The 116,781-nt window shown below is 40.2% G+C and overlaps 3 protein-coding genes, 1 long non-coding RNA gene and 3 other non-coding genes across 17 annotated transcripts; 1 reads left to right on the forward strand and 6 right to left on the reverse strand.

The window, feature by feature from the left end:
* Window positions 1-25,265: 25,265 nt before the first annotated feature.
* Window positions 25,266-29,489, forward strand: si:dkeyp-92c9.2 (uncharacterized protein LOC571482 homolog). Its single transcript, XM_031295800.2, has 2 exons — window positions 25,266-25,832; window positions 26,698-29,489. Exon 2 carries the CDS (start codon window positions 26,894-26,896, stop codon window positions 27,884-27,886), a length of 993 nt encoding a protein of 330 aa, XP_031151660.1. The 5' UTR covers window positions 25,266-25,832; window positions 26,698-26,893; the 3' UTR covers window positions 27,887-29,489.
* Window positions 29,490-41,742: 12,253 nt separating this feature from the next.
* myo1g (myosin IG) lies at window positions 41,743-88,955 on the reverse strand. 2 transcript variants are annotated; one of them, XM_031295798.2, is made up of 22 exons: window positions 88,699-88,955; window positions 84,619-84,827; window positions 83,498-83,591; window positions 83,105-83,270; window positions 81,414-81,467; window positions 81,155-81,250; window positions 80,825-80,941; window positions 79,826-80,032; window positions 79,441-79,586; window positions 79,237-79,351; window positions 78,507-78,677; window positions 77,804-77,874; window positions 73,439-73,513; window positions 73,160-73,292; window positions 70,566-70,732; window positions 69,152-69,359; window positions 68,352-68,575; window positions 67,458-67,602; window positions 64,116-64,220; window positions 63,360-63,473; window positions 57,421-57,578; window positions 41,743-42,447 (listed from the first exon to the last, which is right to left on the reverse strand). In XM_031295798.2, the coding sequence occupies exons 1-22, from the start codon at window positions 88,791-88,793 to the stop codon at window positions 42,285-42,287; spliced, it is 3,033 nt and encodes a 1,010-aa protein (XP_031151658.1). In that variant the 5' UTR covers window positions 88,794-88,955; the 3' UTR covers window positions 41,743-42,284. The 2 variants fall into 2 exon arrangements, with proteins under 2 accessions (XP_031151658.1, XP_031151659.1); XM_031295799.2 differs by lacking the exon at window positions 41,743-42,447 and adding an exon at window positions 47,020-48,764 and having other exon boundaries at window positions 88,699-88,793.
* A 5,212-nt stretch (window positions 88,956-94,167) lies between these two features.
* Window positions 94,168-97,692, reverse strand: si:dkey-154b15.1. 4 transcript variants are annotated; one of them, XM_035991788.1, is made up of 4 exons: window positions 97,605-97,692; window positions 97,005-97,091; window positions 95,579-95,670; window positions 94,168-95,459 (listed from the first exon to the last, which is right to left on the reverse strand). In XM_035991788.1, the coding sequence occupies exons 1-4, from the start codon at window positions 97,675-97,677 to the stop codon at window positions 94,266-94,268; spliced, it is 1,446 nt and encodes a 481-aa protein (XP_035847681.1). In that variant the 5' UTR covers window positions 97,678-97,692; the 3' UTR covers window positions 94,168-94,265. The 4 variants fall into 4 exon arrangements, with proteins under 4 accessions (XP_035847681.1, XP_031151656.1, XP_031151652.1 ...); XM_031295796.2 differs by having other exon boundaries at window positions 97,005-97,210; window positions 97,605-97,663; XM_031295797.2 differs by having other exon boundaries at window positions 94,169-95,459; window positions 96,995-97,091; window positions 97,605-97,690.
* Window positions 97,693-99,980: 2,288 nt separating this feature from the next.
* LOC116047190 lies at window positions 99,981-104,260 on the reverse strand. 7 transcript variants are annotated; one of them, XR_004104347.2, is made up of 7 exons: window positions 104,132-104,260; window positions 103,570-103,684; window positions 103,018-103,058; window positions 101,094-101,192; window positions 100,671-100,734; window positions 100,264-100,369; window positions 99,981-100,181 (listed from the first exon to the last, which is right to left on the reverse strand). It is a non-coding gene; the product is annotated as an uncharacterized LOC116047190 (long non-coding RNA). The 7 variants fall into 7 exon arrangements; XR_004104348.2 differs by having other exon boundaries at window positions 103,616-103,684; window positions 104,132-104,256; XR_004104345.2 differs by lacking the exon at window positions 103,570-103,684 and having other exon boundaries at window positions 104,132-104,259.
* LOC116047522 lies at window positions 100,826-100,960 on the reverse strand. Its single transcript, XR_004104403.1, has one exon. It is a non-coding gene; the product is annotated as a small nucleolar RNA SNORA9 (small nucleolar RNA).
* LOC116047521 lies at window positions 102,706-102,843 on the reverse strand. Its single transcript, XR_004104402.1, has one exon. It is a non-coding gene; the product is annotated as a small nucleolar RNA SNORA9 (small nucleolar RNA).
* On the reverse strand, window positions 103,553-103,690 carry LOC116047520. The gene has a single exon (XR_004104401.1). It is a non-coding gene; the product is annotated as a small nucleolar RNA SNORA9 (small nucleolar RNA).
* Window positions 104,261-116,781: the final 12,521 nt, after the last annotated feature.

The raw sequence follows: 116,781 nt of genomic DNA on the forward strand, positions 1-116,781 counted from the left end.
TTTCTCTTAAAACATATTTGCTGTTGCAAATTAGTAGTACAATTTATGACATAATTTCTAGGAAAGAGGGTTGGGACTAATATGATACAAAACTGTGGCAACTTTAATTAAATTTCTTCTTGAAGAGATTCCAGAGATGAGTCATTTCCAATGACAATGTGAATTCAATCCTTCTTAATGGGAGTGCTGTGGCATAGATAATAAAAGGTATGGAGATAAGGAATTAAACAAGTCAGCCATAAGTTGGTGAGAATCTCTCTGTACAATGGAGGCCCTGAGGTGTTTGGCATTCGAGCCAGATTCTCACCGCACCTCATGAGAAGTTCCCAACCAATCAAATCAGATCAGAGTAAGGAGGGCTTCAAAACGAGGGCCTTCGAAGAATTTAGGTAAAAATAAACAAAAATAGGAACGAGAGTCTTAATATTTTGGTGACTCAGAGAAACACTAAGTTCTTTCTAACACTTAAAAACAATGAGCATTTCCCAACACTTTCCTGCTGCCTCGCTCCCAGGCTCTGCTGGTGTTTTGCTGTTTGCTTGTTATTCAGGTTCAACTGGAACAATTCCTTCTCATCATGGACTAAGGCCATGCAATAAGGACGTGGGGTTATTGTGATTGGCAGACAGGTTCTGTTATGTTCAAGGTTTGCGGTAATACCGTCTTTGATTTGACTGCTACTGTATTTCTCATCTGGCTTCGAGTTGCGAGAAAATATGTTGCTATGGGCGAAAAGAGTTTCACAACAAAACACTCCCTCTACATGTTGTAGCTGAGTCACTAAGGTTTCGGTACAAGTTCAGTCCCAGTCCTCAACGTTTGAACCTAATGTAGTCTAAAGATGTCAATCTTCCTCTATAAAACAAGACGAATTTCATTTGTTAATGTTTTTACAATTTTCTAATTAAACGGAACAACTTGTAATGACGCATTATCTAGGAAGTGTAGTGAAACGGCTCTGTTGTAAAGGCTAACAGTGCTCAGTTAGCACAATGACAGCATGTTGCTGTCGAGAGTCCCAATAGTTTACATTCAATTTTAACCCATGAATATATACTTCATAATACATGCACTACCATGTAGCTTTATTTAAAATGCCAACATTTTCTGGACGAGGAGCCGCTGTCCCCCTGCTTACTGATAAAGGTTTTGGACCTTAATAAGAATTTGGGATTTGATGGTCTCTTTCCCCATCTTCTCCTCGATTCTACCGTTTGCATATATTGGAGCATCTTTGACCTTTGGCACATGCAGCTAATATAAAATCCATTAAAACAGAGCTCGCTATATGTGGTGGAGCCATCTTTGTCTAGGTTATCACCTGATGAGCAGCTGTTATCAAATATCTTATTACCCTGCGTCCACACGTAGACCAATACAGTTTACTAGCCAGATGATGTGCACATTTAAAAACACTGATAACAGGCGTAGCCAGATGTAAACTGACTCCTGAGTCTAATTTAAAGTTTGTAGTGTGTGAGAATCATCAGACTGTGTATAACCTTATTTAACCATAAAAGTGTTAAGTAAGTAGTAGGGTTGGGTACCAAACCTTGTACTTTTACCGGTACCGACCGAATCACGTCGGTATTACCGAGTATTGGTTCGCGTAAAATTAAACAGTGCCAAATGTTGGTACTTTGACATCCCGCAGCATCCCACCATGTTTTCCTCCTCACATGCTGCTCAGAGAGCTCACAGGACGGCCAGACGTTAATATCATCCCTGTTATTATTATTGTTAGCTGCCGCTGATTCTGGATGTGAATTAGCCTGTAAGGCATTCCGGTTTATTCAGAAATAACCTCTCTCAGCTAAAGGCTGGAGGTAAGACGAGACACGACAACATCCCATCTGATATTTACTGGGTTTGTTTGTGAAATCACCGCCGCTAACGGTGCTAATGCTGAGCAGGTCAGTTAGCTCCCATTAGCTAGCCCTGGATGCAGTGGCGGCCAGTGTAGCTCCCTGTTAGCCCCGCAGACCCCGGAGCAGACCAGACTGAGCCCCGGGAGTCAGTGAGGCTGTGGCGGGGGTACACTCCTCAGTCAGCCGATTTGTTTCAGAAAGCAAAATGGCTGAATTTATTGTGCCGACCTTGAAAGTAATGATAAGATGACATATTATTTATAGCAAGCCAACTGTTCAGGTGGACTGCACGGCAGCACGAGCTTGCAAACAAACATCTTTGTGTTCAGGCTTCTTCCACACCCTCAAAGCGGGTGTTCTCAACAGCTGGGGAAACAGTGAGTGTTGAGCGGCGCGGCTCTTACCTGAAAGAGTTGACATGCTTCTTAAAAATAATTACACAAGAACTACTTAGTAGTAGTAGCAGCAGTAGTAGTTTGATCTATGTTTGAGCTTGACTGAGTGTGTGTGTGTGTGTGTGTTTTTTTTTAAATGTTTACTGTCCATTGTTCATATTTTTAGGAGGGGGATAAAATGTTCATATAGGGTGGGGAGGGTGTTTGTATTGTGTTTAAATAAAATGTTTAAACTGAGAAGTTGTGAGTTTTTTTTAACTGTAAATCAAATTTTGTAGTTGTTACAACCAGGCGTTACAGTTTCAGTAAGAGTAAGGTACCGAAAAAAGTACCGTTGAATACCGAGACCGAACACCAGGCACCGGTAACGATATTGGTTCAGATGCGAAAAGGTACCCAACCCTAGTAAGTAGTTATTATCAATGCAGGTTTAATATCAAAAATGTATTTATGTCATCCTGGACGAGAGCGTCACACACATATTGTGGTTATTTTACTCAAAAGCGAAAGGGGCAGTTTCAGGTAAAAGGTATTTACTAATCGCATCACATCACTGTCACTTTTGCCGTGTAATTTTGTCTTTAATTGCTATTTTTTACTTCTATTCATATTTTAGTTTCATTTAACTCTTATTTTTTACTTTCTTTATTTAACTGCAATTACTTCTGTCCCAATGCTGCTGCAACAACCCAAATTAATAGCTTAATGAATTCAGGACCTCTCGTCCATGTTGGCTTAAAAGTTGAGGCTCAAAGTTTATTCCTGATTTTGGAAACAGCATCTGACAAAATAATCTCAAATTGTTTGACATCATTGAAAGCTCCAGAACAAGGTCAAAACCGGTTCTTAAGTGAATATCAACTTGATTTTAAGTTTAGGATCATTCAAAAGCAAACTGCCCATTTTGGACACAAAAAAAAACAAGCAAAAAAACCATGAAACAAACTGGAGCACACAGGTTAAATTTAAAAACTCAATATCCACTTACAGCAAAATAAGAGAAGATTCCTTCATGAGTTCTTATGCTTTTTAATCTGCATTGATCTCTACACACATCTGCACCTCTAAGTAAACACCTTTGGGAGCTCTGATTAGACAAATCTGTTCCATGCAATGTCTGCTCCTCACATTTGTGCACACACACACACACACACACAAACACTCCGCTCTATTAATAACATCGCGTGCCAGCAGTTTTTCTGTCCTAACTCTCAGGCGATGACATCACAGGGTTTAACATATTAGCAGTGTTACAGAGTGGCTCGCGTTAAATTGGACTGACAGCCGGTGACATTAAGCAGAATTCCTTACATTCTGCCCTGTTTGGGGAAAGCAGTTAGAAGATCATAACATATTTGTGTGAAGTTTGATGAGCGTGCAGAGCTGAGGGGGAAGAGGCTTAAAGAGGAATTTGCTGACCACGTTAGAGCCAATTAACAATGTTCCTCAGTTCAGTTCAGAGTGGAGCACATTCAAAAATATATAGCATTAACTTAGAAACAAATTCATACCATTCATCTGTTTCAACATGTCAACCTGGTGTTTAGTTCTTTGTGTTCCTTTGACATAATCCCCTCTAATGTTACAGTAGCTTGACTCATGTCTAATTGCTGAAACTAAAAAAGGTATGTAAAGGTAATATTACCTCTAACTGCAATGGATGCGTGCCAGAAATGTTTTCCATCAAGTGTAAAACTTAAGAAATGATTGTAAGAATGGTCCTACACTTTGACTTATGGGTGTCTGGAGTTCCTGAAGCATCAACTTCTCTAAATCCAATAAACAGCAGAACAGAGCTGCAGCGTTAGCCTAAACTCTGATATGCTAGCATGCATGCTTAGCTTACACACACTGGGAAAATGCTAACCGTGGATGCGTTAAGGCTAATTTATGGTCCTGCGTTAAATCGACGCCGTGGGTACGTGCATAGGAATTGCATTTCCCCCTACTCATTTCAGGGTTCTACTTCTACATAAACAACATGAAAGCAAGGAGAGGGTTAGCTTTTTAGTAAGCTAGTTAACTGGGCGTGCTGACGACTGCAGCTATTATTGTAGAAGATAAACATCCATTGTGTCATCCATTCCTTAGACTTTTGCATTTTTGGTTTTGGGAGGGTTAAAAAAAAAAAATCTAACTCCAAACTCCTTATGCTGAACAGTCAATTGGGGAACTCAGACCTAAACACTGTGTATGTTTGGTAATGCTTAGCTATAAGAGCAAAGTAAGGTTATTCTCAGGATTTTGACTAACTTAGACATAGCTTTATATGAACCTGTCCCGGACACACAGTCACAGTCAATATGATTGGTACTGTCAAAGAGATTTCAGCACCATCTAAGATAAGAGATCACCTCCAATGATTGTCTACCTCCATAACTTAATTTGAAACGAGGGGAGATTTTTTTTAATCGGATATTGAGAGAGAATAAAGAGAAAGAGTATAAAGCTTACTCAAGTATTTGGTACCAGAGACCCTAAAAAACGTAATTTCAGGCAAAAACAGAACATTGATACGTTCCTGTTGCTGCATTGAAATGTTGTTTGTGCATGTTTGGGATTGGTCGTGTAGGGGCATTTCAGATAATAACCTGATCTCAAGAATATTCAAGCATAACTACTCCCTTGGCGAGACGCATGCATCCGGTATGCCATCTGATACGGCTAATCCAAAAGGCGTGAAAACTCCTTAGCATGACGAGATATGGGATGAATCATGAGGCAAAGTGTAGAGTCACGAATACCCTCATCGTTGCCTGAACGTTACAACTTTGACCGCCAAATGTCAAAATCTGTTGGACTCGAATGTCAGCCGTGTTGTGACATGACTGAACAATTAAATAGGGGAGAAAAACATCCACTGTAAGAAGGAAAAGTTCATTCCTCATTTCAAGCAGGTCCAATCCCAGTTGTCTGGTTGATAAAGACATTTCTAAAAAATCCTGTACTAATGCAACAAGAGCCGGTGTCGGCCACCGTGTTTAGAGGCAGCAGACGGAGGAGGCGTGGCGTTCAGACTGCTGGCATACTGGTGGGTCGAGGCAAGGTGGTATCACCTTCCTGACGCATGATGTCATGGATCGCCACCTCCGTCTGCTATCTGTCCATTTCAAACAGCCGTTCATCCTCATCCTATCAGGGTATGAGGGCTTGTAACATCCCTCCTCTGCTTTCAAAGCTGGCATTAGGTGACAGGATATTTGCAGGTGGGGTTTATGTGGAGTGATGGTTAAAAAACAAGAAAAAAAATGTATGATGAAAAAACAAATTCTTGCATAAAGCAATATACATGTATAATCGCTGAGAAATCTTTTGACCTGCTAAATGTCCCTTTTCACTGGAGGGTTGCCAGTCTGATTTCCTCTTGCTTGTGGACTCTAACACGAAGCAATGCAGGAAGCAGAATTGAATGCATCCCTCCAGGGTCAGTCTATACCCAGGAGAGCCTGCTTGCTTGCTTTCCTTCTTTCTCTCTCTGACAAAGCAGGATGAAAGTTTGGCCAGGACTGCTGTGCTGGAAGCTGACAAATGAACGCCAGGCTGGCAGCAAGAATGTGTTTATGAAACAAACCAGGCTCTCATCCAAAAATTAAATACACAGTATAAAGCTGTTGCAGGCTTCATAATAGCAAGCATCAGCCCTGATTAAGGCTGTTGGATCAAAATGCCTCAGTGTTATTGCTGCCATGCAATATTCAGTAACATTTCCCAGGTATACTATTTTATTTTCATCTTCTAAGTTCACTGTTTGCAGCTAAGCACCACAAGAAAGATGTTCTTGGATGATGCACTCATCCCCTTGTTTGATATCAAAACCAAACACTATACAGTTTTCCAGAGTCCACAGATACACAGGCATACTGTATTATTCACAGGCACATATTTGTACTATAGACTATTGAAAATTGTACAACTCCTCTCCCAAATACTAAACAGAAGCCTTATAGCACGCAACAAAACATGCGGATATGCCGCTTTCTATTTCTCTTCATCTAAACAACCCCGTCTCCTATAATGCTGACTGGATAACATTTTTTCTATTAACATAAAGAGGAAATGTTGTTAATTAACATATTTGGCAAGTCACAGAAACTATGATACTTATTTCAGTGTACATTCATTGCTTACGCCTCCACTGGTGTGCACCTCACTTTAAAATGTGCTCTCTGAATTTACGAATCAACAAACAAAGACAGAGAGAATAAAGTTATGTTCAAGTTGAATATAACAAGACACTAACAGTATCACACACCTCCAAGGTTTCCAAAGATACCTCGATATATCATGGACATCTCAGGCTAAAGTTTGGGGAAATACAGTATATATCAAATGATGCATAGAAGACATCTAGAATATTTCCATTTGGTGTATTGGTGCAGCCATAAAAACATATGTCTAACATCATATAGCTTCAATGACGAGAAAGAACAATCTGATACAGTCAGTGATTGAACAACAGTAGAGCTTGTACAGTAAAAAGGGAATCAAACAAAGAAAATGGATGTTAAGGAGTTATAAAATCAACCAAGACTGCCATTATTGCCCTGACTCACATTCACCAAGACTGAAATTATCATGCAAATATGCACCGTACTTTAAATTACGCAGATTACAAGCCAGTTGCAAACTGATGCCAACACAATCCAACAGGTCCTGCAGGACTCTCTCTTTGCTCCACAATCATCCAAGCATTAGCGGCTAGTGTGCCGATTAGGCATGAGTAGAGTGTTTTCCAGTGGCCATGGCAACGGGGAAGACTGATTAAGCCGCATGAGCGGGAAGTGCTGCGAGGACAACAGGATGTGCCCTGGCTCCGCCGTCGAGGGTCGAAGAATTCAAGGAAGTTATTGTACTTTGTGGAATGGCTTCAGGAATGCAAGATGTCTGCCGTTATGTCACATGTTGGAGGCGACAGGCTTTGAAGATAACGTGACCCTGTGTGATACATGTGTGGCACTGTGCTGGCACACGGATGTTTGTGGTCACCCACCTCGGCGTTCTCCTCCGACAGCCCGAAGGTTTCACAGACGGGAATAAAAAACCTCCCTCCGCAGTTATTCAGGCAGTGGACACACAAGATCACATCAGCAAGGTAGATGGGAAACTTGTTATCAGCAAAACCAGTGATAAATTTATTGAGCCTTCAAAATCTGATGGATGCACAGTTCCAGATAAAATAAACAGCGAGGTAAAAGCAGGAACCTTAAACACTTGAACCCTAATGTTCACCTGATGTTTCCATTTAAGTAGTTCGGGCTTTGGCCTAAACATTCTTTCCTTACATGTTCTATATGCTCTTGCTCAAAACAAACATTTAACCTGCAATGTTTCACCAAAACAAATCCAGGAAAAAGGCGGCACTCCAGCAGTATTAAAAGGCAGAATAATCACCTCATGTCTTGAACTTGAATTAAATGTACTGCAAGTTAAATGAAATATCTGAATAAATGAAATATTCCATTCAACGCACCATTTTTTACTGACTGCACCGCTGCATCACATGACAAGATTTACACGTATTGTGCATGATTTCATACATTTTTTTACTCTAAAAAGTCTGGAATTTTAGAATTTAAAAAAATGTTTTGTTGATTTGAACTTTGCTGAGATATGTCGTTGAGATTGCACACTTTACAGAATTTCATCATTGATTATTTTTAATTAAAAAGTAATTTATCAAACACAACTGCCATAAATTTGTAGGTTCCAGCTGTGTTTAGATTGTCTGTGTTTGTCTATTTTGCATCACTGTAAACTGAATATATTTGGGTTTGGGATTTTAAAGACCAAACAATGAATGAATCAATTAAATTAATAATAATAATAATAATAATAATAATAATAATAATAATAATAATAATAATAATATCCATCCATCTTCTTCCGCTTATCCGGTAACGGGTCGCGGGGGTAGCAGCTCCAGCAGGGGACCCCAAACCTCCCTTTCCCGAGCCACATTAACCAGCTCCGACTGGGGGATCCCGAGGCGTTCCCAGGCCAGGTTGGAGATATAATCCCTCCACCTAGTCCTGGGTCTTCCCCGAGGCCTCCTCCCAGCTGGACGTGCCTGGAACACCTCCCTAGGGAGGCGTCCAGGGGGCATCCTTACCAGATGCCCGAACCACCTCAACTGGCTCCTTTCGACGCGAAGGAGCAGCGGCTCTACTCCGAGCTCCTCACGGATGACTGAGCTTCTCACCCTATCTCTAAGGGAGACACCAGCCACCCTCCTGAGGAAACCCATTTCGGCCGCTTGTACCCTGGATCTCGTTCTTTCGGTCATGATCCAGCCTTCATGACCATAGGTGAGGGTAGGAACGAAAACTGACCGGTAGATCGAGAGCTTTGCCTTCTGGCTCAGCTCTCTTTTCGTCACAACGGTGCGATAAATTGAGTGTAATACCGCACACGCTGCACCGATTCTTCGACCAATCTCCCTCTCCATTGTCCCCTCACTCGCGAACAATACCCCAAGGTACTTGAACTTGCTGATCCTCATCCCAGCCGCTTCACACTCGGCTGCGAACCGATCCAGTGAGTGTTGAAGGTCACAGGCCGACGATGCCATCAGGACCACATCATCCGCAAAAAGCAGCGATGAGATCCCCAGCTCACCAAACTGCAACCCCTCTCCACCCCGACTACGCCTCGATATCCTGTCCATAAATACTACAAACAGGATTGATAACAAAGCGCAGCCCTGGCGGAGGCCAACTCTCACCTGAAACGAGTCCGACTTACTGCCGAGAACCCGGACACAGCTCTCGCTTTGGTCGTACAGAGATTGGATGGTCCTAAGAAGGGACCCCCTCACCCCATACTCCCGCAGCACCTCCCACAGTATCTCCCGGGGGACCCGGTCATACGCCTTCTCCAGATCCACAAAGCACATGTAGACCGGTTGGGCATACTCCCAGGCTCCCTCCAGGATCCTTGCGAGAGTAAAGATCTGGTCCGTTGTTCCACGACCAGGACGGAATCCGCATTGTTCCTCTTCAACCTGAGGTTCGACTATCGACCGAACCCTCCTTTCCAGCACCTTGGAGTAGACTTTACCGGGGAGGCTGAGAAGTGTGATACCCCTGTAATTGGCACACACCCTCTGGTCCCCCTTTTTGAAAAGGGGAACCACCACCCCGGTCTGCCACTCCTTAGGCACCGTCCCAGACTTCCACGCAATGTTGAAGAGGCGTGTCAACCAAGATAACCCCTCCACACCCAGAGCTTTAAGCATTTCTGGACGGATCTCATCAATCCATGGGGCTTTGCCACTGTGGAGTTGTTTAACTACCTCAGCAACTTCCACCAGGGAAATTGACGACAATCCCCCATCATCCTCCAGCTCTGCCTCTACCATAGAGGGCGTATTAGTCGGATTTAGGAGTTCCTCAAAGTGCTCCTTCCACCGCCCTATTACCTCCTCAGTTGAGGTCAACAGCGTCCCATCCTTACTGTACACAGCTTGGATGGTTCCCCGCTTCCCCCTCCTGAGGTGGCAAATGGTCTTCCAGAAGCACCTTGGTGCCGACCGAAAGTCCTTCTCCATGTCTTCTCCGAACCTCTCCCACACCCGCTGCTTTGCCTCTTTCACGGCAGAGGCTGCAGCCCTTCGGTACCTTGCAACTGCCTCCGGAGTCCTCTGGGATAACATCCCGGAAAGACTCCTTCAGTCGGACGGCTTCCCTGACCACCGGTGTCCACCACGGTGTTCGTGGGTTACCGCCCCTTGAGGCACCTAAGACCCTAAGACCACAGCTCCCCGCCACAGCTTCAGCAATGGAAACTTTGAACATTGTCCACTCGGGTTCAATGCCCCCAGCCTCCACAGGGATGCACGAAAAGCTCCGCCGGAGGTGTGAGTTGAAAGTCTGTCGGACAGGGGCCTCCTCCAGACGTTCCCAATTTACCCGCACTACCCGTTTGGGCTTACCAGGTCTGTCCAGAGTCTTCCCCCACCCTCTGACCCAACTCACCACCAGATGGTGATCAGTTGATAGCTCTGCCCCTCTCTTCACCCGAGTGTCCAAAACATACGGCCTCAGATCAGATGAAACGATTATAAAATCGATCATTGACCTTTGGCCTAGGGTGCTCTGGTACCAAGTACACTTATGAGCATCCCTATGTTCGAACATGGTGTTCGTTATAGACAATCCATGACTAGCACAGAAGTCCAACAACAAACAACCACTCTGGTTTAGATCAGGGAGGCCGTTCCTCCCAATCACCGGGGTAAACTCCAACGTAGCGGCACTCAGCCGGGGGCTTGTGAGTATCCCCACACCCGCCCGGCGCCTCACACCCTGGGCAACTCCAGAGAAGAAAAGAGTCCAACCCCTATCCAGGAGTATGGTTCCAGAACCGAGACTGTGCGTAGAGGTAAGCCCCACCAGATCCAACTGGTAGCGCTCCACCTCCCGCACAAGTTCCGGCTCCTTCCCCCACAGAGAGGTGACGTTCCACGTCCCCAGAGCCAGCGTCTGCTGCCCGGGTCTGGTCCGTCGAGGCCCCTGACCTTCACTGCCACCCATGTGGCAGCGCACCCGACCCCAGCGGTTCCTCCCACAGGTGGTGGGCCCATGGGTTGGAGAGAGAGGTGCCACGTAGCTTTTTCGGGCTGTGCCCGGCCGGGCTCCGTGGCAAACCCGGCCACCAGGCGCTCGCTGACGGGCCCTCCATCTGGGCCTGGCTCCAGACGGGGGCCCCGGGCTTCCTCCGGGCAGGGTCACTCCATCTCTACCTCGTAGAGAACGAGGTAGAGATAATAATAATAATAATCATGAAAAAATCATTAGTTGCAATCCCAAAATATTCCATCCAGCAAACCTTTTCATGGCTATAACATACATTAAATACTAATTTCAAATATTTTGTGCATGATTTTATATAGGCCTACTGTTTTCCCCGTCATCAACAAATTTGGCAGCTTTAAATCTTGGGATGTTAGTATTTTTAAAAGGAACACGCTGACTGGGTGCGCCGGACAGAGTTACGACACACACGGAGATGAGAAGGGTATGTATGGACTTCTCTAACTCTGGAGGATACGGTGAATAAGCTAAAGTCCCAATAAGTCTGCGTGTTCCTTTAAACAAAGTTATTCGGATTTGAACAATTGAATAATCATTTAAGTCATTTTTAATGGCTCTGCTACTACACCACAATGATACATTTTAAATGTTTATGCATGCTTTTACACACTATTTCAATCAATCACATAAGCAATTTGAAGGTCTTACTTTGGTCTCTGGGCACTTGTAGTGGGATATTTTTTTTGTTGACATTTTAAAGAATGTACTAAAGCTGCAACGAACAATACTTCGTCAGAATGTGCATCCTAGTTTCCCAGAGTCCATGACAACATCTTCAGAGGTCTTGTTTTGTCTGACCAACAGTCAAAAACTCAGATGTTCAGTTTACAAAAATATGAAAAAGAGAAGAGCTAACAACCCACCGCACATTGGTACATGGTACACTATATTTAAGACAATTACTGCCAAATTCTACTGTAAAAATGAGGGATCCTTTTAATATACATATTGTAGTCGACATATCACAAAATTGCAAGCTTTATTTTTTCTATCCAGCACTTGATCCTGTGAGCTTTTGATAACTGCAAAATTTAATTTTTTAAAATTTTGTCATTTAAACCGCTCACATCATCTTTAACAAAGCTGAGCTCTTAATCCCTGACTCTCCTCTCCAGCCTGTGGCATCCATTCACACTTTTCCTGCACACAGACTATGTATCCGGTAGCCTGACACTCTTACTTGCGCGGCGGTTTTGATCCCTTGTTAGTCACACCAACCCCTAATTGTCCGTCCCTCCTCGTCTGCCCTAGCCATGCTCTAGATGTTTCCGCTGTGACAGCACTTCTCCCAGACGCGTGGATGGAGCTGTCGTCCCATAGGTCAGAGGTCAGCTGGGGTTAACACCACAGGATGCTCTCCAACAACAAACACGAAGTACCAAAATCCCAAGACAGGGTCTAAAAGGCTTCACTTTCTGGTTCTATAAATCCCATCACACCCTAAATACACAGCTTATGTCTCAATTTCTACATGGAAGTCCCCACCATGAATTTCTCTTTTGAAGCCGTGTTGTTGTGGCTGTATATATGTCATCTTTCAGGAGATAAATCTTTCCTCTATGTTGCCATCAGCTCTATTGCATCTATTCAATCTGTGCAGCGTACAAAACAAGCAATGGAGTGAAACACACCGGGCTAATGGGGTGATTGATCCGCTGTAGGATCAAATGTTTGCTCAGTGCTGAAAGCTACGTTCTGCCTGTGGGATCAGGGTGTCTGTTTGTGTGCCCAAAGGTGTAGTGAACTGCACATTGCCCACCCTGATGATGTGTTCTTCAATGGAGAGGTTAACAGGTTTGACCCCGCATCTCCCCCACCCCCCCACTCCTCCAAGGCATGATGGTCAAAGACAGACAGGTTGGCCAACACACAAACATACAAGAGGCCAGGAGGGAGGACATGTAGGAACTTTAGCCGTGATACAATTAAAATATTTACTGGTGCGTGTAGGAGAAATGTTGGACCAAAGACCGCCATCAATCAGTGTATATAACAAATGATGATATTCATAATTGATTACTCTGTCAATTAATCTTGGGATAAAATGGCAGAAAATAGTGAAAGATGTTTATCAGAGTTTCCCAATACCCAAAGTGACATATATTCACATTGTCTGTTTTACCTGACCAACAATCCAAAACCAAAATAATATTAAATTTACAATGACATAGAACAGCTAATTCTCACATTTCAGAAGCTGGAACATAGTTGACTTAAAATAATGGTTTGATTTTTTGGGAAATACTTTTATTTGCTTTTTTGCTGAGAGTGGAGATGAGAAGATCAATATCACTCTCATGTCTGTACGGTGAATATGAAGTGACAACCAGCAGCCAGTTAGCTTAGCTTAGCATAAAAACTGAACAGCTAGCCTGGCTCTGTAGCCTGGGTAAACCCTGACGAACTTCCGGCAAATTTGAGATTTGCTCTGCAAGTCAGTCTGGCGAAGAGCCCATTCAAGCCCATTTCCAATGTCCCCGAAATCGAGGCACCAATCACAACCGCTGACGCGGGCTTTACACCAATCACAACCGTTGAGGCGGGCTTTATGTGACGACGACAGCGCAGCGACGGCGAGCAGCTTTTTGTTTACATTCAACATGACGGCTACTGAAGTCACCCGGATCGTTGGTCTGATTGGTTGGACTATCCAGTGCGCCCAGAGGTATTTGAGCGGCGTCCGTTGGTGACGCCCCTTTGGAAATGAACTGTCAATGAACCTTTCCTAGATCCACAACAACACGTTTTCCATACAATTTCTTGGCCGGGAGAAGCCACTTCCTTTTCCTAATCAATTAATCGACTAATTGTTTCAGCTCTAGTAAGAATCACTGTCTAATAAAATCGTTGATTTATTGTTAATATATAGAAAACAGCTCACACACTACAGATGGAAAGATAACAATGCAGTCAGACATAGTTTAGTTCCACTGCATTATCACTATTCTGACGATTATTTTCTCCATTAATTAAATAATTGGTTGGTCTTTAAAATGTCAGAAGAAGTGAAAATGTTGATTACAATTTCCCAGAAGAAAAAGGCGACATATTCAAACCGTTTGTTTTGTCCAACCAAAAGTTAAAAACCAAAATGTATTTAGTTTAATGACAAAGAAGAAAACCAGCAAATAGGTTGGGGGTAGGTTTGGGCTTTTTGCCTAAAAATAACTTAATTAATCAACTAATTGTCTGGGCTCTAGTAAGGACCGCCGTCTGATAAAACTTACAGTTCACACAACAGATACACTGCAGAAAAATATATGATTCAAATCTCTGTACTTTTTTCAAATAGGGAAACATTCTTGTTAACCAATATGAGAACAAACCATCTGTAATTTTGCTGAGGGGACCTCCAGACTTCCCTCAAAGGCCCACTGACGGCCCTGGACCCTAGTTTAGTTCCACTTTATTACCATACCAGTCATACTGGTCAATCAATAACCAGGATTTGTGGGAATGTATATACTGGATGTAGCCTCTACTCTGGTTCATTTCTGATGTAGCCTAGTATATGAACAACCAATGATAGGCCTACACTTAATTTGAGACAGCCAATTGAGTTTTACTACTGCTGCCGAGCCCAGTGCTGCTATTAAAAGCTTTGAGCACATTGCCAATACAGGTTAGGTCCAAACTAAACTGTCACCCAAGAATTTAACATCAATCAACGTACAGAGACAAAGGCATGCAGCCAGGAGAAAACGTAATAAATAATCATCTAGCGCCCTCTACTGGAAAATACTGTCATTTAAAGAGTGAACAGCAAAATCCTGCTCAACATTTCAGCTTAATGAAGCCTTTACATTTTAATTTACTGTTAATATTAATAATAACAATATGCTGCTTCAAAGCCCTTCCACACTGCAAATTCTTTAAAAGAAGTCAAATTTAAAACAATACTGGAATCAACCCGTATAATATGCAACAAGTGTTAGTTTTCAATTGCAAAATGTAAACTACCGAAATGTTGTTGAAACCCCCAAAGTCCAGGAAAGACACTAACACTAACTAAAACAATTTAAATGTCTTGTTTAGTTTAGTCTCGCATTGCCAGACCTATCTTCACAATGCTATGGAGTAAGGACTGGCTACACCACACATACAGTCTGGGATAGGAGAAGAAAACACTCTGGGTTGTTTACATTTCTTTAAACCAATCATAATCGTCTTGGGTGCCGCTAAGATCCGGACGCAGCGATGGTGACTCTGCAATATGGTCTCATGAAGAAACTTGTTTTGGTGGAACATTTGCACCCCACAAAAGAAAATGCCACATACAATATTAAATAAAGTCAACTGTTCACACTATACAGTAACGTGATCTTTATAAATTAGCTGGATACATGGTTAAACATCATTTGCTCTTACCAGTGTATCACTGTGTGTACTTAGTCCCCACCAATCGGTCCTAAAATGTCCCAGTTAGAGAGAGTAAATGCCGAAAACATATTCTTTATGTTATTCAGAACCGGCCTGAACAAGGCCTGCCTTGTTACATGATCAAAATTTTGTTATAAACTTGCCATTTTCAGCGTGTAGCTTGCTAGCTGAAAGTTTGTTGTTGTTTCCCGAAGCGAACAGAGTGTGAGAACGGCAACACAGAGAGAAGAAGGTGAGGAACGCGCCAGACTGTTTGGTCTGACCAGTGGTCCAAAATATCCAGTTTCATGTTAGTCTTAACATGAAATTAAACTGGATATTTTACAAGAAAGCAGCACATTTTCACATTTGAGAAGCTGGAACCATTACATTTTATTTGAAAAATTATGCTACTAATAGATTATCAAAATAGTTGCCCATTGAGTTTCAGTCGATTAGTCAACTTATCTTTGCAGCTCTACCTCGATGGTAGCTACTACTGTCTCTGATATTTTGTTACGAACACCACCACACCAAAACAGCACATTCCTGTAATAATTGTGAGCAATAATATAACATGTAGCTATAAATGTAGTTTTTGGTCACAAAGATCCATTGCAGGTAAATAAGCAAAATGGCTAAAGTTAAAGTACCTGATATAAAAAGGTGTAATGTGTGCAAGAGTTGCACTTAACTGTATGCATCCTTCAGCATCTTCCCAATAGTTATCAGTGTAATTAAATAAATTAGGAGTGACAAATAAAAAACAAAACAGACTGATGTAAAGATATAGGCTACTTTACATGAGCACATTTGAAAGGTAAAAAAAAAAATTGAGCAACGTTACACTTACCAATAAGCCAGAAAACCGTCCACCACCATCAATTGTGCTCAGCAATAATTTTCAAATTGCTGACATAACGTGAAAGATAAACTCCATTAAACTCATAGACAGTATTAAACTGAGGAGACAGTGTAAACCAATTAAGTTAGCAACCTTTAGCAAAACAGAGTAAAGTGATATTACCTAGATGGCACTCTCTCTTATCCTCCTGCTGAGAACAGATTGAACGATGAATACATTAAATCCCACAGTAGTTCTTCAAGCCTTTCAGTCATTTTGTTGTGGGTTACTTTGATTAATTAGGCTACTCTCGCCACAAAACGGTTATGTTTTCAGTCCGCCGTGTTGGTTTGTTTATTTGTTTGTTCGTCAGTTAGCACGTTGTTTTAAAAAGAACGTCTCAAGCCACGCCCACCCCAACTTTGATAAAGAGACAGGTGTTGAGCGCGCACATCTAAAGCTAAGGACTGTCTTCTTCGTGGGGTTCGTCAATGGTGGTAAATGATGTGTCAAGTCTATAGTTTATGAACGTTTACAGTCTTCATTAGACATGGTAGAAGTAGCATTTCCTTGATACAATTGGTCTGAAATGTTGGTTTCTTTCATTAATATCTCGATATTTCTTAAGGCTGTGTGTTTTTAAACATTTCATACAGTTATACTAAACTGTTAGGCCAAAATGGCCAAAAAGATAGTGCTAACAAACGCAGTTCGTTCATAGATCTCTGGAAATAAAGTTACAATGTGGATGCATTAATTCAACTCAATTCAATTCAATTTTATTTATAGTATCAAATCATAACAAGAGTTATCTCGAGACACTTTATACTCTATAATTTATAAAGTCCCAACAATTCTAGTAATTCCAGTAATTCCCCCAAGAGCAAGCATAGTGCGAAAGTGGCGAGGAAAAACTCCCTTTTAGGAAGAAACCTCTGCAGACCCAGGCTCTTGGTAGGCGGTGTCTGACGCACGGTGCCAGTTGGGGATATGATGAACAGTGGCAATAATAGTCACAATAAAGATAATGTAACAGTGACTAAAAATGGTAGTCGTAGTAGTTCATGTCATAGCAGGGCACTGCAGGGCATTACAGTATGTAGCGTGGCACAGTAGGGCATCGTAGAGCGTAGCAGGGTGTAGTGAAGCAGGACCACGACGACAGCTGCAACCAAGATCTTGGTGCCATCCTAATCCAAGGAAATATGCTGGGGGAAAAAAACATAAGGACTCCGGGGAGTAAACTCCCCAGAGCTAGGTTAGTAACAAGCATTTGTGGATCTCCTCACTCCCTTACTATAAGCTTTATCAAAGAGGAGGGTTTTCAGTTTATTCTTAAATGTGGTGACAGTGTCTGCCCCCGAAACCCAGACTGGGAGCTGGTTCCACAGGAGAGGAGCTTGATAGCTGAAGGCTCTGGCTCCCATCTTACTTTTAGAGACTCTAGGAACCACAAGTAGCTCTGAATTCTGGGAGCGCAGTGCTCTAGTGGGACAATAAGGTACTATGAGCTCTTCAAGATATGATGGTGCTAGACCATTTAGAGCTTTGTAGGTCAGGTGAAGGATTTTAAATTCAATCCTGGATTTTACAGGAAGCCAATGCAGAGAAGCTAATACAGGAGAAATATGATCTCTTTTCTTAGTTCTTGTCAGAACACGTGCTGCAGCATTCTGGATCAGCTGGAGAGTCTTAAGGGACTTATTTGAGCAACCTGATAGTAAGGAATTACATTAGTGCAGCCTGGAAGTAACGAATGCATGGACTAGTTTTTCTGCATCGTTTTGAGACAGAATGTGCCTAATTTTGGCAGTTACGAAGATGAAAAAAGGGTGTTCTTGAGGTTTGTTTTAGATGGGCGTTAAAGGATATATCCTGATCAAAAATAACTCCTAGATTTCTGACAGTAGTGCTGGAGGCCAGGGCAATACCATCCAGAGTAGCTATATCTTTAGATAATGAAGTTCGGAGGTGTTTGGGGCCCAACACAATCACTTCAGTTTTGTTTAAGTTTAACATCAGAAAATTGTAGGTCATCCAGGATTTTATGTCTTTAATGCATGCTTGAAATTTAGCTAACTGACTGGTTTCGTCTGGCTTGATTGACAAGTGTAACTGGGTGTCATCCGCATAACAGTGAAAGTTAATTGAGTGTTTCCTAATAATATTGCCTAGAGGAAGCATATATAAGGAGAATAGAATTGGTCCAAGCACTGAGCCTTGTGGAACGCCATGGCTAACTTTAGCGTACTTGGAGGATTTATCATTAACATTAACAAATTGAGATCGATCAGAGAAATAGGACTTAAACCAGCTTAGTGCGATTCCTTTAATGCCAACTAAATGTTCCAATCTCTGTAACAGGATGGTATGGTCAATAGTGTCGAATGCAGAACTAAGATCTAATAAGACAAGTATGGCGACAAGTCCTTTGTCTGAAGCAGTTAGAAGGTTGTTAGTAATTTTCACCAGTGCCGTCTCTGTGCTATGATGCTTTCTAAATCCTGACTGAAAGTCCTCAAACAAACTATTGCTATGTAGAAAATCACATAACTGATTAGCAACTACCTTCTCAAGGATCTTGGAGAGAAAGGGAAGGTTAGATATAGGTCTATAGTTGGCTAAGACTTCAGGATCGAGGGTGGGTTTTTTCAGAAGAGGTTTTATCACAGCTACTTTAAATGACTGCGGTACATAACCTGTCAATAAAGACATATTGATCATATCTAGTATTGAAGTGTTAACCACGGGTAACGCTTCCTTAAGTAGCCTCGTTGGGATGGGGTCTAAGAGACAGGTAGATGGCTTAGCTGAAGAGACTTTTACCATTAATTGTTGAAGGTCTATAGGAAAAAAGCAGTCTAAGTATATGTCAGGTATTGTCGTTCTTTCTAGTAGTCCTGTGTTTAAAGGTGAACCATTAGAAGTTGAGGGCAAAAGGTGATGAATTTTATCTCTAATCGTTTTAATTTCATCATTAAAGAAGCTCATAAGGTCGTCGCTACTCAGAGCTATAGGGATAGATGGCTCAATAGAGCTGTGACTCAGCCTGGCTACAGTGCTGAAAAGAAACCTTTGGTTGTTCTTATTTTCTTCTATTAGTGTTGAGTAATAGTCTGATCTGGCATTTCTGAGGGCCTTCCTATAGGTTTTCAGACTATCTTGCCAATCTAAACGAGATTCATTAAAGCAGATGTATATTTTATTACCTGCCGTGAATTGCGTCCTCTCCTTTATGACAAGCTACATGTATGAAAACGTATCCCTTTTCGATAATGCACAGTCTCTGCCAGTGTAGACAGCACTTGAATTGTCCACCAGAGAGCAGTATTAGCACAAGTATGCAGTATGCAACAATATTAGGCCACAGAGTGGACTGTAAGCCAAAATCATAAAACCTAGACATGACTAGTATTAGCCTGAGTAGACGAGATGCAGACAAAACAAGACATGGCAGTCCTCTTCTGGCATAAACCCATCTTTGTTTTTCTCCTCTATTTAGGTTTTTAAGTCAGTGAGAGCTGGCTGGTTGGCCAGTCGAGCTGTATAGGGGAGATCTCCTCATTCAACACACACACACACACACACACACACACACACACACACACGCACATGCACACGCGCACACACACACACACACACACATACTGGACTGAACTATCCCTTCTCTGTCCTTATTTTCTCTGCTGTTCTTCCCTCCAACAGCTGCAGGACTCTCAGCATCTCCTGCACAGCTGACCCGGATACACTGACGGCTATGAAAAGAGCTGTTGTTGTCCACTGATGACACACACACACACACACACACACAAACACACACACACATCACATCACCACTTTACAGCAACAGACTTGAAGCAGGAAACAAGAGCACAAACCTGTAATAGCTGTCATCATAATCCCCATTTTGACATTTTATTTTTTAAATCCTGAGATTAAATGTGGATGAATGACATGAAACTATGTCTAGGCATTTGTTACACTGATATCAAAGCTGTTCATACGAGTCTAAATGTCCTACTGTAAATGTCCGTGTCAGCTTTCAAAAAGAAAATTTAAAATTAGTGTTTCCGTGGTGGAATGTAACTAAGTACATTTTACTCACGATTTTTCCTGGAATACTACTTGAGGCACTTGAACTTTACTTGAGTATTTTCTTCTTTTGACAGTTTATACTTCTACTTCAGTACAGTAATGTAGCTATGTAAATTAGCTGGGTACATTTAAACGTAATTTGCTCTTACCAGGGTATCACCGTGTGTAATTCGTCCTCACCAATCCCCACCAATCGATCCCAAAACGTTAGATAGTAAATGCCATAAACATATTCTTTGTGAATCTTTACAATCATTCCCGGAAAGAACCAAGCAGGCCTGCCTCGTTGCACGGTCCAAATTTGCTTCAAAACTTGCCATTTTTAGCGTGTAGCTTGCTAGCTTGAAGTTTGTTGTTTCCTGAAGCGAACAGCGTTTGAGAACGGCAACACACACAGAGCGACAGGCGAGGGACATCTTGCGTGTGAGCCACACGCAGGATGTCAGGCAATTATCCTGGAAATGTACTTCCATTGATCCAGACTAATGCATGAGCTATAATAATCTAATGATATAATAAATAATGGTATAACAGTCACAGGGAACATTTTTCTACTATCAATACTTGAAGTAATTTTTTCTGATTATACTTACATACTTTCACTTAAAGTGCTCATATCATGCGTTTTGGCTTTTTCCCTTTCCTTTATTGTGTTATATATCTTTTTATGCACGTTATAGGTTTACAAAGTGAAAAAGCCCAAAGTCCACCCCAAAGGCACTTAACCATCTCCAACAGAAAACACTGTTCACAAACTGCTCCAAACAGCTCTATTGTAGTCCAGCCTTTACTTCCGTGACGAATGTGCATCACTTTGTAACAGATGTTATAATGCTCGCCTAGCTGCTAGCATGGCACGCCCTCATACTCTGCTTCTGACTGGTTAGTAGTCCTTACCCAGGTACTGCACATGTGTGACTCCTAACAAAGATGGAACAGAAGTGAGATGTCTCACTCTGTAGCTAAAACAGAAAGCTCAACACACAGGGTGAAAAGAGGAGCTGCAGCAATGTGCAGTACAACAAAAATATGGTGTTTTTTTTAAATTAAACCATGTAAGGCTATTCTGATATAACCTGTAAATACAATTATGAACCTGAAAATGAGCATAATATGAGCCCTTTAAAGTTACAATCTCGAAGATCTCCGTTTTGTTGTCTTTGGCGGCACCTATGGCGATAAACGGTAATTGCAAGTGTGTTTTTGGATCTGAGAGTGCTTTCATCAGCAGAGATCCAGTTCATAATGCGTCAGGGCTTTCATCAGCAGGCCACAGGCTCAATCACCATTGTGTTACCTCATCCGGCCATAGATAGTGAATTAACAGACATTTATTTAAAAGAAATTCTCCGAGATAATTACTTTAACAACATTTTCACTGCAGGACTTTTACTTGTAAAAGAGTATTTTTTTAAGTGTGGTAGTAAAGGATCTGAGTACGTCCTCCACCACTTCTGGTTTGTATCTCTTAATCCTAATTTTGGGTCAGAAATCTTATTTTTGGTATCATTTGCTGTTGTTTGACCTAGTTGCATTATGTAATTGTGATACTGTCATGTCCCACATTCTGCAGCAGAAGAAGAAGACTGGTGCCGTTGATAAAATAAAATGTTTCCTGCTTTGTTTTTTTGTTTTTTTAACCAGGGCTTACAAATGAGGCCCAGCAGCTGTATTTCTTCTTCCTTTTCTCTCATCACTGACACTTTCATCCATATCCAAAGGCACAGTGGATCCGTCTTTCCTTTCTGTCACAACACCCACTGATCTTATTTTAATTTATTTTTTAAAACAGAGCAGCATGAATGAACTGAAACCTAAATGAGTTTCCTTTAGCCAAAAGAGCTCATGTTTCCTCTGTTGGCTATATTTAAGTTTTTCTTAGTATTCAGCTAAATGTACTTTTAAAAATCAAAAGTTAAAGTAGACCTACTCATTGTGCAGTACATTGTTCCCTGTCAGTGTTTTACTAGTATATGGTGCTTTTGGATTAATATTACTGCTGCATTAATGTTGCAATTTACCGCTGTAGATGTTTTCAGCTATGTGCTAATTTTGACTACAGTTTTATATTCTATTAAATCATCACGTTTGTATCTCTAATAAGTCAACTTTTCATGGTGTCACAAGCACAGCCCTGTTTTCAGCTTTGTGACGATGCATTTTCCATCTGATCAAAGAGTTGTTGTTTTTTACACAGTTTATCTAGTTAGTAGAATTAGCTCAACACAAAGGAAAACTTAATTATTCAGTTTATCACAAACGTTCAAAATCCCCATTTCTGGAGATACATGGTTTTAACTGGACAAGAAGGTTATAATAAATTGTAATCTAGTAAAAAAAAGTTTTAAAAAAGTAACGAGTAAAAAGTACAATATTTTCCTTTGAATTGTAGTAGAGTAGAAGTTTATTGTTGCATAAAGTATCTCAAATTTGTATACTAAAGTGCAGTACTTAAGTAAATGTAGTCTACTAAGTTACATTTCACCACTGCATCATAAAAATACATAATGTGATTAAGTAATGATACTTAGTGTTGTAATATACACCTATTTGTTCACCACTTGTATAGTTCAATGTTTGTTCTGCATATGTTTGTTCAGCTTTGTTGTTCCTTGTTTTTAGCTGTATGTCTATTTCTACCTTCATGTGAATTGCTCTGTGTGTACGATAAACCAGAGTCAAATTCCATACTTATGCTTATTCTGATTTAGGTTCAGTCAGGGACACTTCAGGTTGGAAGGGATCCCTTTCGCAGATTTCTAAAGGAAACAAAGGCAGTCACATCCACAACAAAAAAGCATCAAAAGAAAAGAAAAGCATCACAATGGGAGCAAGAAACAGGATGTCAGACATCAGAAATGAGAGAAAACCAGGGCAGTTTCTTCACAGAAAAAAGGAGGACACAGACAGAAATGGGGATAGAGATGCAGGGAGGAGACAAATGGCTAGTTGATGAGCACCTAAATAAAGATTTCTGTTGAAAGTCTGGAGAGAAATGTCAGGTTTCTAGTCCCTATGAGTGCTGCATAGAGAGATTTAGAATGGGATGATGCCTTTGAGTATGTCTTCCCCTCTTGACTGTCTCAGGAGGTTTCTGTCCTTCACAACTCCTGTGAGAGATGAGAATAAAGCCTGTATTACAGCGTCATACTTACACTAAATGACAGGTTTGAAGGTCTGAGTTGTTTAGTTTAGTTTCTTCTTCTAGAGGCGGCTGGCAGACCTTTCACAAACAAAGGAAACAAGACAGTTTTCTGGTGTATTTGCACAAAGTTACGTAGATGATACAATCATCTCTAAGGCTACATTTACTGGAAATAAATTTATTTATGGACCTATAAGCGAGGTGCAAAGAAAAAGCTACTACTAATTGAATGTGTTGGTGTTTAATTTTTGACATACTTTGATTAATGTCTTTGTTTTGCTGAGTTTCTGATGTATATGTATGTGGTTTTAAAGGAATTTGTCTCTAACTATATCATCTGTTTATGTCTTCTTTTTGCTGTCTTCTGCGCACCACCACTATTCTTATCTCATCTGCTCATTATCATGTGTTTAGTTTGTTTATTCTCTGGTTTCCCACAATTTCCCATCTTTAGGGAATTCTTGAGACACAATCTAACAGTTCTTCTTCTTTTCCCTGACAGTCCAAGCTATGGAAGACCTAGGAGTCTTTGGCATGGCAAATTCAAAAATGAAAGTATTTTACTAATCAAAAAATATTTGGGTATCAGTTATAAGATTTACCTTTTATTTGGCAATAATTCAGTTATAAATCTTAGTACTGATAAATGGGTTTCTCACTCAGCTGTCAAGTCTGCAGTTGCAAATTTGTCACAAAGTTGGTAATAAATGATTGTCCAAGTAATGGTCCAACCACTCAACAAGATTTTTTAGCAGCAAACCAAAAGTTGTTTTTAGTAATGGCTGATCGATAAATGATCTATAAAGCGATAGTAAATCATTCATTTTTGTAATTAAGCCCATTAGTTACAACTTGTGAACTTATTAACCAAATCTGAATGAACAATCTTGTATTGCCTGTCCCTCTAAATGTTGTATCTGATCCTCTTATACTCAACAGCTCAGGCAGCTCAATACAATACCGGATGTGATGATGAAGACAGTTGCATAATATGACCAGACCTACCATCACGTGAGGGAGGCTTACTCACTCCAACCTGGAGTAAAAATCTCCCAGGTGTGGGTTACCCACCATACCTTCATCATAATCTGATATAAATATTTCTCTTGTTAATTGGATGTGATTCATAAAGCCTTATAAGTCTCTAAAGGGTATTACAGAAACAAAGAAACAAAAAACATGGTGTTAACTTTGCCATACAAAAGCACAGGGGCAGCACAACAACAACACAGATTTGAGGGAGGTGTATGAACAGATCAGAGTCTTATAAAAAATGTAATGCTCCTATAAATCAATGTGAACCTACAGTTTTACCTCCCTGTGAACAGGGAATATTGTACAACTTCTTTAAAGCCATTATGCATGCATTCTGCACCATTAGCAGTTTTGAGAGTGTTTTTACTTTGTTCAGAGCTGGCATAAGGATTTGTGCAACATTTAGAGTAACTTATTAAACAACAAGTATTACTACTGTTGCTGCTGCTACTACCAGTACTATTACAGTGATGGAATGAGGACATTTACTCAAGTGCTGCAGCTTATGTTGAGGTAGGCTATACTTGCACTTTACTTTTCTGCAACTTTATACTTGTACTCCACTACAAATCAGAGGCAAATATTGTACTTTTTTTTCTACATTAATTTAACAACTATAGTAACTTTTCAGATTAAGATTGTGAATCAACTATAAATTGAATTTATAAAAAAAAAGCAATTTTATATTAGTTTAATAATCAGTTATTAATTGCATTTGTTGTTTTGTTGTTTTTTATGTTTAAATACATGTGCAGAAATTAAGGTTAATCTAATGAAATGTGTGTGTGTGTGTGTGTGTGTGTGTGTGTGTGTGTGTGTGTGTGTGTGTGTGTGTGTGTGTGTGTGTGTGTGCGTGCGTGCGTGCGTGCGTGCGTGCGTGTGTCGGCAGCTGAGTCCCGTTAGGAGGAGTCAGTGTCGCGGGTTATGTGAAGAGTCGCTCTGTGCTCTCACTGGCTGCTGAGCCTCTAATGTGTGAGGAGCCCGTTCACAGGTCGGACTGCCGGGACCGATCACCGGTCTGTAGGCGGCTGAAGAGCTCAGAGTGCGGACACGCAGCTGCACAGAGCCGGGAGAAGTCAGAGGAGACTGTGCGCTCGGATCTAAGAGATGGAATGCATTGAAAGGACTCAGACACTCTGAAAGTTTGCATTTCAGACATGGAGACACAAACGACAAGACAATTACTCACAACAAAGTCAGCCCTCATTCTCGCCTGAGGTTTGAGGTGCAGCAGAGGATGACACCTGCCTCCCTCCTGGCGAGGACCGACGCGTTGTTCCACACTTCAACATCTTTGAAAAAGAGTAGCTCAAAGCTTTTGCAAGAGTGACTTTCTGCCTCTAGTTCTGCAGACAGATCAGTATCCTGCTCGCTGCCGTATCTAGTTATCGGCTGTGGCTGCAGAAACAACGCATTTGTTTTGCTTTCCTTTAGATCTTTGCTCCATCGCGGACTGCGGCAAAAAGAATCATCTCGTACCCGGACATCTCATACACACAGGTGAGCATCAGAGCAGTTCTGAGGAGGACAGTGATGGAGATACATGTTAAGATTAATGTTGTAATCATTTTAATCTTAAATAGGAACGTTTATTATCTTTTTATTTCTAATAATTATCTTATTACAGAAGTAAATAATGTGCGTAAAAAGCATACAATGTGTTCTTTACGCACTATTTACCATCTTCGTTTAGTCATTCAGAGAAAAACTGGAGTCCTTTTAATAGTTTTTAATCCAGGCTGTTTGTTAAACCCTTGAAACCTGGCTGTACCCATTTATTTCCCCTTAAAGGTTTAAGTAAATTGTCTTACTCCACTGTTCGTGAGAATGCGTTGCAGTAGGCTGTCACACATGTATAAAACACAGCTGAATGCAAATATCAATGTTTTTACAACATTTTATGCACATTTGCCCAAATATTCATCCTGACAGGTTTGGTATCTTTGGAAACTTTGGGATCTCCTCAACTGAATATCAGAAAGGAATTTAGAATTAGAATCAGAAAGGAATTTAGTGCCACAATAGTTACCTTACATGGAATTTGACTTGGTGATTGGTGCATACATACAGAAACAAACAAAATAAACATGAATAATAATAAAGAATAACTACAGAAACCGAAACAAATATATACAAAATAGCTGTTTAAGTAGTTTAAGCAGGAACTGTAAGTATAAAGTTAAGTGGGTTTTTAATCATGTTTGTCTGCACAGCATAAGCTTGTAATGGCTGGGGAGGTAGTGAAGAGGTTTCTGTCACTTTACACTTACAGTATATGGCCCATATGGATTTATAATTGGAATTGGAGTTATTACTTTACTGTCCATTTGTTTAAATTCTCTCTTCCTGTGTTTTAATGTTGCAGGTCTCTGCAGCCACAGTCATTTAAACTATGTTCAGCTCACATTGAAATGTCTGCACTCATCTCTTCATGCTGTTTCCTTGTTGAGAGTTCTCATCTGCTGGATAAAAAGAAATAAAAGAGAGCTTTGCTTCAAACACGTCTCCTATAGGCTACACAATAGCAGTAAGGCAGTATATCTGTAGAGCACTGACTCACCATGGGCACTGTACTATCACTGTCACCCGGCTCTCGGAAATCAGGCTACTATGACGACCGACCTGGCTCGCTCAGCCACTACCCGAGCATCAGCAGCCGCTCTCTCAACAGCCAGAAAGACCGCGGGCTGAAGAGGGGACAGTCTATCTTCCTCCCGGCGCTCACCTGGAAGCGACTGGTGGCTTCAACAAAGAAGAAGGGCAACTCCAAGAAAGGCTCCGGCGGTCAAGTGGCTCTCGGAGACCCTCTCAACAACAACAACAACATCAACATCTACCAAAAGGACCCCCTGTTGCACCTCAACCGCGAGAATGTGAAGAAGTCACTGTCATGTGCCAACCTGTCCAGCTACGAGGGCCCAGCAGGATTGGGTCTGGGGCTCGGCTACGGCCTGGGGATGGGCCAAGGGCACGGATTTGGCTACAGCAAGTCCCAACAGCTCTCCTCTGTGAAAAAAGTTCCCCAAGGGACGGTGACTTCGTCCCCGAAGCGCGTCATCGTCCAGGCGTCCACCAGCGAGCTCCTGCGCTGCCTGGGGGAGTTCTTGTGCTGTCGCTGCTACCGCCTGAAGCATCTGTCTCCGGCCGACCCGGTGCTGTGGCTGCGGGCTGTGGATCGCTCACTGCTGCTGCAGGGCTGGCAGGACCAGGCCTTCGTCACGCCGGCAAATGTGGTCTTCGTCTACATGCTGTGCCGTGACGTTGTGGATGGCGACCTTGTGGCGTCAGAGCACGAGCTGCAAGCCATCCTGCTCACCTGCCTCTACCTGTCCTACTCCTACATGGGCAACGAGATCTCGTACCCGCTCAAGCCCTTCCTGGTTGAGGTGGGTAAGGAGGCCTTCTGGGACCGTTGCCTCGCCATCATCGATGCCACCAGCTCCAAGATGCTGCGCATCAATGCAGACCCACACTTTTTCACACAAGTATTTGCTGAACTTAAGAGTGAAGGCGGCTGCAGCCCGCAGGACTATAGTCGGGTGCTGGATCGATGAGAGGAAGTTTGCTGACCGCATGCCTTTTCGTACACTCATGCACACAGACACACACATTTGTCTCGTACAGATTCCTCTCCCCTTTCCTTCCTCTGCTGCCTTGCAGGAGCAATGAAGGACTATCTTCACAGAGTTATGTCGACATATTTAATGATTCCATCGGTGTTTGTTGCCATTGTCCCATCCATCCACAGATATAAATATGGAATTAAACCCCCCCCCCCCCCCTCAAGATAATTGGCTAACAAAGGCTCACAGTTGTGTTTTTGTCCTGGAATATCCACTTTTTTACTTGAATTGAGGAACCATTTGGTCCTCCTGTCCTATCTGACTCCATGTGTCTGGTCCCAGTCGTCCCAGCTGCCACTCTGGATCCGCACAGCCAGGCCTCCCAGCATCCTCACCCACCTCTCTGAATGTGATCAGTCAGTGTGTACAGGACAAGAAGATGCCATCATCACTCTACAAAATACCACCAAGGATTTTCACTGGTTATATTCTAAACGTAGAGTGGCTTCACAGAAGAATTAAACAGACAGTATAATCCACCGAGGCCAAGTTATATTTTCCATGACAACACAAGGAGACATGTTGACATCCGCTGCTGGCTAAGCACCATGTGCCAGCAGTGCAAACTGACTCAGACTGATGGGAACAGCTGAGAGGTCCATGTTAGGTCCTGCTGTGCGCTGTGAAATCAGTAAAGCAAAACGACCAGGCAGTGTTTTGTGGAGCCTTTTGAGGGTCTTCGGGCCTGAGGGGACAGTTGCTGTTTTTTTGTTTTTTTTTTACTCACTCGAACCTGCCTCTGTGTTTCTATTTTATCTCATCTCAGGAGAGTGTACTGGTGGAAGCAGAATTTAAGATTGACGTGTGAGTGAATGCATGGCCATGTGTGTATATGTAGGCATTGTGCAGTGCACAGCAGCCAGGGTTATCAGCTGTTTACTCCATCCTTTTGTTCCCTGCATCTTGTTGACAGGGCACCCACAGGCCGTGGTATTAATGAGATTAGCAGATTACTGCAGCCCCTCCCCTCTCTCAACCTCTGCCCCCATTGTCCACTCGGCAGCCCTGCAACGCTTCAGTGGCTAATCCAGGCCAAACTGGACCATGCTGGACTGTAAACACACACGCAAATGTACACACATTTAAATACCCTGTTGCATGCACTTTATTCCCCTCGGTGCATGAAAGAAACGCTGTGTGACACACATGTGCAGCTCAGAGTCCAAGGCCAAGGCAGTGAAGCTCTCTGCTGTTGTGGTTGAAGGGTTTTGTTGTTGTTGCTTCTGAATTTGTCCCACTTTCTCATCACTCACCTGCGCATCCTCATCTGCCATCAAGATGCTTGTTTTCCCTCTACTCTCGTCTCTTGCTAGATTATTCCCTTGAATGAACCATTGGCATTTGTGCTTCAATGCCTTCAATCTCTATTTCCCATGCATTTTAATGTGTGTTGCAAGAGACGGTCACAGATGAGCCCAAGGTTCATCGTTACTATTACGCTGGGATTTTATTTCCCTGGACGTCCAAAAGTAGTTTAGATTCCTGCTGCAAGAGGTCACCAAAGTTTACAGTTCATGTTTCGAGGCTGATAGCTCCAAAATAATGGATACAAAATTGTGGGACTGCATAAATTAGCTGCTAATTACGCACCAGAGTGGCTTAAAAAGACAATAAACAGCTAAACTACAAAGGATATGGGATGCAAATGTTTTTTATACCTGTTCAAAACAGATACATTTACTAATTTCTGGGTATTAAAACAAAAAGGGTGAACCCCCCAGGTTTACAGTAAGATGATTTGGTTCAGGAAGCTGCTTCAAACCTAAAAACATGGATGCTTGACTTCCACCAAGATGTGTTGGCCACAATAGCTTGTGGCAAAGTCTTAACCTAATTGTGTTGGAGTATCTGGAGGTTTTCCACTCCCCTCCTCCATGTGGCAGTCACTCTTGCACACTTTGCTGTAACGCTACAGTATATACTCCCAACTCCACAAGGTCATATTATAAACAAGCATCCTCTGTAAGATCCGACCTTTGCACACATGCAAACAAACACACTCTGCTACACATCCCCTCCTTGGGTAATCCAGTCCTAATCCTCCCACCCAATCAAATAGAGAGAGGGAGCGAGGGATGAAAACATGAGGAAATAAGTAAACAGTTCAGAACCCAATGAGATTTGGTGCCACACTTCCCTGTGCAGCCTTCAAATCCTGCTCTAACAAACTGGAGGCCTTCAGAGACCCAAAGCTCAACCCTGCTGTCTACTCCGGCTCACCCGGGTTTATTGGAGTCAAGCCTGCCTCCCTGCCCGCCTGAGGGATCTGGCATGAGCTCACAACAGTCAACCAGAGAGGAGTGAAGGCAGTGAGCCGAGACACGACCGTTTCTCTTTCTGGAGCTTTGACTGGCAGCCATTTTAGGCTCGTTGTTGCGGTCAGTGCAGCTCTCTCTGGCCCCGGCTTTGACAAGGACACTTGTGTCTTGACTCAACCCCGCTCCCTCCCTCCCTCCATCCTCTTTCCACCCCTCCAACCCCATTTCCACACACACACACACACACACACACACACACACACACATACACATTCAGCTGTTGTTCCCTGACTGTTTCATTAGATTTGACACCCCACACCCGCCAGCCATTGTCAGAGCAAGGAAGGGCAGAATGAGACTGTTTGTTGGCATCAGGCTGGTTGTGTTTGTGTGTGAATGTGGGTTAATGTTAAGGGAAACATCTGCTCCCACTACCCGCCTCCTATAGACCTGGACGTTAATTAAATCAGAAGATACAGTACAGTGTGTTCAAGCGCTGATCATATTAACTTTAGCCAATACATCTGCTGCAGGTTTCCTTTAGCAGCATGTTCGATTATGGCAACAGACACAGAGGAACCACGTTCATTTAAGCCTAATTGTGCTTTAACGCAATTTTTTAAATGTGACGTAATTTGATTTTCACTAAGAAGGCGACTGTCCCCTAGTTCAATACCTCTGTCCATTCACGAAGCTGTTCCTCCAATCGTTTCACATAGTGGAGCAACAGCCAAGCCAATTAATTTGCATCTCAACTGGAGCTCTAATTCTGTTTATCTAATCAAACCCCTCGGCTTGATTCCCGAGCTCTACATACCTGACTAACAGACACATGATGCTTGTGACATCTCTGTGGACAATATATGACTGTTGATACTGATTGACTCCAGATATGTAAACAAGATTAAACAGGATTTTTAGTGCAAACTGTGGATGGGACCTTCATCTGGGACTTTAACTCTGCTTTACAGAATATTTCAGATGGGCTTTAGACCGGCTCTGTTTTGAAGACTCTTGGGTTTGTGTGAACAATGTGATAAAAGACTTAACAGATAAGTCTTGTGTTATTCCATACTTTTCTTATTGTCAACATGCATCAGACCTTTTTTTAGTTCTTTTAGACTTCCCTACCCTGTATGTGTTTTTGGCCGCAAGCCCATTTGTTCTTACTAAAGACATAAATCTTGAAAACATATCATGGAATGTATACTTATATATTTTTTAAGGCGTCCTTTCCTAAAAAAGCTGAGCACTGTTGTTTTTCAGCTAACATTACTCAAACAGGAGTAAAACGTGCATTTGTTGGGGACTACTTTCAGCTGCGGACGAAAACACATTTGGTGCAATGAGTATTTACAGCAGCAGGACGGTGTATGTGGGATTGCCTCAAAAAAACTACAGTGCCCATGTTCATCATAGTGAAGGAAAATGTCATCCAGTGCAATAATGTGGCTCATTGATGTGTTCTTGATACAAAAATGGAGCTCATAACTAGAAGAATTAGATATATCAGGTGTTGAACACACTGTTAGTTGTGTTCTTTTAATGGGATCGGTTGACAATAAGAAATATATAGCATATCACAAGATTTTTTCTTTAAGTTGCCACAGCTCTATGAGTTGTGTTAAGTTATTTCAGTATGCTGCTGGTGCTGCTGGACGCTGGTGTGAGCTATATTTCAATGGCACACCATCAACTGAGGATGTAAATATGTGGGTGTGAACAAAAAGCTGTTAAGAATGGAAAAATGAACAAAAGAAACTGTCTTTCTGTGTAGTAGCATGCATGCCAGCCAGGTAGTTTAGAAATGTTTCTTTCTTTTATTTTTTACCTCTGCTTTGGTTTGATTTTTATAATGTGATGTTTTACATGAAAGATGATTTCTTTGGTAATTTAAAACTGGATCTCATTGGAGTGTTCTTTGACTTTAGGAAACCTGACGACGACAAGTCTCTTTAGACTGCAGGTTAACTATCATCATTACAGTGGTCTGTTCATGTTAAGAAACAATAGAAGAAATAAATAATCAATTCATTTTCTCAAGCTCTGTCTGTCCTGAAATAGCAAAGCATGTGAATTCATATGAGCTATGACACAATTATAACTTAACATCCTTTATTTTAAACTCAGCTGTCTCACAACAGCAACGCATTTGTCGATTTGCTAAGTCGATTTTGTATTCACACACAGTACAGTATACGTATAGAACTGATCAAGTTAGTGGCTATCAGTAGCTTTTCTCATCAATGCACCAGCTGGTGACACAAAAGCAGGCATTGTTTATGTAGCGTTTGTCGCAGGCAGCTCCAGCTCAGCCTGCGTCCTCAGATTGTAGCTTCGCCTTTCAAATTTCACAACTTTGCATTCATCACAACACCTCATCTGTGTCGTGTCAACACTGGACAGATGTCATACAATTCAGAGATAAATATATATATAACTGTCTAGTGTCCATCTCCGCCTCCTCCTCCTGGGTTTCCATAGTTACCTTCCTTGGCCATCATTGTTAACTGTCACAACCAAAATGAAGCGGCACATCACCTCGAGTGACTTTTGTAAAGCCACTAAAATGTGTGTGTGTGTGTGTGTAGCTAAAAGTAAAATATTGTTGATTGAAACAAAACTTGAAGAAAAACAAATGTGACTGTTTCATTTATTTTGTTTGTTTTCCTTTTTCATGATGATGCTGTTTACTATGTTGATTATTTAATAAAGTATTGAGTTGAAATCCAAATCTGGTGTTTCTCTCTTTTCATACACTTGCGGCTTTTTACATCTGCGAGGCTCACACACTTAACTTAAACTGCCTTTGTTCTCCACACAGGACACATGAAATACTCTCCGCCTGCTTACTTAAGACTGGCAGTAAATTCATGTGGGACATAAAATAGCTTAATGCACAGCCACACAATAGCCCGAGCGCTGCAGATGGCCCTTTGGCTTCCTGTCAGAGGGGGGGGGTTGCGCTCCATCTGAGCATGTCTCTGCAGTCAATCACCACCCTCTCTGCTCCGACCACAGGTGGAAATACTGTGATGCCGCTTCTGCTCAGCAACAGTCTCTTCTCAGTATAATATGAACCTTTGTGCAGCCCAGAAACATGAAAGTCTGTGCTGCAGCATTCAGAGTGCTTTGTTTTGTGAGCACGCTTGAGTTTAAAATGAAAAAGGAGAGAAAAACTGGTTTTATGTGCACATTAAGTAGCGTCTGCTCATGTTATCACATAACAGATGTTTGCCATAAAACTAAGACTCAAAAATGACTTTTCAGTCAAAGCAGCTTACTTAGTGAGGCGCGATGCGTCTGTCTGGTCTCTCTGTCTGATGGCATTGGAAAATGATCATTTAAATGCCATTTATAATCTGTTCACAACGCCAGAGTGAGAGGGCAGCAGGGTAAAAACCATATGGCGCTGGTCGGAGCCGGGGTCAGTGGCCGAGGCTGGGGACACCTCCGAGGGCAGAGAGGTGAGGGAGGTGAGGTCAGGATGCTTTGATTAAATGAGATGAAGAGCCATCGCTGCAGATGGCTGCCACAGCCTGACTGAGTCCTTTCCAGCTTTCTCCTGTCCTTTGAGGACACAAATCACCCAGCTCTCTGCCTCCCAGTGTCACACTGCTATACTGGTTCAGTATGTTCCCAGTGGCTTTCTGAAAGCCTCGGCTGCTGTTCGCTGCCTTTTATCAGCCCTCTGGGAGCCAATATGTTTAAAAACAACCTCTGTCCATGCTTCCTATAGATCATATTCAGAGACATTATCAATTCAAGCTGTTTTGAAACAAGTCTCACTTTTCTTGTTCAGTCTCACCACAAATTATTGCGTAGTCTCTGGCACACCGAGGCACTGAGTAACACAGCTGTCAGTTTAAAAAATTTAAAATAAACTTGAATAATTTGCAGCAATATTTGGGAGCACAGTCTTTGACTGTTATGAGAACAGCCATTGTCTTTTTTATCGTCTTTGCAAAACCAAAACACAAGTGCAACTGTGAGAAGTCTTAAACTGTGTTTAAACTGCTCCAACAGAAGTTGCAATCATTAGCATAACAAGCTAACTAGCTCACTACCAACAGCAGTAACCAAGGCCAAGGAGCATTTCTTAAATAACTACATTAGTTTGTGGGGTTACAAGTTACATTCAAATCCCTGTTTACAGCTAACACATCCATTATGTAGGCTAATATTTCCTCTGGATGCTACAATATCATTCAATATAACTGTTGCACATGTTAGCTTTAGCTTAAGACTTTTAGCATAATATCTTATCAAGTGCATATTTAAGACCCCTTTTTAAATGTTCTCATTTTAAAACGAGCAGGACTAAACATTAAACAAATCCACCAACTCGTAGAGCTAACGTTAGCTTATTTAGCTAGCTAGCTTTCTTTTCAGTTAGAATATAAAAACATGCTTTTGTCTACATCGGTCTAAGATAAAGGAAACACTGTTTAAAAATGACTAATGACTAATAATTTTGGTTAATAATTGATGGTAAAATCTGCCACAGTTATCTTTGTAACACATAGACTAGCAACAGTGACTACGAGGAGTAGAGTTTATAGCAAAACAGTAAATTCACAAACTACAGTTACTGCCATTGTGACCGACATATGCATATCGCAAGTACTTAAACTGAGTCTGGCACAGTTTCAACCATCTCACTTGAGAATAAAGTCAAAAATCATTTGATATTGGGGTCAGTCTGCTGTGAGATTCTTTACAGATCAATGGAACAGTTTGAGGACCTTGGAGAGCAGTAGCCTACTGGCACACCCTGACTGAGTGAACAGATGGTTCACTCAGCCATGCACCCATATAACCCTTTGGGTGAAGGACACCGCCCGAGGGGACTCCAGAGGACCCTGTGGGGACGACAAATTTTGTGAAGAAGAGCAATCAGAGGTCGCATTAAAGCTTCATAAAAAGCTTGAACCAATAGACATTCTTATATCCGGCTTACTGTAGTAAGTATTAAAATATATGTTAATATATAAATGTATAAATGTTAAGCCACTTGTACTTTATTTGATTTTTATTTTAGACCATTTTATACTTCTACTCCTTACTCCTTTTCCACTCTACTTCTTTTAATACTTTTCCAGAGTAGATTTTACATACAAAAGATATCACAAGTATCTCAAGTACATAAAATATAATATATTAATATCAAATATAATGATTTATTATAGAAAGTACCCAAAAGTATATAAAGCAGTTAAAATTAGCTCCAATTTAAACAGCTACAACATTAAAGTACTGTTTAGGTGTAAATAAGTATAGGCCTACATTTTGTTGCCAGTACTTTGACAGTAATCCTATCAGCTTTCATCTGTATTTTACAATATATTACTGCAAGGTGTTCACTGTATTTTATTTTTATTTAACCTTTATTTAACCAGGTAGGCCGTAGAGAACAGGTTCTCATTTGCAACGGCGACCTGGCCAAGAAAAGCGTGGGCGTGCAAGACAACAAATAGTTTCACGTAGTGAGGTGTAGGTAAGTCGATTGATATGCAGTATACATGAATAGAGAGTCTATATCACTGCTGAGATGGTGTAAAGAGTCAATAAACAGTTAGTCTAGTGGTCTAGTTAGTGAAGTAGATCAGTTATAACACAACGTATATGAATAGGCAGTCTAGATAAAGAGGGGTACGAGTTAAACATTGATATAAACCTTTTGTTGGAACTGGCTTTTGTGTTATAAATATATAAACAAAAAGTGTTAATCATCGGAGGCACTGATATTTGGTTGGTGGCTAATTTTGTTACTTTAGACAGAGCCAGGCTAGCTGTTTCCCACTGTTTTTTTATGCTAAGCTAAGCTAACCAGCTTCTAGCTGTAACTTCATAAATACCATACAGCTTGAGATTGGTATCAATCTTCTCATCTAACTCTTGGCAAAGTAAATAAGTGTATTTCCTAAAATGTCGATCTATTGATTTTAAGTTACATTTTGAGTGCAGGACTTTTACTCGTAATGGCGTATATACTTCAGAGTGTAGAATTGCTAATTTAAAAAAATAAATGGTCTGAATTCTTCTTCCAACACAATATAAAGTATGCATCATTTAAATGCTGGAAGTGTTTTTTACATGCTACATCAATAAGACACTAAAGGTTGAGCGCTCTGGTTTCTCAAATATTCCCTGATTAGTAAGCACAGAGGCTGATGGCATGTTGATTCAGAGCGAGCCAAAGTAAAAACCAATCTCCCCCCTAATGTTACTGTAATCTCCAGCATGTGACCTCCCCTCGGCTTGATGACGGAGGGATGCTGGAAAAACCTGCAGCGCTCACCAAACCAGTGGCCGGTCTGCCCTGAGAGGATTTAGAGAAAAAAACACGGCAGCTCTAGGACACATATTATATTCCCACTGGTAAATCCTCTCCAACTCATTACCAAATCCTCGCTGCAGGGCTGCTAATCTCTAAAGAGAGACGGACCAGGTGCCAGTCTTTTTGTAATAGAATTGCACTCCGCTTTAAGTGATTGCATCAACAATTGCCAGTCCTGATAAATGCGATTAAAGTAGAAGAATCCTGTCTGTAAAGCACTGCAAGAAGAAACCAAGAAACTTCATCATAATCCAAAACAAACTTTGCATGAACTGATCAACATGTGCTACATTGTAACTCCTTGACTGATTGCAATATGTATGTCTGCAAGTCAGTCTGCTTTTCATTCACAGGCCTTTCACAGCGAGGAGTGATGTGATTGGAGCTGTCAGAGAAGAAAATGATTGGGGAAATTATGTGGAAGAAATAGGTCTGGCAGCATGAAGCGGCTGTGGATGTGACGGGGAAACAATGGAGAAATAATTGTTGCACTTGTGCAGATGGAAAAGCTGCCATCAAACTAAACCTAACAGAATAAAAAAAACATGATGAATAAATCTTGTGTGTGAAAAACATTCTGCTTTGGTGAGTCCAAATGTCCTCGTTTGATCTGAGATGATTGGTTCATCTGTTTAGAAAATGTGTGTGTATCAAATAATCAGTGATGGAGAGGACATGCTTGCATTTGCATTTATCTCACACTTAATTTATAAATCATGGCTTTTATGTTAATGATTAAAGGATTACACAAACAAATATATCAGCGTATATGCTATAATCTCTGTTTCTGATTGAATATGTCGGGCTGACACACACACAGGGTTGTCTGATTGGTGGAGCTGTAACTGAGAGAAGAGCTGTGGCATCCAGTTTATCATCGATCAGCTGATGGTCTCTGCAGAGCCTCCACCGAGAACAGATAAGAGGCTGAGGATGAGACGATGTTTGTGGCAATTAAATAAACAAATCTTGGTCATTTGCTTGAACACGAGTTCCCTCTGCAGCTGTGGTGAGTATTCAGACTTCTGACTCTTTTTGACCAAATCAGACTTTAAATTAGATTCACAATTAACTTTGTTTTGCCACTAAACACAATTTGTTGTCAAAATAGGGCAAAGAGAGCAAAGGGGCTGAGATGTGTGGAGGATGGCTATTTCTGCCGGATGTTTACCCGCACTTCCCTCTAATGAGATCTCTAAATAACTGAGCACACCAAAAGTGCTGGAAAATAAGTGTGTTGCTGTACAGCTGCTGGCTTGGGTCACCTAGTTACTAGAACCTAAAGGCAAAGAGAATTGTGGGTAATGCAGGTCACGTTTCATAGACATAAGAGGGTTCAAAATCCATTTATATCCTTGTTTCAGAAGCTTTGTTATGTTCTTATCCTGGTTTTAAGCACTTAAACTGCAACTGGAGTAGCCTGATAGAAAACAGGATACTTTGCCATGCGTACAGGTGTGTCCTTAACGCCAATCATGTAGTTAGATTGAAACCAGCCCAGCATTAAAACAACGCCAGGGGCTGCATTGGTGGTGCCAGTGAGATATGAAATACCATCCAGACGCCAAAACACTGCACTTCAATTTCCCATCAGAAACCTGCAGTTTCTCTTCTCGACCATGTTATTTCAAGAAACTTGGCTCCTTCTGTTTCCCCAGTATTGTCCCTCATTGATAAAAACACCTATACATAGCCATATTCTACTGCTCTTCATACTATTCACCCTGCACATACACTTATTCTTACTATTCTTATAGCTGTACATACTGTACATATCTGTCTATATGGTTCATTCAGTATATCCATATTTATTCTGTTTTTCTTATTATATAATCTGTTAATACAATGCATATATCTATATCTATATTATTCTTACTACTAGTAATGCCACTGCTACTACATTGCACATATCTGTACATGTTGTTCATAAACTGTTCATATTACATAGCCATGACAGAACGAGTTTGGGAACAACTGCCTCAGAAGTATCAAGAATCACTAAATCCAAAAACCAACTGGAGTTGCTGTTTTGTTCTAGAAGACAGATCAGCTTTCATACAGGATCTGTTCTCCTGACTGCTGGGTCACACAACCAGACATTTCAACTTCCTCCAGATCGTTCACACATTGATGTTACCTGTGAGTGATTAAGGTCACATTGCATTGTCATGTGAGAATCATTAAGAGTTACAAGAGTAAAAGGTGTGAATTGGTGTCAAACCGCCTGAGAAGGACTTTGTAAGTAGCTGATAAGTGCTGTTTTCAGTCGGACCCAATCTGGATGACGCTGAGACGGCAAATTGAGTGCACCATTAGGGCCCTGACACATCAACCAGACGGGCCGACTGTCGGCAGAAAAGCCAGTCGGACTGATCAGTCGGGTCACCGAGGTCCAAAAAATGCCTCAGAACACACTGAGGCGACACCGACTTGAGTGTACGCTCTGCGCGTGCGCGAAACGTAATACGTCTCCATAGCAGCAGGCGGCACTGCTCTGTATTGTTTCCATTAACAGTCTGATTATTTACCAGAAAATGAAAACCGGCAGCTAATTGGACGCGTCACGTGGTTCTTTTTTCTCCGGAAATTCACAGCTAGACTGTCATGGCGGCTTGTTCAGAATACGATCTCATATTGTACTAAAATAGTTCACCGAAACGTGTTTCTGAAAACATTTTAAGCAAGAAATAGGCCAAGCAGTTTCTGAATCCGTCTTCATTTCAGATTGACAAAGGTCAGTTTAAAAGATTTTCGTCAGATTTTGAGAGGCTCATCTGCTCGCCATTTCCGGGTGAGTCCCGACTGCCCTGTCTCCCGACTGAACATGTTGGGTCGGCCCAAATGAAGGCCGACGGCTCCTCGGACGGCCGACAGCACGGGACACACTGAACAGACTCGAGTCACGGACCTCGCCAGACGGCCCGACGCCCGATTATCGGGCTGGTGTGTCTTCTCTCTTAGACGTTACCACAGCCACTTCAAAGGAGAAAAGGGAAGCTGTGTTTAAATTTCCATCCATTTAAAGAGTGGTTTAGCTGGTTTCAAACAGTTTGAAGGTTGTATCCTTTAACTGATAAATTAGGAGCATGAAGCAAATACTCTTGATGTAGTAACTGCATTTAAACATTACATTACTGTATATTGTCTTTTTTCAGACACTTTTTGTCCAAAGCAACTACAGTAAAGTGCTAAAAATCAAAGTGTGATCAAATGTTTTAAGTGCATATTGAGCATTTATTTAAAACTGATAAACCTGAGCCAGTGTTCAATGTCCTTAAATGTGATTTTAACATGCTTGTAAGCACATGACAAAGACATAACATTTGCAACTATTATATGCAGACAGAAAAGCAGACCACAGCAAACAAAGACAGAGATGAATTTCTCTCTAACAACATAATGAACATTTGCTTTTGCAGTTATTTTATGTTGCAGAGTGTTGATTGAGGAGGTGCAGGGCTGTTCAGAAGTGTTAAATTGTCACTCATAGGAGTGAATGTACTGCACAGTGTCTCAGAGTTAAATTAACAACAAAGATTCAGCTAAGGGTGGTGTAAATTATAGAGCTATAATACAGTATGTTCTGTTTCCACGTTGTGAAAAACACACATCAAAAATAAGTATACACACATCTGCAAACACGCACACACACACACACACACACACACACACACACACACACACACACACACACACACAGGTTTGGGGAATCAGTGTAGAGAGCCAGTCACAGTGAGGGCCAGTTGTCACTAGTCGCACTAACAGGTCACAGTGGAGAAAGATGGGATGAAAACTTGCAGCGGACAACAAAATGAAGCTTTTAGACTGAACTTACTGAGTGAATAAACTACTGGGCGCATCAATCGCTCCCCGTCTGAAAGGACCTTAATACACATTTGTGAATTAGTCTGGCAATGCCAGGCTAGAAATATCCACCATTTCAAAAAAACATGGGCAGTTCAGTAACTACATTTAAAATGTCACTGATACATAGGCCTAATTGTGGATGTTATCATCTGTATTTTAACTTTACAAAAATTCAGCATCGGTTGAAGACTACAAGTTTGAAAAAAAAGAATCTCTGATAGAACAGTCAGCACTCAAGTTGCATTGTGGGAAATGTAAGCGCCAGAAAGAAGACAAGGAAGAAAAAAGTGTGGTTTCTGGTTCTGCTTCATCAAATTAGATTTTCTTTAAGCTAAATTGGAGTACTCTTTTAAAGAGACACTATTTAACTTTAGCCGAACAGTGGTCACTGTGGCAAGTGACAAATATAAGTTAAATGCTAAACTGTTTAGCATTTTGCTAAAATGCTCAACTACTGTAAAAGTAGTAACAAGTGAGAAATAACCATTACACAACAGTATATACCTTTTCAGTTTGCTACTGAAATAGCTCCCCAAGCTAGCTTTCAGCAAGCATGCTAGCTAACACTAGCTCAGTTTCTAACAGGACAAATAAATGCACACATTTCATTTAGAGACACATTGTGTTTGTCCTCCAGTAGAGGAGGGTTGTATAAAACTGGATGAGGCTCTGGTCTAAATATAATCTTTTAATGTTGTGAGCACAACCAAAATTGTATCCACCCCCATTATATTGAGGCTGAAATCTCACAGATGTCTCAAAAGATTGGTCAAATAAAACCAAATATATCTGCATGCTAGATGCCACAATAGATAAGTAAGAAGATATGTTAGTTTTTATTTATTTTTATACTTTGGGTAACACTTTAAAACACATTTCTTTGACTGTAGTGAACACCTTTGCACATTCGAGATTTTTAACTTCAGTCCTCAGAAATCCTATAAAATAATGTCTGCAGCGTCCGTGTGTGTTTATCAACCCAGCTGATCTGATCCAGAGGACACCAAAGGGAGAAGAGAGGAAACAGCTTTTGCGTCAGAGTTAATTTTTCTTTGCTGCTGTTCAGAAGACAATTTGGATTAAATGCCACTTCCTGCAGGGTGGAGAAGTGTAACATACAACTGAGACTTTAAATTGACTATTTGTACAGGAAATCCTATCGATCACAGAACACTGAGGAGCCTGACCTCTTCCATTCATATTTTTGTCTTTAGTTTTCATTCAAAGCCCCAAAGCACATTTGAGAAAAAAAAAACATTTAATCATTGTATAATGTAGCCTGGTCATTAGAGAGAAATTAACACACAGAGAGGTTGTTTGAGTAAATCTTGAATAATTTATTTGATTTGTTCTTACTTTGTTTCTTGTTCCCCTTTTTTTTATTACTTCTGACATGGAATAATTGTCACAGTCTGCCTTTTTTGAAGGAAACAGCATGAGACAAGGCACAAAAATAGTTCTCATTTAATAAAATTTTACTCAATGTACAAAAATATATCTGGAATGTTTGGTCTTGTTTTTTTGCATTGTAATGTACAATTTGTCATTCCAAAAGTGCATTTACTTCCATTTTGTTCCATCTTGTCTTTAGAAAATATCTTCAAATATCTTATGCAACATTAAAAGCAAAGAAAGTATCATAGGTATGGACGGCAGTTGTGTCCTGAGCCTCTACAGCGACATAATAATCTTTCTGAATGTCTCTATTATATCTGGGTTAACACTTAATACTTAAAACATTTAAACAATCTTTGCTAGTAAACTGTTGCTTTTCAAGGCAAAGTTTGAGCGACCAGTTCCCCAAACACAGAGCTGCAGTGGTCTAGCCGAGGTCCTGTTGTCGGTGTTTGGGTTGGACGGACTGTTAGTTAGCGGGGACGAGCAGGATAAAACCATCTCGGCTCTTCTTGAAATCTGCATTGGTTTGGCCCGGCCTGGTTTCTACGGTGACGTTCTTTACTTTTCCACGCATGTGAACCTGCACGGCTGAACGGCAAACCTTCACGGGAAAGTGGACTTTTCTTATACTGAAAGAGAAAAAGACAAACACACACTTTTGTATTACTATATTTTGAAAGTTTATTCCCACAACCTCTGAACTTTCCTTTCTCCACTACATGCCTTTCCATTTCTTTCCTTAATCCTCACATTATTTCCTAATCTCAAACTAACACTTGGGCCCCCTACATGAGAGACTTTGTGATATTTCCAAAATATGTATGTATGTCAAAGAGTCCAATACACTGATATAATAGAAAAATAGTGACCTCGTTTCAACTTTTGCTACAATTCTGAAACAAAGTTGCTTCAAGATAGATATTATTGGATAATTATTTAAGTTTAGAATTTTTTAGAAATCACCCACTTAGGAATAAAGAGACGCTTTAGATGCTATGACATGAAGAAGACTGGCTTTGCACTCAAACGTTTGTATTTTATGCAAAACAAAGCATTTTACGTAGATGTTTTCAAGCAAAATAAACTTAAAAACAAAACATCACAACAACATATACACCGCAGGTCTAATAATGCAGCTCAACATCTTTAGGTCTAATAAAAATATACAGTATTTTTTTATTTTCCTTATACAGATGTTTACAGAGAAGCTAAAGTACTGCCAAACTGGAGCAGTTGTGTTTCTCGCGGCAACCCCATTGCCCACTAATATCTAGTTATAATCACAACATCTCTAGTCTATATCCACGACGTTTCACTTCCGGGATTGCTCCGGTGCTGCTGGAAATTCCGCCAGATCACGCTCTTTTTTCCCGGATGTCCGTTACCTACTACTTTCTTTGTGTTGGAATTCTAAACTCTGGTGGATTTATGAGGACTATGGTTAACTGTTCTCAGATCTCTGCAGGGTAAATCCAGACAGCTAGCTAGACTATCTGTCCAATCTGAGTTTTCTGTTGCACAACTAAAACTACTTTTGAACGTACATATTTTCCACCAAAACAAGTTCCTTCCCGAGGCTATTTTGCAGCAGCATTAGGGCTCTGTCTGGTACTTAGCGCCGCCCATGATGATTGTGATTGGTTTAAAGAAATGCCAATAAACCAGAGCACGTTATTCTCCCATCCCTGATTGCTATGTGGACTAGCCAAACCCTCCTCTGCAGCGCTGTGGAGGAAGGTCTGGCAATGCAGGACTACAACATCTCTGACTCAGGGAGTCAAAACACTGAGTTGTGTTTGAATGCCTTGAACCTTCTTTAACCCTGAAACAGCTTCTCATGGATGCGAAAGACCTGCAAAATCTCTGGAAAAATGTAAATGGTTAATTAAAACAGTGAGTTTGTTATTGATCACTTTACCCTCCACTGTTCGTTGATTTCAACTGACCACAGTCACATCCAGAGTGCAGGAGCTTCGGTGTTAACCCCACCCACCCACCCACACCCACACCCACACCCACACCCACACCCACACACACACACACACACACACCCACACACACACACACACAATCACTCTGCTGACAGCTGGGACAAAGAAAGTGTGGCTCTGCTTGCTCGACAGGCCGGTTGCTGCACAGTCAGCTGAAGATGATCCACTGTGAAGTCACAGCTTCCTCTTGGCCCTCGGGGATCCTGCAGCCTCAGCCTGGCTGCTCCGGCGACCCCACAAACACAAGCTGGCCCGGCACACGGCTCAGTCTGAAGTGTGCATACAAAGAACCTTGTACTGGTTCCACCTACGTCACAGCCATGGGCCCAGGAGACTATGAGTGCGTGGTTGATATTTCCATTTCTCTTGCGAATGTATACCGATTGTTGTCTCTCTATCCGTTAACACACTTTGTTTGAACCCAACATGAAGGCTTTAAAAAAAGCAGATGCAGAACAATATTTGCCAACCAGCTAATTGTGGAAGCCTTTGAATGTTGATAATGTGACTGATAAGCAGAGCTGGCTCAAGCATTAAGGCCACCTAGGCCACTGTCTGCCTCCTTTGGCAAGAACAACCTACCGCTTCAAACTGCTAGTGTCCTATTCTCCCCAGACTGATTAGTCCTCTTCAAAAACACTGGCTGAAAATCAGATGAAGTCCCACTTTTAAAAGGTGAACTTCATTTTAAGAATATTACATAATGTTTTAGCTGTTATGCAATCGTTCTGGCAATCTGGGTACAGTAGAAACACACACCAGGTGAGAGCATCAGACCGACTACAATCTGAGATTAGAGACAAGACGGAAACACCACACTCTAAACTTATTGAATATACTGTACACTGAATAATAAAACTGCTCAGTAATAAACTGCATATTACAGTACAAACTACTAATGTAGATGGCAGTATAATGTAGAAGTTTATTTGGTACATTATTTGTGTAGCTCTGTTAAATGTTTACTTTTCAAAATGAACATGTAGAGAAAGAGACAATGAGAAAATGAGACAGTGCTTGTTAAGACACACAACAGCTGGGTCCAGTCCAGTCAGACATCTTTAGTTTAACTAACTGAACAAACAACAATCATGCAAACAGCATGGAAGGCACAACGTTTTGTTGCTTTTGATGAAATCTAACTTTACCACGCATGCTTACAGTCTTTTTACTAAGCTAGGCTGAACATGTCATGGAGCTTTTATTGAGCTCAAAGAGATGAAACTGATGTTTTTCTCATTTAACGCTCGGTTACAGCAAATAAGCATTTAAGCAAATAAGCATTTTCCAGATCTGGGGGGGGGGGGGGGGGGGGGGGGGGCAGCTCTGTCACTAGAGGTTTAACAAGGTCTTTATTTGCGGGATCCTCCCTAAATGCATATGCAGTGAGGAGAAAGGCGCACCTTGCATACACTCGCATAAATGACACAAACTGTGACTCCAGCCTGGTGCGTCGCTTGACAAATACAGTCAGATGTGTGTTTGGGGCAGAATGCGTCACATCTGGCACAAAAGCCTTGGTGGATCTGGCCTTCTGTCTCTTTCCTACTTCCTACTGGGCATTGGGTATCTACATGAGACACATGACTCGCAGCAAAGCAGATAATTGGCATATTCAGACAGAGAAAGAGAGAAGTTGCTTAATAAACTATACTAAACCATAGCCAAACATGAAAACACGTGCATAAAACCGACTAAACCCAACCTGCAACCTGATACTTTGTCAGGACCGGCTTGTTCGGGTCAAGATAGTCTCGCTTTGCCAGACCATCCACACGCTGGGGAGCAGAGGAGGGTCTGGCTACTCCTCACAGCATTCCAGGATGAGAGAAAAACGTGCTCTGGTTTAATGGCATTTCTTTAAACCAATCACAATCGTCATGGGTGGCGCTAAGCTCCACACGGAGCCACTGCAAAATAGTTGTGCGAGAGAAAACTTAGATTGGACAGATAGTCTAGCTAGCTGTCTCAATTTACCCTGCAGAGATCTGAGGAGCAGTTAACCATAGTCCTCATAAATCCACCGGAGTTTAAAATTCCAACCAAAAAGAAAGCAGAAGGAAAAAAAAATCGGCGAAAATACATGCATCCGGTGGAATTTCCTGAGGCACTGGAGCAATCCCGGAAGTGGAACGTCAATTATATAGACTAGGGTCAAGATAACGGAGGTCTAAGAGAACAAAGATAAGGCTCACCCTGCCTATCAGTGGGGGTAAATAACTTTCTTGTGAAATCATCATAACAGCAGTTTGTGTTAGAAGCTGAAGTATTTCAAGCTTCCTACACAAAACAGCCTCTTTAAGCTGCTACATTATATGCTTTCTTACTGCTAAAAGAATGTTTCTAAATCTATGGCGCTGTTCATCATATGTCACTCCAACAGGTGTGGCCTTGCTCTCTTTTTTCCACTTGGCCCTTCATCAGCCTCAAACCCCGCCTTGCTGAACCCCCTAAACCACCTGTCCTGTCCCACCCCTGACACAGAAACCCACTGACCTCCACTGGGTTTTGATTTTGTGTGTGATACTGATCTCATCATACCGGCTACCGCGAGTGAAACCCGACACCAGCAGAGAGTGTTGAAAAAGGCCTCTGGCTGCGCCTGAGAACTGTGGGTGATCGGCTGCTAAGACCTGCGGTGCAGCTTTCTGCTGCTGAAGACTGGAGGCTGAGATTGTCCGTGATTAAATACAGCCGGCTGTCACTCTTCAAACACAGCTGGGCCATAAACAAGAGCCATTATTGTAGAAAATGAAAGATATGTTTAATTGCTGCAGAATTTATGCTCAACATACAGTACAGCAACCAAAAGTGTTGTGGCTGTGATGAGTTTTTCCAAGACTCTCCTCACCCAAAATAAACAATAGCATCTGTCATTTCTTAAAATCTTTCTTCAAAGACAAAGGTGGAAGTAGCATGACGTTGTTCAAGTGCTGCCAAACCTCTCAGGGAGGAGGTTGGGCTAGAGGCTACCGGACACGGCGGCTTGCATCCGGTCTCCAACCAACAATCAAGATGTTTTTTCAAGACTTGTTTTTAACCATGACCATGATCGTTCCCTGACCATAAGCAAGTAGTTTTAGTTGCCTAAACTTACAGCAACCCCACCTTAACCTCAGAGGTGGCTCACATGAAAACAGCACTCACAAAATACCTTTCTCTTTTTTTTATTTCAGTATGAGGACTTGTTATTTTTATTATTAATAATAATAATAATACAATTTATTTGTTGGTGCCTTTCAGGACACCCAAGGACACCTTACACACATTAATAAAAACAATAATAGAAGCACAACAAATGTACCAACATTAAAATCCAGTAGTAAGTAAAGCAAAGGTATTCAACTAGTTAAAAAATTATGTCAGTAAAATCAAGGTGGATATGGTGAAATCTATGGTGGGTATGCCAATCTAAACAGATGTGTTTTAAGTAACTTTTTTTCCATTCAGAAGAAAAATAGTAAGAGATAAGACCTTTCAGTCACTCCTTCACAGCTGCTAACACCATTTTTTAAATTAAGGGGCCACTTGCTTGGGTCAAACTAGAAAACAATCACGAAGCTTGATGCCTTTATTTCCATTGGAGATTCACTTTTCAGGTATTCCTCTAAAAAATGATCTTGATCTGAATTATACAAACGGATTAAAAACATAATCTAGACACTGATTGCTTTGCTTTAAAGCTAATTATCAATATTTAAGGTTTATTTTGGTTTCAGTTTACACGTTTGGTTGCTGTGAGAAAGCATTTTCTCAGGCTACCACAGGCACATAGTTGGAAACTATAAGCACCGTTACAGATGTTGTTCTCAGCTTTCACGAGATGTGCAAACGGAAAACTGTTCATATAGTGCTTTTTTTACTTGGCTCTGCAGAAGCATGTAGAGTGTAATGTAAGAGTCTCTTTTGCTATCTGAAAACGACTTATTGCCATTTAAAACTCAGAAAAACGCTGTACTGTTGTGTACTAAAATGCATCGATTCCCCACTAAAAAACTGGATCGAGAAGATCGACATCACTGTCATATTTGTGCGGTAAATTCAGCTTAGGCTCTGTCAAACAGTAACAAAATCCACCTGCCAGCACCTCTAAAGCTGAATCATTAACACGTTATGTTTAATCGGTACAAAAAGACTGTGAAAACGTCAAGTTGTGGTTTTATGGTGGGTTTTGTGCCAGACTATTTCTTGGCTGCGAGCAGTAACTTCTAGTTGTCTGGCAACTGCTCAAGCAAAGAAATATTTCAACACATAACCCCGTATAACGGCCGACACATTGTCCATTTTACACTTAAGTTTTTGTACAGCTTAAACAACAGAGACATAACATGTTAGTTAGTGAGCTTTAGAGGTGCTGGTAGGCAGATTTTGTTATTGTTTAACAGAGCCAGGCTAGCTGTTTCCCTGTTTCCAGTCTTTATGCTAAGCTAACCAGCTGCTGACTGTAGTCTTATATTGAAAGGACACATATGAGAGTAGCATCCATCTCCTCGTTTAACTCTAACAAGTATATTTCCTAAAATGTTACTTTAAAAAAAGGAATTATAAGAGGAAGCCATCTCACGCTCACCTGTAGTTTTCCATCCGTCAGAGCCCCTCCCCTTCCATCCCACAGACCCCCTTTCATCCCTCCCACCCTCCCTTTCCACCAGACTTGACACCCACTCGTCAACACAAGGCTGTAATTTCCCCTTGCAATCTTAATTATAAATTCCCCAGCTGCCTGGCAACTATCTCTGGGGCAACAGCAGCATCTGCAGCCCCGGCAGCGGAGGCAACGTGGGCCGAGGTCACTTGAGTTCTCGGGTGTGAGGTGGCGGCGAGCAGACCATCACAGGGTTCGCTTTGGCATCCTAGTGTTCATCATCCATTAAAATTACCATCACCGTCATCAGAAACAGTGGTCCTATCTCAACCAGCTGCACCCTGTGTCTTGAATTTCCTCAGGGGGCATTCTGAGGAAAGAAATGAGTCATACTGTAACAACAGCAGAGCTAACGCATGAAGAGTGATTTCTATAAACGGTGCAGACATGCTTTAAGATGCAACACTATGGTCTTATACATGCATATGGCATGAATCACAAATGTGTGTCATCAAGTGTGATGTAGTTTAACAGCATGGGCTTCAATAATTTCCTCAGTGCTGATTATTTCTGAAGACCACCAACCCATTTCTGAGATAAAAGTGAACAGTGAGGGAGCCGATCGTCTTATCAAATTGATTATCAACAAAGGAAGACGGTCGATCACTATCAGTGGTTATTATGCAGCAGGAGCATTGGACATGTTGTTAGTGATGGTTTTTGAACTCATCATACGGCCCAAACATCCGCTGAGTGACAACTCCAGGAAACGTGTTAGGGCTGGGTGGTACAGTTTATCGATTTTTTAAATTATACTGATATAGTTCCAAACAAGATGGGATGGGATGAGACAATTCCCTTTATATTGATATACTGTAGTTTGATTTTGCGTTACATAACCCATTTCTCCCGTAAAGTCATGCCAGTGCATCTCTCTCACACACTTCATGTAACTCCGCCCCTACTTTCTCGTTCCGTCTGCCCGGCTCACTCTCTCACTACAAGGTCCAACAATCAAGACTGCCCGATGCACTGGAGCCAGTAAAAAGTTACATCGGACCAGTTAATAAAATCAGCCAGTTGCCCAATCGGGCCAGAGCTCGAAAAGTGAGTGAGCAAGCGGCATGTGTCTGCTCATCTCTCTGAGACTTCCCTTTGCTCTCAGCACGAAGACAGACAGACTTGTTTACTAGAACATACTGGGGATATACTGGGTATATATATATTCACCATTCAGTCTAAAAGTACCGAGATATAATTTTTGCTCCATATCGTCAGCCCTAAAACATGTGCCTCTTGAGATAAAAACTGCAATTCTTTTTACAGATGAATTGCTGTGTAGTATTTGACACTACAGTAAGACTGTTGTGATGAATGAAAAATATTGCTGAGGAATCCATTTGTTGCACTCTGAGGTGGCTTTAAAGGCAGCACGTGTGAACTGTTTGAATCCACAAAGAAGCCTTTTGATGCTGGTGCAGTTTTGAGGTCAATCGTCGACTCTGTGAGTGCGCCCAGGAGGCTTTGAGATGCTCGAACAGAAAGTCCCCGAAATTTAACAACCAAGGCACCAGTCAGAATGGCTTTATAAAATCTGCTCCGTCACAGCAGAGTGTCTTTGATGTAAATTGTGGGAATGAGCTAATCGGGAGAATATGATGTAAAGTATTCACTGTTTCTGAGTCTTTCACTACACCACCAATCCCATCATACTGCTAAATCCTTCCTCTACATCTGCCTGGACCTTTGTACATGGTACATACAACTGATTTACATTTGAAGGGTTGGTTAAACAGAAAAGGCTGGTAATCATGTTCCCTGGCAAAATACATAGATTCTTAAATATGTCAGACTTTACTGTACTATGTGACCTTACAATGTAATAATATTCATTTAGGCATGAAAACTGTGACTCATCTTATCTTAATACAGGCATTTGGTCATGACATGAAAGACGTATACAGAAAAACACTGGTGCCAGCTCTACTTATAGATACTGATCTCTGATGTGCTTATAAGTGTCATGGAAATTTGTGTGTTAGGGTAAAAACGTATTTGAACTGTTCACACACGTGCTGATGGCAGTCAGTCACACGCCGCAGACCGGCTGTAATCAGCGGATTCAGGCACAACACGTGCCAGCTGTATGAGAACAGAGAAAGAAATAGGTCAGTGTTAATATACAGTATACTATTTACGTCCACCTGGCTTAAAAGCTGTTGCCATAGTTACTCCCAGGGGTGGAGGAAATATTCAGATCATTTTCTTAAGTACTAATTAAAAAGTTAAAATACTCAGTTACAAGTCCTGCATTGAAAACGTACTATATGTAAGTATAACCAGGAAAATGTACTTCAAGTATTAAAAGCAAAAGTACTCCCCTGTGACTGTTATACTATTATATTTTATATCATTAGATTATTATTGTTCATGCATTAATGTAAAAACAGGATTTTACTGCTGTAGTTGGTCTTGGTGGAGCTCATTTTAAACTATTTGGGATAGGACTGCAACTAATGATTATTTTCATTACTCTGCTGATCATTCTCTCCATTAGTCGATTGATTGTTTGGTTTGTGAAAATTCAGAAAATAGTCACAATTACCTAGATCCTAAAGTGACACCTTCACAATGTTTGTTTTGTCCAACCAACAGTCCAAAGCTCAACATTATTAATACAATTGAAAGGAAAAGCAGCAAATCTTCACATTTGTGAAGACGGAACCATGAAATGTTTTTGCATGAAAAATGACGAGTTGCCAATTAATTTTCTGTCAATCGATTAATCGACTAATTCTTTCCGCCGTACATTTTCATATGTATATAAGAATATATATTCATATATATTAATTTGTAAAGTAACTAGTACTGTCAGATTAATGTAGTAGAGTAAAAAGTGCAGTTTCCCTCTGAATTGAAGTGGAGTTGAAGTATTAAGTGGCATGAATACTAAAGTACTTCAAATTTGTATATAGTAATTGTATAGTATAGTACTTGAGTTAAGTGAGAGTTCAGAGCACAAGCTGCTTCTCCTGTTGCTCCGGCCGAGAGATGAACACATTGAGGACAGACACTGACGGAGAGAAAAATGGGAAGGCAGGGAAACAGAGGAGGCTATTTCAAGATCTTTGGATGACGCCTTTTACGACCTAAAAAGTGAATTCAGAATAGCTAACCGACAAAACTGTTGACGTCCATGGGGTCAAAACAAGCAAGTCAACAAGTCCTTTGAGAGCAGTGACAGGTCACAGTGAGTCTTCGGTCATTAAAGCCACATCACAAGACCACTCACATATGCTTTGAGGTTAATGAAATCATGTTTGTTTTTTTCCACTCCTCGTTTTCTTGCATCTTCCATGGAAAGGGAGGGGGTGACCCAGAAGATTCCTATTAATGCAACACTGTCCCAGGTCTTTCCATATTCATAACTGAAAGTGCTGATTTAGAAAATGCTGGAGAAGGAGAGACGCTTGGAGAGGAAGAGACAGTAAATGAAAATAAACTAGAATTAGTTGTATGCCTCCGCCAACCAGTCAAGTTGCAGTTTACATCCATGTCTGTCCAGACTCATATAATATATGTAATGAAGACTTTAAAGCAATTTGATAAAAATGTATTAAAGGCATACTATGTAACTTTTCCCGCTTCGGTCCCCCTACAGGTTGTCTCATTGGAACTACAGCGGCCATCACTTCATCATTTTATCCTATTAGACATTTGTGAAATACATTTTGTGTGGTCACAGTGACCTTTGACCGCCAAAATCGAATCAGTTTATCCTTGAGTCCAAGTGGACATTTGTGCCAAATGTAAAGAAATTCCTTTTAGGGGGTACTGAGATATCGTCTTCAAAAAAATGAGACAGACGTACGGACGACCTAGCCTAGTTTAACAGCATGGGCTTCAATAATTTCCTCAGTGCTGATTATTTCTGAAGACCACCAACCCATTTCTGAGATAAAAGTGAACAGTGAGGGAGCCGATCGTCTTATCAAATTGATTATCAACAAAGGAAGACGGTCGATCACTATCAGTGGTTATTATGCAGCAGGAGCATTGGACATGACAGTTTTTGAACTCATCATATGGTCCAAACATCCGCTGAGTGACAACTCCAGGAAACGTGTTAGGGCTGGGCGGTACAGTTTATCGATTTTTTAAATTATACTGATATAGTGCCAAACAAGATGGGATGGGATGAGACAATTCCCTTTATATTGATATACTGTAGTTTGATTTTGCGTTACATAACCCGTTTCTCCCGTAAAGTCATGCCAGTGCATCTCTCTCACACACTTCATGCAACTCCGCCCCTACTTTCTCGCCTTTCTCGCCTCGCTAGCCTCTGGCCACGGCACGGAGCTTAATAAAAGGCAAGAGGAGAGGAGTAGCTGTTTTGCCCACGAGTTAATGAAGTGCCATTTTATAAAATGTAAGGTGTTAGCAGGTCACCTCAAATCACATTGGATTGGAGGATTTCACGTATACACACCCGAGGGCAGGATGATTCATTTCATTCATATTTTAATGTCTTACAGGAAGAGAAAAGAAGCATTTTGATATATATATATTTGTACTTCAGATCGGGGCGTTTGTGAAATGTACTGTCCATCTGACCCCCAGAACAGACAATCATACCACCAGACTACCTGAGAAGTAATGTGGGGAAGCATTTTGGATTCGACACCATAGATGGCAGACTTGTAAATATAGATAAGGTTGTTTGTTGAATTTGTTATCTTCCGTAATGCAGCAGAGGAACCATGAATAAACACAACAATACATTCTATAATACAGGTTAGGATTCGGCTATGTGGGCTGCATAGCTCGTTGAAACTAATAAATACTGAAACATGCCATTTTTTGCATATATTTGAGTTGGCAAAGAAATTACAAAACAATCAATGCAGGGACAGGGGATACAAACTTGTCTTTGTGTTGTAAATATAAACCTTTACATGCATTTTTCATTTCAGTGTGTGTTTTAAGATGGCACAAACTAACCGCTAATGCAGAAACTTCTATTCTATCCAGAAAAAAAAGTCTCTGGCCGTGATCAATAAGATAATAAAATTCCCCAAATTGCCTTTTAAGTAAAGAATCCTCCTCAATCTTTTAAGGCCGGGGCAGATCATACCCTAAATCCTGCCTTTAGCCCACTTATACTCTCCCCAGCTGTCCCAGCAGATGGTCTACGAGTCCAACCCCCTCCAAAACACACACACACACACACACATACACGCACACATACGCACAAACACACGCACAGTAAACAGACACATACCAACACACACGCCTCATTCATGCCGACAGCTCAGACCCAGGTGACAGGAAGATAAAGCAGGAGAGATGAGAGGATGAGGGTACATACAGGAAGGAGGAGAGGGAAAGACTGAGCTCCGCCGAGAGAACAAGAGACAGATGTGACATGACAGAAAACCAGACAGCTTATCTTCGCTCGTCCTCGCTAACAACACAGAGAGGCTTTGAAGTCAGACTTTACCTTGTGCCTCTAACTCTGCCTTAGCTGACCCAGTTTTGTACAACTCTGTGCCACCAAACACTCCCAGATTCCCACTCTTGTGTTTGATTTCCAGAGATAAGAAAAAACACAATCGCTCCATTGACAGTTTCCTCCCCTGACCAATCTCCAAACCTCATGAACTAAAAATGACGTGCGCATGACTCTTAAAGTCTGGGATCTCATTTCCTGACAGAAGGAAGCACAAGAGGAGTGTGTTTGTGTGTTGTCATCCTCCTCTTCCCTCCCTCCTCTTCCCCCTCGCACATGCTCACATACTTAACAGCTCACCCCTGACTTTGTCTCATGAGCAGAGGTTGCGACCCCCTCCATTCACTGCAGATGGTGGCACAAAGACAGGGGGAGAGCTGAAACTGATTCCCGATGGTTGACTTTCCTCTACGACGTTCACCGCACCCGAGCAGAGCCATGCAGCTGCTGCAAGGACCCCGGTGATGAAGACCCCCCCCCCCACACACACACACACACCAAAAGTCTAAGACTCGTAAAAACCACAAAAGTCTCACCAGGGATCTGGGATCAGCTAGCTGAACATACACACAGAAAGACTCATAAAAGTGGGAACACACACCCTCATGCGGCTGCCGTCTGTCGGGCCTCTGAGCTGCAAAAACAAAATAAGTGACTGAACATAAGAAGTACCATCACACTGATGTGAGTGAGCTGACAGCTCATTTCATGTTTTATCTTTACATGAGACCAGAAATCACATAAAAACATAAACTGGCTCTTGACTATGAATAAGTCTCAACTGATTGCTTCTTAACAGGGTTTCTTTAAAACATCACCTCTTAGTATAACGCAATACAAGTCAACAGAACCATAAACACAGAAATAATAGCCTCAAAAATGATCGTAAAGTTGTTAAAAAAAATAGCTCTCTAAAACAGTTTCACCAAAAACTGAACATTATGACATTTATGAATGTATGATTAATTGCAGGACTGCTGTATTAGACTGCACTCATTCTAGCTAGGTGTACCTAATAAACTGGCAACTGAGTGTATGTCACCACTATGGCTGCAACTGCAATCGATTTTTGCTATTTCCTGGCATTTTATAGACAAAACTTTTTTTTCGGAAAAATAATCTGCAGATGAATCGTTAATGAAAATAACTGTGTTTCTAAAGCTTATTGCAGATAGTAATGTGTGCATTATGGCAGTATATGTACATATGTGTGTGGGTATATGAAGGGCATAAAACTATGATTGGTTGTGTGTAATTAAGTATGTGTAAGTATCTTTAATCATGTGTTTAAAAATACATGATGCGTATGTATGCTATATTCATTTTTTTTATGGACACTTGAGCTAAAAAAAAGACCCAAATAAACAAAATGAGACGCTAGTTTGTTATTATGTGACTTAAAGGTGCCCTGCCACACATATTTCATTACTTTGTGGTAATGTCTGATCACCATGGACTCTGTAACATCTTTTGTGGAAAAAATGCCTTGGTTACTTTTTTCAAGCCATTCTAGCGTGGTATAAAAAGCCTGCAGGAAGACTCAGCTCGATTTGTGCCAGTTCTCATTAATATTCAACGAGCTAAGCTGCTTGACTCTGATTGGCTAACAGCTAGCCAATGAGAGCCTGGCTATCAGCATCCTTTACCCAGCGCAACTGGGCGAGCTCATGAATAGTAATGAGCTCAGGCAACACCACGTCAGACTGACCAGCTTTTGTAATTGGCCTGATTTCTCCGCTTATTTCTTTTCAGTGGCTAGAGCTGACAGAGGAGGTAGCTGTTCATTTTCACATTCACGACATAACACATATGGACCTAACATATTTCAAAAAATGCAAGTAAAAACGGTTTTGCGTGGCATGGCACGTATGTAATTCGTTATCATACTTAATGGCTGAAAGCTTCAGAAACACCAAGTAATTGGACTTTTTTTCAAGAATGGACCTTCAAACTCCTTTTTGAAGAATAAAACCCCAAAATAGTGAGTCCAAACTATAAAGTGATTGAAGTCTTTGGTGGACTTTGGCATAAATACAATGAATTTCCAGCAGAGGAGCTCCACAGTGTGTTTGTTTGTATCTCTATGTCACTCGTGGTCCTGGCAGGATTTGGAGGATTAATACTTTGGGATACCAATCACTGCAGACTGGGTGCACTCTCAGCGGGCCGTACTTACAACAACACGCACGCACGCATCCTCACACACACATACACACACACACACACACACACAACCAAAACAGTCTGCTGTGTGTGAAATTTTGTGCCATTCAAATGAAGTCTGGCAGAGATGAATGTGGGTGGATGTGAATCAGGTTTATAAACAGCGACAACAAATCAGGTTCCGAGTGATAAATGTGATAAATGTCAGCGTAACTGATTCATTTCACAGCAGTTATTTAGAGCGGGGCGCAGACACCGACAACTATGACAGTGATAAATGCCAAGAGTATGATTTGCGTAATTGTTATGCTTTAGTTCTAATGAAAATCTGTCTCGTCTTATAAACAAACAAATGATCAGTAGGAGCAAAAAAGTTTTGTAAGTTTAAGAAAATGTGTTTAATAGACAAATGTAGTATGGTAGAGATAGTTTTAAGTGTTGTCTTACTTTTTGACATCAAATACATTGTGTTTTGTTAAAAGGGTAAAATGTTGTAGCTTCAACCGGCACCTTTTCAGTAGAAAATATTTATGCCAGTTTTAAAAAATCTGGCTGCCCAGTGCAGTGCCCACACATTTTCATGTCAGTTCATGTCACACCCAAAACAACCAAAACATGTCTCAAAAGCGTATAATTCCTTCCACCAGCAAATCAGTTATCAAACATTTTACTAATGACACAATGACTGATAAAAACCAACAACAGGTGGCAATAAAGTGCATGCACAACTGTATAATGTCCATATAACTATTATAAAAAACATGTATGTTACAGTTTAAATGTGTTTCAAGTTTAAATGTGTTTGTGACAAATAAAATTGATACCACTTTAATTCTCCTGTTAGGACTGGAAGAATTGGTGTTTGTGATTGAGCTCGAGTGAGAAATAGAATGAATGAAACTGGACTGCACACAAATATTTGCGCAGTTTGGGATTCACTCTTGCTCAAGGTCACTTTGACAAGTGAGACCCTGCAGCTAACAAACGACGCGCTCTGTCAATCATTTCGACAGTTGTTTTCTATGAATGCTTTTGATGTCAAATTGTTGAGAAATATTATCCGTGGTCTGGTCCAGGTTGAGCTTTTAGGGAAACTGAACTTGGAATTTAGCGATAGTATTCAGCTTTAGCGTTGGTCCTAGTCACATCATCACAGGTGGGGAGTAGTAACTGTGTCGCCTCAGACAAATGTCTTTATAATCAGAATCATAAGTGTGAGATTTCCCTGAAACTATCGAAGCCTCTCAGGCTTTCAAAGCTAGCAGTGCAAACAGAGAAGGAAGCCACAGGATAAAGTTAGTGATGCTCGCCTAGTGAGGAAACAAAACAGTGTCTGGTTGTGTGAACTGACCGTGTGAAGTGGTCCACCAACGCTCCCACCAGCTCCCCCACTCGGTCCTGGTTGGTGCACAGCTCCCCTCGCTGCAAACACAGCAGGACATCATCCTGGGAGGATGTGTGTAGCGCCACCATCTGGTCAACCTCGCTGGTCACACTCAGTCCCGTGAACTGTGGAGAGAAACAAAAGCACAAAGTCAGACTCCGACAAAGCGCCAACTATGACTAACGGCCACAGTAAAGGATGTAAAGCACTACTGAGTAACAGTGTGTTACTGATAGTTATTTAAATAAAATATTGCAGGTTATTAAAGTGGTAATCCATGAGGCTTTGTTTTGTATTTGTTGAGCGTTTTCATCTCAGCACTGAAGATCAGCTTCATCAAACATTCTTGGTAACAGTTTTTAAATGTTTTGAGTTTAAATGTAATGTTTATTTCATTTTGTCTCAGTTATATGGCAGTTCTTATTGCTCATGTTTACTACCTAGTTGCTCTCCTTTTTATCAAATAACAAACTTGCTTCCAATCACTTCTGTACAACAGCAGTGGAACATAACTAATTTTATGAACTGTCCTTTATTTAAGCACAACTTTGAGTTACTTAAATGCCTCCCATTTTCTGTTACTTCATACTTCTACTCAACTACATTCCAGAGAGTGAAATATTGTACTTCTTACTTTACTGCATTTATTTGATAGTTGTAGTTTCTTTGCTGATTAGGATTATGTTAACATATGAAACCTTGTTACACCTCAAACTACCCTAACAGTATATAATGCAATACTTATACTATACTTAATACTTCTACTGTTCTTTTACTTAATATTGAATGCAGGACTTAAATGCAGGCTTAAATGTTGCATTGTTACTTTTAGTTTAGTAAGAGACCTGAATACTTCTTCTACCCCTGCTGTGAACAAGACCTGACTAAAGGCTGAATGACAGATATTCAGCTTCACACACTGGAGCGCTGGAAATTCATTTGTATAAAAATGTCAACGATTATCACGTCAATGTACAATAACTGTGAATCTAATACAGTACAGTATATCCTGGATCAAAAATCACGCCATGAATGAAGCCAGTGGATTATTACTGCTCAGAGTATGCAGGGGGAGAGAAAATCTGCCTGCGGTGCACGTGTAGTGGAGGTGCGGTGAGGGGAAAGTCATGAGGTGTGATCCAGTTAGAATAATGTACAGATTTACTGTGACAGGTGGGGGAAGAATTCAATTCAATTTTATTTTATTTATAGTATCAAATCATAACAAGAGTTATCTTAAGACACTTTACAGACAGAGTAGGTCTAGACCACTCTCTATAATTTACAAAGACCCAACAATTTCAAGTAGTATTCAGAAGTTATTTTACTGGAGTAAAAGTAGCAATACTACTAAAAAGACTGTTACAAGTAAAAGTCATGCATTCAAGATCTTCCTTAAGTAAAAGTACAAAAGTATTAGCATCAAAATATACTTCAAGTACCAAAAGTGAAAGTACTCATTCACTCAGTTAGTGATGCATTAATGTTCTCATCACTTTAATGTTGCAGCTGGTAAAGGCAGAGCTATTTTTAATTACTTTATATACTTCTGGTTAGCTTAACCTATAACAATACATCATAATTTATTAGTTGATTAAAATTTTGTATTAATAATCTGAATATGCAGAGTAACTAAAGCTGTTAAATTATTGTAGTGGAGTAAAAAGTACAATATCTGACTACAAAATGCAGTGGAGTAGAAGTATAAAAGTAGCATGAAAAAAGAAATGCCCAAGTAAAGTACGTCAACATTGTATCTAAAGACAGTACTTGATCAAACGTTCTTAGTTACATTGCACCACTGACTGAAGGAACGAGAGCGAGAGAAGGTGTGGGAGAGAAACACAGAACAGTATGCGTTAGAGATATACAGACAGAGAAAGTGAGGTTGGTCACAGATGTTGGAAAGGGAATGGAAGATGGAGCGGATTAAGCCTCTTAAAGCCCCCGGCACACACTGGTACAACCTGTGCCTCCATTGTTCGGCCATTTATTGTAAAAATGTGATCAACACACATATTTCTCTATTCAATTATTATTATATTATTTCTTAATAAAATAAATGAGAACGACCTCATGGAAAAGGTGTGTGGAATTTTCTTATCTTCCTATCATTATGACATTTCCATGTGATATAAGGCTGTGTTTATCAATGTAATCAATTTTCATTATTGATTGATTTTTTTTATTTTTTATTAATTGTTAGTTTACGTTACAAAATGTCAGAAAACAGCAAAAGCAATTACAGTTTCTTAGAGTGCGAGGTGACGTCTGTAAGTTGCTTAATATAGAACCACCGCACTCTCCAGGATAATGTAAGAAACATAATACGTTTCGGTTATGGACGCCAGTCTTAATTATTTCAACTATGTTTCTGAGAAATCATGTTTTATCCTTCTCATTGACCCAGAATCGGAAAGTAAATCAATATAAGCTGCAAATTGTACTTTTTACAAAGATGTTATGTAAAAGGGACAGAGTCACTGAGTTCAGTTGTCTTGTGTGACTTTGTTTGTGATCAGTATCAGTTTACACAAACGAGTCCATTCAATTCAGGAAAAACACTGAAAACTGTCACAGTTACGCACAACACTGTTGTTGTTGTCACATTGGTCCATCAGTTTGTGACCTGGGTGACATTTCAGCCTTCGTTGCTAAAGGTCAAGGGTCTGGTGACACAATGTGAGGACATAGCTGTGTTGCTTCTTCTCTATTCTCTGTTTCTGACCTGGATAAGACTCATCCTTCACCCTGAGCAGCAGAGCTTAATGGCATCAGCTATCTTTAGCTGCTCCGCTGCTGCATAATGATGGTTTTTAACCCTCTGGCATGTTTTGAACTCCCTCTCTCTGTCTCACTCTCTAAAACCACTGCTGGACGTCCAGCTGTGCTGACTCATTATGTGTTATGTAGGTGTTGTTGGTCTTCACACAAACCTTCAAATGAAAAATAAACTGTCCATACAGTAGAGAACAGATCTGTACCATCTGATCACTGTTTCACTTAAAACTGCCAATGATAGATTCTGACACCAAAAGAGATTTGAATATGATAACAAACGACAGTGAAATGTCATCAAGTAGACACTGACTCATTTATACGTCATGGTATGCAGTACCAGTGGTAAATCCAGAAGAAAAAAATTCCCCTACCATAAGGAATTTGCCGAACAAATACCATTTGAGTTACACTTAAATTTATAGTTAACATTATACTGGGGTTAATCAGCTCTATCCTGCAATACACAAAATGTTGTTTCTTTAATTCTATATTTGTGTGAATCATCAGCTCATTTAGCCAAAACATTAATATTATTTGTTGCATATTTTTATAGCTAGACACATTTTAGCATCAGGTAATTAGATAATGCTAGCTAGCTATAGCTGAGAAAATCTGTTCCCGACTGTAATTTCATCCAACAAAGTCTGCCACAGTTATTGTAAGCTGCAAATGTCCCATGCAAAAACAGAAAGCTTACTAATGGGGCTTTTACAAATGCCTCCTAATTTTTTCCGGCTACTGTTAAACTGTGTAGAATTTAGCGGCATCTAGCTGTGAGGATGAAGAATTCCTCACCCCTCCCTTTCCAAGTATGTAGGAGAACCTACGGTGGCCTTCAGGTAAGGTAAAGGCCCTCTCCATAGCCAGTGTTTGGTTTGTCTTTTGTCTGGGCTACTGTAGAAACATGGCAGTGCAACACTCTGTGGAAGAGGACCCGCTCCACATGTAGATATGAAAGGCTCATTCTAAGCTAAAGAAAACACAATGAAACCTAAACCTTACACACTGCTTCTTTAAATCAAGTCCCTGCTTTCTATAGGTCCCCGCCCAACATCTTCCATCAAACCATGGAAGAAAATCATGATCTCAAAGCTATTTCAAGAAGGAACCTTGAAGCATCTGACTAAATAAAGCTGTCATCTACTCTCTCTTCACTTTTAGCCTTGTGTCCTTTAGAGCTGACAGCCCTGTGAGATCCCTGATCCAGTTTCTCAGATTGGGCTGTAAAATGAGCCAGGTTCACCCCAGACAGCAAAAATATCTAAAGCTAAGCATATAGTATGTCATAGCACGACCATGGCCTCACACACCAACCACAACACCGAACATAAACACACATAAACCCACATTGATCTCTTTCCAATCGTGACTCTGCAAAACAGGTCATCAGCCTCTTTGAGTCAAAAGGAGGTGTTCCTTCACTTATTGACAGATGGCAGTGACCCGGAGTCGAAAATTATGGAATATGTGTGTGTGAGAGTAGGAATGAATAGAGGAAGTGCACAATTGAGAGGACAGAGTAAGAAGGACAGCTGGGATAAAGTACAAGGGTTCTGGCCCACGTTCCTGGTAGCTGTGAGGAAGTGGAGCTGCTACTTAGTGCTGTACAGTGTGACGCTGCCCTTGTTTATGTTTTAGTTTAAAGTTCAAGGTTACTACCTGAGGTGAGATGCAGTGTTTTTGGTGTTAACCTACATTACAGACCAAAAGTAAGGATATCTCAGCCTCTGGTGATTCCATTTTGACCATCCTTCATCTGTCTCTTGCAAGTGCCTCAAATTTATGGAAGTATTATTTTTGTATTAGTGTAATGAGTAAGTATAGGACTGGCATTATTTTATCTTTATTTTACTTTTTCACTTTAATCAACAAAACCCTGAAGAAAGCAAAACAGCAATTGCTTATATATATATTTTACTTTATCTCTCCGTTCCACACACATGTCCCTGTTACCATTAGTCTTGTTAATACCTTAATGTAATTTGTCCCATATGAATATGAATATTAGGGTTACCTGTATGTTATGTTGTGGGTATTAACTGCTGTCTTTTAGTCTCCACTGGCTGTAAAACAAATCCCCCCCCCACCGGGATAATAAAGTTGAATTAACCCTTAACGTCTGAACATTTTTTAACCACTAAAAACACAAGAAAGTGCCATACCAATGCATTTTATGTATCCTTTATATAGCCAGGAAGGTCCCATTGAGATAGATCTCTTCTTCCAGGGACTCCTGGGTTACCTATTCCTCCATTGCAATGAACATGAATGAACTCTGGAGACATCACTGAACATGCTCGACAGATGAGGCTCCATGCTTACACTGCTTTGCTTGTTGAAGTATTATTGTTGAGAGGAATGAACTACACTGGCCGTGCTCAAAATATTAAACAAATTCAAGTATGTTGATGACTGTGGAGTGCTATAGCTTTAGATTAAAGTGGCCATATTATACTCATTTTCAGGTTCATAATTGTATTTTGAGATTGTACCAGAATAGGTTTACATGGTTTTCAAAAAACACCATATTTTTGTTGTACTGCTCATTGCTGCAGCTCCTCTTTCCACCTTGTGTCAGGTCTCTGTTTTAGCTACAGAGTTAGACGTCTCAACTTCTGTAACATCTTTGTTGTCAGTCGCACATGCGCAGTAGCTAGGTAAGGATTACATGAGCTAGCTAGCTGTTTCTCCAACTTCGGCCTGTACAAGGCAGGATTAGCCGGGAGACTTCTTCTAAACGAGGGCACACTTCCAACTTTGTGTGGAATACCTGCAGAACAGGGACATGTAAGTAGTTCTATACAATTTATTTTGTAGATTAGGGTGAATTTGTGTGTGTTGTAGCAGTGTTTTGCCATTGAGAACGAGCTAGCATGCTAGCGCTAGCATGCTAACGGTTAGCCCCCTAGGCCCCTCGTTTCGGCTAGTGACGTAGAAAGCCCTGCCGATTTTGAACAGATCACCCGGAGACTGAAGGCAGGACACATTCAGAAACCTGTATCTCACTCAAAACCGCATGGATGTTTTTTTTTCAAAGTTTGTATGCGTGTGGAAGCACCAGAGACACAAAATAACACCCCATGAATGTACGAGAGCGTGCATGCATCTCTCATGTGAGTACTTACAATGTCTAAGGGAAGCCTCTTCAAAACCTTGTACTGTTTATTTGGCTCTAATTTGTAGACACACTTGTCTGTGATGAGCAGTCCTCGGTCTGTGCTTTTGTTGAATCTATTCACCTGAGAGAGCAGAGAAGGGGAAGAGAGAAGAAGAAAAGGATAAAGCTCCACATTTGTACATCTTCTGTAGGATCTTTTGGGTTATCGCATATCTCAATTCAAAAACAGGTTTTCCTTGTGGAGCAGCAAACGAGCAACACATAATTGTGATAAATAGACAAAGGCTCTGGTGGGTTTGTCAGTATTGGAGGTTGTTTTATTTCACTTTATCAAAGCCTGCATATCTTCAAATATACTTTGGCTCAAGCTGCATCAAGAATTTAGGGGAAGCCCTCTCTCTTCAATCCCTGATAGGGAAAATATGGCCATTATTATCCACAGGGAGATGTCATAACAGGCAAACTTTAAAAATAAAAAAGGATATCTTAAAGGTTAAGAAATAGAGTGAATTTATAGTTCAGTTCCTTTCATGATTAATCCTGTTATGATGTTTTATCACATTTCATTATAATCCTTCCTGAGAGGGTATTCACCCCTGGAACATAAAATCATGAAAGATGAGCCGAGAGAAAATGTGCGAGTGGGTGGAACACAGCAAGTAAGAAAAACATCCCAAAGCTGAAAGGAAGCAACAAAAGAAAGAAACTCCTTGTACAAAACAGACATTTTCATTTCAGTGTGCTCTATTCCCACATACGGTACCTTTCTACAGAAGCCAGAGAAGAGGACCTGACTGTACATGTCTTTGTTCCTCAGGTCCTTGGAAACACGGATGAAGCTGGAGCTGGTCTGAGGGCAGTCTCGCGCCTGCAGAAATTAAAGACCTGTGTTATTACAGGAAGCCACTAGCTACAGTACGATGGTATAGGAATATGTATCTCATCGTTAAAACTCTGGGTGACCTCTCTCAGCCTTTTTTATCACTTTAATTCCATAAGCAGCAGATCAAAGCTCGTGGCCTCGGGCTGCTGAAACCAGACGCGGTGTTTGCGTAGGAGAGGGAGCAGGGCGGCTGATACTGGAGCTAAACTGCCTGATGAGAAATACAGTCGGGGGCTGCTAATCTAAAACCATGTCACAGTCTCCCTCCTATAGAGTGGAGCTGTCATAATAATGTCCTTAACGTTTATGGGACCATTTCTACTAAGAACTGTTTTGCAGTCACTAAGTGTGTATTCAGTGAAATTCCAATGAAAATGTTTACTGGAAATATATATATAAGAAGTATTCATACTGAACAAACCAAAGCATGTGGTCAAAAGTATACTGGCATCCCTTGTCAACAATGATATTTTAGTGTGCCTCTAATTTTGTGGCAAGAGTTTGGGGGAAGATCCTTTCCTGTTTCAACATGACACAGGCCCCTGTGAACAAAGCCAGCTCCATGAAGAAATGTTTTTCCCAGTTTGATGTGGAAGAACTCGACTGGCCTGCACAGAGCACCATCCAACAGCTTTGGACAAGCCAGGTCTAATCACCCAACATCAGTGGCCAACCTCAGCTGAATGGGATCAAATCTCTGCAGTCTTGTAGGAAGTGAGTGTTCATGGTTTTGGAACTAGGTGTTTAACAATTGCACCACATATGATGGATGTATCAAAATAATTGTATTCCACTTTCAAAGATAGCCTTATACATTTCTATGAAAGTTGCTGTTTGGGCACATAGTTTGAAAAAGGTTTGGCTTCTGCGTTTTTGAACCCATGGAGCATGCTCAGTAGACTCCTTCTCTGGACGAGCTGGGTGACCTGTTAGCGCCCCACACATAAATAAAATAATTTAATCATACGGCTCTTCTAGACTTTCCAAGTTTTATGGGAATTTATCCAGGCTATAGGAAATAAGTCGCATATGATGGCAGTTCATGTTTTCTCATTTCCAGCCTTCTGATGAGCTCACACAGAAACAACATCCCTGCTTTGATTTCTATGCTTAAATTCGAAATAATAAAGTCATCTTGTGATCTTGTTAAGGGTTTCTGAGAATACATGGCATACACTAATTTGTCTAACTTTCCTTTTTCCTCTTTTTCCTCCTTCTTCCCCGCAGACAATTGATCTAAAACAACATCAGCCACATACAAGTCACGACTCAGGCTGACTGCATGCGGGATTACAGGCACTTATCTATAGGTTCTTTGTGGCATTAACAACAATCTCGTGAAGCTAGAGCCCCGAAGGAGGGCAGCGAGTCACGGGCCGTCTGACAAATTAATGAGTGGAGTGACTCAGTCATGCTTACGCTTCCTGAAGGCGTCTCTCAAGCCTCTGGTCACCAAACAAGCTCAGATTAGCTGTTAAATGAGCCAACTGTGAGATTCATTAATGAAATGCTGTGTTCACAAGCACCGTTCTCCTTTAGTCATGCTGTGAGGCTTGTCATCACATGCACCATATACAGTACATTCACAACAGCAGATGTGATCCAATACACTGCTGGTCATTCAAATCTTGTTTACTGTGAAAAATTTGACCAGATGGGTGAAATGAATCCAACGGATCTTCCCAGCTATTTAAAAAAAAAGGAATAAACATTTTGTTGTGTGTGGAGTGTCACACTGATCTACAAATGAGGTCCTCTTGTGGCAAGGACTGCTTAAAAACGCTTCTGGTAACAGAAAGTGAAGAGAAAACACAAAACTTCTGTTGATCAGACATTAGAGTAAACACTGTTAAAAATAGAAGTGTATGCACACACAGTGTATTTTTCTATATTTTGCCCTAGCTTCAAAGCAAAACAAATTCCCCACAACAGTAAAAAGCTTCTTAGCCTTAAAAATACTATCTAGTTAATGGTATGTTTGTGTTTTGCACTTAAAAAGGTGGCACAGAAATAATAATAGGGCTGAAGAAACAGAAAAATAGAAATGTTTGATTTTGAAAAAGTAAAAAACTGACACCTTAAAGTACAAATAACAGCAAAAAACACATTGTGATGAGTGACAGCCTTTTGTCACTCATCATTTGTTGTTTGGAAAAGATTTTAAACCCCATGGCCTTCTTCATCAAACAGAACTTGTTCAGGTGGCATCAAATGACTTCAGTATGGAACTGTGGTCACGTGACAACATGTGGTCGTATATCGAGGGGATCGTCTTAGGTCACGTGAAAATGCCTGATTAGATTCCATTCATTAAAGAAGGTCATGGGAGTGCCCGGGTGAGCTCAGTGGGTAGAGCAGGCGCATATGTACTGAGAGGTTTATGCCTCGACGCAGAGGTCCAGGGTTCCAATCCGACCTGTGACGATTTCCTGCATGTCTTCCCCCTCTCTCTCTCTCTCCCCTTTCTCACCTAACTGTCCTGTCAAAAATTAAAGGCGGAAAAGCCCAAAAAATAATCTTAAAAAAAAAAGAAAAAAAAAAAGAAGAAGGTCATGGGATACAATTGAAAGCACCAGATCTGTTTTATGTATTTGTTTGCCATTTGCATTTGTTGTAGTTGTTTTATCTTGGATATTAAAGCCTAACCTGAGTGCTCTATACACATTACAACTGTATTCCCCCTGTAAGATAAACTAAGTACATAAATAAGAGCTGAAACAAATAGCCAATCAACAGAAAGTTAATCTGGTAGCAAAAGTGCAAATATTTCAATGGTTCCAGCTCCTATTATGTGACTATTTAAACTATAGTTAGTCTTAGTCTTTTATGATTAAAAAGATTTGGACAGTTTTGAGTATGTTAACTTGGGCTTTAGTAAATAGTGATGGGCATTTGAACTATAATCTGACATGTTATAGATCAAACTATTAATTGATAATGAAAAGAATCATAGGTGCATAGAATGAATTGACAAATACATTAAAAAGGCTAGTAACTGAAACCTTGAATATTTTAACACAGATATGTCTTCCCAATGTCAAGAATGAGTCTTAACTAGAATTTGTTTTATGTAAAGAAAATATCAAGAGTAATCAAGCACTTCATGGACTATTTAAACATGATTTAAGGTATATCATAGATACAACATAGAAATACATGTTGGAACTCAAAAGAGTACCCTGACTCCACTTTGTTTGTGATTTGTTTATGTGTGATTCTTACATTGGCCAGGTAGTCCCTCTCCCAGGCTCTGCTGACTCCCCAGTCTTTCCTCTCTCCGCTCAGAGCAGTCAGAGCTGCCACTTTGGCCCGAACTTCCAGCATGTCAGATGGAGGGATGTTCTTCACGATCTGCCTCGCCCACCACCTGATAACAAGTGATGGGGACAAGACAGCATGTCACGTGGGTGGAATAATACATCAAAAGGTGCAACAGAGAACGATACAGTAGGAGGAACAGCTTCAAGATTAGTTCTGTGAGCAATAAAAATAACTTTTATCTGCAGTGCCAAAACCCATCCTTGTTGATCGCCCAGAGACTCATTCAACTTATTCTGCCAGGAAGAAAAATTATTTGACTTGTTTTTAGTGTAGTAGAGCTAGATTAGAAGATCGATACCATTCTGTGTGTTAAATATGAAGCTACAGCCAGGAGTGGAAGAAAGACTGGAAACAGCTAGCCTGGCTCTGTCCAAATATAATAAAATCTGCCTACCAGCACCTCTAGAGTATACCAATTATCACATTATATCTTGTTTATTTAATCTGTACCGAAACCAAAGTATAACAACAGCATGCTGTGCATTTCGAGGGCCATTATATGCTGAACTATTTCCTGGCCAGACAGAGCCAGGCTAACTGTTTCCTTCTGTTTGCAGTGTTTACGCTAAGCTAAGCTAACAGGCGGCTGACTGTAGTTTCATATTTACAATACAAAATGTATAACTGACTATACGTATAACTTATTCAAAACTCATTTATACTTACATTTAATACAAGTGGACAGTTTAAAAAAAAAAAGTAAAATATGAATGAAGACAACATTTATTAAATATTGTAAATTTATTTTAGATTGTTGTTTTTGTGCTGTATGAGTTTCATTTTGTGGGATCTGACCTGCGATGCAGCATGACTGTGTTCTTGTGAAACTTGGACAGAGCTGCAGGCGGGTTCGGCCACTCCACGCTCTTTCCATAGTCGGCCATGGTTCGCACATTAGCGAATCTACTCTCCACCTCCCAGAAGTGGGCCTTCACCTTGTAGCGCTTATAGCAGCCCATGATGGCGTAGATGGCCCTCATGCGCCGGCACCTCATACGAGCCAAAGCCCCACGCCACACCTGGGAGTTTTTCCAAAAAGGGGACATGTTAAAGACAGAAAGCAAGAGTGGAGAAACGAGAGAGTCCCACTGAGCTAAAGACGAACTTGTGCTCCAGTTAAAGAACCAGACATCTCTGAAGAATCATCAAAGTAGGTCATGTGAAAGAGAAAGAAAGGGTGTTTCATTGAGCAAGTGCAGTAATTGACTGTAATGTAACTGTGCTCTGGATCTCATTAATTATCCCAATTATTGTTACAGGAAATTAGGATTCAAGCTGGCAGAGGAATTTCAGTCAAACATAACCAGGAGCCACATATTCATGAGGCTGAGGCAAACTGTAATATCCACTTTGAAACCCAGAGGCCGGTGTTTGAAACTGGAGAATATATTGTGACTGGAGCTGCTCGTGACAATAAATTGGATCTCTGTGTCAATTAATTGGACTGTCAGATCAATACATCATTATTAAAGTACATGCACAACTTTAAAAACAGAGCTGTAGAGAAAATCGTGTTGAGGCTGTGGATAAAAACCAAAAGTGACAATGATGATAAACTTATAGCAAATCATATAGTAACACTAATATGGCCGAACCTTCTGCAGGAAAAGAACCAGGATAGGGATGAGGGCGGCTCTCTCCTGCTCCAGAGTATATAGAGACCGCGGCGTTCTGACAAACAGCTTGGTGTGTCCGTATGCCACATCGTCCTGGAAACCATGCTGGGTGACAATGGCCTCCACGGCTTCTCTGTCTGAGGCCATCAGGTGGTTTGGCCAGGTGTACTCGCATGTCATTTTATACCTGCAGAACGTTCAGGAGGACAAAGAGGAAATCAGGGCTTACAGTATGACGACAAGGATGCTGTTCAATATACAAAAAAGTGAAACAATTGCTCTTGTACTGTAACTGAGTAGCTTTGTAATTGACCTGGTTTTATTTAAAAGGGGCACTCCATGTGTTTATATGTTAAGGTAAATTTACTAGTCATGTGGAGTACTACTCAGCTTGTGGAATATGTTGTATAATGTCTTCTGTGGGTCTGGAAAAGCCTACAAAGCTTACATTACAAGCTGGGTGCATAGAGATTATTATTAAAGATCTGGACTTTAACCTGCAGGGAGGGTTAACAAAGGAGTCGCATCAAGTCGCATTATGGGAAGTGTAGGATCTAGTGTTTTCGGATCTCGAACAATATAAGGGACTGCAAGCCAGGGTAACATCTAAAATCACTGAAGTACTCTTTTAAAATTTATTATTTTTCTCAGCCATAAGGACAGCTTCAGTCTCAAAATGAGATGATAAAAAGGGTTGGTTTTACTTGATTTTGTCAATTTACTCTCAAAGAGAACAATCTAGCCCGTACTTCCTGTCCTCACTGCCGTTTAGAGTGTAATGGAAAAATTGCATGTATCATTGTTCTCTGCTATTAAATGTTTGGAAACTTCAACTCATTTTAAGTAAGATGTTAACTTTTACGTTAGTAGATTTAAAGGTGCCGTAGGTAGGATTGCGAAGATCCAGGACTTAGTCAAAAATTTTTAACATCGACAACTTCTCAGTCCCTCCCCCCTTTCTGCTGAAGCCCAAAACGGTCTCCTAAGCCCCTCCCCCCACAAGGGAGAATGAATGTGTGTGCATGAGCAGTGATTGACAAGCAGTTAGACACCCCCCCTGGCCCTGATTGGTGCATCTGAACAGGGAGCTGTGGATTTTTGCAAATCGCACTACAGGCTGTAGGTGATGCCAGAGGAGCCGGATTTTTTTTTTTAAATTACCTGCTTCATGTAGTTCTACCTGAACATAGGGTCAGTTTCAGCAAATGTGACAGAAAGTTAGTTTTATAAGTCTTACCTACTGAACCTTTAAGTAAAACTTCTTCATAGTAGCAAGTACTGGATGGTTTGGTCAATTTTACACCTCTGGTCTTACACTGAGCTGCTGAAGTAATACTTAAGGACACTGAATTGTTGCAGAAGTCTTGCTTCATGGAGCATCATGTTCTCTTACCGCTGCAGGACGCGAGCGTAATGCTGCCTGTAGGCAAAGCCCGCTCTGCGCACCATCACATTCTCCATCAGGCCGAGGTAGGCCACCTGGTGCTGGCAGCGAGCGTCGTCAAACAACACAGGAGACTTCATCTCGTTGGGCTTTATGCACCGCACATAGTAAGGCTCCTGAAAGAAAGAAAAAAAGATATGCAGGTAATCCTCTCAGAAAGGGTAGAGAGATCATTTTTAAACAAGAGGACACAACAATGCCTGTTTTTATTAATTTCCCAGCAGGGATAAATGAAGTCTTACATTATCACATTACTGTAGCTGGCATGTGCATACATTCACAGAAAGATATACAGTAATACTGCAGGAAATTAAAGTCAAGGTTACACAATTAAACAAAATAAAAGTACTGCAATAACACGACACAGTGTTGCATACTTCCAACACTTGGACTAATTCAGTGTTTGTATGATTGAGGCAATATTTTTTCACAACACTCTTGTTTTATCACCTGCACAAACTTGCATTTGTCTTTGATTTTCACGTTTTTATCATTATTTTCATCACTGCTGTGTTCATCACTGTGCGAGTAAATAAACTACACTGTAAACTATGACAGAGCCACAGCCAAGCTGCAAAACTGGCAAACTGAGTTCACTGACCTTAATCAGAATTTCAGAATATTTCAACAGACGCTACAGTGAGCAGCTGAGCCTCATAGCACATCCAGCACATCTACTTATTAACAGGACATTTAACTGCACATTATAACTTTAACTCTGGACGCCTGCACCCAGACAGGTATCTTGAAAGGAAATCCTGTCACAGAACAGATACTGTTGTGTTTTCGCTGTCTTTCACTCTCTGTCCATGAAAGATGAACAAGGTGGAACAGAGTGAACACTTTCTGCTCCCCGACACTGTCGTCAATCAAATCAATGATGCTTGGGAATGTGTGCCCCTATTTTCAACTCAGCTCAGCAGAGATTTAAGAAAGGAGTCAGTTAATGGGGGGTTGGGAACAGATGAGGTGCTTCTGTATGGCAGTTGAAGAAAACATCCGATCTTTCAACGTGACCTGAAGGTTGCCAGGGGAGTTACTTTTCATTTTACCTTAGCCACACCGAGATGAGATGCTACAACACCCTGACAGCAGGCTGCCCCAAAATAACAGCAGGAAATGTCAGACCTCAGTCAGTGAGTTGAGGCCAGGAGAGGTGAGCAGCACATTTTGTGATCCAGCAGCGCTCATCTCCACACGCAGCCAGACAGATGAGGACAAGCAACCTACAAAAACTGACTCTCTGACACCAAAAAGAGCACATTGCTATGTTTACATGTTCCTGCTGGACGGCTGCGTACCGCCTCTCACTCCATATTTTGTTATGCATTGTGACGAGCTTTCCTTCCAGAAGAGCCATTGCAAAGGCACATTGGCAGCCTCAGAATAGCCTGTGACTCATACAGGCTTTACAGGCACCAGAACAGGCAAACTGGTGCAGAGCATCCTACTGATGATGACAGCAGCGTAAACTGGAGAGAAGATCTACGTTGGTGCTAAATATTCCCACTCCAACATGAAAATATGTTTAAAAAAAAGAAAACCTCCAGGGGCTTTGATTTGACACCAATTCTGCCCTACAAACCCAAAACACAGCAACTACATATTTAGTAAAAGTTTACCATATCAAAAATTATAATGCAGAAATGTATAGTAATGTATAATTTTTCGGCAACAGAACTTGCAGTAACTATAAAACAGAACTAAAAACAGGTCAAAACACAGTAACTGGCTCTGTAAACAACTAAAAAGCTAAAACAAGACAGCTATAGCAAGTGTTAGCTAGTGATGACACAGCCACAGCTAGCCTAAAGCTAAAATTTACTTATTGATTTTTCCCTAGCTCTTTTCTGTAATAAAATGTGTTATTCCACATAAGTAAATGATGCAGTAACTTAATCCAAACATGATAGAGAGAAAAAACTCCTGTTAAAATTAGCTAGTTTAGCAAATCTCAGAAACTGTGTAGCTCACTAGACAGCTAAAGGAAGAGAGCTAGATCAAGTGTTAGCTAGCTTGTGAGAAAGTCACATACCTTTAACTAAAGTTAAAACTAAATTTACTGTAAGTTGTCCGTAAGTTGAAAATATGTATTTTGATTAAACTGGCAATTTATTCACAGTAGTTATTTCACTTAACTAAATGAGGCATGAGATGATAGAAGAAGAAAAACTTCTGCGAAGCTAACTAGCTCAGCAGAACTATTAGCAGAACTACCATCTCAGCAAGCGTGGTCAAGCTACCTTAATAGACACAAAAGCAGAGACGCAAGAACACTTTTTGTTAGTAAATTATGATATTATATATTTATTATGTTGTTCGATGTGAACTTTTCTATTCGTTATGCATTTTTCCAGCCAGCCTGAAAACTCCACAGTTACTGCTCTCTTTCTCTCTACTTTGTAGAGCTGCTTGGCTTTACTTTCTATTCATCAGAATTAGGCATCTTTAATCCATCTAAAAACTGCAAATGCCAAACACAACTTCCCCTAAAGGTTAAAAGGAGAGGAACAGGAAGTCAATCTAAAGCTGAAACCACTGACCTTGCAGCCCAGTTTATCCACCAAGGCCACAATGGAGTTCTTGAAGAGGGTGGCCGCGGTCAATGGTCGCTTGGTGACTTCTGTGATGCTCAGCTGACCATCTGGCCACATCTCCTTCAGGACTGGGTCGGCACTACAATAGAGAAAGGGGGGCAAGAAAAGGGGGCGAAGACAAAGAGAGGACATCATAACTGGGTTAGCAGAGGAGTGTTGTGCAAGAAAGTCACTATACATTTAACCCAGTTACAGAACTGTCAGGAGCATTATGATGTTTGTCACCTGTTGTACATGAGACGCTTGAAATCTTGGAAAAGCAGGTCCTTGTTTTTGTCCAAAAAGCCCTCGACGGAATATCTGTAATAGATGTAGACAGAGAAAGTGAGAGTAATTGAGAAATGGCCAAAACTAGTCAAAAGGAGGGATGCTCCGCTGAAGAGCACTTGGAGTAAAGTGGTGTGTCAGAAAAAAGAAGTTAAAATTACAAGGAAGAGATGATTAATGGGAGAGGAAAGAGGAAAAAATAAAGTTCTGCTACAATTTTCTTTTACTTTTTTGTTGGGGCTTAAACAGTTATTTAACTGAAACCATATGTCTAGATGAGGAATCACTCTCATAAAGAGGTCACAGGTGAAAAATGTTGGAAAACTCTGGCTTACAATATTTTATTATTTGTTTTCATCATTTATTTAATCAAAAGCTTAATCTGTAAAGTATAACTTCATCTGTCAGATAAATGTAGTATAGTAAAAAGTACAATATTTCCCTCTGAAATGTAGTGCAGTAGAAGTATAAAGTCAAGTAAAATGGAAATGTAATTCCACCACTGCAATAGTTTACACTCTCTTCCACACACACATTTCTTCTACATATTCTCTCTGCATGCCTCCCTCTCTAACAAACACACACACACAAACAAACAAAACACAGACACACAGCATGTCACAAGTTGTCTGCATGGCCCTGTATGTGACTGTGTCCTGGGCTGGCACATCTGGAGGCAAAGAAGTGGAGGCTGGCTATGACAGATGTGTCCCCTTGGCTTATGGGTGCCGAAACCACCTGACCAAATCCCAGGAAGCTCATCGGAGAGGCACAGAGTGTGAAAGGAAGAGAAAGCAGTTAGAACAACACAATAACAATCCACAACATTCATTTACAAGGACAGGACCGTGCTGGGAGAGGACGGACAGGAGAGGACGTGCAGAGATAAAAACAGCAGCTCTCCAGAGACAGGAGGATGATTTAGAGGAAAGTATATTAAAGTATGAAGGTCAAGGCTGGTGCAAGGAGAGGACTGTGTTTTACAAGGTTAAGGGGAGCTCACACTGAGAGAGCCAGGCGACAAACATGTGAGATTTCGTGCAATATAAAGTTGTGCAATAAGTGAAAATTATATATCTCATGGCTGCTCAAAGTGCTGCATGTGCAGGGCTGCAACACTGCAGGGAATTAAATTGTGGATGGTAAAGAGTCAGGTGAGGGTTGCAGAGGGAGGAGAAAAAAAGAGGAAAGAGGATGAGGGAGCGAAGTAGGTCAAAGCTTGTGATAGTGGTGGTGTGGTGAGAGTGGAGGGGGGAGGCCAGTGGGTGGCGAGGATGAGGGTATATTTAGTCAGAGTATACTCAGATGTGGTGGGATGGGACAGGGGATGATGATGGTGGGGGGGGGGGGGGCAGTACCACCAGGAAGCAATATACGAAGGGTGACAGCTCAGCTGGAGCAACCCCGACGTGCTGCAGGGTGATGGGGACACACAGTGACAGGGACAGCCATCTGTCATCACCACTGCAGGTCACATGCTCTTATCCAGCCTGTCTTTTTAACGCTGGCAGGAAAGTGCATTACTTAAATATATGTATTTTGTACAACATTACATATCCATCAATAAATCAAAGTTAAAGTATTTGTACATACATTTTTTTTTACATATGAAACATATGAAAGCTTTAAAATTATGATACCCAATTGTGTATAAATTTGGAGCTGATAGACATAGTCGATTAATTGATCAGTAAGTTGATCATCAGATAATCAATCTGCAACTCTCATTTGAATGCAGAAATGACAAACATTTAATGGTTTCCACTTCTCAAATGTGAGGATTTGCTTGACTTGAATTGAATTACAGTAAACTGAATCATTTTGGGGGTATGTTGAACAAAACAAAAGTTGTCACTTTGAGTTTTTGAATTGTGATGGGTATTTCTCACTATTTTCTTATACAAACTAAACAATTAATGGACTGATCAAAAAAATAATCAGCCCTATGTTACAGCCAAATGTAAACTAGTTACAGAAGAGCTCCATCTCAGTCAAGTACAACAGTAAAATGCTGCTTACACATTACTGCATCAGTAAACATAATGTAATAACATAATTTGTAATATCACAACCCTCACATGAATCATTTTTCTACATTAAGTACTTTGTGTTGGTACACAAAGGTAAAGGTAAGTAAAGAACTACTGAACGTTGACAAGGGGAGGGCGGCAAGGGAGAAAAAGGTACAGTGCAGTAATTATCTGTGAGAGCTGTGTCTAGCTTCAAAGATGGATGAAATTGCTCTGTGTTACTGTGTTTGTTCGACATCGTGTTAGCCTGGATTTCCCAGAGTCAAAGGCCCTCAATAAACCCTACTCCAGTTCTCCTTGATTACTGCTGCTGCTGCTACATCTCGCAGAGCCAAAATTGTCTCATCAGCTGACTCCATCCCTCCCTGCCCACCTCCTCCTCCTTTCGTGTTCCCTTGACATATTAATTTCCTTCCCTTCTCTAGATTGAGGGCAGTACACGTGAGCAGTGGGGATCTTCTGAAACCAAAGCAACGACGGGTGACTTGCTGGCCAGGGGCCTCATCCGTCCACTGTGACGTTTAAATCCAGTGAGCACATTAAGGAAGTGGAGCAGTGATGGAGAAGGAAACCAAACAAACCGTTTGATCTCTAGTCTGTGAATCATAAACCAAACGGCCACTAACATAAACAAAAATGATTGTACTTTCAGAATAGGATAAAAGCTAAAAAGCCTTAATATGCATATATATATATATATATATATATATATATTTTATAATGTTACATTTGATTTATGATATAATTCTGTTCTAGTGGCACTGAACATCTTCAATCTTTCCTACCTGTCTCGACTGTGATTATCTTACCAAGGCAACATGTTTACCAAAAGGATCTTTATAAATTAAGACTAAAAGGGGAGGGATGGTTTAAGCTACAAATTTGAAGCCTTAACAGGTGACAAAAACATGTTTCTGCTGTTTTTTGGAAGATCAGCTATACTTATCTTTCATTTGAACTTACATTTTCTATCTCAGATAAGATTGTTTCTATAATGACATGCCAGTTTTAATCTTTACTTTATTCCATGTCTTTCAAAACTTGCAGGTAAAATATGACTTAATATGGGTGATACCTGTTGGAAAATACTTCAAGGTGTCACCGGCCATCAAATTAAAGCTATTGTGCGTAGTTTCTGTCTCCCATTCTAAGAAATGACAACAATTCTGTCGGTGCATCCACATGATACAGCCTTCCGTGATCGCGACTCTCCCCCACCCCTCCTCCACACAGTTGCTAGTAGCCAAGGAGGACACGGAGGATTAAAAAAACATGATGAACTCTTCCGAAGAGGTAATCATCTTCACTCGAGTTTCTGCGTGCGAAAGTCGCAGCCATGCTGAGAAATACAGAGAGAGTTGTGTGAAGCTGATAGTCTTAATTAGCTTTGTAGCAACTCATTTGGCAATGGCTTGAATGTAACAGACGTTCATTATTATCAAAAAAAGTTACGCACTAAAGCTTTAAATCAAATGAGTCATAAAATGTTACAAATCAAAGCTGCCATACAGCACATTTGGAACATTTGTGACCACTAATTCTCTGCAGTCAACACAGATGGGAGCATCTCCTCTCCCTGCCTCTACAATGCCACGTGTGTTGTACATGTCTATGGTTGTATCTGTATGCCTGGCTGTGCAGGTTAGTGAATGCACTTTATGTATACGCTTGAGGAGTTTTCTTCATGTGGTTTCAGATGAATGGATTGTACAGTATATATGTAGTTTACAATGCAAATGTATGCATGTTTACACTTATTGGAATAGGTGGTCAATGTTCGGTAACTACATTTCTTATTTGTATAGAACAACGTAAACAGCAACACACACTTGGTCAATATTGTGGTTACAATTTAGTGTATGATTGATCTTTTGTCGTGTGTGTAATGTAAATTTAGTACTAAATACTGAATGGGATATTATGGGATTCAACCTCTAGGAATACACTTTGAGATGTGAGATCATAAGATAGTTAAGACACAATTGAATTAAATAGTTTTTCAGCACCCAGTTGTCATACATTATATGTTACTTAGTTAGAGGTGATTATTAACCACAATTTACAATAACTCCTGATCAGTAAAGCTGTCACTTTAAGCACAACACTAACAACACCACTGGAACGCCTCTATGAATTTACTCACTGCTGCCGATATCATAAACTGACATCTTTTAATAGGATTATTTGGCTTACACTTCTGAACTCTGCACAACACCCTGTCACTTTTTCAGTCCGCCCCCCTGGGCCGAAGCAGACGACTGTGACAAAGTGTGAAAACGTATGAGTGACTCACGTGACATCTCCGGCATAGTGGCGAATACGGAAGTGTTTCTGAAAGTCCATGGTTTTGTCTGTGGGGCTGAGCTGGAAAAGAGAAGGAGACAGTGTGAGTGCAGAACCATCAGTATAAAAGATTATATTCAATATAATACAAACATTTACAGTGTACCATATGTCAGCTTTAAGAGGAGGAAATAATGGCAGCATTTTAGAGCCCCTGCTGTTTGAGAAGCATGTTATGATGTCTCTGAAGGCAAAACATTGGAGAAACTCTGCTCCCTACTGACTGCAACACAAAACTGCACCTGTGTTATAGCACATTTTAAAGTTTTTTAAAGACTCTTTGTTCTTGCTTGTTAAGTCAAAAATCTAATCAAAACACACCCCTTTTTTGAGAAGAAATACTAAAATAGTGCAACAAGCAATTCAATGTTTCACTTTGGCATTTCTACTGTATCTTCTAAGCAACTCCAGTTTGGGCATAAATAAGATTTCCTCATTTTTTGTTTTTTAGAGTCTGAGGAGGATATGTCAACAACTTATCACCACTTCCCACTAACTAAGTGAAATTACAACCACATTTTCCGAGATCCCTTTTTAAACATCATTTCAGTTTCAAGTTGAGCAGCAGCCCGTAGCCTGAGAAAGGTCTTCTGAATATCCATATGAAAAGTTGAGATGAATCCTGACAGATGATGTTTCTGATCTGTTCTCACCTTGCGGGATGTGTAGTGGGGGTGCTGGGCCAGTTTGGTGTCCATGCTCTCCAGGCAGACCGTGTCAGTGACTTTACCAACAGTGAGGCAAGCTTCGTCCAAAATGGAGATGATGCCTTTGTGGGGCTGCTCCACAAGGTCCACAATGATCTGGTTGTTGAAGTAATCAATCTGTGTACGAACAGTAAGATTAAGATTGTTAAGTAAGAGGGAAATGTAGTGATGTTTATAAATCGCTAGTGCATCATGTACTGTGTGTGTGGTTTTTTCAAGTGCATGCTTTTGCACTTACAAACTTGCTTTTGTGTGTCACATCTGCACCAAATGTATCGTCACAAATAACTTTTATAGGCAACTTTTCACATTAGCAAACTCATTTTAAGATAAAACTTTATTTATCCAGATTGAAATTGTTGTGCAGCAGTTTTAATTTAAAAGTGGAACAGAGTGCAAATATATAGAGTGCAAATTAAAACAAAATATAAACAATAAAGATTATCAGTAAGGTGCAATAAAACAAATGTACACAATGCCAGCAATGTTAACGGTGAGGATCATAGAAAATCATTTTTGGCAGAAATATACATCATTTTATTCCTGGCAATTGTCTTAAGTGTCCATATATTGAGAACAGCTAGCAGAGTATTAATTGATTGAACTACAAATGTGTTTTTCTGTGTGACATGGCACCTCTTGCTTGCATTTGTTGTTGTTTCAGTGTGTTTCTTACATGTTGCCAGGTGATGCCCTCTCTCTGGTATTCACCTTGTTCCTGTCTGAGGATCAGCTCGATGAAGAGCTGCTGCAGCTTCTCGTTGCAGTAGTTGATGCAGAACTGTTCAAAACTGGCCGACAATAGAGGAACAAAGACTTTAGCAACAGCATCAACAATGACAAATGTCCACTTTGAAAATACATTTCACAACACAACAACCTGTTGTTTTCAAAGATCTCAAAGCCGTAGATATCCAGCACGCCGATGACTGTGTTTTTTCCATGAAGCACTGGGTTGTAGTCTTTAACTTCAATGACGCTGTTGATGCGGTTTACAATCCAGCAGAAAAGTCTCTCATAAAGAGCCTTGAGCGGGGAAATAAGAGAGTGTGTGTTTAGAGCCGGAGATTAAAATAATGTGACAACTGTGAAAATTAGGTAAAAGGAAAGCATGCCACAGTGATGATGTTAACATAATTGTCTTATCCTGGAGAAGCTGTAAAACAATTAATCTGTATAAAGCATAAATCTTATCCTGATAAAACTATTTTGTCAAATTAAATTGGACTGTTTGACTTGTAAATAAACAAGTGAAGCAACAGCACCTTGGCGAAAGCATCTCGCCCAAAGCAGGCGTCCTGCTCTGTGTGTCCCTTCTCGATGACCTCGCCGCCCCCGGTGGCCACAGTGCGGAACAGCAGGCTCTTGATGACACTGTCCGCCTCTGTGGCTGTCAGCTCAGCGATGTGGTCAATAGCTTCGAGTCCCAGGATCTGAACGCTCTCACCATCAGTCTCAAACTGCACGTTTCCCTGAAAAACAGACCATTACAGTTCATTATAGAGCCATAATCTTATCACAACTGTGTTGGTGATCTCGTGACTCACAGTTTAGTCTACAAGGTTACAAAGTCTAACAGGTGGTGTAGAGTCTTTTACCAACTCCTACATTAGGCCATGAGGTGGGACCAGGGGAGAACTTGCTTGGACGCGTGTTCTGCGTGCCAATAATCAATGTCCACCTTCTGTCTGCATTTCGGTGCTATGACCCATTTATTTTCCTGACGGCCTGCTCACCGTCGCACAAGCAATACAGTCCATTTCATTTCTTTTCTGGTTTAGTTCCATTCATTTTCCTTGTCAAACAAATCACACAATGACACGCACTGACATGGTGAAAAGCTGTATGCGTTCCCCTTTTTCCACACACCTGTGTACCTGTGGCTGATTACTTTTATGCCTTCCCAAAGGCAATGCTCCACCCAGTGCTCAAACATAAAACTGCAGATTAATTAGTATAACCAACATGGTATATAAACAAAACAAAACAAAGACGTTTAATGGCTCCAACAGGTGGGTTCAAAATGAGTACCATATACCAGCCAAATGCTGGTAAAATATGCAAGTGGCTGGTAGATTTGCTTCACTCACCAGCCAAAAAAACAATGGTAAAGTTTAAAATTTGAACATTCACTAGACATTTGGCTGGTGGATGAAAAAGTTAATGTTGCATCCATGGTGAAGAAAATACTTTTTAATTTTAATCCTAGAATATAATTTTACTTATTATTTGACCTATTTCTAACAAACCATGCAATATCTTACCAACAGAAGAATGGAGGCCAGGATCTGATAAATTGAGTTAATCTCCTCGTTTGAGAAGCCAATCACTCCCAGGGCACTCATCACTGCTTTGTGGCTCGAGCGATCATTGTTGGAGGTCTTAAGAAAAAAGGAATTTGGATTATTATTTTCAGCCAAAAAACCACGAGCTGAAGTTCATAGGGGACATCCTGGATTTGGTGCTTCAGAGAGTATAATCATTTATTTAAAATGTTTGTGTTGTGCAGTTTGTTTCAAAATATATGAACAGCTGTTTTTCAAATAACTAATTTTATTAAAGTGTAAATTCAAATGTAAAGGTGACGAACTCACAACAGTTGCAGCTCCCTCTCTGGTATAAATATAAACAGCAGGATCATTCTGCAGATGAAATGACTCTAGCATCTCATCTGAGCCTCCACGGAGTAACTGTTATAAATACACATCAACCATAAACGTTAGATCCAATTTAATAAATTCAATAAAGGAGCAGTAATCCACAATATTTTTTTAAGTCTCAATGTGAGTTCAGGGAGTAATACTTGAGCATCATTAGTGTTAATGTTTAGCAGCAGCATAGATAAAAGTTTACCTGGTAGAATGAGTGGAAGTTCCTCTCCCCGTCTTGCTGCTGGACCACCCTGGACTTGAACAGGAGAACAGATTATGGTAGCAAACCAAACATCCATCCTCAGAGACTCTTACCCTGTTATACAATTATTCTATGATGAACGATGCGTTCCATGAGTTTTTTAAAGTAAAGTGTTGTTTGTTGTATGAGTTCCTGCATTGTCTGTTCTTACTTTAGTTTTTCCTCTAAATTGCTTTCAACTACACCAAGAAGTGTGCTAGCTTGTATCAAACCTCTCTGGGTTACATCTAAAGGTAGCGCAAATCATTTATTAACTGAAACAGAATTTATACTAAAGTGCTCATATTATGCTTTTTGGCTTTTCCCCTTTCCTTTATTGTGTTATATATCTTTTTTGTGCATGTAATCGGTTTACAAAGTGAAAAAGCCCAAAGTCTACCCCAAAGGGACTTACCATCTCCAACAGAAAACATTGTTCACAAACTGCTCCAAACAGCTCTGTTGTAGTCCAGCCTTTACTTCCGTGACAAATGTGCGTCACTTTGTAACACACGTTATAATGCTCGCCTAGCTGCTAGCATGGCACGCCCTCATACTCTGCTTCTGACTGGCTAGTAGTCCTTACCTAGGTACTGCGCATGTGCGACTCCTAACAAAGATGGAACAGAAGTGAGAGGTCTCACTCTGTAGCTAAAACAGAGAGCTCAACACACAGGGTGAAAAGAGGAGCTGCAGCAATGTGACATGTGACAACAAAATAATAGTGTTTTTTGAAACTTATACCATGTAAGCCTATCCTGGTACAACCTCTAAATACAATTATGAACCTGAAAATTAGCATAATATGAGCACTTTAAGCTAAATAAAACAAGTAAGCAGCATTTATCCGTGCGGCCGTGGGTTTGATTCCGACCCGTGGCCCTTTGCTGCATGTCATCCCTCTCTCTCTCCCCTTTCATTTCTTCAGCTGATCTATAAAAATAAAGGCTTAAAATGTCCAAAAAAGAATCTTAAAAAAAAAAAAAAAAAGATGGTCTTTGCTCTTAGATTTTGACACCAAACCCTTAGATCTAGTGCTGGTGTTTCAGACAGCTGAATGATCTCCACTATAGCTGCACTAAAAATGTCTAAAAGTCACATTATGCACTCAAGAATGGATCACCCAGTAAGACAATTTTCCAACAGTGTTTAAGTATAATAGTTTGGGTTTTTTCTTCAAGTCAAACACTCAAAACCAAACAGATTACCAGTGACCACCACAGTAGCACCATGTTGACTGCTGATGCAGAAGCAGGACAGTTTAATAACAGTGTGGTTATTCCTGCCCTCTGAAAATTAATCATGGCACCATCATTCACACCAGCTCTGAGTGCCAGACGGTTCTTTAACAGAGCGGATAAATACAGCAGCATCAAGTAGCCCCAGGTGAGCCAGTCATTAACACGCAGCAGCACATCAGCTTCACAGATCCATCTATTCATGGATGTTCCCTCACACCTCTTTGTCTTCACCTCATGAAACATTCATGTTCAGGAGAGAAGACATAATTTAAAAACTAAATGAGCAGAACTTTTCTGTACTTTCCTTTAGAGGTGGGCTCTTTCTGTCCTCTGTGTTCCTTGGACCCGTTAAGGTCCCCTGTCTGCATTCAAAGCTCCTCCATCATCCTGCCCACCTACCCACCCCCTCACCTTCTCCAGCAGGTAGTTGTTGATGTGTCCTCCGGTAGGTTCCCCATTGAAGTTGAAGTTGATGTCCATGTACTTGCCGAAGCGGCTAGAGTTGTCGTTGCGATTTGTCTTGGCGTTCCCAAAGGCCTCCAGCACACAGTTGGATTTGAGCAGGACATTCTTCACACTGATTGATCACATCGTGGTAACCGTTGATGGAAACATGTGAACGAGCCATCAGGGAGGTGAAAATGGAGTCGGAGGACAAGAAGAAATTAAGATGATTTATGGTAACATCATATTCTCAAGATCCAATTATTTATTTGTGTTGGATTGAGGATAAAAGTCATCTGAATCTACATTCCGGTTTAGAGTACTGCCTTAATAAGTTTATAGTTCTAAAACAACGCTCACCTCTCAACCTCGGCCCTCTGGCCTGGGTTCGTGATGGCCGCAATGTACTGCATGATGTATTTACTAGCTTCTGTTTTTCCTGCCCCACTTTCACCTGAAATACAAAACACATACAGGTTTCACAACACTGATGAACAAATCAGTATAGCTGCATAACATAATATGTATTTACGCAATGACTCTTTACTTAGAAACTGCTGTGTGTGTTTCTTAAGAAAATGTAAAAAAAAAAAAATAAATAAATAAATAATCCCCTGCCAAGTTCTTGGTAACTTTTACAGAGGAGCAATAGAAAGTATCCTGACTAAAACATTACAAACTTGCATGGGATGTGCACAGCCCAGGACAGGAGGGCGCTGCAGCGAGTAATTAAAACCGCCCAGAACATCATTGGAACCCATCTACCAAGCATCAGTGATATCAGTGAGATGGGGAACCTGTGCAGGTTCTTTCTTTTAAAAGATCTATATAAAGGGTAAAAGATGTACTCATTCTGCAAGCCTCAGATCCTCAGACAGGGGGTTAATGGAGGTTTAAGTACTTCTAAGCTTCTTTCAAAAATGTGAGTATTTGATTATTTTTTGTCTGCTATGATGGTGCACTTAATATCTTTTATTTTTAACAGACAAAACAAGATATTTAAAGATGTCACCTTGGGCACAAGGTATTTCTCACAATGTTCTGATATTTTATAGACCAAACAATAATCGACTAATCAAGAAAATGTGTAAATTGATCATTTAAGAGATAAACTTTGGATGCAGCCCTAGACAGATGGCTGCTGAGCCAAGTCTATAGATGACAACAAAGCTTTTCATCTGGTGCCACACACAGGCCAAACCTGATGATTAACAGAGGTATAGATCAAAGAATAGCAAAGTTGTCTCTCCATTTTCTTTTATCCATCTAGCAGTTTTGTTTCCACGTGTGTAATCAGCACCAATTTCAAAGGATTAATGCATCAAAGTAAACATAATGCTACATGGAATCATTCCACAAACAAGAGAATCAAGTGTGTTGTAAATGTATAGTGTGGGAAGTGTAGCCTAATTAAAACAGCAGAGAGTTTACACAGGCCTGTGGCTTATTAGGTGAAGCTTAAGAGTGGGAAAGAGACAGACCTGATATGACGATGCAGGTATCTTTGGCCCGTCTCTTCATGGCCTTATAGGCCGCATCAGACACTGCGTACAAGTGAGGAGGGTTTTCGTACAGCTCCCGGCCCCTGTACGCATCAACGGTATCTTTGCCGTAAATGTCCATCTGTCTGTACGGATTAACAGAGACGACTACTTCTCCAATGTAGGTGTAGATACGGCCCTTCTCAAATCTGTCCAAAGAAAAGAAAATACATAGGCTACATACTGATGGCATATTTCACAAAGGTCACATGCACAAGTATCATATAGATTGATGCATTAACAATAAATATGGTGTGTGTACATACTACATATATGTAGGATTTTATATATTCAAGTATTTTATTAATTCAATCATTCATTTAAGGGGAAAAAGAGGCATTTTGCACTATGACGTTTTCACACCACCCATGAAAAAACCCTTGAGTTTTAAGTTCCATAGACCTTTATGTCCTATGTAACTTCCTGACAGGAAATGACACAAGTGTGCACTGAGAGCAGGAAATGAAACTTGGTGGTTCAAAGGGCGTTCACAGCCTTGAGTAACCTCATGTGGGTTTGTTGAGCTGCGAGAGGTAAAATTGAGTGTCACAAGAGTTAATGGAGGAAAATTAAATACTGTTTAACTTTTTTGTTAGGGGGTCTGGGACTGGACATGTAAGCTGTATCACCAATTCAGGGGCTGATCCTCTGAGGTTCACATTTGTAGACTCAATTGATCATAACGGGACAAGGTTGGGACAAGGCTGAAACATGGCCTCCTTATTCCCAAATTTGGAGGACACAACTAGTATACTGGTTAGCTGTTTACTGGATCATTCATTTGGTTCTGGTCAGCCAGCAAAGTTGGGAAATATGAGTAGGTCACTGTTAATATGTCAATAGAACTGGATTAACAATATAGATAATAAAAGCCAGGCATAAACCTATACGTAATTACTTATTAAATGCCCAAGAGGAATGAAACTTAGAAGGCTACAGTTAATTACTTTACTTAAAGGAACATGGCAACTTATTGGGACTCTGTCTGATGCACCCACCGCTAGCCTAGCTTAGCCCAGATCCTGGAGGTAACTGGCTCCATCTAGCCTACTGCTCCCAATAAGTGACAAAATAACCATAATATTTTCCTATTTACATGTTGTGATTTGTATAGTCACAGTGTGTACAAATAACAAGGTCACATGAGACACAGCCATCTTCTAACCGTATACATACTGGGAACTATATTCTCAGAAGGCGAAGCACTGCTACTTCTGCTACTTGGGCGGAGTGATTTGCTCGCAGCACACGAAGCCCCATGGTGAGGAGCAGAGAGTAACAACGGTGCTTTTCAGGTGTTGCGCTAATCACTCCACCCAAGTAGCAGTGCTTCGCCTTCTGAGAATATAGTTCCCAGTATGTATACGGTTAGAAGATGGCTGTGTCTCATGTGACCTTGTTATTTGTACACGCTTTGACTATACAAATGACAACATGTAAATAGGAACATGTTGGCGTTATTTTGTCACTTATTGGGAGCAGTAGGCTAGATGGAGCCGGTTACCTCCAGGATCTATGCTAAACTAGGCTAGCAATGGGTGCATCAGACAGAGTTACGACACACACGGAGATGAGGAGGGTATGTATGGACTTATCTAACTCTGTGGGATACGGTGAATAAGCTAAAGTCCCAATAAGTCGGCGTGTTCCTTTAAGTACAACTTTTAACTGCTTTATACTATCATTATTATTATTAAATATAGTCATTTTGTGCAACTTAATACATTTACTGCACTACATTTCAGAAGGAAACATGATACTTTTTACTCCATCAAATGACTTACTTTGCAGATAAAGAGTGTACACATGATAAAGTCATGAAATGAGACGAATGGTGTTGTTCAAACTAAACGAACAATATGTAAAGTAGTTGGCGTTTACATGTTGACTTAGAAATACCACTCTCTAGGGAGCCATTTTTCATAATGAGTACTTAAACATCACTTTTATATCACCTCTGTATTTTACTTTTGGAAATTTGAAACCCCATTTTAACTTTTTATTAAAGTGAAATAGTACTGAATACTTTGTCCACCAATGGAAATGTCTCAACTTTAATAGTAAACTTCTCCCAATTTTCAAGTGGTATTTACATGTAGTTGGCCATTTACAGTAAGACCAGACCACTGTCCTCATTTATAGACTTGGGATGTTTTGTTTGTTTGAGCCAGCTGACTAGAAGAACCTAAAACCAACTATAGTTTTGGTCTGGGAGACTTTGACTTTGTCATTTGGAAAGCAAAAGCTGTTTGAGCCTGGAGTTCAGGTTTACTGCCTGGGCAGAATCCTGGAGGATCCGGCCACTGAACTGAGACACAGCTATAGATAATTATGGCTGCCTGACTGAGAAGGTTGTATATTTATTTTTTTCCACAAATTATTAAAATCATCCCCATAAAAGCAGGACTATTGCTCCAGCACTGGAGCAGCAAATTTTAGGTTTCCTTTGAGAATGAGTTGGGTTTGTTGCCAAAAAAAATTATAGAGAAGTCACCCTAGCCTCCTTCCTGGTAATAAACTGACCAATCAAGTAACAGGTGGCTGAGTTCATCTGCATTTGATAGCGCTAGAAGGAACAAAAAAATTATATTATTGCCATTTTATCAATTTGCTAATAAAGGGGTCATATCAACCACTACAACTGATGTCTTGTTAATAAAAACATGTTCACTTTTCCTATCAATGTTTGGTATGTGTTTAAAATTATATATGTTTTTTGTGTATATTTGTTATCTTGCTATGCAAAAAATGTGATATATACAGGAACTATTTACAGTTGAATGAGGGGTGTGAAAAATAACAAGCTTCGGCTTCATCCCGCTCCTTTTCGGACAGATTGAACATGTTATTTGTAACACTTCACAGATATTGTTTTTCCTAATTGTGTGTTACTACACACTTATTGTGTTTTATTTTATTGTTATTTTTTGTTTGAAATAAAATAAAGATAAAGATAAAATCTAGTCTTGACCTTTTCACAGCTATGGCAACTAAATGTGTAATGGTGGTGGTGGAGGATCACCACCAAGGCCTCTCTGGCCAACAACCTTCATGGAAATCTGTTTTAAGAGATATCCTGCTTACCAGCCTATTACTAACAAGTCAAGGACAATGCAAATACAATACAAAAATAGAAATGTAAACACCTGAACTTAAGCAAATCATTAAAGTAGACACAATCAGCACAACTTTAGTTCCTGCTTCTGCTTTGCCACCAGACAAGTCTGATCAAGCTGTGTAATGAAACTCAGCTACATACAGTATTTTACAACAAGCAGAGTAACTATAGGTAACTATGTGAAAAATGTGAATTTAGAGCCACCTGCTGTGCACACGTCAACTGAGAGAGTGTGAATTGTTTCTCCAGAGCTTATTTGATATTGTTTGACATTTTGGACTTTGTCTGCCTGTGCTGATGACTGCCGTGCAAAATTGTGTGAGTTCTCACAGTTTGAACTGAGGACATGACGCCCCTGTGAAAGACACAGGGAAGTGAGAATGGACACTGTCTGGACTCTGAGACAAGAGACAAGTGTAAAATCCCCAAAGCTTTACACCGAGAAAGAGTAAAAGGTCACAAGACAAAACATTTACTTATTTTACTTCAACTGGTTTGGTGAGACTAACTGTTCTTTTTGGTAACGTCCCATGTGCTTTATTTGCTTCACATGACAGTCAGTATGTACTGTGGTGATGATCACATCAACCACAAGCTTATATCTGAACCCCGAGGCTGAGCGGGAAAGGTGACAAAGTTCCCCTTTATGTTTCATCTTTAGGTATGTCCACTCAGAAAATCTTGTAAGTTTTTTGGATGTCTGAGACAGTTAAGTAGCCTATAACAGTGTACACCTTAATCTTACTTATTTTACACTCATTTTAACACACATATTAAAAACTTAAAGAAACATGCAGTTTTCCCTCACATAGGCGTATGTATGAAGCGTTACCTTTTGCATCTCTGACACACAGCTGCTTCCCCTCCCTTCCTCCTCTCTAACAGTATCTCAGGCCCCTTACCTCAACTTCAGATTCTCCATAAACTGCTCCATCGTCACCTCATCCAGCAGTACAAAGTCTGACTTCCCAAACTCCAGGCCCTCCAGCTCTGCCATCCCTGTCTGAATTCACCAAACACACTAAAAAATTAAAAACGAACAAGACGCTGAGGAACAGAAAGCAGATCAAGGAAGGAAGAAAGAGAAGTATGGTCGACTTCTGGGGCCCGGTAGTGTAGATTGTGTGTGTGCTGTAGGCGTGGTGAGCTCTGGTGGATTTGAGGGTGTGCTTAGTCAAGTCAAAAAGAGCTGTGGTCTACAAGCAACAGCACGTCATCCTGTCAGTCAGCCCATGCCCTCATGCACAAATATAAATAGCAGGAGGCTATCTTTAAGAGCTCATACCACTTCTGCATCCTCCTCCATCTCTCTCTTCCTACCACAAGACATTTCTAAACAACTGTGACTTTCAAGGCTTTACACTCTTGCTTTTGGGTGTATTTAGTATATCTTTTCTCCAAACAAACAGGAACCCACATCTGACGTGTACTGCCAGGCAATTTTCGGGGTGGAAAATGGCCTTTATCTCCTGGGAAGGATCGTGGCATTTCCTTTCTTAACTTTGCAATGGCAGTAGGCCTACAACGTGTCCCCTAGGGTTTTCTCAAAAACAGAGGTTCCCAACTCCCACCAGAGCCAAGCTGCAATGTGAGAAACTATTTTTTTTTTTTTTTTTTATGCTGGAGCCAAAAGGTTTAGCAGAACTCTTTGTCATGTAATACAAATGCGAATAAAGTGTGTAGGTGTGTGATTAAGTTCAGAGTGTGTCCGGGAATGCTGACTAACGCAGAGACACCCCTTTTCACACAACTTGACCTTTTTCTTGAAATGAAAAACCTTTTTTAAGAACTTTTTTTTTTAACCACCTGAGGAACACTGTTCAATTGTGAAGTCCCTGACATGTATCTGAGTCGAGACAATTACTGGGGTAGGATATAAGAAGACGCTAAATTATGCTGTCCTGTGATTACGTAGTTAAGATTCTCCAAATCCACGATTTGATTTGACTTTCAATTTTAAGGTCACGATTTGATTCAATTTTCAATTTAAACAGGTTGTTTTGTCAGCACTGACGGCTATGCCATTGTCAGACTATTGAGTCTTGATTCGTAAAGATCTACAGATCATTGGTTTTATGCCCTGACAACTTTAATTCACATTTTCAAAATCTTCAATAAAAAGATAGGCTACTACTAGGTGATTATTTAACTGGGAGAATTGTAAGAAAAGGAAAACCTCTATTTGTTACATAATTTACGTTGTTAAACACGTTTCACATATACAAATTGCTGAATCAATATGATTAGTGGCAATATTTTATTTTATTTAAATGTGCATTTCACCAAAGGTTTGTTGCCACTTTTGTAGTTTTTTTTTTCAACAAGTTTGTTATATAGCTGTCAGAAATTCGTGATATCCCAGAGTCACAATTACAACTCAGAGGCTGAGGTAAACAGGTTTTCTGACTCAGCAGCTTGTAATTACAGTCTGAATCCTGAACACTGCATAACTATTGTTTATGGTATCATCTCTTTCTGCTTTGTAATCACTATCATTGGATTGTTTTCCAATACTGTTTTCACAGTTTCACAATTACTTCCAGTAAACACCTCAAAGGCCAACATGCTGTCTTCAACCTTTATTGGAAGTGCGTTCATATCTTTAGTTAAACAGAGGAAATGAAGACAGAGAATTATTACTAACAAATATATAAATATACAATATATATACAATGTAGTAATAATAATAATAATAAGTCTCCAGCTTTATTGTTTATGTTGTTATGCATTATCCTTCGTTGTTTTATTAACTTAACATGTGTTGCTCCAATTATATTCCTTTTTGTGTTGTTGATTTTATATTTAACAGTTAACTTTGTCTTTTACATGTGCTAAATTGTTGTTGTGAAGTGTTCTGAGACCATGGTCCATGGTGATAATTCACTATAAATAACAATAAATTGAATTTGATAACAAAAATCAACTACCCCCATGTTTCCTGTGTTGTTGTTGTTGTTCATGCTACCGCAGGCCTAAACCTACCCACTCAACATTTTCTGTCATGTCCTCTTAATTTGACTGATCTTCATCTAATTTGCCTAATCTTTCACAGTTGTTAAACTACAGTGGTATGAAAAACACAAACATAATAAAAGCTTAATGCTTCCCCCATCAAGCTCATTCAGTCCCATGGATCAACTTGTGGTCAGTTTAAGCTCCAGAGTCCAACTTTTTCTCTGCATCTGTATTAGAGGTGTTGGGTACAAATATTTGAACTGCACTGAAAAACCTTAATCAAATCTACAAAGTGATTCCTGATTTCCAGCTTTAATCTGTTTACATCTCAGCATTGTGTGAAGGACAGGATGCTCTAAAGTGATGAGTTTGACCTTTTGTCCCTCATTTTCAGCTGCTGGCAGTTCTCCAACACAACATGTTTCAGCAGTGTGTTAATCTTTCCAAACAGGCTGAGTGACACAGCTCAGCTCATGACTCAGATGGAATTTTTTTTTCCCATGACAACCAAGGTCCATGCCTTTATTGTCTGATTCATGAATAATCTGTGATAAGGATGACCATAATGAAAACCTAAAAAAAGTTAAATCTATGTTTAAACATAAGAAGGCACTTAGGTAGACAATACTACTACTACTACTACTACTACTACCTGTTTATGTCACTCCTTTTACTTAAAATGTAAAGGCTTGGTTAACAAAAATCATTAAAAAAAAACTTTTTCTCACATACGTGTAATGGTATTTAGCCATGTGGATAGTTTGGAATATGTTTCTGGAATTTCTGCCTCCATTCCAATAAAACAGAAGTGAATTGAATTTTACTTGCGGTGCTCAAATCACTGAAAAAAGCCATTACAGCAACACCACTGAATAAATAGTCCATATTAGAACAGTTGACAGCATGTACCACAAATCAAATTTGAAACAAAATGGCTGCCTCTACTTCCAATCTTAGAGACAGACATCTCAAAACCTTAGCAAATTAAACAAAAAATCATCCGGCATAGCAAGATACAACTAAATGTACGTTTTTGGTAAATTTGCAATGCTGGACAAAACAATCCCAACTCAAGGTCCACTTGCCAGCTTTGTCCAGGGCTTTCGAACAGCCTAGAAACAATTGAATGCTCCGGAAAAGCTGGGAAGTAGACCTTTACTTAAAGGCACTGGTCATACTATTTCCAAGGTCAAAAGTGAGCATTGATGCTCAACTTTTAAGTAAACATGGACAAGACGTACGAACTGAGCTTGCATGTCAACAGATCCCTCTATGTGACAACTGAGCAAACTCAATCCAATGATGCAGTTAATGCTCTAGGAAAAGCTTGGACCTTTGAGTTAGGATTGTTTTACCAATCCACAAATTTTAATTGTTAGTAATTTGGGTGAACTTAACCTTTAATTGGTTGATTAACCCTCCAAATAGACTATCTTTACGTTTCCTGGTTTTGGCTAAAAGAACATGTAACGGTGAAAACCTCCAGTCCAAATCATTTATTGTCAGACAGATTTCATGTTAAGTTTCTGAGATACCATGGCAACAGACAAACACTAACAGGGGAAACCCACAGCACTGAGCTCTGTGGTGGAGAAATTTCTCATCAGACTGATTTGTTTTAGGTATTACTGTTAAAAGAAAGGCCTCTGAGTCATATAGTCACCGTTGCAGCCCTGTTTAAATGGTCTCTTTAATTATACCTGATACAAGCATTGATTGGAAAATGAGTAAAGGGACTTTACCATCAAACTGAAATATTTGTATTAATACGTAACACCTACCTTGTGTAGAGCATCTAGTGTAGAGTGTCTTTGACAGCCTGTTCTTTTTTTGATGCTTAATGTAAAGTCTGTTTTATAAAGTGAACAGTGTCCAGCCAAACATCTCTTTCTGTAAATATAATTGCCTGTTAGAGCCTCCTCAAGAGTACTTCCTCTCTCAGCATGAGCTCAGTCGACTGTCAGAGATTGTTTCACTTCCCGCTCACGTTTCCTCTCAAGTAAATCTCATTATCACATTTAATTACGACCCAAAGATCCTTAAAAAAAACTCACTACTGTACTTTATTGTTAATGTTGGTATTTTTTAATGCACATTATTTGTTTGATACATTGTCATATTATTCTTCTGTTTTTACCATTTACATAAATTATATTTTAGCCATTCAGTTTATCACCAACATTTACAGTGCAAGCAACGAAACACAATTGTGCGAGAGATGCCAGCCAAACCTGTAAATAACGTAAAGAAGTTTAATAATGTTAATATTATGCAGAGGTTATTATTGTTTGAGTGTGATGAATATTAAGAATACAGTGTCAGTCTAAATCAGTATATTGCACCACATAACAACATTCATCAATCTGATGGTTCAATTTTAATTTTACACTTCAACAATAGTTATTTAGTTGATATTATTGGCTAATTGTAGCTCAGCATAGATACAGGGTATGTTGGTTAATAAGACAGAATATATTCTAAGCTAACCAGCTGCTGACAATAGCTTCATATTTACTGTACAGATATGAGTGGTATTAATCATATCATTTAACTATAGGCAGGAAAGCAGTAAAAATCAAATTTTGGTAATGCCATTGCCCCGATAAATCCAGTATCAATCAGGCTGTACTATACAACACCATGTCAATGCATACTCAAATCTGTTATTCAATAAGACAAATAACACATATAACAGATAACACATATATATATAAACCTCTCACGCCAGTTCGTAAATAGTCACGTTATTTTTATTTATTGATTCGTATACAGGTCACGATTTTCTCGTTTATTTCATGTACAGGTCACAATTTTCGAACGTTACCATTTCACGAACTGCCACGACACTGGGCTGCTCTGGGGGACGCAGCAACGGGGAAATTAAACGCCACACGCCGGCGACAACAACAGGACGGACCGCTACACGCGGCCAACAACGGGGAAATTAAATGCCACACGCCCGTGACTACAACGGGACACGATCCGCGGTCTCTGTGGCACGCAACAACGGGGACATGAAACGCCACAACAACGGGACGGTTGAGGTTAGGAAAAGAAAAACTGGGAAAGGAACTGTAACACGCAGGACACGCCGACAACAACGGGACGGATGTGGTTAGGAAGACAATAACGGGGAAAGGAAGTGCAACATGCCGGATGCGATCCCCGGTCTCCGGGGTGAAAGTCCTGTATTGTTTGACCCATCCACCACCCCGACCAACCTCCCTATGCGGATTTTCTGCTTTTCATACTACTCCCTACCGTTGTCGTGTTGTGATCACAAAATATGCTTCCCATTTAAGTAGCTACATTACATTAAAATTCGTAATCACTACACGTCAAAAACGACATAATCGTGTCCTGTTCACGAATCAATACATTCAATTACGTAAACATTTCACGAACTGCCATGAGACTGGGCTGATATAAACAGTACTAAGAGTGTTAAAAAAAAAAAAAAAAAAGGTTTCAGTGCTGTCTGTCTACCTTCATGAACATAACTGATGCTCATTTTTCATTTTCTCAAAGATTTAAATTTTTTCTTTATATCTTTTGATATACATTGGATTAAGGCTTGCCTGGGTGATTTAGGAGGTTTGGTTACCACCTCTTGCACATTAATGCTTTCTGCCTTGGTTTTTCCGCGGGACTCAGAGTGGCTTCTTCCCCTTGGACCAAAACTAGCAGTAGCTCCCCGCTCACGCTCAGCACCTTCCTGTTTATCGTCCCGGTACTTTGACGGAGAGTAACCTGCAGCTGCAATAGGAGATGGATAAGCGATGGCACGGCTATCTCTGTCTGTGTTCTTGCGTCTGATTGGTGGAAGAGAGCTGCTCCTCCTCCGGGAGGGTGTCCTGCCTGTACGTCCTGACTGGTCAACCGACCTCCCCAACAGCCTCAGCTTTAACTCGTAGCTCTCACCAGACGGTCCTATCAGGTGAAGTTTGTCATTCATCGGACATACAAGCACTAAATTGTAAATGTTTTTGTCTTTGCGAATTCTTTCTAAAAGATCCCGGCCTTCACGATCCATGTCCTTCAGAGGAACTTCCTGTGTGCGCAGTGATTTGTTGAGATCATTCAGAAGGCTCTGTAGTTTACCGACAGCTACACTCACACTCTTCCCCAGTAAAGTGATGTTGAAGCTATCACCAACTTCATGCTTTTCCATTGTAACATTATGGCTGTTTAGGATGCCTTCAATGTCTTTTTTCCTGAGCCGGTCTGCATACCTAAACACATCTGCATCAATGACAAAGGACTCCCTTCCAGCTCTGAATGAGCCACGCTGGTCTGGCCTAGGAGAAAATGAAGCTCTGTACTCTGGAGAGGTTGGATGTTTTTTGGAAGAGCCAGATGCCCAGGATGAGGAGGTGGTGGGTGAAGATGGAGAAGCCTGCGGAGGCATTTCTCGGGATCCTAACTGGCTTCCGTTACCATGTGTCACTGAGCTGTTGCTGGTGTAGTATTTGGAAATGGCTCCAGAGGAAGCCTTTGGGACCGGTGTGATGCCCGTCTTAGTTTGTGATTGAAGAAGCTGCTCCAAAGACGCCTTCACAGTCCTAAGTTTCAGAAACGAACCCTTGACACGCACCTGATCGCTGCTCAGATCTGTCAACGCAAAGCCATTTGACCTGAGGATTTCTCGTACCTCTGCCTTATTGTGGAAAATATTCAAATGTACTGTTGCCTCCACTGGTAAATCCATCTGAGAATAAGAGGTGAAGAAAACACAACAACAGGACGACACAAAGAGACGGGGTAAATGATTAATCTGACCTAACATAGGAGGGATAACTATAAATGTGTTGGCTGTTGTTCAGTTACCTCAAGATGCTCAGGTGCTTTCACTGTTAGATGATATTTTTGACCATTCAGCTCCAACACATGGGAGCCCTTTCGCAAGACTCGAGCAGCAACTGTGGAAAGAAATATTTCATTTTACTTGATTCAATGATTGACTGACGTTAATCAGGGATGTAATACAGGAATAAAAAAACAAGTGCCTTGTGACTTCAACCACCTTTCATTTGTAGAGTGAGACATAACTGTACAGTAGAGAAAACACCCTATTTCTACTTAGTAGAAGAATGCAAGCTAAGGTTTCCTACACGGTGTTTTCAGTTGAAAATCAGAAGAGCCATTAACATGAAGAAGCCTTCATTCGTCTCAGAGACATTTTATAATTATAGATCAGTGTGGTAAAACTGCACTGCTAGAAGACAGCTACTGAAATGAGCCACAGGAAATAAACTTAGACCCACAGTATATATATATATATATATATATATATATATATATATATATATCGATATAGATATATAGATAGCTGGGCAATATATCAATATTATATCGATATCGTGATATGAGACTAGATATCGTCTTAGATTTTGGATATCGTAACATGGCATAAGTGTTGTCTTTTCCTGGTTTTAAAGGCTGCATTACAGTAAAGTGATGTACTTTTCTGAACTTACCAGACTGTTGTAACTGTTCTATTATTTGCCTTTAACCACTTAGTCATTATATCAACATTACTGATGATTATTTATCAAAAATCTCATTGTGTAAATATTTTGTGAAAGCACCAATAGTCAACACTACAATATCGTTGCGGTATCGATATCGAGGTATTTGGTCAAAAATATCGTGATATTTGATTTTCTCCATATCGCCCAGCCCTATATATATATATATATATATATATATATATATATATATATATTAGAGTTGCCAGCTATTAAATTAATCGCCAACTATTTTGATAATCAATTAATCGGTTTCAGTAAAATTTCTCTGATTCCAGCTTTCTAAATGTAAATAGTTTCTAGTTTCTTCACTCCTCTAACAGTAAACTGAATATCTATATACATATATTTGAGTGGTGGACAAAACAAGACATTTGAGCACATCATCGGATTTGAAAAATAAACATTTTTTTTAACCATTTTCTGACACTTTATAGACCAAACAACTAATAGATTATATACAATATTAACATGATGTACCTCTATTAACAGTTTTGCAACTCCTTATGATGGTCAGTAGAGGGCGATAAAGGCCACCGATTAGTTAATAATTATTAAAAGTGGGATCAACAGCCATTAAAAAACAAAACAAAAAAAAGAAAACGTATTCTTATAGTTTCCTTTCGTTTCTATCTATCTACATTCTACATTAATATCTTCTTTTAATGACTTCCCATCACCTACAATCATGCTTAATAAGTGTGTTGTGGCTCACCATGACTTACCCTCAGGCTCCTCAAACGTGATGAAAGCCTGCCCCGGCTGATTACAGGGGTACAGCACCTTCAGCACCTCTCCTCCTCCATGTTTGGCTGTGAGGAAATAAATCTGCAGTTTATCAGCTGTCCTGTCAGCTGGTAAAACATCTGGCACCCCAAAAACCTCAATCATGCTTCCCTTTTTCTCCATCGTCACGTCGGTGTTGGAGACACTGTGACATCAAAGGTAAACTCGTTTATTGTCCAGTGTGTTTCAGGTCAAGGCTACATGATCATATTTCAAGGCTACATGAAAGTTTCCAGAGAAAGAGTCCAGGACGTTTCATCGAAAGTGAAACTAATTCCCTCCCCGTGTACATTAAGATTACTGCCCATGAAACCAGTAACTGCGATGATATACAGTAAGTAGACCTACAGTAGTACAGGTAAGAATAACGTTCTTTGCAAAGCTACTGTTTTCTGACTGGAAATATCCCCCAAACTATTTCGAAATACTACCGAGTCTACTTATGTGTCGACTTATTAGTTCACGCGATAATATTTCCATTACAGGTGTAGGCGTAAACACTGCAACAAATGCAAACTGAACCAACATTGGTAACTTACTTAAAAGCTCATTTCTCTTAACTTCATGACTTGACTTTATCAGCGGGGATGAAACCGAAAGTAATGTCGTCATTTCCGCTCCAGGTTCACAGATTCCACAATAAAATTAAATTCCTTCTCGACATTTTTTTTCCAGTAAGGAAAACTAAATTTAACTCAAAATAACTGGGCCATTGTTACAATCAATACATTACAATCAATGTATCCATCCCCTTCATACAAAGATTATCATGCATAAATAAAACACTATAGGGGTCAAATTAAATAAGTAATATTAATAGGTTTTATCACCTAATTTAATGTTTATGTATCTGTCACATGTCTTTGCTTGCAAACTAAGAGAGCTCACTTGCATGAAAGCCACCCTTGGTTAGCCCTCACCACGCAGTATACAGCTGTAAAATCTAGAGCTGCGAAGATTAATCAATTATTTGTCCAACATTAAATTAATCGCCAGCTATTTTGATAATCAGTTTGAGTAGTTTTTTATGAAGAAAAAAGAGAAGCTTCTGTGATTCCAGCTTCTTAAATGTGAACATTTTCTAGTTTCTTCACTCCTCTGACAGTAAACTGAATATCTTTGACTTGTGGAAAAAACAAGACATTTGAGCATATCATCTTGGGCTTTGGAAAACATTGATCGATTTTTTTTTAACCATTTTCTAACATTTTATAGACCAAACAACTGATCGATTGATCGAGAAAATTGAAATGATTGACAGATTATTCGACAATGAAAATAATCATTAGTTTCAGCCCTAGTAAAATCTAATCCGAATCAGGTTTATTGCCAGGTTTTCAAATCATGGTGTCAAGGCGCATAACAGGACTATACAAAGTTTCGGCTTTAGCCAATTTAACATAAAAGTCACACAATCATAAAAATGTAATGAAAGTTTAAATACATATATGAAGTGAATGGAGCAACAGTGTTTATGAAATGAATGGTATGTGCAAAATATTGACTAAATTTGAATGCAACCAATACCTTTTCAAAGAGGTGTTTCTAATGTTTTGTCCACCTCATTGACAAACATGAGGGGGGGAGAATATTAAAAACACATTTCAATAAAATCCAGTCCAGTACAACACCACTGCAAACTACAACCTCAATATTAAACAGTTAAATGAATACCTCTCTAACAACATCAATGAAAACCAAATATATAGCATTAGGTAGAATTTACAGCTGGGCTGTTGTATTTGATTACATTACCCATGTACCTAATCAAATTGTCAAAAGGGTTTACATCAAAGCATGAAAGCATGTGTAAGCAGTTCTTAAGGTATTAGTTATCCAGTGTTAGCGCACTACCCCAGTCCATGGATCACATTTCATTCAGTTGTAAATCTCTCATGATCTATCAATAACAGTAAAGTAGTTCTCATTTGAATTCTTACCGTTATTAAACAGAGTAAAATCAAGCTGTAGGTCAATATTTCTCACACACGAATAAGCACCCCAGATTTTAAATCTTTTATATATTTTTTGAAATGACCGCCCCTAAATTGTAGGTTACTTCTCACCAGGAGACCCTGGGCTACAGTATACACGTGGTGCAACAGCACCCTCACACGGATCTTAACCAGTATTTCACGTTTTGTTTCAGAATAAAATAAGCTCAATATTTCAAACCTTATGTCCTAAGGTTATGTAACTATTAAGTCTTACTTTGCCAGATCTTCCTCCACAGCGCTGCCGAGGAGGGTCTGGCTAGTCCACACAGCATGGGATGGGAGAAAAACGTGCTCTGGTTTATTGGCATTTTTTTTTAAACCAATCATAATCATCATGGGCGGTGCTAAGCACCAGCACGTTTTGGGGGAACGCGTACGTTCTAGTTGTTTTAGTCGTGCAGCAGAAAACTCTGGACAGAGAGTCTAGCTAGCTGTCTGGATTTACACTGCAGACATCTGAGGAGATGTTAACCATAGTCCTCATAAATCCAGAGTTTAAAATCCCAACACAAAGAAAGTGGAAGGTGACAGACAACCAGCCAAAAAGAGTGAAATCCAGCAGAATTTCCACCGGCACTGGAGCAATCCCGGAAGTGGAACACCAAGTACAAATTATTTTGAATAGCATTTTGTCATTTAATCAGGACATGACATGTATCATGTTTTGATTTGCAGACCTTTTTCCAGTTTCAGGATTTTAATTTTAATTAATCTGTCCTTCGCCAGTTGGCCACAGTCCAGGCAAATCCTGTTCCACAAAAGCATGATCGTCATCTGATGTCATGAATATAAGACCAGATGTAGCCTGAATTTCTTGTTCTACAATAATCACAGGACACCATTACTGTGTAAACTACTGTTTTCTTCACCAACTAAAAAATTATTTCCGACTGCCAATCAAGTTACAACTACAGCAAATGTGTTTAGAATCTTTATTTGAACAGCGTTTCTCTTCAATACCTTGTACAACATTATGATTTTACCACCAACATAAATCTTAAAACTCTTGACACAAAATATTCTTTCCTCTTGCCTATTAAAGAAATCAACTTTACTGCAGATGTACAAATGTGACCTTTGTTGCCTTCAGCAGATGAACTGGTTCATCTCAGACGAAATCTGCAAATAAAGAAAATTCTAATAAATGATTGTAAAACACAAAGACCCATCAGACTAATATGGATAAATACTGTATCTCCACCTGTGTCAAAGTCTTGTCATGTTGGTGAATTCTATGAGGAGCCACATCATCGATCCACATGGTTACTGGTAAACTCTTCTTTGAGGCCAACTGGAAGCTTTGAAATCTGGGAAAGAAAACAAACAGTATTTCTCAGATGCTTTATTTATAAAGCAGTTTTTGTAAATTTATGTTCATTACCTTGACAGAGTATACAAAGAGGTAAGGAGTAAACCATATCCGAGTACAGCAGCATTTGAGCAAATAAGACAAACCATCAAAAATGTTGACTAAAATCTAAAGAGTTGAGTGAATCACTTGTGTGATGAAAAAAAAAAAAACAGGATCCTGAAAGCAGGTTGATGTTCTATGATTCATTAATTGTTACTTTTACTAGTAAAAAAACAGAAAAGTTCAGGTAAACATACCACTTGACCAACTTCTGCACTCAGCAGCCGAACGCCTCTGAACGTAGCGCTGAGTCTTCCACTCCTGTAATGCAAAAAAAGGTGTTTTCGGTCAAGGTAATAAGACAATGAAGCAGTGCACCAAAGAATGGCGTCTGGCTTGAAACCTAAGATGACAATGTTGGAGGTTTACCTATAACCCCGCCATGTAGAGTCATAGCAGGGCCTCAAACAGCCTCACATCTCTCTAGCAGACACAACAGGAAAGAACAGAGCCACTGCGGGCTAAGCCTCGCTGGAAAGGTCTGCACACGCCTTCACGATCAATGTTTAAATATAGGGGATTGGTCAAAGGCAATGTAGCGGGTATTGCAAGTACACAATCATGACAAAACAGCTATTTTCAGGCCACATCGGCTCTTTACAAGAGCAAATTACAAGAACCTTACTTTTTTTTTTTTTTTTAGCTCAAAGTCATACTGGAGCACCAGATGTCAGTCAGGAGGTCTGAGCAGGGCAAGGCTTGGCTTCATCTCTGCAGGTCTGTAAAAAAAAATAATATTTTACTCCAAGTACTGGGCATTTTAACAAAATGTACCTAAAAAGCTCACATGACGCATTAAGTGCTATGAAGAAATGAGACTTCAATAGCTTATGTAAGACACGTAAGTGAAACATGATGCACCGTTTTGTAGTTTGTGTCGATAGTATAAAGCAGTCTGTTGGTTTTCACTTAGATTTGTGTAAAACCAGGGGAAAAAAGCCAATTTATCCAATTAAACATTGGGAATGCCACTAGGGCTGGGTGATATGGAGAAAATCAAATATCACGATATTTTTTACCAAAAACCTCTATCGATACCGCAACGATATTGTAGTATTGACTGTTGGTGCTTTCACAAAATATTTACACATTGAGATTTTTAATAAATAATCATCAGTAATGTGGATATAATGACTAAGTAGGTAAAGGCAAATAATAGAACAGTTACAACAGTCTGGTAAGTTCAGAAAATGACATCACTTTAGTGTAATGCAGCCTTTAAAACCAGGAAAAGACAACACTTATGCCATATTACGATATTCAAAATCTAAGACGATATCTAGTCTCATATCACGATATCGAAATATCGATCTATTGCCCAGCTCTACTTGCCCCTCTTAAATTATGCATTGTGTATTTCATAAGTTATAAAATATACCAATTTTGCACTGACACATTCAAATTCTGATCTTGATTAATGTAAATCAGTATTTCAACGCATCAGTGCTCACCAGCTGAAAAAGGATGTTTAGGTGTGACTTTCCCTTACACAAGATCCATTTCCATGATAGAAACAGGTAGTTGTACATTCCAATACCAAAAGAATGTCTTCTGAATGTATTCTTCATTTAAATATATATTTATTTTTGCCCTGCCCAAGTTGCAACCATAGACAGATAATAGGGGTGGTACGGTTCACAAAATCCACGGTTCGGTTCGTATCACGGTTTTCGGTTCCCACACACCAGACCATATACACGACGCTGGCGCATCTTCCAACTTCGGGTAGCCTTCCTCATCTCTCCCACTTGACATTTCTGCATGTGACGTGACCTGCAGCACTCCACCTGAGGAGCGGTCGGCTCGGTGCCTCTCAAAATCTGACGAAAATCTTTTAAATTGACCTTTGTCGATCAAAAAAAAACAGACCGATTCAGCAACTGTATGACCTATTTCTTTTCTTTTCGAAAGTGGGCACTACGGCAGTAAGTGGTTAGTGCACATTAACAGTGTACTGACGAACAGTGCAACGCACACACGCTCCGAACAGAGACATGTGAACCGAGCGGTTCGGATGTTTTTTCATGAACCGTACCATCCCTAACAGATAAGCAGTGAAATCTGCGGATCTGGTCTTTTGCCTGCACACTCATTCCCTCATTGACACATGAGCTCCTTGTTGGTTCAAGGAATTTCAGAAAAGAACATCTACAAAATTAGGGTAGGCTCAAACTTTTAGGAATAATAATTCACATTAACAGAGAAATTGATGCTTTAAACAAACACTTTACAGTTTGTCTGAGGTTTACCTATAACCCTGCCATGAAGAGTCACACAGCAGGGCCTCAAACAGACCTCATCTCTCTCTAGCAGACACTACAGGAAAGGACATAACCACTGCAGGCTTGGCCTCGCTGGAAAGGTCTGCAGAATCAACAATAGAATACAGAAATGTCTCTCTGAAGTTTATAACTAAAGGTTTGGCATGTTCGACATTGTTGCTTCTTGTGTAACGTTAAACAACCCAATCCCATGCATTCACATGGGCTGGCAGACACATTACTGCTGCCAAAAATGGGAGAAAAAAAAAAAAATCTGCTTTACCTTGACATCTTGATGCTGGACGTTGCACACAAGTCTTCAGTCTATAAACACAGAAAATAAATAAGTCAATAGTCATGCAACTACAAACATTGGGAATGTCATGCCACTCTGACATTACATGTACAAATTGTGCATATTTCATACTTACAAATATGCCATATATACACAATGCCTTGGACTGATGTATTAAAATACTGATTGTTAAGTTTTGACTTCTTAACCAATTTTCAAGTAGACCGCATAAAACATGATAAAAACAGATAGTTGTACATGTCAACATCAAAAGAATGTCTTCTAGATATTTTATTTATTTTTGCCCTGCCAAAGTTGTAACTACAGACAGATAAGCAGTGAAATCTGCTGCTATAATTTTTGCCTGCACCCCCTTCCCTTCATGGCACATGGTCTCCTTGTTGGTTCAAGAAATTTCCCTTTTCAGTGAACATAAATGAGAAGACAGTACACAGGATTAGGGAAAGCTCAAACGTTAAGGAATAATACTTCATTTTAAACGACAAAGGGATACTTTTACACAGTTTGTCTGAGGTTTACCTATAACCCTGCCATGAAGAGTCACACAGCAGGGCCTCAAACAGACCTCATCTCTCTCTAGCAGACACTACAGGAAAGGACATAACCACTGCAGGCTTGGCCTCGCTGGAAAGGTCTGCAGAATCAACAATAGAATACAGAAATGTCTCTCTGAAGTTTATAACTAATGGGTTTGCAAGTTCAACATTGCTGTTTCTTGTATAACGTTATACAACCCAATCCCATGCATTCACATGGGCTGGCAGACACATTACTGCTGCCAAAGTAGTCAAAAAAATAATCATTTTACTTTGACATCTTGATGCTGGACGTTACACACAAGTCTTTAGTCTATAAACACTAAATACATAAATAACGGCTGTTAAAAACTAACAAGCGTGTGATACTGCTAAGTTAGCAGAAGTGCATCGCCTGCATTTCATCGACTAACCGTTTAAACAACATTTCCTAAACAAAACCGCCATTTTATCACAACCTTTCACTTCTAATAACATTTCACGAAGTCATAAACTTTATACATTTTATAATTTAAGTTGGATGGAAGCGGATTCATTAAACGTACCTCTCCGTTTAACTGCTGTGTGTTCGACTATCGACTGAACTATCTGCCCGGATGTGACGTATTAAGTTTATGCAAGGGGCTTCCTTCTTCTCCAAAACGATGCACGGGTCTCCCAGCAGGGGGCAGTAGAATACCAAAGATGGCGGCTGGGTGTTTCAGTTCTCATCCATCACATCCATGGATGTATTAAGAGAGTGAAAATCCGTCAATAACGGAATGGGCAGTGGCCGTGTCAATAAATAAAAATGTAATTGCAACAATAAAAGGTTAATAAACCTGGTATTAACTGAATAGCCCTTTTCAAAACGAGCAGAAGGCACGGCAAAATACCATAACTAGGAGATAACACATACAAATCACTAAAATTCAAAAAAGTACAATAGAGAAAAGCCACAGAAAATAAGTTAATTAATTATTAATTAATTAACTAATTAATTATCGTCTTAGATTTTGGATATCATATCGTAATATGACAAAAGTTTTATCTTTTCCTGGTTTTATAGGATGCTTTACAGTAAAGTGATGTCATTTTTTTACTTACCAGACTGAGCTGTTCTACTTGCCTTATACAACTTAGTCATTATATCCACATTACTGATGATTATTTATCTCAAATCTCATTGTGATGATATTTTGTTTAAGCACCAATGGTCAACCCTATATCGTCGCAATATCGACATTGAGGTATTAGGTCAATAATATCGTGATATCTGATTTTCTCCATATCGTCCAGCCCTAATAAAGGACTATGTGACGATAAATGAGCTGAATGGAATCACGAGAACTACATTTTATTTTATTTTATTTTTTAAAAAGGGCTTAAAAAGGATATAGAAATAGACTAATAGAGTAAATATATCCAAAACAAACAAAGTTTATTAAAATGCTAATTATTCTAAAACAGACTCACTTCTTCATAGGCTATACTGGAAATGTTATAATGATAGCAAATGGAAAAAAAACAAATCTTCTCTATGTAGTCCAAAATAAGATACAGAATGGAAATTGCTTATATTATGATCTCATGGTTTCAATATCACTTCCCATTTCCCATGTAGACTGATGACATGAAAGTTTGGCACATTACAGCTCATTTATAAGATGTTTACTTGTTTTATTTAGCAACATTTGACTTAATTGGTTATACAGGATTTTAGAATGACACCATCCACATAGTGTATATAAAGTGATATGAAAACTGCTTTTTAGCCATCGACACAGACCATTTCTATGTAGGAGGGCTTTCATAACCCAGTGGACAGCCGCTGCTGGTGGGTGTTGGCAGCTCAGGAGCGTCCACGAGGAGGACGCTCGTGGTCGATGAATCAGACTGCATTGCCCGACAACAATACAAGCCATAGAGGAGCAGACTTCTGCTCGGCTGTCTGTTGTGGCCTGAACCATCAGCAGACGTCCAGGATGAATTTCAGCTTTGTTTGCCTGCAGTGATGCTGACCACTCGCCCAGCTGACGTGGTTTGCATACTGATAAAGAAACCAGAAACGGACAATCTGAATCTGTGTTCTGACACAAACATGAGCTGTTTTAGCTGCTCCTCTTGTTTCTGAATGACTGGGAGACTCAAGAAAGTTATTGTATTTTATAAAAACAAAAGTGTTTCCATCAAAAGATTTCAGCATCACTGCTCTGTGGAATCTACAAGAAAAGGCAGAAATATCTTTTACGCACTGAAGTCTTCACCAAACAGTATCACAATTCGATCTCTTTGAATAATCCTATTTCCACCATGTCCCGGGATTAATCCTGTACAATACCAACAGTACAGATCAAGTCAAGCTTCAATCATGTAACAATAACATATTCACATTTCAGCCTCTGGGCAGAATCTTAAAATAACTCAATGACCAAAATGCATTTCCAAAAAATTAGTTTTACTTACATATCAGTTGTTATTATATAATAAAGCAGAGCTGTAGCCACTACTGAGGACAGCGAGGTCATGTCCTCTGTACTATGGGGGGAATTTGAGGGGTTTTAGAGACCAAGACAAGAGGTTGGGGTAGGGGTTACATTGCAATTGAAACTAATTCAGTATTTTTAAATTGAATATCTTCATGCCAACAAAATTAAAGTTGCACTAATCAATATGTTTACATAAACAAACTATCAAATGGCTACATATGATGTGAAAGTGTGTTAAATTTGAAATAAAAGTATAACAACTAGAGGCGTTGCTAAAGTGCGACAGAGAGGCTAGACTGCTGAATCAAACATCAGAGGATTGGCTCGATCACAGACACCACTCCACATCACCAAACCAGATCTGTAATCTACCTAAAGGCGTTTTAGTGAGCAGAGAGTCCTGTGAACGCTGCTCCAAATGTCGTCACTGCTTTATATCAAGGTGAAGCTCTCTGAGGATCACCACCAGCTGAGAGACTCACATGCAACTCCACCCTGTAAGAGCCTTTTCTCAGAACCACTTTGAGATCACGTAATATAACTTTATACCAGCTGTTGTGTGTTTATATCCCCCATTTGTTTAACTGCTGCACAATATACATGCAGTGTGTAACACAAGTTGGTTGTGTCACTTCTAGATTTAAGTGAGAGTTATGTAAGCTGCATTAGATCACACTGAGTCGGCATGTGAATAATGCCTTTGTGTGAATGTGTTGTATCAGCTTCTCTGAGAGACTGCTGTAGGTAATAGTTAATAAGGCTCATTGTCGATTAACATTTTAGTCTATAAAATGTGTAGAAAATAGTGAAAAAATGCCAATCACAAGTTCCCAGACCTCAACATGATGATTCAAATAGCTTTTATTTGTCCAAAAAATATTAAATTTACAATATATTTCAAGGTCTCCATAGTGGAGAGAAGGATGTGTGGCTCAGGTTCGAGCTGTTTGGCGACACCTGAAGTTGCTCATCAACCTTCTGGGTCCATATCCTGCATATTGTATATCTACAAAATTTGTGATTTGTGATATTGGGCTATATAAATAAAACTGTCTTGAATGTAGAAAATGGGGAAAAGCAGCAACTACTCACACGTGAGAAGCTGTAACTTGCTAATGTTTGATATTTTTGTTTGATAGATGACTTACTGTATACAAGTAGAGAATCATCAAACATGCATATAATTAGTGTTTATATTTCATTAAAATATGTATTTGTCTGTTTTTTAAAAAAAATCAATTCAGGAGGCAGATTAGTTTCAGAATCTGGTAAGAAAAGTTGCACCATCCCCCTAAACAATAAAAAACAAACTTCTTCTAATCTCTTTTATACAGTCTGCTACTAATCTAATAATGTGCAAGCTCTGTCTCTCTGACTTTAATGTTATCTGGCAGGGCCCCGTCTGTTTAAGTCTGTGTTGCTGGGGCACTCTGACGAGGACCCACAATTCAGTCTCAGCTGGATTCTACATCAGTGACACTAACACCAGGAGAGCTGAGGTGCAGCTGGTTCAGGAGCTCCCGGCCTCTCTTACGAAACCACACAGCGACCTGAGAGGCTTTGTAAGGTTTGCAGTTTGAGGATAATTGAGGTTTGATTCAGACTTTAGGGGTTTAATGAGCACATTAATCCTTTTCACCTGATCCCTGTTCAACAAAATGAGGGGAAATACTTCATTCCCACGTGGTCGAGGGCGTGAGGAACATAAAGTCGTTATGATCCTCCCCTCTCTTTTCATTATTTAGTTTTATCTGCCACTGTTAGCAAATCAGTGGTGGAATGTAACTAAGTACTGTACTTAAATGGGATTTTGAGGTAATTGTACTTTACTTGAGTATTTCCAATTTATGCTACTCTATACTTCTACTCCACTACTTTAAATTATTCTGAAATGGGCCATTATGCATAATGAGTACTTTTACTTTCAATATATTTTGATGCAACTACTATTGTACTTTTAAGTAAGATCTTGAATACAGGACTTTTACTTGTAACAGTGTATTTCTACACTGTGGTATTGCTACTTTTGTGTAACTGATTCGAACACTTCTTCCACCACTAACAGCCGTGCAAAGATCTCCAAACTGCCACCATGCTAAGTACAATTTTGAGATACTTGTACCATTTCCATTTTATGCTATTTCATTCTTCTACTACACTACATCTCAGAGGCAAATATTGTACTTTTTACTCCACTACATTTATTTGACACTCCGCCGTCCCGTTGTTGTCGTCGCGTGTCGCCCAGAGACCGCGGATTGTGTCCCGGGGTGTGACGTTTGCTTCCCCCGTTCATCTTTTCCTAAACTCAACCTCTGTATAGATGGTTCCCATTTCGTGCTGGCCACCACGACAAAAACGAGAAAAACGTGTTCTTGTACACAAATCAATAGATTAAAAATAACGTGACAATTTCACGAACTGCTGTGAGACCGTGTTGTTCATAAATATGTCCTCATTGGTGTAAAATTACCTCTGCCAATGATCTGACTTATCCTCATAAGTGAAGAATTTCTTATCTGTATTTACATTGTATTGGCAAGTCCAAGGAGGCTTCCATGTCGTTCCGCCATTTTGAAAAACTATAATCGTTTAGAGGGACATAAAGCACTAACCTACCTGTCTAGCTAAACCACAACACGTTTACGTTCAGAGCCAGCGTCACGTGACTGAAACCAGCTGAAACGGAGAAGGAGATCAGTGAGAGGAGCTTGTCACTGCACCGGCAAATTTGAAAGCCTGCACTGCACTTTAGTTCATAATGGAGGATCATACTTATGCCGAGCCACAGGAGAAGGAATCCTCGTCGCCAAAAAAGCGAAAATTGGAAGACATGTTGTCATAGCTTCTTGGTACATAACGGCTACCGTAGTTGCAACACACATTTGAAAAAGCGAGGCACTAGAGAGCACTATTCGTTTGAATGTGAAATACAATTTCACCGCTAGATGGGAGAAATTCCTACACAGTGTACCTTTAAGTAAAGGATCTGAATACTTCTTCCACAACTGGAAAGAACAACTTTGAATTACAATCACTAAGAAAAACAGCACATATGGACACTTGAACAGAGTGTGCAGCCTGATAATGTGCAGTTGTAATTCAGGAGATGGATCGTACACTAAGAAATTTTCCAGTACATGATTTTCCCACAGTGCAGACTGAGTCAGCTTCTTAACGCTGCACATCTCTCAACACATGCAGGATGTTCTCTCTGTGACTCTGACTCAGCCTTTGGCTGTCTCCCACCTCTCCTCCACCCCTTCCTCCTGTGTGCCACCATTTCACTCAAACCAATTCACTCTTCCACCACCCTAAGCAACCTTTCATGTCTCTTTTACACTCAGTGGCACCATGAATGGATTAAACCCAGGTTATTTAAGGAGGCCAGATCCTTCTCTAATAGCCTTATTACATGACACAGCGTCCCAGCTTCATTACTCTGCAAATACTCTCACCCAAGCTCTCATCTCAGCATCATGTCTGTCTATTAGCTCAGGGAAATCCACCTCACCAGTGAATACACTGCAACCAGTGTCATTTCTTTAGGAGTCAGGATAGATAAAAGAAACTCTTATCTTAGAGTCTTTGTGTCCTGAGTAGCATTACCCAATGTTTGGATTTCACAACCTACAGTGCTGGTAAAAATTGTTTGTGAGTGTTTACAGTACATGAATGAATGGATAGAAATGTTTTGTTCTTGAGCAAGAACACATTGCACATAAAAGGTATTTCACAAGGTAAAGCAATAGCATTAGCGATAAGAGCATTTTTTGGATCAGAAGTTATATTGTAGGCTACATAAACATGTTTGGCAATTATGGTTCAACAGATTTCTCCCCCTATATGGGAGGTGATGATTGTTTTGTTGTTACATTTTTATTGTGATTCCGGTTTGCCTTGTGAAATACAAGCCCATAAACATACCAGGGACACATCAAGTATTTGCACTGAGTGTTAGATATCATGTTTGTTTGTTTGTTTTTCCACTTTGAGAGCTTAACGTTTCAGTCAGTGGTTTTTGATTTATTGGTTATTGTTCCGTTACATACAGGGAACATGGTGATACTGACAGAAGAGTGACTGTCTGAGCATTCAAAAATAACGTGGCATCTCGGCTGATGATAAAAACACTCAGGTACACGCTGGGAAAAAACTCATCCTCCACTTGTACTGAATCCATTTTACATCATCATGTAAAAACATTGCTGAATAGCTCCATCAAACGTAATTCTTCATTTGTCATCTTTGCTCAGTGGTACTTCACTTAAGTATTCTCATTGTATGCTCCTTTATTTTTCTACTTCGCTACTTTTGACAGCTTTAGTTACTTTTCAGATCGAGATTTTACAAACAAAACGTGATCAGTTAATAATATATGATGCTGTGTTATGGATTTATCAAAGTATATAAAGCATTTAAAATGAGCTCCCCCTCAACCAGCTGTAGCATTAAAGTACTATTAACGCTCAATGGTGTTTTAAGCCCCCAACGTCGACTTCAAGCCAGAGCTGCGACTGTCGACTAACCTAACCCTAATCATTGCCTAATCCTAGCGTCTTCCAGGCAGCGCTGCCTGGAAGACGACATTGGGGGCTTAAAACACCCAACACCAATATTAACATGTTAATGCATCAAAAATAATGGTCCAGTATGATATAACACTGATAATAGTTCTGTACTTTCAAGTGAAATTTTGAATGCAGAACTTTTACTTGTAATAGAGTATTTCTGTAGCGTGGTATCACTACTTTTACTTGAGTAAATACCACCACTTATAGCATGATAGCCTGGAGAAGCCTTGAACCTTTCCATTGGTGTTTATCTGCTGTATCCTGGGTGACGGTGCAGCAGAGGGAGGAAGAGATAAATGAAGCCCTTGAAACACAATTTAAAATCCCGTTTTGATCCCATGCCCCTCACCAGAGCAGCAGCAGAAGCAGCAGCCTGGCAGATACTGTAGCAGAAACACAGGAGCGGATCTGCAGCCTCATTTGATTGCTGCAGTGATTATCACTCCATCAGACAGGCAGTAATTGTAAAGTAGATGTGAGGAGGCAGACGGAACAGGGGGCTGAGCACAAGCAGCTTGACAACAGGCCAGGGTAGAGGTAGGAGGTCGGGGACAGAACATGCTGATCTGCCACTGCCACTCATAATTAGTGGTCTGTTTCTCGGCCTACCTGTGGGTGGCGTTTAAATCGAAGCCACATTGTCTCTGTGTTACCTACCAGAGGTCAAGCTACTCAGGGTTTAATGGTGTCCATGCAGGGACATTTTTCTGATCTACACAGGGACTCCACTCGGGAAAATCAATTAACCGTGGCTAATGGCAACAGAGATTTTTTTTTTTTCTCTGATGGATTTAATCCTTTTACACACGTTTTACGGGCAGTTGTGGGAAGGAGGGAGGATGTTTTCACCAGCTTCCCCACATGTCTGAATGCATCAGTGACTTTATCCGATTACCAGTTTTTCTCTCTGTGCCGAAAAAAAATGTTTTGAGTACTTCTTACTGTAAATGAGCTGCAGAAGATACTGCTAGCTTTGCATGGCAAGAAATACCAACTGCAAGTGCCTGGTCACACCAGAAAGTGGCACAGCTAAAAATCATTTGTATGTCCTTTGGAAATGGGTGGAATTTGGAAACGGACTGCGAACCCGCCCTCCTCCCTCTGTTTTCGTCAGTGAGTCAATCCTGTTAACCTGTTAGGTAAAGGTGCAGGTTATTCCAGACTCCAAACCAAAAGGGCAAAAGCAGCGTGAGACCGAGGCCAGGTGAACAACTCGAAATAATAATAATATGTTTATTTATCTAGCACCTTTCAAGAGCAGACGTCACAAAGTGCTTCACAACAAAATACGCAAAATAACCAATAACCATGGTAATGTGTTTTCAGGAGCTGCCTCCTACTGATACCTTTGTTCAGATAAACCCATTAACAAGAGCCCACCAGCACAGATATTTAATAGACAGATGGATTTTTATCCACATTACTGGAAGGTTTTGGACACTTTATAAGGAAATAACCCTCCAAAACTTTACTATGATGACCTGAAATATTTAAGTCATGCCTGAACTAGTTTACAATTATGAAATATTTAAAGTATAATATTATCTAATCTAATAAAATCATGATTGCATTCTAATTGGAAGCATTGCATTTTGGCTCACTGGCGGTAAAAATAACCTGTCTAATCTGTCATCATGAGCTACAGTAAATTAAGTATATTATATTTAAGTGTTTCATGTGATGTTGAGTGTTTGACCCCATGCCACTGATTGTAGGCTACAGGTTATATTTAAAACTGCTCTGTGAAAACATGGGTGGAATTTTCCACTATGGATTAATCAGCTGACAGCAGTCCATCAATGAGACCATCACAGTCCAGTGCACTCACTAACTCTTATCTTCTGGCAGGTTTCCACATCCGTAGGCTCAGTGATTACAGCTCTCATTGAGAAAAGAGGGGCAAGATTGCAGGGATATGTCTTTAATTCTATTATCTGTAGCCCAAATCCAACAGGATCCTTCTGCTAGTCCGAGCTGAACTGTATCTCCCTTCATCATACAACATCACCCCTTTCCTTGGCTACAAGCTTTATTTGCACAGTGGGAACAACAAAAAATAATTATTTCACTTTTGGTATTTTTCACCTTTTGGCTTGGAGCTTTTGTGTTTGCACATTTTCTTTCTTTATTTAGTCTTTGCCCAGTAGGCTCTGACCAAACACTCACCTTCTTTCGGTTGTTTGCATAAAATGCTGCTTTTGATCTGAAAATTTAAGCTTATTCTGCTGTTTGACTCTTTTTAATTTGCTCCAGATCTTCTGCAAGCATCAGCTAAATGTTGTAAATGTAAATGCAAAACACACTCCATACTTTCCTTGCAAACTTTTATGATCCAGGAACCAAGTTTTTTTCTTATACGTCCTACAATTACAAATCACACTAAAACTATGATTGTTGATTAATCTGTTGATTCTCTTTTGGCTTTAAGGATGGCAATGTCGGTCGGTCCACTGCTTTGGTTCAGACTGAAATATCACAGCAACCATTAAATGGATTGTCATGACATTTTGTACAGACATTCATGTTCCCCGGACAATGAATCTTACGGACTTTGGTTATCTTCTGACTTTTCCTCTGGCGCCATTGACATTTGTGGCTTTGCGTGAAAAAAGCTAATGACATTCCCATCAGCCTCGGCTGTATTTTGTGTTTAGTGTTAATTAGCAAATGTACGCATGCTAACACTCTAAATTAAGATGTGAACATGGTAAACATTATACCTGCTTAAAGTGCCCATATTATGAAAAAATCACTTTTTCTGGGATGTGGGGTGTTATGTTGTGTCTCTGGTGCTTCCACACACATACAAACTTTGAAAAAATCCATCCATGCTGTTCTGAGTGAGATACACGTTTCTGAATGTGTCCTGCCTTGAGTCTCCGGGTGAGCTGTTCAAAATCTGCACGGCTTTCTACGTAACTAGCCGAGACGAGGGGCCTAGGGGGCTAACCGTTAGCATGCTAACGCTAGCATGCTAGCTCGTTCTCAATGGCAAAACACTGCTATAACACACACAAATTCACCCTAATTTACAAAATAAATTGTATAGAACTACTTACATGTCCCTGTTCTGCAGGTATTCCACACAAAGTTGGAAGTGTGCCCTCGTTTAGAAGAAGTCTCCCGGCTAATCCTGCCTTGTACAGGCCGAAGTTGCAGAAACAGCTAGCTAGCTCATGTAATGCTTACCTAGCTACTGCGCATGTGCGACAGACAACAAAGATGTTACAGAAGTTGCGAGGTCTCACTCTGTAGCTAAAACAGAGACCTGACACAGGGTGAAAAGAAGATCTGGAGCAATGTGCAGTGCAACAAAAATATGGTGTTTTTTTTTATTAAACCATGTAAACCTATTCTGATACAATCTCAAATTACAATTATGAACCTGAAAATGAGCATAATATGGCCACTTTAACATTAGAATGTTAGCATTGTCATTGTTAGCATGCTGATGTTATCATTTAGCTCAAAGCATCACTGTGCCGAAGTACAGCCTCACAGAGCCGCAAGCATGGCTGTAGTGATGTTAAAATGAATCCATAGTTTAATGCCAGCAAATATTTGGCAAATTTTAGCTCTTTGCATTTTGAACTTTTGGTCGGACGTAACGTGTAATTTGAAGATGTCATGCTTGGCTCTAATAAATAATAATCGGCATGCCTTAATATTTTCTGACAATAAACAATCGTACTTTGGCTGACAGGGCAAACACCCTGCAACTTAAGAAAACACATGCAAATAGATAAAACACAAGCAAATTAAGAAAACATCTGCATTCATTTGACAACACATGCGCAGCATTTAGCTCTGTAAAAAACAAATGCAACAGAAAAACACTGCATCCAGTTTACACAACGGCAGGCGAGGTTATGTCAGACAGAGTGGATATTTTGTTTTCCTAATTTTTTAATTAGATTTTTGATTTTAAGTGTTCTACTTACAGTAACATATACATGATAACTAGTGTTAGCTAGCAAGCTCTTGTAGAAGTCAGCTTCTAACACGGTAGCTACGTAAACCTGTTGCTCTTCTATTATACTGTAAAAGACTAGGGCTGAACGTAAAAATATGCACCTTTTTATGTCGCCTCTTTACTACACTTTTCTACCGGTTTCCAAAACCCCTCTCTCTCTCTCTCTCTCTCTCTCTCTCTCTCTCTCTCTCTCTCTCTCTCTCTCTCTCTCTCTCTCTCTCTCTCTCTCTCTCTCTCTCTCTCTCTCTCTCTCCTTTTATTATTAAAGGTGTACTGCAGTGATTTAGTATTGCACCTGAATAAAGTTGGGGGATCACAAGAGACTATAGTACCAAGTATCGGCCAAACACCAAAAACACTAGCTTCTACATCTCCCATAATGCAACTCAATAGCTCAGCTCATGTTTATTGATTCGCAGTCAACTACTAATTACCTGATGTTAATTCTTTCAGCACTCAAGCTCACAATTGACTCCTACAAATGTTGACAACTTAGAGATGCAAAGTTTTTCCTCTCATTGCAATAAATTGAGAGTAAACTGACCACAGATTAAATAACAAAAAAGTGTTGTCTCTTAGTGATCCTTGTTCGGCGGGATCCCGTCAGAACAGTAATAAATGCACGTAACACCAGATGTCTGAAGCTGCCCTGGGTGGCGAGCTGCTATAATTAGCCAGACACACTTGAGTCAGAGCCAGGGAAAGAGCATATCGGCAGGAGGCGAAGTCCAAATCATCCACAGTGCTGCTGGGAACCACTTGGCTAACTTTTGATGTCTCTGCAGGAAACGCTTGTGACATAAAAATAATCACTGGGCCCCTAAGGGCTGTCACCCATTGTTAAAAACACACCCAGGCCCTGAAGTCTCTCCCTAGAACAGCTTCATTTTAAAAGGCAACCTACAGGGTGACCCTTATTTTTCTGCATTAAGCCTTTCTGTGCTGCACAGAGCTTTCATTCTACAGTATCAGTACAGACTGTTCGCTCAGTACAGCTAGTACAAATCAGTGCTTTAATCTCTTTAAGTTTGTCTATGTCTGGGTTTTATTTTCCCTGATTTCAACTTGTTTGTGCCCCTGCTCCTCCAGCTGTTGTTGAGATCTGGTGGTGGTGTAGAGTTCACTCAGTTGTCCATAGAGACAAACAGCTGGATGAATGTGTGTTTAAAGAAAGTGATGCACAAGTCCTTCATATTATTAGAGGTTAACATCATTAGTAAGATAAAAGTAGATGATTATTTCATAGATAAAGACTAAAAGTCAAACTCCTGATGCTGACTTTAGTGAAATTAAAATACTAACGGAGCAACATGTCCAAATATTGAAGATGGACAGTAGGGGTGGGAATAGCCTCGCTTTGCCAGACCCTCCTCCAAAGCGCGCTGGTGGAGGGTCTGGCTACTCCACATAGCATTCGGGGATGGGAGGAAAACGTGCTCTGGTTTATTGGCATTTCTTTAAACCAATCACAATCGTCTTAGGCGGTGCTAAGCACCGGAGAAAAGCTGCATGGCAACTGCAAAATAGGCTCGGAAGGAATTTGCTTGGTGTACGTTTAAAAGTTGTTTTAGTCATGCAACAGAAAACTCAGATTGGACAGATAGGGCCCTATCTTGCACCCAGCACAATTGACTTCGTACACAGACGCGTGTATCATTCCTATTTTGCACCCGACGCACAGCGGACTTTTCCCTCAACAGGGTAAATTAGGCAAAAAGAGGAGGCGTGTTCCGGCGCAAACGTTCCCTAGTGCTATTTTGCAGTTTCAGAAAACAATTCCGCCACAGACCAGGAAAAACCTAGTCTAAAGTCAGTGGCGCATTATTCAGATGCTATTTTAAGGGCGTATGCTTGGCCGTAATGTAGAGTGTGCACACCGCGCATACACTTTGCTGCTCTCATCTCACGGACCCAGCAATTCCCATTTTTGCAAACCATACATAAATACAAGGAAAAATATGACCTTGTTTTACACAACATTTCCATGAATCATGGATGTGTTGATGACATAAATGAGGAAATATTAGAAGACTTAAGGAGATGTGATGTTGAACTGCATGTGCCGATGCCACTTAAGCCAAGTATTCCAGCAGCAGCACGGGAGAGGAGAGACAGAAGATCTCGGTCTAATGTTGGACTACATTGCAAAAATATCACCATGCATTCATAACCTCGTGATT

This window comes from Sander lucioperca, chromosome 14, assembly GCF_008315115.2.
Source record: "Sander lucioperca isolate FBNREF2018 chromosome 14, SLUC_FBN_1.2, whole genome shotgun sequence".
In the NCBI taxonomy this organism is placed as follows: domain Eukaryota; kingdom Metazoa; phylum Chordata; class Actinopteri; order Perciformes; family Percidae; genus Sander; species Sander lucioperca.

Coding starts and splice junctions, on each gene's coding strand:
- si:dkeyp-92c9.2 (XM_031295800.2), top strand. CDS start 26,894: ATGGGCACTGTACTATCACTGTCACCCGGCTCTCGGAAATCAGGCTAC.
- si:dkey-154b15.1 (XM_031295792.2), bottom strand. CDS start 97,188: ATGGAGAAAAAGGGAAGCATGATTGAGGTTTTTGGGGTGCCAGATGTT. Junction 95,671..97,004: donor CACGTTTGAGGAGCCTGAGG/GTAAGTCATGGT, acceptor TTCTTTCCACAG/TTGCTGCTCGAGTCTTGCGA. Junction 95,460..95,578: donor AAGCACCTGAGCATCTTGAG/GTAACTGAACAA, acceptor TCTTATTCTCAG/ATGGATTTACCAGTGGAGGC.
- myo1g (XM_031295798.2), bottom strand. CDS start 88,793: ATGGCAGAGCTGGAGGGCCTGGAGTTTGGGAAGTCAGACTTTGTACTG. Junction 83,592..84,618: donor TACCTGCATCGTCATATCAG/GTCTGTCTCTTT, acceptor TTTGTATTTCAG/GTGAAAGTGGGGCAGGAAAA. Junction 67,603..68,351: donor ACAGTCATGCTGCATCGCAG/GTCAGATCCCAC, acceptor ACTTGTTATCAG/GTGGTGGGCGAGGCAGATCG.